This window comes from Talpa occidentalis, unplaced genomic scaffold, assembly GCF_014898055.3.
Source record: "Talpa occidentalis isolate TD23 unplaced genomic scaffold, MPIMG_talOcc4v2.1 talOcc4.13, whole genome shotgun sequence".
In the NCBI taxonomy this organism is placed as follows: Eukaryota; Metazoa; Chordata; class Mammalia; order Eulipotyphla; family Talpidae; genus Talpa; species Talpa occidentalis.
Genome location: NW_023601322.1, coordinates 78,157,672 through 78,301,850, shown reverse-complemented (window position 1 = coordinate 78,301,850; position 144,179 = coordinate 78,157,672). Strand labels below are relative to the sequence as shown.

General features: G+C 40.4%; 1 protein-coding gene and 1 long non-coding RNA gene across 3 annotated transcripts; one reads left to right on the top strand and one right to left on the bottom strand.

Moving 5' to 3' along the window:
• Positions 1–31,496: 31,496 nt before the first annotated feature.
• PRRC1 (proline rich coiled-coil 1) lies at positions 31,497–68,567 on the top strand. Of its 2 annotated transcripts, none has more exons than XM_037509423.2 (9): positions 31,497–31,643; positions 36,881–37,005; positions 37,635–38,024; positions 39,669–39,829; positions 41,283–41,385; positions 44,856–45,019; positions 53,400–53,503; positions 56,236–56,338; positions 65,461–68,567. In XM_037509423.2, the coding sequence occupies exons 2-9, from the start codon at positions 36,900–36,902 to the stop codon at positions 65,668–65,670; spliced, it is 1,341 nt and encodes a 446-aa protein (XP_037365320.1). In that variant the 5' UTR covers positions 31,497–31,643; positions 36,881–36,899; the 3' UTR covers positions 65,671–68,567. The 2 variants fall into 2 exon arrangements, with proteins under 2 accessions (XP_037365320.1, XP_054550428.1); XM_054694453.1 differs by lacking the exon at positions 31,497–31,643 and adding an exon at positions 32,042–36,471.
• On the bottom strand, positions 47,810–131,338 carry LOC119243522 (uncharacterized). The gene is made up of 7 exons (XR_005124736.2): positions 131,222–131,338; positions 128,343–128,825; positions 120,062–120,239; positions 116,813–116,883; positions 99,442–99,535; positions 62,860–62,967; positions 47,810–48,057 (listed from the first exon to the last, which is right to left on the bottom strand). It is a non-coding gene; the product is annotated as an uncharacterized LOC119243522 (long non-coding RNA).
• Between the last annotated feature and the right edge of the window lie 12,841 nt (positions 131,339–144,179).

Sequence of the window (144,179 nt, the reverse complement as noted above, 5' to 3'; positions counted from 1 at the left end):
AAGGAGTAGTCCTGGAGCCCGTGGTGGCTTTTTCAGGATTTTATTGAGTTTACCAGGTACATGGCAGACAGGGATACCGGGGGTCTAGGAGGCTGGCAGGCTTCCTAGCCCCCAATGCATCTTCATTCTTCCTGGGCTCTCCAGCATTCTCTCGTGGTCTCGTTCTTTTTCTGATTCCATTCTGCTCTCTTGTTCTCCTTCTGGCATCTCCATCAAGCCACCCTTATAGGCCCAGTCTCAGCCCAGGTGTACCCACCTACATATGTTTACACCCCATTCCAAGTGCCCACCATCAGGCATGCATTCAGGACCACAGGGCTCCATCATCAACGCTAATGGCAGGAGGGCAGAAAAGCCTGACAATCATTTACCCTACACAAGGGCTCCAAAATTTTCTTTTAAACTGTTAGAACCAATGCTGAGCCTCCTGTCCTGGGGTGATTGCACAACATCATCTAAAAAGAAGAGGGATGAAAGAAGAAGCACATGTGACATTCACAGCCCAGGGACATAGGTTCACAAAAGGACTAATCTCAGGACTGTAGAACATTTCCTTCTCCCCAATACCTTGCCACTACAATACTGAAGGTCTCTTTGCCACAATTCATTTTACCTAACATCGTGTCCATCTTTCAACAAAAATTATAAGTCACTATCAAAGGTAAAATCACAGTTTGTTGAGACAGAGCTAACATCACAACCAGAGTCAGATATAGCACAAATGTTACAATTATCAAACCAAGAATTTTAAAAGATTATGATTATTATGCTAAGGGACTTACTAGAAAAGTAGTCAACAGTGAGTTATGTAATCCAAGAAAGAATTTAAAGGAAATGCTGGAGATCAATAACAATGTAACAAAGAAAAATGCAACTGATAAGCTCCTGGACAGGACAAAACTGAGGAAGACTCTGAGCCTGATGATATGACAATAAAAACTTCTACAACTGAAAAGCAAACTTCTACAACTGAAAAGCAAAGAGGACAGAAAAAGCTGAATATATGAGAACTGTGGGACAGTTACAAAAGATGTAGTGTATACATGATGAGAAGAGTGGAAAGAAAAGAGAGAAAAAGAAAATACTTGGCAATAATGACTGAGAATTTCCCCAAAATTAACGTCAAAGCTAAATCACAGGTGAAATGAAAAAAGTTGGTAAAATAATGGACAAACGGGTCAACAGAACAGAATAGAGAGCCTGGAAATATAGTTACTTGATCTTGGACAAAGGGGTATGAGCAAAGATCATCTTTTCAACAAATGGTGATGGAACATCTAGAGACTCACATAAAAAAAAAATGAATCTAGACAAAGATCTTACACCCTTCACAAATATAACTTAAGTCACAGATTGTAGGGTAAATGATTGTCAGGCTTTTCTGCCCTCCCACCATAAGCGTTGATGATGGATCCCTGCGCTCCTGCATGCATGCCTGATGACGGGCACCTGGAGTGGGGCGTGGGCCTACGTAGGTGAGTACACCTGGGCTGAGACTGGACTTATAAGGGTGGTGTCACAGGGAGTGGAGCAGGAGAACAAGACCAGCAGTAAGAGAACCAGTGAGAGAACAAGAACAAGACCACGAGAGAATGCCAGAGAGCCCAGAAGAGTGAAGAATGGCCGGGGCCTAGGAGGCCTGCCAGCCTCCTAGACCCCCAGGTACCACTGCCTGCCGTGTACCTGGTAAACTCAATAAAAGCCTGAAAAGCCACCAAGGGCTCCAGGACTCTTCTCCTTCACCCGTCTGCTCCAATCATAAAGATCCTGCACCGTGCCATCCTGCTGCTACAGTTGCCTTGGACCCAGCCTTCTCCATGCTGAGTCCAGCAAATGGTTAATGGCAGTTCAGGTTTTCCTACCTGGGTTCTGGCCCCCACAGAGGCTTCTGCTCTGGTAAGTGATGATTCTTTTCATCCACCTGTCCTGTTTCTTTAACTTGAGGAGTAGTGATTTGTTCTTTGTTGTCACTTCTCTGGCAGATAAGAACATTTGTTGACTTTTTCAGTTTGTTCAGCTTTTTATTGGTTGGTAGGACTGAGCAGTGACTTGTAAGCAATTCACATGCAGGTCTGGAAACTGGAGGTCTGAAATAACAATTTCATGTTAAATAAACAATGACTTGCTAAAATTGTGAGTGTGAAACTGTGTTGCAGAAAAAAAGTGCTTTATCCTTTCTTCCTAAATATGCAGAAGACCCTTGATTCATTACCACACATAGAAGAACATCATTTGTATTACTGGAAATATTCAGTAATTAACATTTTAATTGTATCCATCTTTTAAAAAATAGACGAAGTGTGCATTTTGAAACTTGTTTCTTTCATTTCATGTACTGCTTTTCCATGTGGTGCAGTGTGGAATCGTGTATGTTTAAAAAATTATCCTTACTCTTTGCAACTTCTAGCTGAAATTGAATTCGCTTCCCTTTATTCAGTGTTCATTCTTTTGGATGTAGGATGGTAAAAGCCGGAGAAAAAGTATTCATTGAAAGTTCTAAAATAGTAAAGTTCTAAAATAGTAAAGTTGAAAGTCCATTGAAAGTTCTAAAATATTAAAGTTCGACTATGCATTCCAAGAATACAGTACACAGTATTTATTTAACCAGTCATTAAAATAAATGTAGGCAGAAATTCTTTCTTTGCTCAAGTCAGACTGCTCCTTATTCACTTCAAAGAATGCAAAATTTTTTCAAATTGCCCAATTCTACACTTTATTTCCCTTCTGTTTTTTCATCCAAACATATATGGAATAATGGCTGAACCCTTTCCTCTCAAGACACCTCTGGGCAATAAATCACCTTCCATTTTTAAGCAATGAGTGATTTCATTTATCTCCAATCAAGGCACCCAAATAGTTGCATGAATTTGTAAGTCAAACCCAAGAGAAATAGGAATTGGATGCTGCTGTTAACCTTTTTTTTAATTTGCTGTTATTTTCAAATACTTTTCAATACTTGCTGTTATCTCTGCTTTTGCTATTAGTGCATGTCTTGCCCATATTCAGCATCATATGTGACCTATCCTAAGTTTTTTTTTTTTTTAGGAGCATTTTCATTGCTTAAATGAAAATGCAGTGCAGTATGGTCATTTATCACCTTTGAAAGCTAAAGATTTATTCACAGTCCTTCAGCACATCAATGAGAGGGGACTAGGGTTTTTCATGACTAGTCCAAGCTCAAAGCTTACATAGGAATGCAATGCATTATCATGTCCATACAGATATAACACCTTGTGGCTTTGCTCTTTGTATTTTCCTAGCATAATGAAGTTTCTGGGAGGTAATCAATATTAAATGCAGAAAATTCAAATTCATGATAAATTGGCAGTTCCCACTGTAGGACTTTAGATTCTGCTAGATCAAAACTTCAGTTAAAAACCAAATGAGTTATGCAAGAAGTAGAATTTTGCTTCAATAAAAACTCAGAAAGAAATCCTTCCAAGTTTTGAAAGAAGACCCTAAGCTCCTGCCATAACCTTAAAAATCTGTATCCAAGCAGAGGAGAAATTTAGCAGAGATTAATAATCCAGTTTGCAAAGGTATCCCAGGAGAGTCGAAGAGTGTTTTAAGCCCTCAGATATTCCTGCATGGGGGTGTTTAGGTCCGGACAGCCTTAGGGAGATCAGGAACAGTTTGACTTGAACCTAAATTGAGTTCATTTCTGGCTTAGCTATGATCATGTAGGTTTAACTGGACTGGGTTTTAAAGATGTGCTTGGATCTGAAGAGTTTTGGAGATGTCTGGTTTATGATACTTACACATTTTTAATAAAGAGAAGTTGATTTGAAAGTTTCTAATACTCACTTGATAGACGCAAAGTTGGAGCTGGAGTTTTATTGCAACTGTCCAATTGTTTTAGAATAGAAGTTAACATTCATCTTTAGGACAGCCATGATAAAGATGATTTTGGAGACTCCACTCCTATGGCAAGGGAAATAAAGCAAAAATAAACAATTGTGGGAGTGCCCCAAAATAAAAACTTTTTATACAGTGAAAGGAAATATAAGTAGACTAAAAAGACATCCTACTGAATGAGAGACAATATCACAATAGCAAGGGGTTAGTATTCAAGATATGACCCATCTGACAGTGGGTTAACATTCATGAGATATTAAAAAATACAATAGCTAAGCTTTGGAAACAACCCAAATGCCCAAAAATAGATGACTGGATCAAGAAGATGTGGTACATATATACCATGGAATATTACTCAGCATTCAAAAAAGATAAACACATGCAATTTGCAGCAACATGGATGGCGCTGGAAGGGATCATGCTCAGCGAAATAAGCCAAAAAGAAAAAGAAAAATACCGGATGGTCTCACTCATAGCAGGAATCTAGAAAACTTAAATAAGGGACCAGGAAAATGAATAACTATAAGAAAGTGAAAATCAAAATCAACAAAAAACTATGAACCAGAGACACTTTTAGGGGGGCGGGGGCGGGAGGGGAGGGATTGGGGTCAGAATGGGGGGGCTGCAATTGTATGGGGAATATAAAAATAAAATTTATTATTTAAAAATATATATATATTCTATTTAACAAATAAAAGAACCCAATTAATAAACAGGCAACAGATCTGGACAGATCATTCATCAAAGAGTATATTCAGAAGGACAACAGATGTATGGAAAAATGTTTATTATTACATTTAATAAGGGAGATGCAGGTCAAAACTGCAATGGGATATCATATCACACGCATCAGAATAGCATGTATTAAAAAGACCCCCAGCAAGAAGTGCTAGAGAGGTTATGGAGAATGAGGAATGCTATTACCCTGTTGCTGAGATGTAAACTGGTAAAGTTATTTGGAAATCTATCTGGATTTACCTTATAAAACTAAAAAATGGAAATAACATATGACCCAGCAATCCCACTCTTGGGCATCTATTCAAAGAATATGAAACCATCAACTCAAAAAATTATATGCTTTGTAATATTTATTGCAGCATTATTTGATGTGGATACCCCACACATTAGAATATTATTTAGCCATAAGGAAAGTGGAAATGTCATTTACAGCAAAATTTTTGAGGAGCTTGAGGAAATTTTATACAGTAAAACAAATCAGAATGGCAAAGAGAGATATTGCATATTTACATACCAGACAATTTGACGAGCAAAATTCTTCTAAAAACTAGCAGACATGAATAAATGGAGTTTTCTGAGGCTAAGATGGGGAAAGAGAAATGATCAAAAGCGCGTAAGGGACGGTAGGGGAGGAGAATAAATAGATAAATGGAGATTGTGGGGGGAAAGGAGTTGAGGGTTCATGTTTAAACTCGCTTATCTTTTTTCATCATGAGGGAAATAACTCAATAAGCCTGAATGGAGATTCTCTGAAAGGGTTTCAGAAAAATCTCTTTTCATGGACTTGACAAAGAATTTAATTCAATTCTCAGGGAGGCAATCATAGGGTCAAGAATGAAAAGGGAGTCCTAAGTTCATTGAAAGAGAGCTAATAACCCCCAAAAGTTAGTGGGAAGCTGATTTTGTATTCCCATAGTATTATGACTGAGGATGTCTCACAGAAGTTAACACTTAGCGTGTACACCCTCAGATCACTTATTGTAAGATATGTTAACATTTTTTGGAGATAATAAAATGGCTAAAAAAAAAAATCAAGGGAAATTATTACTTTGGACTTAGGATATGTTATAAACCCAAACTCCTGTTATTTGTTAATTATTTCTGACTTTATAATTCTTTTAGTTTTATTTACAAATTCTGTACTAGCTCAGTGTGAATTGCTTTAATCCAAGGAAAAAAAAAAAAGCCACCCTCCAGAGGCAGCCACTAATAACATCTTGATCTCCTTAACCAAACAATGCACAGAGTCATCCTGTATGTACTCTTTTGAAATCTTTCATTGAGCATTCTTCTATTCACCAAATAATTTAATTTCTAACTTTTTAGTATTATAGTATAGCACTGTAACATATCCCTTGAGCCATATCATTAATTTGAAGGAAAATGTTGAAAAGTGTAAGTTTGGAGTCTGAAACATCAGATGTTTGCTGCTCCATTATGCTCTGGGAGGGTTTATTATCAATACATATATATTTTTTAATTTTTTTTAGGTAGCTAGTAGATTTTCATTCTGTAAATGAGCAAATGGCCAGCTTTCTTATTTAAAAATTTCAGAGGTTGATAATTGACTTAGTAGAATTTAGATATTTGATATATGTTGAGAGATGTCAAATTGTAGGCAGTACACTATACCAAAGCTCCAGTCTCTCTCCACTTATTTCTCAAAATGAGCAAAACTTCCCCATTAGAAAGACAGATACATAAGGCAAGATCTCATACAAGCCCTTTGCTTGTACACAAGAGCTTAGAAGGAGCTTGCTTCCTTACTTTTGATTTCTCTATTTGATCACAGTTAAACATTATAAAATCTATTGGGGAGGGCCTCCCCTGGGGGGCACAGCAGTTGAGCCCTGGGCTGCAAAGCTGCCCGCAGCCTCTGCAGCGCCTGTTCGATCCCTGGCTGCCGGCGAGGGGCCCACATGGCACGACAGACCTCTCCTGACACTGCAGCTCCCCTGAGCAGTGTATTTTGTCAATCTGCCTTTTCTGTTCCCGGCTCTGGCTCTGGTGAATTCTCTCACCCTCCCGCGCTTCTGACTATACCCAGTGCTTGTATAAATAAATAAATAAACATTAAAAAAAAAAAAAGCTATTGGGGAAAAGTCTCGTAATGGCTTCTTAGACTATAAGAATGCCACATTTTTTGAAAATAGGCCACATTTACCAAATTGAAATATGGAATTCTTTTTTTATTACACAAAAATCAATTATATTTTTAAATACAGCAATGACAATTCGAAATGAAATTGATAATTACATTTGCAAAGCCTCAAAAAGAATGAATATTTTTTTAAAAAGTGTAAAACTTATGCACTTAAAGCTACAAAACATTGTTAAAAAGTTAGGGAGCTAAATAAATGGAAAAACCATTTGCTTTTTTTTTATGACTTTGTTTTTTTACCAGAGATTATGTCTCTGTAAAGTTTTTTCATATATTGTTTTCCTGATTTTAGTAAATTGTCTATTTTTTCTTTTTATTGACTCTTTAAAAATATTACTTTTTTTTTTTAACTTGAGGTAACATCAGGATTCTCCCTGCCCCTCTTACCACCTTAGTGCACCTATCACCAAATCATCCATAGTTCACCAGCATAGTCCATTGTGCTTTCCTTGGTTTTCATTCTCCCCTCTGGATGCTTCAGTTCTATTGATATAATCAGCTGTCAAGCGTTAGTTTTTAAGCTTGTCTTTATCTGATCCTTAGTTTGGTATCTCCACAAGCCACATATTTGTGAAACAATCAGGCATTTATATTTCTCCTCCTATTTCCACTAATTTTTGTCCCTTCCATCTCCATCCATGTTGCTGCAAATGGTATGAGTTTATCTTTTTTGATCACTAAGTAATATTCCATTACGTATGTATACCACATCTCTGGATCCACTCTTCTGCTTTTGGGCATTTAGGTTTATTTCCATGATTTGGCTATTGTTAATAACACTGCAATAAGCAAGTCTCTTAAAAATATTATTTTTGAAATTTTTGAGTAGATGCCTGGAAGTAGAGTTACTGGGTATTATGGCAGATTCATTTTTAATCTTTTGACACCTCCATACTGATTTCCATAAGGGCTAGGTCAACCTGTATTACTAAACATATATATATATATATAAGGGCTCCCTTTTCTCCACATTCTCATCAGCACTTGTCATTTCTCTTCCTTTTTTGATAGGGGGCATTCTCAAAGGTGTGTGATGGTATTTCACTGTCGTCTTATTTTGCATTTTTCTGGTGATAAGAGATGATGACAGTTTTTCATGTGCCTATTTGACCTCTCTATGTCTTCTTTGGAGAAGCATTAGTCCCTTGTCAGATGTATAGTGTGCTGAATTGTCTATTTTTTCTTATAGCTCACTGAGCTTTCTTTTTTTTTAAGATTTATTTATTTATGCATACAAGAACTGGGGTACGGGCCAGAGGTGCAGGGGCTGAGAGGATTCACCAGAGACAGAGTGGGGAACAGAACAGATGGATTGACTGAAATACACTGCTGAGGGGAGCAGCTGGTGAGACAGGAGAGGTCTGCTGCACCATGTGGGTCAGCTTCCTGGCCGGGGATTGAACTCGTGCCGCAGTGGCTGAGGATAGCTTCATGGTGCTAAGACTTAACCCCTGTGCCACTAGGGAGTCTCTCACTCAGCTTTCCTAAAACAACTATTTTAAGTTTGTTTTTTTTTTAATCAGGCAACTTGCCTTATCTTTGTCGTTAGTTATCAGAAATCACTGTGTTCCTTTGAAGGTATTGTATCTCCTTGATTTTTCACATCCCCTGAGGTCTTGTGTTGTTATCCTCACATTTGAAGTGGCTATTACTTCTTTCAGTTTTTACAGACCAACTTTAGGAAAGAAATCCCAACTGTTACGGATTCTCAGGCTCTCACAGACCTTTTTGATGGGTATGCCTGCTCACACTTTTTTGTTCCCTCTTAGGATTTCTTTATTTTTTTCCCCCTTAAGAGATAATACTCTTTATAATAATTTCACAGACCATATATTCTGTAGTGACCTTCTTTTGTGTCTAAGACTGGCAGACACTCATGAACAAAGGAAGCAAAGGCAAAAAAACCTCTCCGAGCTATTGTTTCTAAATAGAATACACCATGCTCTTTGTGGGAAAGAATCATTCTTTCATGCCATGTTCTCTGTTGGTTTTGCCTCACTCTGTCCTTGTGTTTTTTTAGTCATCATTTTGGCAGGGTTGAGAATCATGTTCATAGTTTGCTACTGTCAATAAGGAAAGAATGTCCCAGGAGTTTAGTCATGAATTATGTTTGCATATTTAGTGAATTTGCCCATCAAGGCCAGGCCTGGCTGGATGTCTCTCTATCCTGTGGCACTGTCTCTGCTGACTTGTGACATTTGCATGGTATGACATGCTTCCTTGAATTGTGCACTTACAGGGGCGTTGATGTGGGATGTATTGTTAGAAACAAGGGGCCACTTCATCGTGATGTGGATAAAAGCAGTAAAATACTGAGAAGCTGAAAGGAGTTAACTTTCTCACCATTAAAAACTCTTGGGAAGCACTGGCAACAATACCCTTTAGAAATAAGTCCACCTTTGAGTTTCTCTTCCACTTTCTCCAAAAGCTCAGAATTCCATGGTTGTGGCAGAAAAAAAATGCAGTGTTTAAATGTGTAAAACATTAAAAAAAATGTGTGAAACACAATAGCTTGTTAGGAAGAAAGAACTTTTTAGGCTTCCTCCCAAGTTGTCAGATATTTCTTGAAAATTTCAGAGATCTCGTGATGTGCTTTGGTGCCATTAATTCTAACACGTGTATAGCTCTGATGTCATTGCATTTTTGTAGTGTCAAAAAATGATGCTTGGTTGGTTTTTGTGTCTCTACCAGTCTCTTTGCTCTTTTCCCCCTGTAGTTTATAATTTAGCATCACAGAAATATATTGGCAAATAAATTTAGTTTTATGTTGAGATTTCATTTGAATTATTATTAGGAAAAATAATGCCAGATGCTAATATAGAGAAAATGAATAGAAAAAAAATCCAACCATATTCAACTATTTAGATGAGTTCTCCTGTGATCCTTTTAAGTTTTCTAGTTGGTGAATGTAGGAAATATCCCTAGAAAGCAATTCAAATGCTCTTTTGCTATTATTAAACAGTCATTTTGCAATGGAAGCCTAAGGACAAAGGAAATAAAGCAAATAGGGATTTAAAATTTTTTGAATGAAGATTAAAATTACAGTCTACATTTCCAAAAAGAATTTTAATTTAAAATGTAGCTCAAAAATGATCATTAAACACAACTTAGAATTATCCTTATTCTACACATTAGTCTGTTGTTTATCTTTTATGCTACCATGATATTAGAAAACTTCCATTTCAAGATGAAACTATCACTCTTTCTGTATTCCATAGCATGTAGTTCCCTGTTCAAAAAACCAAGTTGTGTGGTGTTATGTTATAATATTATAATGTTATTATGTTATAATGTTAATTATAATTGTTATAATATAACATTGTTTATTACAGTAGTACAAAGAAAGTAACCTAAACCATGTTACATAAAGATACATTCATTTTAACTTCATTTAAAATTTAGTTTAATACAATAGAGCAAGCCCTTAGATTTTAGCCCCACCCTCTATAAAAATGCTTTTGCATGGATGTGGAATTACTGTTTCACTTGCCATATACTGTTTCACATGTTGCCTGCTTTGATTTCTCTGCACTTGATTCATGATTTTGATTGGCTTAGCCATGCTATGTGCTGATTCCTTCTGTGATGAACTGTTGTATTCATAAAATGAAAAACTGACTTCAGTAAGACTCATTAAAACAAACTGGGCCCCAAATGATAACATCATGCTTTCTCAGGCCAAATGGAAATGAATTTTTTTTAATTTAAATTTTATTATTATATTCCCCATATAATTACAACCCCTTTATTTTGACCCCAATCCCTCCTTTCCCCGCCCCCCACACCCCATAGAGTGTCTCTGGTTCATAGTTGTTTGTTGATTTTTGATTTTTTCTTTCTTATAGTTATTCTTTTTCCTGGTCCCTTATTTAGGTTTTCTAGATTCCTGCTATGAGTGAGACCATCCGGTATTTTTTCTTTTTCTTTCTGGCTTATTTCACTGAGCATGATCCCTTCCAGCTCCATCCATGTTGCTGCAAATTGCATGTGTTTATATTTTTTGAATGCTGAGTAATATTCCATGGTGTATATGTACCACAACTTCTTGATCCAGTCATCTATTTTGGGGCACTTGGGTTGTTTCCAAAGCTTAGCTATTGTAAATAGTGCTGCTATAAACATAGGGGTGCAAGTGCTCTTTGGAATTGATGTTTCTGTGTCCTTTGGGTAGATACCTAGGAGTGGAATTGCTGGATCATATGGAAGCTCCATGTTTAGTAGGTAAAGAAATCTCCACACAGCTCTCCATAGTGGTTGGACCAGTTTGCACTCCCACCAACAGTGCAGGAGAGTTCCTTTTTCTCCACACCTTTGCCAACATTTGTTGTTGCTAGTTTTTTTAATATGTGCCATTCTCACTGGTGTAAGATGGTATCTCATGGTAGTTTTGATTTGCATTTCCCTGATGACAAGTGATGTTGAACATTTTCTCATATGCCTGTTGGCCATTTGCATTTCCTCTTCAGAGAAGTTTCTTTTTAGCTCTTCTGCCCATTTTTTGACTGGATTATTTTCTTTGTTGTTGTTGAGTCTCATCAGCTCTTTGCAGATTTTTGTGATCAGTCCTTTATCATTAGTGTTGTGTGCAAAAATGTTCTCCCAGTTGGTGAGGTTTCTCTTTGTTTTGGTTATTGTCTCTTTTGCTGTGCAGAAGCTCCTTAATTTGATGTAGTCCCAGCTGTTTATCTGTGCCTTCACTATCACTCCTTTGGGTGATGTGTCTGTAAAGATGTCTTTGATGTGAATATCACATAGTGTTTCGCCTATATTTCCTGGTTTCAAGCAGTCTTTACTGAAGAAAGGTCCCTATTCTCGGGGTGTTGGTGATTTTTTTTCTGGTCGCTAGGTGGTGCCAGAGATCTCTCCTAGTATCCTTGGGGAGCTGTTTTTTTTTTACCCCGTGGGACATGGGAACAGAGTGGGAGTGGTGGGGAAAGCCTCAATGGCTTTGGGGTGCTGTGTCTGCCTTGTGCCCCACTGTCGTGGGGATCCCACACCCCAAATTTTGTGCCCCAGGTCTCAGTTCCAAAGCCCTCAGGTCTAGGACACGGACTGTAGCCCAGTTCTGTGTCTGCAGAAATGGCGCCTTTTGCACCCCACTCCTGTGTCCGGGCGCGTGGTTTCTGATTACTCAGTGAGAGACATTCACCTCAGTGAGGGCCCCGTGTGTCTCCCCACAAGCCTAGGTCGCAGGCGTGGGGACCTGGGCAGCCCCAATCTGCATATGCTTTTCTTTTTTTATTTATTTATTTATTTATTTATTTATTTTTTAATTAATAAATTTTATTTTTATATTCCCCATACAATTGCAATCCCCCCATTCTGACCCCAATCCCTCCCCTCCCGCCCCCACCCCCCAAAAAGTGTCTCTGGTTCATAGTTTTTGTTGATTTTGATTTTCACTTTCTTATAGTTATTCATTTTCCTGGTCCCTTATTTAAGTTTTCTAGATCCCTGCTATAAGTGAGACCATCCAGTATTTTTCTTTTTCTTTTTGGCTTATTTCTCTGAGCATGATCCCTTCCAGCGTCATCCATGTTGCTGCAAATTGCATGTGTTTATCTTTTTTGAATGCTGAGTAATATTCCATGGTATATATGTACCACATCTTCTTGATCCAGTCATCTATTTTTGGGCATTTGGGCTGTTTCCAAAGCTTAGCTATTGTAAACAGTGCTGCTATAAACATAGGGGTGCAGGTGTTCTTTGGAATTGATGTTTCTGTGTCCTTTGGGTAAATACCTAGGAGTGGAATTGCTGGATCCTGTGGAAGCTCTATGTTTAGTAGGTCCAGAAATCTCCACACAGCTCTCCATAGTGGTTGGACCAGTTTGCACTCCCACCAACAGTGCAGAAGAGTTCCTTTTTCTCCACAACCTTGCCAACATTTGTTGTTGCTAGTTTTTTTAATATGTGCCATTCTCACTGGTGTAAGATGGTATCTCATGGTAGTTTTGATTTGCATTTCCCTGATTGCAAGTGATGTTGAACATTTTTTCATATGCCTGTTGGCCATTCCCATTTCCTCTTCAGAGAAGTTTCTTTTTAGTTCCTCTGTCCATTTTTTGACTGGATTATTTTCTTCGTTGTTGTTGAGTCTCATCAGCTCTTTGCAGATTTTTGTGATCAGTCCTTTATCATTAGTGTTGTGTGCAAAAATTTTCTCCCAGTTGGTGGGGTTTCTCTTTGTTTTTGTTATTGTCTCTTTTGCTGTGCAGAAGCTCTTTAATTTGATGTAGTCCCAGCTGTTGATCTTTGCCTTCACTATCACTGCTTTGGGTGATGTGTCTGTAAAGATGTCTTTGATATGCAAATCACGTAGTGTTTCGCCTATATTTCCTTCTATGTATTTTATGGTTTCAGGTCTTATGTCTAGTTCTTTAATCCATTTTGAGTTGATTTTTGTATATGGTGTGAGGTAGTGGTCAAGCTTCATTCTTTTGCATGTAGCGACCCAGTTTTCCCAGCACCATTTATTGAACAAACTTTCTTTGCTCCAATGCATAGTCTTTGCTCCTTTGTCAAAGATTAGTTGACCATAAATCTGTGGGTTTATTTCTGGATTTTCTATTCGATTCCATTGGTCTGTATGTCTGTTCTTGTTCCAATACCATGCAGTTTTGATGATTGTGGCTTTGTAGTAGAGTTTGAAGTCTGGGAGTGTAATGCCTCCATTCCCTTCTTTTTTTTCAGGAGAGCTTTGGCTATTCGGGGTTTTTGGTGATTCCATATGAATTTCATCAATAATTGTTCTATTTCTTTGAAGAATGACATTGAAATTTTGATTGGAATAGCATGGAATCTGTATATTGCTTTTGGTAGGATGGCCATTTTAATAATGTTTATTCTCCCAATCCATGAGCAGGGGATGTCTTTCCATTTCTTTGTGTCTTCTTCTATTTCTTTTAACAGTGTTTTATAGTTTTCTTTGTATAGGTCCTTTACCTCTTTTGTTAGATTTATTCCCAAATATTTGATTTTTTTTGTTTCAATAAGAAAAGGGATGGTTTTTTTGATTTCTTCTTCTTCAGATTTATTGTTTGTATATAGGAAGGCTACTGACTTTTGCGTGTTGATTTTGTATCCTGCCACTTTACTGAACTGATTGATGAGTTGAATTAGTTTTTCTGTGGAGTTTTTGGGGTTCTCTATGTATATTATCATATCATCCGCAAAGAGTGATAGTTTGACTTCTTCTTTTCCTATTTGGATTCCTTGGATGTCTTTCTCTTGTCTTATTGCTCTGGCTAGGACTTCCAGTATTATATTGAAAAGCAGTGGTGAAAGTGGACATCCTTGTCTTGTTCCAGATCTTAATGGAATTGCTTTCAGCTTTTCACCATTGAGAATGATACTGGCTGTTGGCTTGTCATATATGGCCTTTATGATGTTGAGGTACGTTCCTTGTATCCCAAGAATTTCAAGGGCTTTTATCATGAATGGGTGTTGCACTTTGTTGAAAGCTTTCTCAGCATCTATTGATATTATCATATGGTTTTTATATTTCTTTTTGTTGATGTGTTGGATAACGTTGATTGATTTTCGGATGTTAAACCATCCTTGTGTCCCTGGAATGAATCCTACTTGGTCGTGGTGAATTACCTTATGGATACACTGTTGGATTCTGATAGCTAAAATTTTATTGAGGATTTTTGCATCAGTGTTCATTAGGGAGATTGGCCTATAGTTTTCTTTTTTTGTGTTGTCCTTGTTCGGTTTTGGTATTAGTGTAATGTTGGCTTCGTAGAACGTGTTAGGTATTATACATTCCTTCTCAATTTTTTGGAAGAGTTTGTGAAGGATAGGTACCAATTCGTCTCTGAATGTTTGGTAGAATTCATTTGTAAATCCATCAGGTCCTGGGCTTTTGTTTTTGGGGAGGTTTTTGATTACCATTTCAATTTCGCTAATTGTAATTGGTCTGTTTAGGTGTTCTATTTCTTCTTTATCTAGCTTTGGGTGATTGTAGAGTTGTAGGAATTTGTCCATCTCCTCTAGATTGTTAAACTTGTTTCCATATAACTGTTCATAGTAGTTATTAATAATTCTTTTGATTTCTGCTGTGTCCGTTGTGATTTCTCCTCTTTCATTTATTATCCTATTTATTTGTGCTTTCTCCCTTTTTGCCCTTGTGAGCCTGGCAAGGGGTTTATCTATTTTATTTATTTTTTCGAAGAACCAGCTCTTGGTTTCATTGATCTTTTGGATTGTTTTTTTAGTTTCGATTTCATTTATTTCTGCTTTGGTTTTTATTATTTCTTTTCTTCTACTGGTTTTGGGGCTTTTTTGTTGTTCTTTTTCTAGATCTTTGAGTTTCGAGATTAGGTTGTTTCTTTGAGTTCTTTCTTGTTTCTTGATGTGAGCATCTATTGCTATATATTTTCCTCTTATTACTGCTTTTGCTGCATCCCATACATTTAGGAAATTGGTGTCCTCCTTGTCATTCAATTCAAAGAATTTTTTAATTTCTTCTTTTATCTCCTCGTTAGTCCAGTAGACTTCCAGTAGTGTGGGTTTCAATCTCCACGAGGTAGGAGAATACCTTGCCTTCTCTTTATGGTTTATTTCTAATTTGATGCCTTCATGGTCAGAAAAGATGGTTGGTATGATTTCAATCTTGGTGTATCTGTTGATGTTTGTCTTGTGCCCCAGTATATGATCGATCCTAGAGAATGATCCGTGTGCGCTTGAGAAAAATGTATACTCAGATTTTTTTGGGTTTAGTGTTCTATATATGTCTGTTAAGCCTAAGCACTCTAGATCCTTATTTAGAGCTTTAGTGTCTTTACTTATTTTTTGTCTTGTTGATCTATCCATTGTTGATAGTGGTGTGTTGAAGTCTCCCACTACGTTTGTGTTTTCTCTGATGTCTGTTTTCAGAGATGCCAATAGTTGTCTGATATATTTTGGTGCTCCTTCGTTTGGTGAATATATGTTAATGAGTGTTATTTCTTCTTGAAGTATTATCCCCTTGATCATAATGTAATGACCACTGGGGTCTCTTTTTATCTTTTTAAGTTTGAAATCTGTTTTATCTGATATGAGTATAGCTGTTCCTGCCTTCTTTTTTGGTCCATTTGCTTGTAGAATTGTTTTCCATCCTTTAACTTTGAGTCTATTTTTATCTTTTGCAGCTAAATGTGTTTCCTGGAGACAGCAAAAGGTTGGGTTTTGTTTCTTAATCCAGCCTGCAACTCTGTGTCTTTTTATTGGAGAGTTTAGTCCATTTACATTTAGAGTTAGTATTGATATGTTAGCATCTGTATTTGCCATTGTGTATGTCTTTCCTTTGATTTTATTTATTTATTCTTTTAATAACTTTCTTTGGCCTTCTTTTGTTGTTATTCGTCCCTCTGAGGTTCTGGCTTTAGGACTCCTTGTAGTATTTTTTGGAGTGGGGGTTTAGTCGCAATGAAATTCCGGAGTTTCTGTTTGTCTGGGAAAGTCCATATTCTTTCTTCAAAGAGGAAGGAGAGCTTTGCGGGATAGAGTATTCTTGGTTGGCATCTGTTTTCTTGGAGTCTGTTGACTATGTCCCTCCACTCTCGCCTTGCCCGTAGTGTTTCTTCAGAGAAGTCTGATGTCAGTCTGATTGGTTTCCCTTTGAATGTTATCTGTTTCTTCCCTCTTGTTAGTTTCATTATTTTTTCTTTGTCTTGGATTCTTGGGAGCTTTACTATTATGTGTCTTGCTGTATTTTTCTTTCGTCATGGAAGTTTGGTGTTCTTCTTGCTTCTTGTATATCAATTTTCAGATCCTTCTTAGCGTTTGGGAAGTTCTCTTCAATTATATCCATGAATATTTTCTCTGTTCCTACATCTCTCTCCTCTCCTTCTGGGATTCCTATAACTCTTATATTTCCTTTCCTCATGGAGTCAGATAGTTCCCGAAGTGTTTCTTCGGTCTTTTTCCTTCGTACTTCTCCTTCCTTTTCTGTTTTAGTTCTTTTTATTTCTGTGTCTTCAAGAGTACTTATTCGTTCTTCCATTTCATCTATTCTGCTTTCACTGCTTTTCCCAGAGTTCTTTAGCGTCTCCATTAATTCTTTGATCTCCTGCATTTCTTTTACTTCCCTCTTTAGGGACTCAATTTCATTCTTCTGGTCATTAATTATTTTCCCCTTATCATTGTTTTCCTTTATGACTTCTGTCAGTTTTTTAATCACAGCAATTTTAAATTCTCTATCTGGAAGGCTCAGAAGTTCTTCCAAGTTACTGTCGTTGCAATCTGGTAGATGGTTTTCTTTTTGTGGTGTGCTATTTTGCTGAGGAGTTGCTGGGTTGCATGTTGTTTTTCTACTCCCTACTGCCTGTTTTCTAATTTGCCGTATTCCTTGTGACACTGTGTTGCTGGTACTGGCCGGCATCTTGGGGGCGACCTTCCCAGCTCACCACTGGCTCCTCTGGGGAACTTCTGCTGGGTTCACAAGTCTCCAGCAAAGACAGTTCCCTGCTCTGTCTCCTCGGTGAGCCTTCTGCTGGGTTCACACAGTCTCCAGCAAGAAGGGTCCCTGCTGCAAAATGCCAGAGCCGGGGACGCGCTCCCCTGCATGCCCGGTCTGCCCCAGCGGTGGGTGCTGCTCCCCTCTGGGCTGGAACTGCAGGCTAGAAGGCGCCCAGCATGGGCAAGCCTCCCAGCTTACCTCTGTCTCCTCGGTGAGCCTTCTGCTGGTTCACACAGTCTCCAGCAAGAAAGGTCCCTGCTGCAAAATGGCGATGCAGGAACGAGCTCCCCTGCACGCCCGGTCTGCCCCAGCGGTGGGTGCTGCTCCCCTCTGGGCTGGAACTGCAGGCTAGAAGGCACCCAGCATGGTCAAGCCTCCCAGCTTACCTCTGTCTCCTCGGTGAGCCTACTGCTGGTTCACACAGTCTCCAGCAAGAAAGGTCCCTGCTGCAAAATGGCGATGCAGGAACGAGCTCCCCTGCACGCCCGGTCTGCCCCAGCGGTGGGTGCTGCTCCCCTCTGGGCTGGAACTGCAGGCTAGAAGGCGCCCAGCATGGGCAAGCCTCCCAGCTTACCTCTGTCTCCTCGGTGAGCCTTCTGCTGGTTCACACAGTCTCCAGCAAGAAAGGTCCCTGCTGCAAAATGGCGATGCAGGAACGAGCTCCCCTGCACGCCCGGTCTGCCCCAGCGGTGGGTGCTGCTCCCCTCTGGGCTGGAACTGCAGGCTAGAAGGCACTCAGCATGGTCAAGCCTCCCAGCTTACCTCTGTCTCCTTGGTGAGCCTACTGCTGGTTCACACAGTCTCCAGCAAGAAAGGTCCCTGCTGCAAAATGGCGATGCAGGAACGAGCTCCCCTGCACGCCCGGTCTGCCCCAGCGGTGGGTGCTGCTCCCCTCTGGGCTGGAACTGCAGGCTAGAAGGCGCCCAGCATGGGCAAGCCTCCCAGCTTACCTCTGTCTCCTCGGTGAGCCTTCTGCTGGTTCACACAGTCTCCAGCAAGAAAGGTCCCTGCTGCAAAATGGCGATGCAGGAACGAGCTCCCCTGCACACCCGGTCTGCCCCAGCGGTGGGTGCTGCTCCCCTCTGGGCTGGAACTGCAGGCTAGAAGGTGCCCAGTGTGGGCAAGCCTCCCAGCTTAACCTCTGTCTCCTCGGTGAGCCTTCTGCTGGGTTCACACAGTCTCCAGCAAGAAGGGTCCCTGCTGCAAAATGCCGGTGCCGGCGACGCGCTCCCCTACACCCGCATATGCTTTTCAAGCGCTCCACTTTTCCGCACAAGCTTACCGGCTGGCCTTGGGCTGTTCATAGGTCTCCTGGGAGTCTTTATTTTTCTCTAATGGCACCTGGAGCCATTCGCTCACCTCCGCAGTGAATCCTGCAGGGTTCTCCACAGCTCCAGTTCACGGGGTGTGATGGCTGAAATAGTTCCTTTCCACTCACAGTCCCACTTGATACGTAGTCTGTTCTTGTTGGATGTTTTAGTTTTTTTTGTTTTTTCCTCCTTTCTGTTGGTCAGAAAGTGCCGACTCTGTGGGTGGGGGAGGGTAGCAGGGTTCTGAGCTTTCCTCCCTTCTAGTCCTCTTTTATGACAACTTTCTTCTTCGTGTAGTTTGCTGGAGTCACCCGTTTATCTTCCGTGTCCCAGTTCTCACTGGGACCTGCTGCTTTTCCTCCCTATTAACTTTTTTTTAATGGGAGATCTTACTCGTAGTGTTTCCTCACCGCCATGTTGATCCACCCTTTTGGAAATGAATTTTGATCACCTTCTGTTTCCAATTATTAGCACCAGTGCTCTGGACATTACTGCAAGTAATAAGAGCTAAATGTACTTTCCCCAAAACGCATCAAAGTTAATTTGATGACTGACATCAAGATTCTTGCCAAATTTCTTTGCATTCCATTCCTAACCCAACCATTATTCTATTTTCCCTGACAAATGGGTTCAAGATCAGTTTCCTATTTTAAGAACCCTGTTCCGCTTTATCTTCCCAGTACTTAACCCAGTGCCTGGCCGGCAGCAGTTATTTCTCTTCTTAGCTGCCTACATATATGCCCGAGATTGTTACAAGCTCTACATGTATTAACTTGCTTAATATTCACAACAAGGAGTAAGTATTAATTGTATTATTATTATTTATTAAACAGTATACAATTTTATTTTATTTTTTTAAATTTTATTTATTTATGCATACAAGAGCTGGGGTACAGGCCAGAGATGCTGGGTGGGTGAGAGGATTCACCAGAGACAGAGTGGGGAACAGAACAGGCAGACTGACTGAAGTACACTGCTGAGGGATGCTGCAGGCGAGACAGGAAAAGTCTGCTTTGCCATGTGGGTTGCTCCCTGGCCAGCCGGAGTTCGAACTCATGCTACAGAGGCTGTGGATTGCTTCATAGTGTCATGCTTAACCCCTTGCACCACCAGGGAGGCCCTTAATTGTATTATTAATGCCATTTTACAAATAACAAAACAGAGGTTGTTGTCCAAGGTCATATGGCTAGAAAGTGGAGGAGTCCGCTTTTAAATCCAACCAACCAGTCTGTTTCCAGATCCTGTGTTCATAACCAGGAAGCTATCCATACTCCAGCACTGTTAATTTCACAGAACTGACTGCACTTTCACAGATACAATGACCAAAACTCCAAAAAGGAAAGAGGAAACTTGTTTGCCCAGGGACATCTGAAAACTTAGTGAGATCTCACCCATCTTCTAATTTTTCATTGCCATTTAAATTAAACACCAAGACAATGTTTTATTTTGATGTATGTTTGAACAACTGTTTGTAAGTTCTCCTAGAAGATCATGTGCAATTGATCTTTGCTATTTTGATCATTAAGTTTATTTCCCTTTAAATGAAGGATTCATTCAAACATGCATGTCACATTCTCTTCAAGTGTTCTTTTACTGTACTTCTATGAAATCATAGAAGACTATACTGTCAAATCTTTTTTTTATTCAACATAATTTGATGGAATATGGCCTAGAAACAGATTAAGTATAACTCACTGATTAATGAAACTCTTCCCTAAACAGTTTGTAGTTTAGTCTCCTACAATTCTGCAAAGTGAATAGAATGGGCACGATAATTCATTTTATAGCTAAATAAAGTGAAAAGAAGTCAAGGTACTAAGGTGTGTAACACTTCATGCAGTGTATTTTTCCCCACTGTATTGTGTCTTTATCAATAACACTGTGTTTGGCAGTGGCCTACACGTCTTTTTTCCTCAGAATTTTAAGTAATCCACTTGCTGTTAGGAATTGGAACCCTGCCATGCCCTAAGGCAGGTATTAAACAAAGTGGCAAAGGGAGTGATTATTTTAGGTTCAAAATATAGGATGTGAGAAGCATGAGCAACATCTTCCAAGATGGGTCTTGAAGGTTGAGTGGAATTTGGGCTTATAAAAAAAGGTGTATAAATCTATTTCAGGTAGAAGGAATAATCTACTGCTTATTTGGATCTTCACTGAGGTAGAATTAGCTTATAGGGCCTTTGCTGTTACAAATTCCTGACGATCCTCTTGTGACTGATGTTTCAAGAGAGAAGGGAAAAAAAGGAGGTGCAGTAGGACATACCTCCTGCTCCTTAAGCCAGAGGAGAAGTTGACACTAATATTGCTGGTGTCAGCAGCAATCAGATGCACAGTGAAGTCTCATAGCCCAGATGTTGAGACTTACTGCCCAAATAGAAACAGGAGTCAAAGCTTTTGTCTCCCAAGAAGATATAAGCTGGAGTTGAGCAGAAAGATAGAAAAGACTGCGCACTTCATGAAAGACAACTAGAAAAACTACATTTTCAGGACAAGGATGGTAACAAATGCAGAGAGTGATATGTAGGAAAAGAATGCCCAGACAAGAAAATGTATGTAATTCACTTGGTAAAACAATCATCAAGATGAAAATCTGACATAAAGATAACTTAGAGGCTAATGATAGCCCTAGCATACCAGAAATTGTAAAATCAATACTATTTTGAGTGTCACTTCCACAACCCAGGCCACAGAGGACTATAAAGATAAAATAATTCTTACTAAAGATGAGTTCACAACAAACATTGTAAAACATATGAGGAAATGATCCTCCATAGGTGAAAATCAGCAAACAAACAGAAAAGTAACACCTCTGAGAATTTGAGATGATAAAGCAATCTGAAGGAGAAAACAAAATAATTATGTTTATATCAAAACAGCGATTAAGTAAGATGAAAGCTTGCCTTTTGTGACAATATGAATGGATCTTGAGGTGATTATGCTAAGCAAAATTATCCAGAAAGTAAAGGCAGTTACTGGATGATTTCATTCATTTGTGGAATATAAATAACCAAAGAAAGCAAACTGGCAAAACACAACAAAAATTACTCAGATTCTGTGAAAAAATAAGGTAGTTATCAAAGGAAGGAAGCTGGGGAGAGGGAGGAAAAGATAGTTGAATCGTTATTATTGGCCACTTGTAAATCCCTAGCTCTCCCAAGTCATGCTCTTGGGGGTGTCTTCCTCCAAAGCATTCATAAAATCTTGAGAGAACTATGGCTTCGTCCTAACAGACTCTGAAAGTGCAGCTTGATTCCATCCAGACAGACCACTGTAGCTAGATTATTACCTTTAGGATATTTATTCATGATCAGTGACCAATTACTGTGTCCCCAAATTCTAGATAGTGCTTGTCTATGCCTCTGAGTTCTTCTTTTGAAAATGAGAGTGCATTAACACCACAGCTTGACAGAGAGGAGAAATGCCAGGGTCTCCAATTCTCTCCACAGGCATATTTCCTTTCTGATCTCTTTGTCAGAGCACAACCAGTCCTTTAGCCTGGTCTCCAGCAATTTTCAAGTGAGTGATAACAGAAGGAACATAAAACCCATCTCACATTCTCTTAGAATACCCAGCAAAGATGTATAGACAAACTACATGACATGTGCTGAAACACAGAGATGACAAAGTTGTTACACACACACACACACACACACACACACACTGCATCCACAAGTTAAACCCTTAAATAAAATGCAATCTAAGTCTCAATATTTATCAACTAACTGACATGCTACAAGATACAGACCACATTCTTGATTCTTAACACACCAAAAGTTAGAATCGATAAAAAGATAAAATCTTCATCTACTGGAAAAATGGAAACTGTCTGAGTCGGAAGTCAAAGAATAATGAAATTAGAAAATAACTAGAAAACAATTGCAAAGAAAATTACCACATATCAAAACTTCTGCCTCTAAGATGAAAAAGGGTAAATTTACATGTACAGACATGGAAAAAATTGCCCAGTATAAAGTAAGGGTTTTACTGTTTACTGAATGCCAGTAGGATGTTGCTTATAAATTTTATTGTATTGGGTCATGTATACCCCTTGCTCCCTTTTTTAAGAAAAATTCATTCTTATTTTTAATTTTTTTTAAAGATTTATTTATTTTTATACAAGAACCTGGGTACAGGCCAGATGTGCAGGAGGGTGAGAGGATTCACCAGAGACTGAGCGGGGAACAGAACAGGCAGACTGAAGAAATACACAGCTAAGGGGAGCAGTGGGCGAGACTGGAAAGGTCTACTGTGCCATGTGGGACACTTGCAGGCCGGCCGGGATTGAACCTGCGTTGCAGAGGCTGCAGACAGCTTCACAGTGCGGCGCTCAACCACCTGTGCCACCAGGGAGGCCCTAATTTTAATTTTTGAGGATCTGTAAAGTAACTTACACTTCACATAGTTAAAAGGAAACAAATTATTCTCTAAATACTGTGATACTGATTTATTTTCACATTACTGCAATAAGTAGTTCTTTAAAATGAATGTGTTTTTTCCTACCAGGTATATGAGGGCAAATTTCCTGCGTGCTTAATTGATCTTTTCAAAAAACGTAGGAAAATCAGGAGTCAGCAATGGCCATGTTGAAAGCAAAGAAAAAAAATAAGCTTTGCGCGCCCTCTACTGGCTCAAAGAGAAAATTCCCAGAAACAATAAGACAATTTGAATTAGTTACTAAGTCTCAAGTAAAGATGTTTAAAAATTCTTGGAAGTATTCAAATTGCTGCTTCACTATAAGTGGAGCATCCATGGTGGTGAAGAGTCAACATGTACCCAAATGTTGCTCTTGGGCTAGCCTATCCTTTTCATCCACACTACCGAGAGACAGTCTCCGCCCCCTACTGGATATTGACAAAAATGACACAAAGGTATTTTCAAATCAAGAACTTCAAAAATCATAGAATTTACAACACATAGCACGGAATGATTATTGAATGAAAATGATAGTATTGGGCCTCTTCTGGTGGCACAGCGGTTGAGCGCTGGGCTGCGAGGCTGCCCACAGCCTCTGCAGCGCCGGTTCGATCCCCAGCTGCTCCCCGGCCACCGAGGAGGGTCCCACATGGCGCGCAGACCTCTCCTGCCACGCCTGCTGCTCCCCTCAGCAGTGTATTTCGTCAGTCTGCCTGTTCTGTTCCCTGCTCTGGCTCTGGTGAATTCTCTCACCCTCCTGCGCTTCTGACTGTACCCAGTGCTTGTATAAATAAATAAAGAAATCTTTAAAAAAAAAAAAAAAGAAAAAGAAAATTATAGTATTGATGAATTTGAAAACGAAAAACCTGAATAATGATGAATTTGTTTCTTACCTGAATGAATATGAGAAGATGGTGTGCTTTCTAGGAGTTAAACTGAAACTAAAGTTTTGGAGAAAGATTACAGAATTGAGGCTTTCTAAGAGCCTCTAAGGGTAGATTCTTTTTTCTCTATGTAGGGAATGTACAAGTGGGATCGGAAATCTTCTTTTAAATATTCTCAAATCTTATTAATTTGTGAGTATACTGAGCCATGTACTCTTGGGCCCATCTTCATAACCTCCACATGTGCTGGCCTCAGTCACCCTTCATCAAAACTCTGCTGATGTCCTATCATTTCCCTCACCTCTCCCCCTGCCTTCCCCCGTGCTTTGATAGTCAATATGCCTTGCAGAGTCTAAGAATTGTTTTTGCTGTGCTTTGCAGTTTTCTTTGCTACTTCATATTTCACAAATAAGTGGAACCATCTGGAATTGTCTTTCACTTTGACTTATTTCACTTAGCATGATGACCTCAAGATCTACCCATTTTGTCCCAAAAGGTTTTATTTCAGCCTTTTTCAAAATAGCTATTCCATTAAGAATACATTCCATAGTTTCTTTATCCAGTCATTGGGCCCTGAGGAAGTTTCCACAACTTGGCTGCTGTGGATAATGCTGCTATGAATGTAAGGGTACATAGGTCTTTTCCTATTAGATTGTTTCATATTCTATGGGTAAATACCTAGCAGTGGTATTGGAGGATCATGCTATTTTCTTTTCTTTTTTTTTTTTTTTTTTTGATATATCTCCATACCATTTTCCAGAGAGCATGAACCAGCTTACATTCCTACCAACAGTGAATGAGTGTTCTTTCGCTGCATCTGTTTTATGACCCTCAGTGCATTAATTTCTTTACATATCCATTTAACAAATGTTGGTTGAGCACCTTGTAAGTACTTGGGACTAACTCTGAGAATACAGTGGTAAGCAAAGCCAAATAATACAGTGCTTGAGGGCCTCCCAGGTGGCGCAGCAGTAGAGCGCTGGGTTGCGAAGCTGCCCGCGGCCTCTGTGGCGCCGGTTCGATCCCCGGCTGCTCCCCGGCCACCGGAGGAGGGTCCCACATGGCGCGCAGACCTCTCCTGCCGCCGGCTGCTCCCCTCAGCAGTGTACTTCAGTCCTTCTGCCTGGTCTGCTCCCCGCTCTGGCTCTGGTGAATTCTCTCACCCTCCCGCGCTTCTGACTGTACCCAGTGCTTGTATAAACAAAACAAACAAACAAACAAATAAATAAATAAAAACATGCCTCTATTAAAAAAAAAAAAATACAGTGCTTGAGTTTATGGACACATATTAATTGTGTGGGAGATGAAGAGACAAGTGCTAAGTGTTATGAAGACAAAATTAAATAGGATGTTTAGGGAGGCCTCTGTGGGACTGGGCTGACACAGGGACATAAGCAGGGAGCAAATGCAAAGGGCTCAGGTGGAAAAAGGCTGGGCAACCAGAGTCACATGGCGGAGCAGAGTGAGAAGGAGGCCGAGAGGTGGGAAATGATGGCTAAGAGGTCCCAGCAGCAGGCCTGTGGGCTTCTACACCACAAGGAAACTAAGGAAAAGAACCATAGTTAGGTGGAAAAGAAGCTTAGGATGCTAGTGAAGATTTCCAAGTGAGAAGATGGAGTTAGGGTAAGCCTAAGGTCATAGCAGTAGAGTGAAGGGAGTGTGCTCAAATCCAGTTAGTGCTCGCTGAAGAATTGGATGTGGAGGGTGAGGGAAAATGAGTAGCCAAGGGTGCCTCCAAAGTGTGTTTTTTCAAAATAAGCTTTACTGATTGTAGATCTTCGACTTTTAGGAGGGAGGTTGAGAGCACAGTGGACTATGGTGGAGGACTGTGGTATTGGATGGTGGGAGGGCTAAGGTGACTACAAATGAGGGGTAAATTCTATTCTGTCAAAACAGTAGCAGGATGTAAAATAATGGTACTTCAATAACAATAATTTTTTTAAAAATAAGGTTTATTTTTTTTTAAAGATTTCTTTGTTTATTTATATAAGCACTGGGTACAGTCAGAAGCGTGGGAGGCTGAGAGGATTCACCAGAGCCAGAGCGGGGAACAGACCAGGCAGACTGACGAAATACACTGCTGAGGGGAGCAGTGGGCGTGGCAGGAGAGGTCTGTCGCCCCGTGTGGGACCCTCTCTGGTGGCCAGGGATCGAACTGGTGCTGCAGAGGCTGCGGGCAGCTTCGCAGCCCAGCGCTCAACCGCTGCACCACCAAGGAAGGCCCCCCAAAAATAAGGTTTATTTTTAAAAATAGGTTTAGAGTCACAGAGAAGTCTAGAAGCTAGCACAGTGTCCCTTATGCCCCACACCCAGTTTCCTCTATTATGAATATCTTACATTAGTGTGCTATATTTTTATAATTACTGAACCAATACTAGTATATTGTTATTATTAACTAAAGTCCATAATTTTATTATTCAGACTTCCTTAGTATTTATCTAATGTCCTTTTCCATTCCATGATCACATCCAGGAGAGTACCAAGAGACTGAATATACAAATTGATAATGACCATATCAGATATAAAAATAAAACTCAGACCTTCAACCGGCTTCCACCTGTCCAGGAAACCAAACAGCAGTCCCTATAGCAATCAGCCACCAAATGGACAGAAATTGAGTAATAACTGACAACTTCTCTAATTTTACACTCCGTTTTCGATTTAGGACGAAAAGGAGACCGTCAAGTATGCACCCCTAAACAATTGCCTAGAATGTCTCCTTTCTGATTGCCTCCAGCTTCTGCCCGAACACTGCCTCTGACCAGGGTGACCTGAAGTCTTTACTTCTTCCCACTATAAAGTCTTTCCAGACCTCTGCCTGCCCTTGAGTCCCAGCCGGAGTGCAAGTGACTCTCTGGCTATAGCAAGGTCTGAGTTGAGAGTTTTTTTCAAGTTCTCATGTGGGGGTGGGTCATTGTACCCTTAGATTCCTCTTGGCTTTGACTGTTTCTCACTTTCCTTACTAAAATCTTGGAAAAGGAGGCACAAAGATAAGTACTGAAATCACTTCAACAGGAAATTTTACTGTAAATAGGAAGTTTTGCTTTTTCCTCTCATGTTAAAGTTTACTTTTTACATTGTTAACAACTGTAGGTGAAATACTCTAATCTCATTAAGTATAATATTTGCTATTATTTTTGTAGATAATCTTTATCAGGTGAAAGAGTCCTTTGGTTCTATTCTTTCAAGAGTTGTTATGAATAAGACTTGAACTTTATGAAATGTTTTTTCCTGCATCTATTGGCATTGTCAGATTCCTTTTTTTTTGAAATATATTAATATATTAAATCATCATTTTTTTTTCTTTCTGAAATGGAACTACCATTGTTTCCTGGGAAAACTTTTATTTAATCACAGTGTATCTCATCACCATCATCATCATCAGCTCCAATGTTTTCTAACATTATCAGTTCTGTTTTCTAACATTTTTGTTAGGATTTTTCATCTATATTGATAAAGTATAAATCTTCTATTATTTTATTTTCTTGTCCTATTAGGAAATCAGCCAGAATTCACATCAGCTATAGAAATCATTGGGCTATCTATTTATCATTAGGGGATGAATTTAAAGTTCAGAGACAATAATCTCAGAGTTGCATTGTTAAATTAGTGGCAGAACTAGATGACTCATACATGGAGAGTTTTTTTTTTTCCCCCACACATTACCCTGTGGACCTGCCCAGAAGCAGTTTTATCAGATGGCAAGTGAAAGGGCACAAAATGGCCATTCATGTGCAGCAAGGCTGATGCAGTGACTTTTGTGAAGTAGACTCACTCATATTCTAGGCTTTCTTCCCCAAAATTCACACCTAAGCTTTATAGAAATGGAAACTGCTAAAAGAATGAATACAACTTTTGAGCTTTGAGTGCTGTCTGAAAATGAAGGTGCTTATAATAGCAGTTATGTTACATTTCTTTTTCCTTTCTAAACTGTGTTTTAAAACCTAAAAGGGTGAAATGGAATGTTAGGTGAATTAAAAGCCTGGGGAAACATTGCTACAGGTATAAAAATTTAGGTGTCCTTATGTATTAAGAGCTATGGATTAAAGTTAAAAGTTACACAAATTTTTAACTTTGTAAAAATACAAAAGTGTAGAAAAACTTGGAATCCTTTGTAACATGTTATTACATATTAACAGTGACTACTTGGCCACAGAGCCGATTTTAATTGTACTGATCCTTGTTCAAAGTAAAATTTCACATTTTCCAATGGAAGCACATTTGTTCTGCCTTCTACTGGACTGTTTTTAGTAAGATCATAATTAGGAGAGAAAATATGTACTTTTTTGCCATGTGTGTACTACACAAGACTCTTCCAAGGAAATTCAAATCAATTTAAAAAAAAATGCTCATAGAATACTTTATGTAAACATTTGAATGTATTAGGATTCTAAAGACAAAGTTATTTCCATTAAGGAGCTCATCAATGAATGGGGAATATAGATATATACAGTCAATGAAAATGCAATGTGCGAAGGATTTATGATGGAAGAAAACTTTGAGCTGGTCCTTGAAAAATGAGGAGTACCTGATAGCACAGGGTGGATAGGGGAAAAGGACTTCAGGCAGAGACTAAGAGGAGCAAAGGCACTGAGTTTCAGACCTGGAGGGGGCAGAACCTTGCTTTCAGTGCCTGAGCAGTACTGAGGAAAGTGTAGGGACAGGAGAAGGATCTAGAAAGTATGGGTAAGTTGAGTTTCTAAGGTTTGCCCATGCAGGCAAGCAGGAGTCTTAGATTGCCTTCATAAATACTTATTTTAGAAAAATTAATTAGTTCTGCTTGAAAGCAAATTGAATTGGACTCTGGTAATTATGTTTGTGGAAGCAAGGGCCAAATACAAACATTTTCACAGTATAACTCATATGTACAAAAAAGGTAATTTCTTAATATTTTTGTAAGGACTATGGCTGGAAGAGTTATCCAAACTAGAATGCTTTTGAGAAATAAAAGGTGGATACTTTTAATAATTATGCTGGGATGATAGGCCCAAATTGGGAATGTCTTGGGCACATTCAAAGGTAGAGTTACTCTATTCCTAATTACATTTTCTTAGTTGACAACAAACAAGCAAATATAATCTTGATTTGGAAATTATAATTCACTGAGGCTTTTACCTAAATAGATTCTTTTTGGTTTAAAATAGTCATCTTCAGATGAATATTTATATTTAAATAATCTAAAAGTCAGAAAAATGGAGCTACCACTTTTAGAAAGAATACTATCTGTTAGGCACTATTCTAAGCTCTTTATAAATATAAGGACACCTAATCCTGAAGTGGGAAAAAAAACCTATGAGCTAGGTATTAACACAGTTTTCATATTATAGGAAATCAAGATATAGCAAGTTGAAGTAACAAGACCAAGTTTCGCTGATGCCCTAGCAAGTCATCTGGTATGTACCAATATCTATGCACTAATCTATACTCAGTAGAGTCTCTCAGGCTCTAAGTCATAACTCCATTGCCTCCTAAATTTGAATTCCAGATGTAAATAATTATTGTTTAATATAGGTATGTCCCATGCAGTGCTTAGGATAACCCTCTTCCTCCTTCTTGGTTGCTGAAGAAATCTGCACATCCCCTTTGTATGGTTGGGTGTGGGTGTTGGCCTCTGATCTCTGTGGGAGATCTCAAAGTGACCATCACAAACAGTACTTACTTTGTGTATTTTCTGGTTCTTAGCCACTCCATTCTATGTGGATGAACACTCACTAAGATGCCAGCACCTTGTATGTCTTGTTTGTTGCTACACTTCCAGTACCAACCTACATTAGCACATTGCAGCCACTAATAATTATTTGTTGAATGAATGAAGAAACCAACAAACCTTTATAGATATCAAGGGTGTTGACCAAAGAAGATGGAGATGGTAACTGTTTTCAGTACCACCCCAAACAGGACTTTCTGGAGAAGGATCTAGGCAGCAATCTATACATTCTCAGTGGCTACTGTAAGAGTCATCACCAATTGTAGTTGTTAAGCAGAGCTGAAGTCAGAGTGTAGTTAAATAGTGCTGACTTTTCAGTATGGCATTTTAGAATGCTTGCAACCATAAAATTCAGGAGATAAATTGATGCTAAATCTGTGAATAGATTCCCAAAGAAATCAGAGAAGCACAAAAATAACAAATATTCATATTTACTATTCGAGTTTAAAAAGTGCTTCCATAGATGGCAGATGTTATTACCATCTTACAGAAGGAATTAAGGTTTAGGGAGACTTTGTGACTTGCACAAGGTCATGCAAATGCACACTGGCATTAGGATAGTGGCAGACCCAAACTAGGAATGTCTAATTTGAAATTCCTTATTTTCCTGGATTGCACTTCTTGCATCTGTTCCAGGGCAGGGAGAGGGGCAGTCCAGACCCCACAAACCTGCCTGCTCTAAATAGGTTCTGCCATCCACTGCATCAACACAAAACATATGAGACGTTAATGAAAAGGAACTTTAATACAATTAGTGAATAATACAGGAAAGGCAAAGAATATAGTTTATAAATCAAGCACCCAAAGTTACCCATCCCCTTGTGGGTAAAAGTCCACCTATGTAGAATTGGCCCAGAGCAAGGCCCCAAAGCCTGCCACAAGTCTAAAGCATCTTCCAGCGGGCACCCACAGAAAAGTATGAGAAACAACCAGACAAGTCTGGAAGGAAAAGAACAAAATCAAAATCAAGACAAAACCCGCCGTAGTTACCTCCCCAGGGGTCTCTCACCCACATCTATGTCAACCAGTCCCCTACCAAAAGGCCAGTGTAGTTTGTTCTTCACATGTCTCTTGGCTCCACGTGCCTCCTCCAGGTCTCCTTCTGGCTCTCCATCCTGCTTCCTTCCTTCCTCAGTCTCCTCTGCAGCTTCTTTTCTCCCTGCTCAGCTCCACCCTTCTTTTGGGTGACTCTCCCCCTTTCCTGGGGACCACCCTGTTACACATGGACTTACTTAATGTACACTTTTGTACCAGGTACTGATTTAAGTGCAGTATATAGGGCTAGGAAAGTTGAACTTCATCAATTTAAAACAAACAAAAAAAATGTAACATGCGCTTGGAGGAAAAGTCAGCAACAGTGCTGGCTGCGGCCTTTTTCCCACCCCATGCTCTCTCCTGATGCAACCACTGCTATTTGGAATCTTTCAAAATACACTGGCTAAGCCCCCTGCTCCTGGAGCGAGGTCCTGCCTTGGGTGAGGACGGTTCTAGATGACCTCGGTTGGCTCGTTTTCATGCCTGTGGGCGCGGCTATGCCACAAGATAAATGAGCTACACCTGGTAACAAGGGCGCCACTCTCGTGTATGGAGGTTGTGGAGTAAAAGGGAGGCCAGTCCGACTGGAGAATGCTTCTGGAGTGGGGCAGCACTAAGTCCCGGGGGCTAAAAGGAGATTTACCCGGCTGCCCGGGCGGGGCGGGATGGGGCGTTGCAAGCTGGGAGGGGCTGGAAGGGAGGAGCTACGCACGGGGTGGGCGTGAAGATGCATGGAGAGGGGCGGGGTGCGGGGCAGGGCGCGGGGTGGGTGGGGCTAGGAGGGGCGGAGCGATGTGCTGGGCGGGGCTAGGAGGGCGGGGCGATGCGTGGGGCCAGAGGGAAGATGCATAGAGAGGGGCGGGGCTAGGCTAGGAGGGCGGGGCGACGCGCGGGGCGGGGCTAGGAGGGCGGGGCGGCGCGCGCCGACGTGGCAGCCGCAGGAGCATGCGCAGCGGCCGCCATCTTGGAGGCGGGGACGTGGGGGGCCAGCCCTTACCTGCATCTTCCCTCCGCTTCTCCGAGCTGTAGCCTTGCACCCCACTGCCCTGGCCCCCACTTTTCAGCTGCCACGAAGACACCCTCGGGCCCCCTCCAGGTGAGTGTCAGCCCGGCAGCAGCGCGGGCGAGCGTGCGGCGACGGTGCGCGACGGGGCGCCAGGGGCTGGGTCCCCGCAGGGTGGGCGGCCGGCGGGGCGCGGGGACGGGGGTCGCGCCGGCGCCGGGGTGCTGGGTCTGGGCTCGGCCGAGGTGGGGGGGCCTGCTGGGTGGGGCTCACGCCCCGGCGCGCTTCTCCGGGCAGCAGTTCCCGCCGCGAGTTGCCCGGTGGGTGCGGCTCGACATGGCAGTTTGCGCCTGTCCGGAGACCCAGGCCGGCGCCCCGGCCCCTGCGCCCCACTTTCCTGCCCCCCACCTTCCTGCCCGCTGGCTGGGGGGGCCGGGGGGCCCGCAGCTGGGCTGGCGCCCGCTGACCTTAGCCCGCCGCGGCCCGACCTGGAGACGTGGCAGAGCCTGGGGGGAGGCCGCTGACTCCAGGAACAGGATTTCGGCCGCTCCCGCCTTGGGGACACCCAGGTGGACAAACCGGGAAGGACAGTAGGAAGGAGCTGCCTTTCCAGAGGTTGCCCCGGCAGTGTTGAGCCTGCTGATTCCTGGGACCTGCTCTGCGGGATCGCCAGTACCCTAGATGGGCAGTATTTATAGCCAAGGGCATTTTTTGGTCTGTAATTATTTTGAAAGGCAAAATGTACTTTTCGTGGGATCCTGACACTTAGACAGTCCATTGTTTATTTTTTGCTGTTTAATTCAGTGAACATTATTGAATGTTTCTTTGGGAACAGCGTTGTGAATGCAGAGAAAAAACTCAGACCCGGCTCTGGCACTCATTGGCTGGGAGGAGAGGCTGTCTTTTGCACTGGCAGTACATCCTCGTCACAGTTGCTTTTAAAGTGTTTACGTTTATCGAAGTTTCATTGTTTCTTTTCTTTCTGTGTAAGCAGTCATCCACTTTGTAATTGAGAAGACAAGATCCAAGGAGTTTGGCAGAGGAGGGTCTGGTGAGAAACTGAGGACTCAATTTTTTAAGCGCTTTCTGTCATTTTTTTGTTTTGTGTAATACAACACGTGGAGGCTGAATGCTGAAATCTTTGCAGATTCTAGTGCTTCATCATTACTTTATCAGAGTATCTTTTCCTTAGTCCACAGAATTATGTTTATGCATAAAAAATGTACCCAATCGTCTGCCCTGGATATTGCTGTTCTACGTCTAGGGGTCAAGTCAACCAACCAAGGGGAATACGTAGGAGTCATCGACCTGCTGTGCGAGTCATCGACCTGCTGGGGTTGTTGGTTTCTTGTCATTGGTCCCTAAACAATACTGAGTAGCTATTATTTACATAACATTTACATTGCATTAAGTGTTATAAGTTATCTAGAGATGGCTTATCATACGTGGGAGGATGTGTCCATGCAAATACTATGCTATTTTACATAAGCGACTTGAGCATTAGTTGGTTTTGAACTCCACTGGGGTCCTGGATCTAATTCCCTGAGGATACAGAGGCACAACTATTTTGTCATTAACCAGGTTGTCAAATAACAAAACTTTTTAATGACTGAAAGAAAATGACCAGTCACTCCCATGTTTTGGAGTGTTCATTGTATGCGTTCTTTGCCAACGTATTTGTTAATTAAGGATCAGATTATCTTTAAATTTGACTTCCACTGTAGCCACTCTTAGGGTTTGGTAGTCTGTTGATGGGAGATAAATGAGCATTAGAAAAATGGGAAAATGAAGGAATGTGGTTGCTCTGGTGATAAATCTCTAGACGGCCCTTTCTATCCCAGGTTATATACTTTGTTGTGTAGGTAGTAAGTGAAAGGATTTTTTGCCTCTCTGCATCCCTGTCCTCTACTTGCTGCCCTAAAACTTTTCTCTGTAATTACCATCAAACTTTTTGAAAGTGTGCATATTTGCCTCACATCTCACTCCTCAGTACAGTGCAAAATGGCTTCTGCACCTAGTCTTTCCATGGGAGCAGCTCTCACTCAAAATATTCATCTCCAGTTTGGCAAATCATGGAATTTTTCATTTATTGATTTCTGCAGCTTTTGATACCATTCCCTATTTCTGCCTTGAAACCTGCTAGCTTTCCTCCTTTCTGGTCATCTCTCATTCTCCTCTAGAAGTTTGTTTTCATGACTGGCGATTCTTCAAGTATTGATTGGATCCTTTCTCTCAGTGTTCATTCTCTTAGGTTATCCCATCTCAGAGCATGACTTCAACAAACTATCAACCACATTTAAGTGGTTTCCAAGCTGCAAACCAAGTTAGTGTTTCTGCTTGGATGTTTCAGGCTGTTTAAATTCAGCATGTTCAGTATGAAAACAGTATAATTCCCACCCCACCTCTGCCCCAAGCATCAAACAAACATCTTCACTTCTTCCAGTGTTCCTGTCTTAGAGCTCCCTATCCAGTTGTGCAAATCATGCCTCATCCTCCTGCCCTCCTTGCTCCCATATCCAGTCTCTCACTGAGTTTCACCACCTAAACATTTATTGAGTGTATCCACTCTTCTCCATCTCCATTATCGTCATCTTAGTCTATTCCACAGTTTCTCTACCTTGGCTGTATTGGTATTTAGGGGATGGGTAATTATATCTTCCAGTGACTGTCCTGTGAATTGAAGGATTTTTAACAGTATCTAGCCTTTACCTTGTAGATGCCACTAGTACCCCGCTAGTTTTTGACAACCAAGAATGTCTCCAGACTTTGCCAAATGACCCATGGGTTAATGGAATCGCCCTCTTTAACCACATTTGATAGACCCTTTCTATCATTATCACTTCCTATTTGAACTCCTGTATCCTTTCTAATGGTTTTTCTTCATCTACTCTGATTGCCCTAGAGCCCAATCTGCATACTGTTAGCAGAGGAATTTTTTCAAATGTGAATTTTTCATAAACTGAAATCAGCCTGAATGTCCTTCAGTGGCTTAATGGATAAACAGATGGTGGCACATCTATAAATTGAAATGCTATTCAGCAATAAAAAATCAACTACAGCCATGCATGGCTTTGTGTTGGGGCCTTGTAGACTGTTTTGTTGTTGTGTATTCATCATAGGGTATAATTACACAAGCTTAGATTGTATAACCATTATAAACCTGGGCTGTATGGCATTGCCTGTTGGAGCCACTGTGGTATGTGTAGTTCATTGTTAACTGAAATGTTGTTAGGCTACACATGCAGTATTGATATAACCAACAGTTTGGATGGATCTCAAGGACATTTTGCTGAGTGAAAAAAGCCAGTCTCAAAAGGTTATATGTTGTATGATTCTATTTGTGTAACAGTTATGAAATGAGAAGATGATAGAGAACAGTTGGTTTCTGGGAAGAGATAACATGAAAAAGTTACTTTGGGGTGATTGATTTGTTCTGTATCCTCATTATGCTGGTTGCTACATAAGGCTGTGCATTTGATGAAACTACACATGTGAATGTAAAAACAGGTAAAATCCAAAACAGGTTGCAGTTTAGTTGCTGGTATTGTACCACTGTTAATTATTACTGGGAGCGCGTGGGGGTAGGGTAATCATGCAGAACTCTTCTGTTTCTGCACCTTGTGAATGTAAAATTTCTTCTCGAAGTGCCAACAAAAGACTAATACCTTATCCCCTGGTTGAATGCACTACAATGACTTCATATTCCTTAAAAAAAAAAAAAAAGTTCCTTAACCTGACTGGTAAGGCTCAGCACAGGCTTTCTCCAGCCTCTCTCCCCAGTCTTCAGTCTCACCTTCCTTGCCCTCCTGGGTTTTCTTGAATTTCTCTCATTCCCTCCACTTTATAGAGCTTTTATCCTGAAATTTTACTTCTTTATCTCCTTTCCCCTGCTTAATTCAGCTCTGCTCATCCTTGAGATCTTAGCGAATATGTGACTTTCTTGGATAACTTCTTCTTGAGTTCCAAGTTAAAATCCTATTCCTATGAAAAAGAAGTGTTCTGACACGTGCAGCTCCTAATTCAGGCTGTAATTCTTTATACAGTGGGTGTTACTCCTTGGTTGTCTCCATGCTTTACTGTAAGTAGAGTGTTTTTGTTTACATTGTATTTCCTGAGCACCAGGATAGTGTTCGGCAAACAGTGTACACCTTCAATAAATTTTTGTTAGAAGATTGTGAAAACATCAAAAAAAAAAAACCCCAAACCTGGCATATTTAGAAGTTTTGAGTATATACTTGAAAATTTGAAATTGTTAAGGAAGTGTTCCCTTGTCTTATAATCCATTATTACCTGTTAGGACCCTGTTGTTGAGTAGCATTTTTGTTTAACTTTCCTAAAGCCAGAAATACTTATTTGGCCATTACTAGGTATGTTTTAACATATAAACTAGGAGAACTGAGAATTGAGCACACTTACATTTTTCCTTTAATACTAATAGGAGTAGCCTACTGCTTTATGGGGAAAGAGAAAGTACTTCAAAAATAGTTTAAATAATTTATTTTTATTTTACATTAATAATGACTGAAATGCAGATATACACTTGACATGCATTTATGTCATCGAAATTAAATTAGTAATTTACCTTTGAAATATATTGGATAATTAATTATATAGTTAACATCAAATTGTCTCCCAGTTACAAAGTATGGGTATTAAAATGCCACAGATGATTTTCATGTTAAACATTGTCATAGAGTTTTCTTAGAAATTCTGATAGAACCTTGTTGTGCCACCAAACAAGGCAGTGACACTATGGATTTGGGCAGATGGATAAAGGGGAGTCCGAGGCCTTAGTGGATTTTTCAGGCTTTAACGTTCTCTCAGGATACCAGGTCCACAGGCACACGGGGCAGCGAGGCTGGCTTGTGAGGAGGAGGCGGGCAACGGCCGGGCAGAGGGCCCCTGGGAAGCAGGCAGGCAAGTGAGTGAATCTTCATGCTCCTTTCCTGGGGCCGCGCTGGCATTCTCGTGGTCTCGCCTCTCTGTAGTCACGCAGCTCGTCCTCCCATAACCTTCCTTTTATCCCCTCCCTCCTAGGCACAGGTGTGCATACTTGCACATGCGCACACACCCATGCACAGGTGTCCATAATTGGGCACGTGTGCCCTGAGCCCTTGCTCCCAAGTGCCTTCTACATTAATGTGGTCAAGGCTGCAGAGGTAATGGCGTAAAAAGACTGATTTCCTTTACCCTATAAACCTTTATCCGGATATAAGTGATAGTATTAATAGTGAAGACAGACATCTGTCTTATGATTACTTTTTAAAGTTCTCTATACATAAATATCCTTTTTATTACCTATTATTTATAGCACATTTGTACCTTTACAGTTACTATAATTGAAGAAAAATGATGGAAGAGAGTGGCATAGAGACAACACCACCTGGGACTCCTCCACTGAATCCTGCTGCACTGGCTGCTGCTGCTGCAGCGTCTTCCACGCCGGCTCCTCTAGGTAGGAGCTGCTGGCTAGCATCGCGTGTGTTCTGAGGATAGTGAAGATACTGTTATCCTTTTGCAATTGTCAATTAAAAAAGGAATGCATATATTTGATCTTTGCCAGCATAAAGGGAAATAGACTTTTAAATTTAAGCCTAGAGACAGAAAACTTTTTTCTTTAAATTTTTGTCCTTTATATTCATTTTGACTCTAAATCACCTCTCTTAGAACAAAAATATCCTTAAAAACATGTGATAGTTTTGTCTCAATTTTTATTACTTTGTGGTGATTACTTTGCTGACCAGTGTTTTTGAAGTCTTTAGTGAGTCTTTAATTAGGAGCTTTATTTTATTTAATAAAAAAAAAAGCACCAAAGTAAATAATAGAACAACAAAGATGTATTTACAAGCAATAACTTAATTTTACATACCTGTTGTTTTTACTTATGGGAGTTGAAAGTCATTTGCACTTATTTGTAGTATACTTTAAATGACACCTTTCAAAATGATTAACTTTTTTGTTTTGGCTTTTAAAATGTTGGGGGATATGGTCTGTTAAGTTCTAAAATTTTGCAAGAATTCTGTAATTTGAAAACTAAAAACAATTTCCAATTTTGTTTTTTTTTCCCTCCCCATTTCTTTCTAGCTGCAACCAGTTCTTTTTCTTCTCCAAACGTATCCTCCATGCAGACCTTGCCACCATATGCATTCTCTACACCTCAGCCAACCCCTTCTGGGGTGCCTTCAGCATCATTGCCTTTTGTGGCTCCTTCACCAGTTCCTTCAGTCCCCCCACTTGTTTCATCTGTTGCACCTCCTGTGTCTGCAGCTGCTGATGCCTTTAGTAATCCTCCTTCATCTTCATCTCACTTCCCACCGTCCACCTCTGACCCAAGTACTCTTGTATCTGCGCCCTCCGCTGGCCCTCCTACATCAGGATTTTCTGTTGGTTCAGCTTATGACATTACAAGGGGTCATGCAGGAAGAGCTCCCCAGACACCCCTCATGCCGTCATTTTCTGCACCTCCAGTAACAGGTAATTCTCTTATTTTGAAATAATCACTATGGCTGATGCTGTATTTTGTTTTAATAATAGCTTTATTGGGATATAATTAATGTACCATGTAATGCACCAATTTAAAGTATACAATTCAATAGTTGTCACTGTATTTTAAAGAGTTGTGCACCCATCCCTATAATCAATTTTAGACCCTTTTTATCATCCCCAAAGATATCCCATAACTGCAGTCAATCCCTACATCTTCCCAATGCTCACAGTGCTAAGCAACCACAAGTCTCTCTAGCTTTCTGAATATGCCTATTCCAGACATTTCATATAAATCAAGTATTACAGAATGTGGCCTTCTGTGTTTGACTTTCACTTAGCAAAGTCTGTTCAAAGTTCATCCATGTTGTAGGATGTGTCAGTACTCCATTACTTTATAAGGCTGAGTAATAGATATACTGCATTTTATCTGCTTAATTCATCAATTGATGAGCTTTGGGTTATTTCCACCTTTTGGCTATTATGAATACTGCTTTTATGAAAACTTGTGTACAAAGGTTCGCATGGACCTGTTTTCATTCCTCTTGGGGATACAGCTAATTGATATTTTAAAAACTGCCAGACTGATTGCCAGTGTATAAAGGTTGCAATTGTTGTAATTCCTGTGCATTAATGTTTTATTCTTAACTCATTAATTTGATTTCCAGAGTTTACAATTTTCATATTTTTGTCATTTAAATTATTAAAATGAAGGTGATTATATATGATTTGCATATGAAGTATCAGACAAAATTTCAAAATTTTGTTTTAACATTTTCTGTACTTTTAGAGAAACATGAAGGTGAAGTCTGAGAGGTATTTTTTTTTTAGAATTCTACTTACAAAATGATCAGGACTGAATATTCCAGGGAGGTAGTTTTGTTGATCTAGGTAAAAATTAAAAACTGAATAAAAGTTCATGTGAGCCATTAAGTATTGGCCATTTCATCTTCTAGAACAATTACATCTGCTTTTCATGACTGTTGCTTTGGTTGATGTTTCCTGAATGGATGTTGAAAACCACTATCAAAACTTCATTTTTGTTTTCTTCCTATTGATTTTCATTTTAGGAATAGAAGCAACTTTATTGTGATTTTTCTTATCCCAACTTTGCTTATCTACCTTTATAAATAAAAATTTTTGAGGTTTACATAATAACCATGTCTATGTACGTGTGAGTTTTCTTTTTAGGGTTAAAATAGGGTATATGGTATATGTATGCTAGTTGTTACATGCTTTTATAGGATGGATTTGTGTGCTCATACCTGTTACTTTTATACCATAAAGAGACCACAAGTCTTTAGAACTACAGCTGTTTGTATCCAAGTGCTGTGTGAGGTAAACATGAAATAATTTTTGATGCTGTTATCTATTTTGAGGACCCTTGATATATAACCTTTCAAAAGAGCAAGAAATTTCTTTTTTTAAAATTTTGTTCAATTTGTATTTTTCAATACAGGTTTAGGTGATTCTTTTCGTTTATAAGTCAATCTTGAAATACTTAACTATGTAGATTAATTATGCCATAATTATATAATTGTTTATGTAGCTATAATTAATATATAGGCTAATACAATAATATGTTGTTAAAGTTGTTTGTAATTATTTATTGTATAAAATTTCTTCATCAACTAGGTGTTGTGCCAACTCCTATTACTCAGCAAGCCAGTTTGACATCTCTGGCACAGGGACCTGGAACCACATCAGCCATCACCTTTCCAGAGGAACAAGAAGATCCTAGAATTGTTAAAGTTCAGGATGAAGCATCTGCTGGTGGACTCTGGGGTTTTATTAAGGTAAGGGTATTTATTTTTAAAACTACACTTAATTTTTTAATTGTTAAACTAATAGTTTTGAAATTAGAACTCTGAAAATAAATAAAAATCTTTTTTATTATCATTCTGTATCTTGTATGTACATACTGATGTAGACAAACCACTTTTTTTAAGAAAAATCAGATTGGAGTAGTGATATGTGGATACTGTGGCCTGCCTTTATTCAACATACGTCAGAAACATTGCCTCAGTCATAAAATATTCTTCAAAAAATTTTTTTTTTCTTTATGGCTACTTTGCCGTCCAAGTTATTGCCTATTATTTCCCATATTTTGTTTTGCTAATGTGATTTGGCATTTTCTAATTATACTTCTCATCATCAACAGCATGATGAGCATACTGGCTTCAGAGGAACAATTTGAGAATGAACAAAGCAAGAAACAGGAAGTATGGAAAAAGAAACTTTAGTAAAATATAGTAGAATAATAGGTTCATACTCAGTTTTAGGGAATAAAGATGAAAAAAAATTTTAAGTATACATCATCAGCATTTTATTTTTCATCAGATTTTACTGATTTGTCATTTGTTCATAAAGCTGTACTTTCTGGGGTACAACTGCACACCTTGACATGAGCATGTGATTGACTCCTGTGTCAGTACACTGTCACATTAACCCTTCTATCCCTCACTGTCCCCCACCTCTTCCCCTTTGGTAGCCACCACCATATTTTTCACAAAATCTCACTTATATTTGTTCTGTTATGCCAGTTTGTTCTCTTTGGTTATTTCTAGTCTACAAATGAGAGCAATCATCTGGTAATTGTCTTTCACTTTCTCACTTCTTTCACTTAGCATAATCACCTCAGGTTCTATTCATATTGTCACAAAAGGCACAATTTCATCTTTATTAACTGCTGAGTAGTAGCCTCTCTATTGTATATGTCACACTTTCTTTCCGAAGTCGTCTGTTGATGGGCATTTCAAGTTGATTCCAAGTCTTAGTTATTGGGAATAATGCTGCTATGAACATTGTGCTACATAAAACCTTTTATATTAAGGTTTCATAGTCTTCTGAAAACTATTTTTTTATTAGGAAAAAAATGTTGGTTCCTTGGAGATATCTGATTTTAGTCTTTGGAACCCTAGTGGGCAGGTTTTATATAAGTAAATTAATACAAATCAAATAAATAATGAAACAAGCATATTTATACATAGATATTTACCAGGTCAGTGGTACTCAAGTCTGGTCTGCAGACTTCAGTGTGTTTATATAATAAAATAAGAACTTGAAACTAAGCATTTCGAAACTTAAGAAAAATTTGGCATCACCATAACCTTGTTTTTCTTATATTATCATAAAAGTACAGGTCTGTGACACATTGGAAATAATAAAAAACGTTTCTTTCACCATCAGATGATCATGATGTTTTTTCTTATAATGGGTATTTATATGTTAATTTGGTTTTTTTTGCAGGGTGTAGCTGGGAATCCAATGGTGAAATCTGTGCTTGATAAAACAAAACATTCAGTAGAAAGCATGATTACAACGCTGGACCCTGGAATGGCTCCATATATCAGTATGTACTTTAGACAGACCAGCATTTACCATATTTTTTTAAAGTAATACCAGTGTCGGTCATTATAATTCCACAGGTCTTTATAATCATTGAAAACCTCACATTCTTACACAGTTGTTAGTTTCAGTATTATTAATTCATCTTTTTCTTAGTCACATTAAAGTTTGAAAACACAGAATAAAATCTGGAGGAGTAAAAATGCTATGAATTATTATTATACTTAATGGTTTTAATTGTAAGTATAGTTGATTTATATGAATTTTACTGTATTCCCAACTGACATTTGAAGTGATGCTATGCTCATGTTTGATTTTCCATTTCTCCTGTAGTCTATTTTAATTAAATGTGTTTATGCATGTCTCAGGAATTAACTCAGATAATGTTTTTAGTGGTAGTTAATCATTTATTAATAATATCTGATTGTTAGGTTTATTAGGAAAGCTGTTGTAGCCACCTTTGAACCTTTAATACCAAGAATCCAGATCGTTAACATAGACATGCTTTTCTAATACTTAATGTACATATCCGATATGTGGAAAAAACATAATTGCCTAGCAGGATTAGTAACTGTTAAAGTTAATAACATATAGGCCCAGACTACACCAGCTACTGAATGGAGCTTTTCAATGACAATAAAAAGTTAATAGCTTTCATAGGCCTTGGCTGTGTTGGTAGTCTCTGTCTAATAAATGTCAAAGGACAAGATCTAATAATGATAAGTACTGTTTATTAAATGCTGCTCTGCCAGGCCCTGATTCTCATAAGAACTCTGCAAGGTAGTTATTATTATCCTCAAGTTTTGTTTATTTATTTGTTTGTTTTAAGGATTTATTTATTTATACAAGCACTGGGTACCATCAGAAGCGTGGGAGGGTGAGAGAATTCACCAAAGTCAGAGCGGAGAGCAGAGCGGGCAGACTGATGAAGTACACTGCTGAGGGGAGCAGCGGGCAGCGGGAGAGGTCTGCGCGCCATGCGGGACCCTCACCCGGTGGCTGGGGATCGAACCAGCGCTGAAGAGGCTGCGGGCAGCTTTGCAACTCAGCGCTCAACAGCTGCGCCACTGGGGAGGCCCTATTGTCCTCAAGTTTTAGATGAAGAACCAGGGTTTAGAGAGATTTAAGAGGTCACACAAGTTGGTGCAGCTAGATTGGGCCCATGGACAATTCTCTATGTTGTTTCTGTTTGGGTGAAGAGGAATATTGAATCAAGAATTAAATCCTCTTGAGATGTTCTTTATGTTTATAACTGTCACAGGAGTTAGAAATTGGAACCCAGGGCCTCCCCGGTGGCGCAGCGGTTGAGTGCTGGGTTGCAAAGCTGCCCACAGCCTATGCAGCGCCGGTTCGATCCCTGGCTGCTCCCCGGCCACTGGAGGAGGGTCCCACATGGTGCGCAGACCTCTCCTGCCACCCGCTGCTCCCCTCAGCAGTGTACTTCGGTCCTTCTGCCTGTTCTGCTCCCCTCTCTGGCTCTGGTGAATTCTCTCATCCTCCCGCGCTTCTGACTGTACCCAGTGCTTGTATAAATAAATAAAATAAATAAATCTTTAAAAAAAAAAAAAAAAAAAAAAAGAAATTGGAACCCAAGTATACATTGGTTTTTCTGTATTCATAATAACCAAGTTTGACATCATCAACATAATGACATAATTGATGGATCATATGTATTCTTTACGTTGTGAATGAAGAAAGGAAAGAAATGAGTATTTTTGGAGCTCTTGCTATTTCAATGCATATTGTATTAGTGTGAGAAAGTAATTACTTTATTTAATCCTTAGAGAAACAAGCTCAGTGATTTCTCCCAGAAATCTTGGACTGAAATCCAAGATTGTTTCTCAAGCCAGGAACCTGCATTAAATAAGAAAAAACAAAAAAGCAAGGGAGTAGGATGGGATAAAGATAATTAGATTTATATTTTTAGCAGATATCATAACTTACAATACATAATCTTAATCAGGTCATTATAAAACAGTAAAACTATGAAAATTTAACACTCACAGGCAGCAAAAATAAGACCATTCTAACAAAATTCAAAACAGGGGCCTCCCTGGTGGCGCAAGGGGTTAAGACTCAGCTTATAAAGCTGTCCTCAGCCTCTGCAGCACAAGTTCGATCCGAGTTTGATCCCTGGCTGGCCAGGGAGCAGCTCACATGGCGCAGCAGACCTCTCCTGACTTGCCCCCTGCTCCCCTCAGCAGTATACTTACGTCAGTCTGCCTGTTCTGTTCCCCACTCTGTCTCTGGTGAATCCTCTCACCCCTGACACTCTGGCCTGTACCCCTGCTCTTGTATGCATAAATAAATAAACTTTAAAAAAATTCAAATTAAAAATTAAGGTACTTTTGTTCAGATATTCTAGAAATCACAGTAACAATTTCAGATGTATTAAGTAAGTACAAAATCAATTACAAATGGATTTTAACACAGTTTAACCTGCTATATTCTTTTTATTAGTTATCCCTTCATTAAGTTTAAGGCAGTACTAAGGCTGACAATTTAAGCTGATAGTTAATGGAGCATTACTTAGCTAGGGCCAAGAGATATGTCCCATGTCAAGAAAAAATATATTCTTCCTCTTCATATGTGATCCATTGCTCTTTGATTTTATTAACTTACAAAATTCAAGTGAAATGAAATCTGTGGAACATTGTGTCTACCAGGAAAAAGATCCACAATAAAAAGAAAAACCAAGTTTTTGGTAATATTTTCAGTTGTCTCACAATATATTTATTAGGGGAAAAAAGAGCATTGTTTCTGGGACAAACTTTAATAGTACAGTTTTCTTGAGAAATCTCTTACCAGAGATAGCCGTTTAATGCTAAGTAACAGCCAGATCTTTGAATTCACTCTATCATAAAATGTTAGATTAAGAATTAAAAACATTAGGTATATTTGAGCAAGTCAATCTGTCTAAATAGTTCAGAGGTTTTTTAAATAGTTGAAATATTTAGGTATATTTGTGTTAGGACAGCAGTAGGTATATAACTTATAAATAACTATCCATTTATTTTTTGCTATATGTTATTTTTAAATGACAGGACTAGCTTGTTTTCAAGGGGATCTACTAATATATTCTGGAATAGTATTTCATAAAATACAGAAAAATGCTCTATGACACATATGATACTCAGACTATTTGAAGGTGTATACCATCTTCTGCTTGCAATTGAGACTTCCTCAAATAATGCATTAAATTCTGATGATTAAAACTAAAGACAGGTTTGTAGAAAAGGGCATTTTGGAGTCTGACAACCTAGGTTTGGATCCTTGACATCATTGCTGAGTAACAGTGGTACCCAGGGCAGGACCTTATCAGCATCAGATGCATCTGCCATATAAAAAGATTAACCTATATCTTGTGTCACCTGTGAAGTTAGTAATAATTATGTAAATAAAATGATAGCATATAGTAGTAATTATGAGAATTTCATTATTTTAATTTGGAATTGAAATTTCTTACCTTTACAGAATCTGGTGGTGAACTGGATATTGTAGTGACCTCAAATAAAGAAGTGAAAGTTGCTGCTGTTCGAGATGCCTTCCAGGAGGTCTTTGGCTTGGCTGTGGTTGTAGGGGAAGCTGGACAATCCAATATTGCCCCACAACCAGTGGGATATGCAGCTGGATTAAAAGTGAGTAATAGAATACCCTTTTCAGGATACAGAAACTGGTAGATAACATTTTCATAATTCTGATAGTGGATGATAATATAGTTTATAATGAGTAAACAGGTTTTTACATCCTGAAATGTTGATCAGCTTGGTTTTTAATTGTATTACTCTATAGAGTATGAAGATTATAGTGGGGTTTTTAGTTTAAAGAAACCTATAAATGTTTTGATTTGTGGAGGGGATGAGAGGAAACATGCAGAGGGTAAAAAAACGAAAGTAGTTCTGAAAGTGGGCTTAACCCAGAGTGGACACTTAAATCTGTTACTAAAATTACAATATCCCTTGAATCTTACAAGCTTTTCATCTCTGTCCCGGTAATACTTTACTACACTTAAGTGTATTTCTTCACGGCTCATGGGACTCTCATATCTAGAAGTTTCCAAAGTAGTTATAGGTTCTAGTAAGTTGATTCTTCTTTTCTCTTAATACTTGGTGTGGGTACTTGGCAATCATCCAGAAGGCTTTCCTTAGTTTGCTTTCTTTGATTCTTACCCTTCCTCTTAATTCCCTTGCTTTTAAGCTCTGACTACCTCGCACCTTATAGGCACAATGACTGTACATAACCGGAGCTTATGAAGGTCTCATCAGGTTATGGAGACCCACTATATCATATAACTTGCAATAAACCCACTTATCAAAAAGAAGATTCTGCCTTAGAGTTTCCATAGTGAGAGAAGAGGAGCTTATGATTGAATACCATACATGATCCCTACACAGAACGGATGGATGATAGAGTGACTAATACTGAAGAAATATTTCACACACTTGTGCACTTAGACCACTTTGTCTTCTGGCCTGTTATTATTAAAGAGCTTGTCGTCCATAAAACCAGTACCATTACCAGTATACTAGATCTGACCCCTGTAGCCAGCTGTGTAAAGTTGCAAGAATTCTGCCCCCTCATACATTTTTTACCTTCAGCATATGAACATGTAAGAACAAGCAAACAGTCCATCTGCATACAGACATCTCTTCCTCCTTAAAAAATAATAACCCAAATAAAACTTAAAAATATTTCTTGATCTCACTTCCATCTCCTCATTTTGCTTTTGCAAGAAAACTTTTCCAGAGTTTTCAAGCCCTCTCTCTAATGCTTTCCTTCACATTATCTTAAACCCATCCTAGCCATACTCTCACGCTTAACCACTCCAGTGAGAATGCTCTTCGTTACCAGAGTTCTCCATCTTAATCTGCCAGTGGCATTGCAACAATTGACCATTGACTCTTTTGTAATGTCTTTTTACCTTAACTTGTGGATCCCACGTTTGTGACTTGTTCCCCTTTTTCACTAATTATAAACTCATCTCTGCTTCCTTTGCTGGTGGTTCCTTTTCAGCCCAACCTCCTTGTGCTCTGGTCTTTATCTCCGTTCACCCCCTTGGTAATCTATACTATCTCTGTGCCAACAGTTTCAAATTCATATTTCTAGCAGAGACTGCCCGTGAACTAGATTCATATAAAAGTTGCCCTTTTGACACCTTTACTTGAATGTCTTGAACTAAATAATGTCCAGTTCTGACCTGCTTTTCTTTCCTTACAACCTTCTGCCGTCATCCTTCTCCATCTCAGTTGATGGCAGCTCTATCCCTCTTTTTCCTCCAATGAGAAACCTTGAAGTCACCCTTGACTTCACTCATTTTCCAGATCCAGTTCATCAAGAAACCTTGTTCTCTTTGCTTTTCTATTACATCCAGCAGCTGACTACTTTTCACTATCTCAATTGCCGCCCCCCTGGTTGGAGCCTCCCAGTGTCTTGCTGGAACCTTACCATCACTTCCTAAACGTCTACATTTAGAACTTTATATGTTATTCTCAAGAGAGTAGTCAGGGTAACCCCTTCAAAGTGTAGGTCAGACCCTGTCACTTTTAATTTCAAAACTTCATATTTTACTCAGTGAAAACCTTAATTCCTTATAATGGCTTCCATGGCCCCACATGATCTGGGTGACTTGGCATCTGTTTCTTCTCCTGCTTCATCTCCACTAGACTCCCCCTCGTCCCCGACATTGGCCTTCTGGCATTTCTCCAGTTTCCTCTGCCATGCTGCTCTCTTTCAGGGGACTTTTGGCTGGCTGTTTCCTCTCTCTGGGGCACTCTAACCTCACATATATACTTGGTTGACTCCCTAACCTCCTGCAGGTCTTCACCCATGTTGGGATTCCGCAGCGGGGCCTGTCCTGACTAACCTGTGTCATGCTGCAGTCTGCATCTCCCCACCCTGCACTCCTGATCTTTTCTCATTTTTTTTCCTATAGCATTCAGCACATCTGATATAGTATGTAATTTACATTTATATTATTAATTTCTGGAATGAATTTTCTCATTGAATTTTCTCTTGTGTACAGTTAAGTACCACAAGAACAAAGGTCTTTGTTTACAGTGAACTCTTAGAATAGTGCTTGGTGTCCTTTAAAATGATTATCTATGGGGGGTTGCAATTGTATGGGGAATATAAAAATAAAATTTATTATTTTAAAAAGAAAAAAAGAAAAAAAAACATTCATACTGGTAAAAAAATAAATAAATAAAATGATTATCTAACAATCTTATCAAGATGTTTTGGTATAAAACCCCAAACAACAGAACTCAAAATGCTAGGGAAATTTTTTTAAATTGATAATCTATTTCCTTAAGTGAGCAGATGAATACTAAAGATGTTTTCACTGTGTGATCTGTGTTGAATGTTGGTGTAATACTCTGTCCGTTCTTATGAGAACAATCGATTTTTCACTTAACAGAACTCTAGATTTCTACCTGTTGCTGTACCTTGATTGTACCTTTATGGCCAAAGAGTGGTCTTCACATTAGGTTAGAGGTTTCTCTAGTGACACGTAGGGATTTTGGTAGGTTTGAGTAGGCCCAGGTGGTTTTAAGGAACTCAACTTCTGTTTACTCAGCTTCCCTCTGTACTCTTCACTAACACAGTCTGCTGAATACACGCTTTGGCGAGGCGGCCTGCCTCTCTCCGTCTCCATCGCAGCACACCCTGTGCTCCCCCACTGGAAAAGAAACACATACTTCTTACCACTTACTGAGAACTCCCCTACTGTCATTTGAATGGACAGTTCACAATATTGTTTTAGAAATCAAGAAGACAAATAACAAAGAGTAGGTAAAATTCTTATGCAAGTCTTGTGGTTTCCAATTATTTATTCTCAACAGACTGAGAAAGGACCACATGGAGTTGTCAACTGACACATCATTAGTAAGTTTCGCTATTACATCATCTTGTGATTTTTAGGAATACTAACTCAGAAAATTTCAGAAATTTATATTGCTGAAACAAAATTCCTTTCGTTCCCATCTATTTATTTCTATAAACAAGTTTTCCTTCTTTAAAATGAGATACAGATAAGAATAGAATTTTTGCTATCGCCTTATTAATATTAATATTTCCTCATGGATTCCTGAAACATCATGTGTTCCTTCATGATCAAGGAAGGGGAGGCACAAAATACTTCTCCATTTCATTAAGACTTCCCTCCAGAATTACTTTTGCTTTTAGAGCAGTCAGCTATATGTAAATAATAATTGCAACAATAATATCTAGATAAATATTTTGACACAACCTTACTATATGATAGGAAATTTTTTTAAATTGAAAATTTCAATTTATGTCCTATTTTTTTGTCACAGACATTAAGGTAATCAGTGAAAGATTTTTAAGCACATAAATTTATCACGTGATAGGGTGCCTCGTTGTAGAAAATTAATATAAATTTGGCTCGGAGAAAATGGAGCATGATTAAATAAGTACTTGTTTGGGCATTTTAAAATAGATAATGGTGGGTATCAAAGAGCAACAGATTTTAGTTTCTTTCGGGTATGTTTAAAGAGAGCTTTGCTGGTTTCATTTAAAAATAGTTAAAATTTAAGAATAGTATTATAAACAACATATTTACAAATGATCTAATATGCAACTACAGACAATGCTCATTATTTGTCATAATTATACTTTGTAACATTCTGTCACATTGCTGAAACACTGAATTAGGGAAAACTGATCTGGAGTTCCTGGGGCGTATAGGGTTAGGTCCTTGGGAGTCTCTCTAGTCACATCATTTTTACCATCTGATCAGTACTTTCAAGTGTGCTTCTGTGTAAACATACTTTAATATATGTGTATTTTTCATTCTTTAACATTAAATTCCCATGGCTAGAGGCATTGTAACATATCTAAATGAGATTTGCCTCACACATTCTTACCATGAGGCACGTCAAGGCTTCATGTGCCTACGAACACCACACAGCACTTCAGCACTATACTTGGCCATAGTAAACAGCAACGTATTCAACAAAAAGCACAAAGATGTGGAATGCAGAGCACTAATTCGATTGCAAAAAGAGCATTGTTTCCAGTGAGAGCTAAAATAAGGCCGAGTGTCATTGGGAATGTGTGCATCAGGCAAGGCCAGTTTTTTGTGGCTCTGTGCACATCTGCTTTTGTGGTTTCAAATAAATTTTAGCAAGTAGGCAAGGTCCCAGATACATAATTCATGTGTAAAGAGGATGGATTGATCTTAGATTTAAGGAGAAATTCATTCTGATAAGATTTTTTTTTTCTATATTTTTTTCTTTACATCATCGTAGGCCCCACCCCATAGTTCTCCCACCACCTACCTGTGAGCCATCCCCATATTCCCTTGCGTTCTTCCTAGTGTCTCGTTGTGGTTTTCGTTTGCAGTTCCCTGATAAATAGTGATGTTAAAATTTTTTTCATATGCTTGTGGCCATTTGCCTTTCTTCTGTAGAGAAGTGTCTTTTTAGTTCTTGTGAGCCCATTTTTTGATTGGGTTGTCTGCTTTGATCTTCTGTTATTTTACATGATAGCTTACATTTATTGAGAATCCAGTGAGCCTGGTGATTTATATAAATGCATACCTCTACTCATGCAAACTCATGCATGTAATATATATAAAATATTCAAATGAGGCAATTGGCATAGCACATTTTATTAGGAAAAATGTTCTATTGATTATAATTAATCACTAAACATAAACCAACATTGATATTAGATATCTTTAATTCTGCAGATAGTGCTGCACAAATTTGAGATGATTTTTTTAACTATGTATGGTACTTTATTTATATGAAATAAGGTTTCTTTCAAATATGCACACACTCCAAAAATAGCTTTTTGAGATTTTTGCAACAATAGCTGTCTCTAAATGCAATGTATTACATTTATAACATGATTCAAATTACATCCTGTCTTTCACTGCAGAGACATCCATCTTCACACAGAGAATGATGCCGCCAAAATCATGCACTTTAAATATTTTTCCATAATGGGTATGAATTTGGTCATTTACTCTCTTGGTGGGTTTCCCTGGTGTTTGAATCCCAGTGCGCAATGCGCTGAAAGTTTTTTTATGGTGGTAGGGATTTGGTCTTTCTTAAAACACAGCAAAGGTAACTGGTGGCTGTAGAGGTTCAATTCCATCCAATCTGGAAATTTAAAAGTGCAGTAAATGGATAAAATGCATACCTACAATAATTGTACATGAAACCAGGTATACATGAGGTGAAGTGAGCATTTTGATGGGTCGTTGGGGTTTTTTTTTTTTGTTTGTTTGTTTTTTTTAAACTAAAACAAGTATACCCAGATTGTGCTGTACTTTGAAGATTTCAAGAATGCTTTCGGGAAACTTTTTAAGATTTAGTTTCAGAGGATAACCTGGAGAAAAGCCTAAGCTAGAATGTTAGTGGACGAGGAAGGGGAGTACATTTTCAGGAAGTTAGACTAAATTCAAGGGCCTTTTGTAAAATGTGAAACATATAAATATGATATTCAGGTTGGTACTTGCATTACTTTTTAGAAAAGGTGGCAAAGCGATTTATTTATTCTCTAGTAAAGCATATTTAGCTCTGAGCAATTAAAACTTAAAAATGTTATATTAGCCAATTGGAATTTACAGATTTATGTTTCAGGGTGAGAATCTAGGCAGAGGCGATGGGGATTGTTGACAGCCAGGGCAGTAGACTGACGCCAAAGAGTCAGCTATGGAGACCGGTGACCATGGCCTGATGTGCAGGTTTGTCATTAGAATCATGACGAAAGGGAGAAAACGTGACATATTTAAGAAGATGGTAGTGAAATCAATTGAGAAAAAAGGAAAAAAAATTATAAATTTTTTGTGAGTATAAAGAAAATGAATTCAGATAACGAAATTATTAGTTGTGGCTAAGTAGACAACCTGCTTTCTCATGCTGGTTTTTAAAACATGGGTTTTAAATAGCTTATTGCTTTAAATACCATTTCACAGAAAATATTTAAAATCAGTAGGTTAATACAAATTTAACATTAAAAATCATTGAAACTGATACAGAAGAAAGTGATGTGCAAATTTATCAGCTTTTTTTTCTTTTCTAGAAACAACAGAGGGAGCTAGTGAGAGGGAAATCTTGTAGTATCCGGGGCTGTTAAATTTTCAACCTAGTTTTTTTCCTATCATATTTTATTTGAAATGAATAGATTTTTTTTTAACTGAATTTAAGTTTTCTGGTAAACATGTGTGAATTTGTTTAATCTGATAAAATTAGGAAGTTTCTAAAACTTCCGTGTTAATTTAATTGAAAAGCAAGTCATAATTATGACCATTGTTTTATAACTTCTATTCAACTAGAAGTTATAACACACTTCGAGAAAGCATGGGAATTTGATTGAACCATATTGCTCACTGTAAGCTCTTGAGTACATTATGGGCTCTAGGATCCTTTCTTTATCTTCAGTTGAGATAGTCACATCACTGTCCTCTAATCTACTTTATTTTGATCCTCATACAGTAAGTATTACATATTCTATTCTCAAAACACCAGTTGGAACTAATTATTAAAAAGTCAGTGTTCGAAACTCCAGTGGATGCCACATTTCATTATATTGTAGTTAAAGGAGAAGAGAGGCTGATATACCCGCTTGTCCATATTCTCTCCAAAAAACTTTGGCTTAGCTTATTATCCTATTTCTTATAGGTACTAAATTCAATTAAATATTTTTTTCAACCCTGTATAGTACAAAGCTCTGTACTGTGTTTTACAATAATGAAAAGTGAACAAACTTAAACATAGTCTCTCTCTGTTTCCTGGAAGTATGAAAATCTAGAAAAATTTCATTGTGAATAGCTGAGATACTGCCTTCAGATTTAGGGGTGAATCTATAAACATCCCATTAATCCCTTAAAAAGTTTTTACTAAATCAACTTCTTTATAGGAGTGAATTAGATTTACAAATTCACTTTAAGAAATGATGTTCATCTTAAACATGTTACATATTTTTCCAAATTCCACAGGTGCCTCATTCACTATTACTAGATTTGGCAGTCCAATTATTACTGCTTATTTAGATTCTTAACTTTAGTGATACAAGCCTTCACGGGCCCTTTATTTTTTTCCTTTATTCAGTTGTTCATGTAGTTTTTACTGAATGCCTATTGGGTACTAGAGATTGAAGAGTAAGATTATGATCTTTATTTTCTTATCTAAATCATACTTATTTATCCTTCATCTTTATAAATCAATGTCTTAAAATTGTTTACCCATTTTGAGACAGTTGTCATTTTATAAGTTGCTTCTGAAATAAACGCAGTGTTTCCAGCTTTCTTAATTTTCTTTTTTCTTAATTTTCATTTAAACTCTAACTTATTTGCAATGACCACTTAATCTCATTCAGTGTTTTGTTCTGCTGTTATTATTTACTAGTTTTATTCAGAAATAGATCTTTATCTTGCATTTTGAATATATATCATTTGTGACTACTATTTGTTTTCAATTCAGCTTTTTGTTTTTTACTGTGAGACATGAATTTAATTCCTTAGTTGTGTGTAGTGTTCAAAACTACTTGGTTTCATGAATGGTGCCCATTTTTTGAATAAGCTATTGTGTGATGTATAGATTTGCAGGATTTTAAAAATAACTCATTCCAGTGCATATTTTAAGGCTAATTTAAAATGAAATCAGAAAAAAAATTTTACTGTAGAAATTTTGAGAGAATTAACTGAAAAGCTACTAGGACTGAGATTTTTATTCAGTAAGATGATCTTTTGCCAAAGTAACATCATAAATTACATAGTGTCCTAATGTTAGAAATAACCAATTAGGGTATATAAAATAATGTAACCAAAATAATAATGCATATGGGAAAAATTTAGAAGGTACACGCCAAACTGTTGCTACTGAGAACACAATTGGATTTAATTTATTCTCTCTATACTTAGTTTGTTTTTGCAATAAATTTATATATGTTTGTGTATATATTTTTGTGTATTACTTCTGTAATTGTAAATTAGTGTATTTGTTAGTGAATAGTTTGAAATGGTTTCTGATCAACACTGTTGTTTTCCAGGGTGCCCAGGAACGGATAGATAGTTTGCGTCGATCGGGAGTGATCCATGAAAAGCAGATTGCTGTGTCCGTAGAAAACTTCATTGCAGAGTTGCTGCCTGACAAGTAAGAGGCTTATTGTTTCTCTTAGGAGATATGAAATAGGGGATTAACACTGAATACCCAGCAACAAGTATGTCTTATTTTAGAACCAGAGGAAAAGTGTGTTCTGGTTTAACTGTGTCACTTAACTAGCTATGGACCACACATTTTCTATCCTTTGTTTTTTATTGTAAGATGAAGATAGTAATGACACCGTGTTCTAAGATTGTTTTAACAATCACTTAATGTAATAGCACTAAATGTGTTACAGGTGTTTCGGCTTACGTGTAACTGACCACCACTGACAAACACACTCATCTAGGGTTATTCAGAGTAGGAATGGTGGGCCTCCCCGGTGGCGCAGCGGTTGAGCGTTGGGTCGTGAAGCTGCCTGTAGCCTCTGCTGCGCCGGTTCGATCCCTGGCTGCTCCCCGGCCACTGGAGGAGGGTCCCGCATGGCGTGCAGACCTCTGTGGCGCAGACGGTTGAGTGTTGGGTCGTGAAGCTGCCCGCAGTCTCTGCTGCGCCGGTTCGATCCCCGGCTGCTCCCCGGCCACTGGAGGAGGGTCCCGCAGACCTCGCCTGCCGCCCGCTGCTCCCCTCAGCAGTGTACTTTGGTCCTTCTGCTCCCCGCTCTGGTGAATTCTTTCACCCTCCCGCACTTCTGACTGTACCCGGTGCTTGTATAAATAAAAAAATATTAAAAAAAAAAAAAAAAACAGTATGAATGGTGTAAGAAGGCCTGGTGGCAGTCAGGTTGGAGTTTTACTGAGCACTATTGGCATCTATTTCATTTTGAAAAACCTCCAGATGGCATAATTCATCATTTTTGAGTAGAGTGTACTTCTTTCTCAGGGAAGAGATTTTTTTTTTTACAATATACTGAATTGATTTATATTGAAATAATTTACCAACTGTTGAAATCAGACTTTTGTAATCATATTGTGACTATTTTCATTTTTAAAATTTTACTTTATTTAGTATCAAATAACATTGTGCCTAGTATACAAACATGTAGGAGCGATTTCAGATGGTAAAAATGAGTATTGACTGCAAAAAACATTACTAGTATGTCTGACGAGTCTAACATAAGCAGAAATAAAGGTACTTGACAACATTACAGTGAAAGATAGAAGAGGGAGAGCAGAGGAATAATATTCAGTGAGTCTCCAGTATTACCAGAGTCATACTTTTCACTACAATAAAACAAAAGACACTGTAAGGTAGACATTAAATGAATAGCCAAAGCTTAACAGAAGGGGGAAAGAGAAATAGTAATGGTCACTGGATGGTTCCATGATGTTTACATAGAAAATTCAAACTCCTGAATACAGCATTCAATGCTCTTCATAATCTGTCCCCAACATAGTGGTTCATTTCCAATCCCACGGGTGCTCAGCCAAGCTGATATAAACAAGACTACAAAATACACCTTAATCACCTCCACAGTTGTCTTTCACTGATGGTGTCCTACTGTTCTTTTCCACTTAACCAAATCTTACCCACTCTTCAAAATCCTGTTGAAGTGCCACTCGTGAATGTCACTGACGCTAACTCCAGTTACTTTCACTGAAATTATATGTAACATTTTCTATCATCACAAAAGTTACATATAATCATTTGAATACCATCATTTAAGAACTACATCTGTGTATGTATCTTCTCTCAACTGAAGATGGTTGGTCATTTTCTTTCACTAGTCATTCCAGGAGAGTGCCTCGTGAGCGTCCTTGACCAGGGACATGGCCTCTTCCTCTTCCCTGGGACAGACAGCGAGGGGTGGTAGGAAGAGGCAGAAGAACTGAAAGTTCCCTTGGCCACCAGCACTAAGTGAAGTGGCTCTTCACAGGGATGATAGTGATGCGGGTATAGGGGATCTTGAAATTCTAATGTGTATTTGCTCACTAGGAAAGATTTTCCTTTCACCTGCAGTGGGTGTGCTCTTTAGGCGGTCCGTGCTTAAACAGACTAATCACTTCAATTTTTTTTTTTAAAGATTTATGCATATAAGAACTGGGCTGTAAGTCCGGGTGCAAAGGGGGTGGGGGGTTTAGAGAATTCACCAGAGAGAGTGGAGAGCAGGCCAGGCGGATCTACTGAAATAGGGGAGCAGCAGGCGAGACAGGAGAGGTCGTCTGCGCCATGTGGGTTGCTCCCTGGCTGCCAATAGCTTGATAGCACTGTCTTTAACCCTTGCACCACCAGGGAGGCCCCACTGCAATTATTCTTTACCATCTGCTTTAGATACAAATCATGGAAAATAACAGAATGTTAGTATACCAAATTATTTAATATTCTTCAATTGAAAGTTCATTTTTTAACAATGCTGGCTTTCTTTTCTCAGGTGTAGTCCCCATAGAATTTCCACCACAAGTCACCCGTGCACCATAATCCCTTGTGCTTTTCCCTCCCTCGTTTTGACCCCTCTCCCTTCCCCCTGCAAGAATGTTACCTTTTTTTTTTTTTTAATCTGATGACTTATTTGGTTCTCTTATATTCCTCCTAAAATGGTTTCTCCATTGCACATTTGATTGCCCTTATTGTACTTCTGTCCCCTCTGAGCAATGAATTCTCTTGGAATTAAACCAACAGTCATTTGACATACTGTTTTTGTGAACTGTCCTCTTAAAAATTGATTAGAAAAACATTTCCTTTTTGAAATCTGCTAATGTTTTGTCTGAATGGTAATGCTTATTTTGCCTATTCTCTACAGCTTCTTTTTGGCATATAAACTTGAAACTCGTGTTCCGTTACAGATGGTTTGACATTGGTTGTTTGATAGTTGAAGATCCTGTCCATGGTATTCATCTAGAAGCATTTACACAAGCCACACCAGTGCCTTTGGAATTTGTACAGCAGGTTAGTTTTTTCCTTGTCGTTTTACACTCTAGAGAAACATCATGATTTTTCTTTTTTTCTAGGTTTTTATGGTTGTGTTCCCTACCCTGGGATCAGAGAGAAATTTCTCTCTTCTGCTGACTGTATGTTCACCTTCCTTCCACTTTGCCCTTTTTCTAATGTTTTATTCCACATATCGCCTCCTTTTCCTTCTCCTTTGACTTGATCGTCTTCCATCTTTAATCTGTTCGTGTTTAGAAACCACAGATGGTAAGTACATGCCTTCAGGCTTGCTTTATGCAGTGTTCTTAAATGTCACTCACATGAAATGTAAATATGTTCATCAGAATTTCTGTACTCCTAAAGGGCATTTTGTTGACTTCAAGTCCTTCATTTTATACAGTTTTCTTCACATTTTTACTTCTGCACATTGTTGAAGCCATTGGGTTCCCTCCTGAGAAAATGCACATACACACTTGCCCAAGGGTGCATAGAATCCCTAAAAGCAACCTGTGTCCTTAGGGGTTTCAGTTGAGGAGAGGACAGAGAATTGAAGCTCAGAATTTTGAAATGTTTCTGTATACTCTAATTTTTAACTACAGTTTCAGAAGTTTAAGGAGATATTTTTATAGATGTGAACGTTAAGCCCAGTCCAGTAGGAAGGTGATTCAGAGATGACAAGCAGATACCGTGCGTACCACCGTATCGATCAACTGGAAATAAATAGTGTACATGGTTTTCTCTTTAAGCAACCCGTGTTTGTTTCATTTGCCTGATTTTCTACCAAACTAGTGCTCCGAGGAGGCCCTCCAGCTGCCCCTTAGGAGACAGACACTGTTGACTCTCGCAGGAAGAAATGATGCCCCGCCGTCCACATTCGCGCCCTCTGTCCCGGCCGTCACGTACACCCTAGGCCTCTGCCTCCCCACTGGGTACGAGGAGCCCGGGCCCGAATTGGGTGTGTGCCGCGTCCTGGTGGAGCCGGTGGAGCTCCCGGCGTCACTCTCACAGGTCCACCGTTTTCAGGACCTTCCTGCCAGGGAGCCGGTCACGTGGGTATACGCAGCCGCGGCCCTCCTCTTCTCCGTCTCTCTCTCGTCTCATTTCCCTCCATTCTCTCTCTCGCCGTGTCACCTCTTGGTCTGTCATCTCTGTCTCTGTCTCTCTCTCCTTATTCTATCTTTTGTCTGTTATTTCTCTGACATGTCTCACTGTCTCTCGGCTCTTCTTCCTGTCTTCCGCCGTCTCTCGGTATCTGTCCTATTGGTCTCGTTCTGCCAGCTCAGTCTGCTGTCTCTCTGCGGTCTCTCCTCTCCCATCGCTCTAGTCTGTCTCTTCATCTGTCTCTTGGGTCTCGTCTCTGGCACCAGTCACGCTCTTGGTGGTTGTCGTGTTAACATCTCCTGTTTCAGTGACTCTGTGTCATCCGCATCTGTCCCTCCCCTCGCCCCCTCTCCGTCTTTCAGTCTCTTTCCTGTGGCCCTGTCTCTCTCATGTATCTCTCCCATCTGTCTGTCTCTGACTATCTCCCTCTTTGTCTTTGTGTCTCTCCTGTCTCTGTCAGTCTGTCTCTGTATTTGTGTAGGTCTATGCGTCTGTCTCCCTCCATGTTTCTCTCGCTCTCTCCGTCTCTCTCACTATGAGCCTCTCTCCGTCTCACTGGTGTGTGTTTCTCTGTGTGTCTCTGTCTCTCTCTCCTGTCTGTGCATCTCTGTGTGTCTTTCTCTGTGTCTCTCTCAGTCTGCTGCAGCTCTCCTGTCTCGCCTCTGTCTCTGTCTGTGTCCGTCCTGTGTCCTCTCTGCTCGTCTCTGTCAGCGTCTGCCTCTCCACTGTCTCTTGCCGGGCTGTCTCTGCGTCTTTAGTGTCTGTATTTCTTTCTCTCCATCTTGTGTCTCGGTGTCTCCCTCTGTCCCTCCCTCTCCTCGTCTGTCTCTCTGTCCCTGTCTCCATCTCTGCAAGTGTGTGTGTGTGTCTCTGTGGCCCCTCGTGTCTCAGTAGCGTGTTTCTGTCCCTCCCCCGCGGTGTCGTCCGTGTCTGTCTCCACCTGTCTCGCTTGTCCCAGTCTCTCTCCTTGTCTCTCTCCTGTCTGTCCTTCTCTCTCGCCCGGGTCTGCCCCTCTCCGCCTGTCGCTGTGTGTGTGTGTCTGACCATTGTGTCTCCGTCTCCCTCCACGTGTCTGTCCTTCCCCGGCCCCGTCTGTCTGCTCTCATGACTGTGTGTCTCTCCTGTCTCCCTTTCTGTCTCTTTGCCGTCTGTCCTAATGTCTCTCCTGTCTCTGCCGCACTGTCTCTGTGTGCGTGTGTGTTTTCTGTCTCTGTCCGTCTGGCTCCGTATGTCTCTCCAGGTTCTGTCTGCCTTTCTGCGGGCTCGCTCTCCCCTGCCGGGTCTGTCTCTGGCCCTCTCTCCTGTCTCTTTCTCGCCATCTCTCTGGGTGATGGCTCCCGTCTCTCTCGTGCTAGTCTCTCCCATCTCTGTCCTCTCTTTCCAGTCGCTCTCGCTCCTGTCTCGCCAGGCTCCCTCCCTGGTCTCTCATCTGTCTCCTGTCTCTCACCTCGCTTTCTCCTGCTCGCTCATCTCTCTAGTCTCTCTGCTGTCGCACTCTCCCGCATCTCTCCCTAGTGTCTCGCTCCTCTATCTCTGTCTGTGTGTCTCTGTTTCCGTCTTGTCCTCTCCGCTTGTCTCTCTCAGCGTCTGCCTCTCCACTGTCTCTTTCCGGGCTGTCTCTGCGTGTCTCTCATCTGTCTGTGTCTCTGCGTCTGTCTTTAGTGTCTGCATTTCTTTCTCTCCATCTTGTGTCTCTCTTCCTCTCTCTCCTGTATCTCTGTCTCTCACCGTCTCCCTCTCTCTCCTGTCCCTCTCCTGTCTCTCCAGTACCTCTCATCTCTCTGCTCTCTTGCTCTCCCCCTAGTGTCTCTCTAGTCTCTCGCCTGTCTCTCTAGTCAGGCTCTCACTCTCTCCCCGTCTGTCCAGTCTCTTCTGTCTCTCTCGCCTCATTTCTCTCTAGTCTCCCTACTGTTTCTCTTCTGTCACTCTCTCTCCTGTCTCTAGTCTCTCTCTCCTGTCACTCATCTCCACTCTCTCACCTGTCTCGCTGCAGTCTCTCCTGATTTCCAGTAACATCTCTCTAGCCTGCTGGCTCTCTCGTCTGTCTCTTCTCGTGTCTCTCTCTTGCTGTCTCCCCTTCTCTCCAGTAACTCATCTCTCTAGTCTCTACTGTCTCTCTCTAGTCATTCTCTCCTGTCTCTCTCCCGTCACCCTTTCACCTGTCTCTTTAATCTCTCCTGTCTCTGTCTCTCCTGACTCCCTGTCTCTCTCTAGTCTCCCTTTCTAATCTCTCCTGTCTCTCCAGTAGTTCTCATCTCTCTCCAGCCTCCCTTGTGTCTCTTTAGTGTTTCTCATCTCTCGCTCGTCTCTCCAGTCAGGCTCTCCTGTCTGTCTCGTATCTCTCTCGTCACTCTCCTGTCTGTCTCTCCTGTATCTCTGTCTCTCTCACTATGTCCGTCTCTCTCCTGTCCCTCTCCTGTCTCTTCCTCTCCCTCTCTCTCCAGTAACGTCTCCTGTCTCTCCTCTGAGTCTCTACTGTTGCTGTCTCCTGTCTCTCTAGTCTCTCCTGTTTCTCTTCTGTCTCTTGCTATCTCTGTCTACTGTCTATCTCACCTGTCTCTCTTTAGTCTCTCCTGTCTGTCTCTGGTCTCTCCATTAACTCTCTAGTCTCCTGTCTCTAGTGTCTCTTTATTCTCTCTCTAGTAGTCTCTCACCTGTCTCTCTCGTGTCTCCTGTGTCTCCCTCTAGTCTCTTTCTCTCCAGTAACTCCTGTCTCTCGCTCTCTCCGTCTACTGTCTGTCTCAGAATTCTCTTTCCTGTCTCTCCAGTAGCTCTTAGCTCTAGTCTCTGGGCTGTCTCTCTCTCGTCTCCTGTCTCCAGTGTCTCTCTCTAGTAGTCTCTCCTGTCTCTCTCTCTAGACTCTCCTGTGGCTCCAGGACCTCATCTCTCGAGAGTCTTTACTGTGTCTCTCTAGTCATTCTCTCCTGTCTCTCTCCTCTCCGTCTCCCCCTCTCTCCCGGCTCGCTCGCTCCCGTCTGTCTCACCTGTCTCGTCTCCTGTCTCTGTCTCTCTCCTATCTCTTGCTAGCTCCCCTTCTCTCTAGTCTCTTTACTGTCTGTCTCTCCCGTCTCTCCCCCTACCGTCTCTCTAGTCTCACCAGTCACTGTCTCCTGTCTCTCCCGACTCCCTTTCTCTCTCCAGTCTCTTCCTGTCTCCTGTCTCTTTCTCACCTCTCGCTCGTCTCTCCCGCCAGTCTCTCCAGTCTTTCTCGTCTCTGTCTCTCGCTGTCTCCCTCTCTCTCCTGTCTGTCCCGGCATTCTCATCTCTCTCCTGTCTCTCTGTCTCTCTCGCTATCTCCTTCTCTCTCCTGTCCCTCTCCAGTCCCTCTCTACTGTCGCTCGCTCTGGTCTCTTGCTCTCCCCCCCCCCCCCGGCCGCCCGTCTCTCCAGGATCTCCGCTGTCCCTCGCTACTTTCGCGCTCCCCCCTTCCTTCCCGTCTATCCAGTCTCCTGTCTGCCACGCTCTGGCTCTCGTCTCCCCAGTCTCTCCCGTCACTCTCTAGTCTCTCTCGGGTCTCTAGTGTCTCTGTTCTCTCTCTAGTAGTCTCTCCGGTCTCTCCAGTAACTCTCATCCCCCTAGTCTCTCTCCTGTCTCTCCCTCTCCCCTGTCTCTCTTTAGTCTCTTTCTCGTTTCTTCCGCCTCTCCTGTCTCTCGCAGCCTCCGTCTGTCTACTGTCTGTCTAGCCTGTCTCGCTTTAGTCTCTCCTGTCTCGAATGTCTCTCTATTCTCTCCGGTCTCTCTCTCTACTCTCTCTACTGTCTCTGCCTCTCTCTAGTCTCTCCAGTAACTCATGTCTCTCGCTCTCTCCATCTACTGTCTGTCTCACCTGTTTCTCTTCTGTCTCCCTCCTGTGTCTCCCTCTGGTACCTCCTGTCTCTCCAGTAACGCTCATCTCTAGTCTCTGGGCTGTCTCTCTCTAGTCTCCTGTCTCTAGCGTCTCTTTATTCTCTCTCCAGACTCTTCTGTCTCTCCAGTAACTCGTCTCTCTCTAGACCATCCCTCCTGTCTCTTTAGTCTCTTATCTCTCTCCTGTCATTGCCCTGGCTCCTGTCTCTCTAGTCTCTCCTGTCCAGTAACTCCTCTCTCTAGTCTCCTGTGTCATCTCTAGTCTCTTACCTGTGTCTCTCTTACCTCTCCTCTCTCCCTCTAGTCTCTTCTGTCTCTGGTCTGTACCTGTCTCTCTGTCTCTGTTTCTCTAGCATCTGTATTTCTCCATCTGTCTGTGTCTGTCTCTTTGCCTCAGTCTTTGTGTCTGTGTTTCTGTCTCTCCGGCTCTGTCCTGTTGCTCTGTCTTTCCATGTCTCGGTCTCTGTATGTGTTTTTGTCTCTGATTCTGTGTCTGTCTCTCATCTCTATGTCTCTCATCTCTACCTCGTCTGTTATCTCTCAGTTGTGTCACCTCCTGTCACCTTGTGTTTGTGTATCTCTGTCATGTCTGTTTCATCTCTGTCTCTGCTCTCTCGCCATCTCGTCCCGCTGTGTCATCTCTGTCTCTCATCTGTCCTGTCCCTCTGTTGTCTGTGTCCTGACAACCAGCCTCTGCATCTGTCGCTGTCTTTGTGGTAAACCCCGTGGCTCGCCGTGGAGGGGCGGCTGGGAGGCTGTACTCACCCGCGCGTCCGCTTCCGCCTGCGCTGAGGGGGTCGGACCGTCTTAGGCTGACGTGTGACGTTGCTGCCAGGGTGCGTGGGCAGGCCTAGTGCTGTGCGTTACCACGTAGGCGAAATGGCCCCCAGTGACATACGGTCTCTGTCCGCGGACAGACCCAAGGAAGGAACGGCAGCCAGTGGCCGGGTCCCCAGACACCTGCCGTCACTTCATCATCTCTTAGGCTCACACCGTGGCCTCGCTCAGGCGCCCTCGGCAGGCCTGGTGGTCACACAGGCTGGGCAGCTGTTCTCCTGGGGGCCCTCGTCTCCCCCAGCCTCGAGGGACAGGAGCCACGGCTTGGCCGTGTAGGACCAGCAAGTCCGGGCCTCCCCTCTCGATGCAGTGCCGGGCAGGGCCTCCGGGCAGCTGTAGTGCCGCGGCCCAGGGGAGTCCTGCGTCACGGAGCCCTGGCAACCCCCGTTCTCCGCCCCTGACGTCTTCCCCGCTCTTCTGCGAAAGCTTTGCCCCTCCTGTGAGGGGGACAGCCGAGGGGCCGTGACTAATGGGACGAACCCAGGCGGCTGCCGCTCAGGTTTCTTCCTGTCCTCTCTAGCGTCTGGCTTTTCAGAGGTCTCCAAAGGAGTAAATAGACTAGACGTAATGGGGTCGCTGTGATGGGGTGGGGCCACCAGCAGAAAGCCATGGCGGTCGTTAGTGCTGTGTTCATTAAAATTTTTGTTGTGACCCCATCGTCCATTTTATTCATTGTATTTTTTCTTAATTATCAAAAGAGTTCCGCCCCGCTGGGACAAGTCCCGCCACTCTCCCTTTCCCGTTTAGTTCCTTACCTTATTTCTTCATAACCTTGTGAACATTTCCATCTCGTGCAGAAGAGGCCTTGACTGTTCCCTTAGCCTTTCCCAGTCTCTTGATTCAGCGAATGTTGGTGTTGCCACCTGTAAGAGGAAACGTGGACAACAGACTCTACTTACCTTCCTCAGCTGGTTTTCAGGGTTGCCATAATCAGGTTGTCTGGGCGCCCATGTGAGGAGGGCCCACCTAGCCACCGCCGTCACCATGACAGGCCTGTCAGCAGCTGACTGTCCAGTCATCGCGGCGCTTCCTCTGGAGTGTCCCGGGGGCACTTCCAGGGGTTGCCCAAGGGTTGCCCTTCTCCGGGGCTCAGACCTCACTGGCTCTTACCCTGTGCCCTCGCCGACCTCCCGAGGCTCTGGATGGCACGGGGCCGCCTGTGGTGGTTCTGGAGAGAGCGGGGGGTCTGGGGCCAGCCAAGCACGCTCTTCCCTCCGCCGCACGCAGCCAGGGCCAGCGCCTCGACAGTCACTCTCTCCAGCCACTCGCCGGCCCCCTGCAGAGCAGCGCCGCTCACGGGGCCACAGAAACGACTTGCACACCAAACCCTCTAGTTGTACTTTTCTGGGTTTATTTCCCTCCGTGCTCCCTAGTTCTTAGTGACGAGAGCTGTTAGAGCTGTTACTTTCTGTTGTCCCTGTTCAATTTTCACCTTGTGTGATAACGTTGAGGCTGTCGGTGCAGAAAGGAAATAGTCCCATGCCCCGCGGGTCTTCTGGGATCACATTTTGTTTGGAGGAGAAAAATGCCAAAAAGATGTGTAACGATAACACGAATGCGTCCTGTGCACAGGAGCTAGAGCCTGCGTGACTCACTTGCCCAAGTGGCTTTAGGCCCATCTTGCACAGCTGAGGCGGGATTAGTTTGGGGGGAGAAAAGGAAATTCACTCAGGCAGTTAAACCCTTGTACAGAGTTAAATTTCAAAAGCAGCCTCTACCCCACTTCTAGGGCATCTCCCGTGAAATAAAACCTCATGCCAAAGCCCTGGCCCTGCCCGCGCCAGGCTAGAGTCACAGGCCAAGCGGACCAAAACGGGAGCGTGGTCTGGCCCAGGGGCCAAGCCAGCTTCTCTTTCGCGTGTGATGTAGCTTTCATCGCTAATGGCCAAAGGATGGGATATTTGGCCATTTTTATTAGTTTCCATTTCCTTTTTGCATCGAGTCAGCCAACTCCCCAGGGTAGGATCCATCTCTGAATTCCACACGACAGCCGACCATGTAGCCACCAGGATTCAAAGGCCCCTCAACCCCTACCTACCCTTGGTTTCGCCCTTTCTCCTCCCCAGTCCCACATTTCTGGGAGCTGCTGCCCGCCTAGCTAGTCCCGCTCCTCAGGCCGGCTCTTTAGAATTGGGACCCAATTCCAAGGTGTAGGAGGGTGTTATCCACACGGCCGAGGAATTCTGGGATAGCAGCTAGCATTGCACAGTTCAGTTCAGTTCTGATCCTTGGTCCGGGTGTCAGACTGCTCGGGTTAAGGACTCGGCCCTACAGCACAGCTCCCGCACCTGGGAGGTGCCCCTCCAAAGTCCAGGCTGTCACCTGTGCTGATGGCGCACCCGCGGTGGGGGGGGGGTCACACGACTCCCTCCCTCTCAGGAAACACATTTGCTGACTAGATCACGTGTCTCTCACAAAGGCTGCAACTCAGGGAACGGGGACAGGACACCGAGCTCCACACGCTCCTCAGGTCACTGCTCTCCCCAAATTTCTGCGTGTTCACCCACCTGGGAGGTCTCTGAACTGTGTCCTTTTGGATATTTATGGAGGACAGGGATGAAGAACAAATATTTTTTCTTACAAAGCATAGTATAATTTTATATCCTGACCAAGGGCAGAAAGTTTCAAACAATAGTCAGTTTATGCAGTTCAATGTAGAAGCAGATTAAAGGAGAAGAGACGAGCGTTCAATAGAGTTGAAAGGATTTGTTCAAAAGCCCCGCGCTGGTGGCGGTAGGATGAGCGGGGTGCACACGGCACAGGAAAACCAAGGCAGAAGCCAGACCTAATGATAAAGCATTAGAAACCTGTCACTGCCACTCTAGCGGGGTGGGGGCGCGCGGGCGGTTCCACGTTGGGCGGAGTGTGAAGGGCATAACACTGACCGTTCCTGGGCTGGATACTTTTGAGTGATCTGTTCACCACATGGAAGCCAGGTGTCATGGGATACTTTTATACAGATGGAACAGTTTTTTTTCCCCGTTTGAGGCCTTAATAATTCAGTATCTGTCCTTCCAGTAGGAATTCAAAGTTAAAAGATGTCAGTAATGTTTCTATTTTCAGACTACTCTTACTAACCTGCAGCGATGCTGCTCGTCCTCCGACGCGGAGCTCCCTTAGGCGGAGTCATTAAGGACTCAGATTCTATTTGGACGACAAAATGAGCTCATTTCTGTGGACATTTTAAACAGAGTTTTGTGTCCTGTTTCCACTTTTATAGCCTTGTAACTTCTTGTCATTGGCAGCAAAGCTGTATTTCTCAGGGTTTGTCACAGTCTATTTTACAATCTGTAATGACATGTTCCAGTGGTATTTTTCAATGTATTTTAAATACGATCAATTGCACTTTTCCATAGGCTCAAAGTCTAACTCCCCAGGACTACAACCTGAGGTGGTCAGGCCTTTTGGTGACGGTGGGCGAAGTCCTGGAAAAGAGTTTGGTAAACGTCAGCCGGACTGATTGGCACCTGACTTTCACTGGCCTGTCTCGCCGGCAGATGATCTACAGCGCCGCCAAGGCCGTGGCCGGCATGTACAGACAGCGCCTGCCGCCCCGGCCGCTGTGAGGAGCCGCCCGGGGCCTGCGCTCGCTGCCAGAGCGCGAACCTTCTTCCACTGGTTCGCTCAGTGACCCCAGCAGGTTTTGATCATTTTGCTGGAGGCTGCAGTTTTTCTTACTTAGTCCTGGTGTTATGATCACATAATTTCATGTACCATAGTTCTCAAGAAGAAAATATTTTTATAATACAAATTGATATACCAAATTTATAAGGTACAAATTCATGTGCTAGACATTTAATTTAATGATATGTCCTTGATTGTTTTGTTTTTTTTTTTGTTTAAGACGACATAGCTAATTAAACAACATGTTTACTGACTACCCTTTAAAAGCATTGTTTCTTTTAATTCATAACTCATCTCTTTCCTGTCAGCTTTTGAAGGTTTGTGGGGTGCACGTGACCTCAGATCTAAAGCTGAACTGTGTGCTCAACAGTTCACCCAACACACCTCATTCAGGCATTTGTTAAACATGGGCCAAAATAATGCAATTCATCATTTTCTTTTGGTCACCACATCTTCGCTTCATCTGAAAGATGCTTTTCTAAAATAACTTGGTATTTCACAGATACAGATGATAAAAATTGGGTAGTACATTATTTTTTTCATTGCTGTTTCACAAGTAAGTGGCATATGATTCAAATATATTTTAAATCAGAAGCATTTTTTGTTATTTTTAGGTACTCGTCAGTACTTGCTAAGTAAACCCTGGCAACATCCATCATTTCTGCATCCACTCATATTCTCCCAACTGTAACAGAGCATGTTTTCAGAGGGAATTATTTCATTTCTTATAGGATCATATGCCTCTTATTTTAATTAAGATTACATCTGACTTAGTTTACTGCAAACACTGCTCTTCGAACCTTGTGCTGTTCTGCCTTTACTTTTTATGACTGTTTTCAAAGAAAATGTTTTATATTTAATCTCATTTATTTCATCCATTATATTTCTATTTAGTGAAAGCTTTTGTTTCCCCTAAATAATATATTTTACCATTTTGGATTTATATAAATCAAAATTAAATAGGTTTTCTTATATCATTGAACTCTGTATCTGCAAGTTCTACTATCTTTTTAAATAGCTTCTTGTGTACATGTAATTTAATTTTTATTTACTCTTCTATATAATTCCTTAGATGTAGAGCACTTAGCACAATCTCTGGCAGTTTTATAAAATGTGTCGAAGCTCTTCACTGTCATTATATGCAATGTGTACTTTTATCATTATTTAAAATACTTTTTCAATTTCTGTTATACTCAACCTTGCGTACCAATGTATTATTTCACAACTACAGTGTATGTTAATTTCTGAGTATTATATGATTTTTCGGTAGGAATCAGATTTCTATGTCATTAAATATAACGAGAAGAGAAAGATGTAGCCAGCTATGGCAGTAAGCCCAGAAGACTCCCATTTACAAGCGTTCCAGAACACTACAGAAAGCCTTTCTCTACCGTTTACTTCTGTTCCTGACTTACAAGACTTCCCTTTCCTAATGGCCTGTTACCATGGCATTGGCCTAGTGGGAGATCACAACAGGGTCTGAGAGAAGTTACCTGTACTTCCTATTCCTACTACTTCTCCTGCTATAGGGAATTTTTACAGATCCTAAAAATAGTAGAGGTTCAGTTTCCATTTTGTTACCAAGTCTCAAGTGTCTTGTTTTTGAGGATGGTTTTCATTCACCCACAAACATGGACATCCCGTTAGATGGCAGTTTTCCAGGCTTCCCTGAAGAGCCGTGACGGTTCTTCTCTGGCCTGCTTGAGGCCAGGTCATTTTCCTGCACCCAGTCATCGGGGGAAGCCTTCTGCGCTCTGCGGCAGCGTGAGTGGACGGGGATGAGGGAAGACAGATGGGAAGGATAAACACACGCTCCGGCTCTGGCCTCTCGCATTGTTTTCTTGGCCCAGAGTTATCTTTGAAAGGCATCAGAGCATAACTGACTCCACATGCTCAGCTCACTCAACCTCGTTTATTTTTCATCCTTAGATTTTCCTGCTGTCCACAGGGCGAGAAAGGAACATCTCAAGCTCCCAAAACAGCTCTAGCCCAGCCATTTTTCTGTGCTGTTTTGGTACAAGATTCGCAAGTCTAGGGCCACGTTCCCTTTACTAGTCTTCCAGTGACCTCTTGTTCTTTCTCTGCTCATTTCCTTAAAGCCCACGTGAACATTTTTAAGGGTGAGTCACACTGTGGGGCTGTTAGCTTTTTTGTTCTTTACGCATCTTAAGAGAATCTTACAATCTGTAACACTGCTCTTCACCTCTTATTTTGGTCATATTTTCTGAAGTACTTTAGGAAGTATGTGTTGAATTTCGTAAGTTAAGACACTTTTGCTTTAATTAAGTAGTGAAAGAACAGGAAAAATTCAGGAAAAGTAATCTCACAGGTTCTGTGGACAGAAGGTCCTCAGATTTATGGAGTCAGAAAGCTTCAGGCAACGCCTGAAGCTTTATCACTTCCACATTCTTTATTCTTCTTTTTCTCAAACATTAATGAGTTAGAAAATTGGGATGAATTGAATACAGACCAAATATGACAGTATGGCTGACTAGATAAGAGTACTGATGAAAGTTTATTACATACAGCTATTCAAAACTATGCAAGTGAGTAATATACTCAGGGTCAACTAATTGACTATACTGAATTTGTTCCTTGACTAGAAAAAATTCTAAACATGAATTTGTGTTCTGTGAAGCCAAATTTATAGTAGTCTATGTTTTAAAAGATGTTAAATTACGCATAAATTAGTAAGACACTTGGACTTTTACTCCCAAAATTCATTTTTAAGATACTATGCAGGATGATGTATTGGATAAAAACAGTTTTGTAAGTATGTAAATATGTCATGAATAAATAATACCTCAACATTTTCCAAAGATGTAATTTTTTTAAGTATCGTTATACCAGAAGGACTAATGGGCCTTTTTCTAGGAATTTGTCTAAGAATTTCAGGAATTGTTAGGGAACAGCATCTCTTTCAAGTGCTCCTGCAATTTTCGAATATATCACAGTTACTAATTTCACTGTCAAAGATCCCAGAATTTTTACAGGAGAGAATACATTGGAGGTGGAGCTAATAGGTGAGAAGTTCAAGTCTATGTTCGCTAGGAGACCTCTGGGGTGCTGTGTTTCATTTACTCTTGGCCTCCACAGGTGAGTTTTTATAAAAAGGCAGTGGAGTAGGAACGTGTATTTATAGATGAGATAATAGGTACCAGAAGCCGATCAGGCTGTTCACCCAGAGTCTGAACAACACATGAGTTACAGAGATAGAGGCCAGTGTGTGTGACTTGCTGAGAAAGTCACATTCTCTTCCATAACGTCGCAAAGACTTGGTGCAGGAATTTATGCGTGCCTGATTAACCTTCCGTCAAATTCACCTGAGTTCAGAAAATGGCACGAGGACTTTGCCTTACTATTCTGCTCATTTTACATGATGCTTAAGGAAAACTTTCACTCCACCTTTTTCATTTTAGTTAAAAGGAATGTTCTTTGCTGTTGATGTGAAAATATATTTGAACACTCTGCTACCAAATTTGAGAAACCATAAACTAGATTTACCTTTGCAGATCATTTTTTGGGTAAAGGCCAGACATGTTCTTATAAATTAGTAAGTAGTCTGCAAGCAAGGTACTGACCACATACCTTTGAAAATGTATTACAAATAATTTGTGACCTTCTGGGAACTATACTTTGAGAACTACTGCAGTGAAAGTAATCCTGATGCATATCCTAAGGTAATTTACAAAGTGACATCACCAAGATGGCAACAGGTCATTCCTAACTTTGTTCTACCTCACAAGAACAACTTCATGGACAAGACACCACTGAAAAAATCCTAGAACGGGTGTGAGACTGAGCACCTGAACACACCAAGACAGCACAGTAGAGGGTAAGGCGACAGACGCTTGCTGACCCTCCGGGCCAGTGTAGCACCAAGCTGAGACGTGTCCCCTGAGCCAGTTATTCCTTAAGCAGAAAAGAGGGTGGACAGTCAGCTCCCCCAGTGTTGTAGTTCACTTCCTAGCAACCTGTATAGCAGACTCACTCCACAGGGATTATAGGGGACTCAGACTCAACTACTGGGGATCTGATTGTGAGGGGTAAAAGAGGAGGGGCTTGCAACAACCAGTGCTAGGATCTTGGCCAAATTCTTAACTGCAGTTCCTAAGCAGTAATACCAATCAGTGGTGTTCCTCATCTGCAGAACCCGGACACTGGTGCAATCTGGGATGCTGGTCTGCTGGGTTCAGGCCCTCAAATCAAGAGCCTCACCAGTCCTCCATCCTGATCAGCCTGTGCCCTGGCAAGGGAGCTGACTCACCGTCCAGCCTGTGGCCAAATCTGGTTCCTGATCCCACCAAAAAGGTACACAACATCTAGAAGCTGCATAGCCCAGGATCCCTCAGTACAGCAGGCAGAACTGATGACCCACTGAGCAGAAGCAGTGCCAGGTGTGAAGGGTTTCCCAGTTCTGCCCTGAAGAACTAATTGGTAGCCCAGCTTCTCATGACCAGATAAACTGATAAACTGAGCCAGAGTCTGCCCACTGCTTGCTGAGTTGCAGCATCCAGGCCTGCCCTGGAAAATGACCTAAAATGACCTATCCCCATCAACACGGGAGCACAAAGTCCAGTGGGCAAAGCTGGCATCTTCAGAGCAAAGCCAGTGGTCCTGCTCACCCAGGAAACTTGGGCAGGAGTTGGCTTGAGTCAAGACCACAAACAGAGCCTCACTAACCTCAGTGCTGGTTCTCCCATTGTGCCCTGACAGAGAAAAGTACGTCATGCCCTGCTTATGGCTGACTACCACCTTCAGCACAACATCCACCCAGAGAAATGAACCAGAACACAGGAGAAGCTGGGTAGCCCATTAAACAGCTCTGCGTACAATGGCACTGGAACATAGAATACAGCCAGGACTTTCTGTATGTGCAGCGCAAAACCAGTGACCGTGTCTGGCCACGGAATTCAGTGCACACTCTTAGATGACTCAGATGCACAAATACTGAGCTGTGCAGGCTTTTGTTTCTGCCCTGCTGCCTGCCATGGCAGAGAAGCTAATTCACAACCACACCTACTACTGACGCTAGTACTCTGTCCTCACCATTGACGAATCCAGGCTGCTGCAGAGCACATACTAGCCTCACATAGCAAGAGAACCAAGACAGCAGTTCTCTCCAGCTGTTCATAACTAACTCCCCACACTGCAGTCCTGACCTCAGAGTTCATGCGGTAACCTTGATCCAAAATAGGTTTGGAGAGCAACCCCCACCTGGACAGTTCATTAAAAATTAACCACTTCGAGGGAGCAGAGAGAAGACATGGGCAATTGTCACCAAGAAGGCAACATCACTTTTGTGCTCAACTCCGCAAGGATAAACAGTTATCTAGGAATAGCACACCACTAGGAGAACCCCACTTCATGGTGGTGAGGCTGACGCACCCCCTGCACTCAGAGATCAACACAAACTTCATTAGAAAGGATGCCAAGGAGAGCCACATATTGGTGTGGCTGAAGGCGAGTGGCGAGACACACGGGGGCAGTGCATGGAGGGAAAGACATGGCAGGACTGCCAGCACAGCCAGAGGCCCTGCAGGTGGTGGGGAGACACATACCCTTGGCCCAACTGAAGCCGAAAGGGGAGATGCTGGAGCATCCCACACAGACTAGGACTCGGGCAAGGGAAGCACTCCATAGCCCTCTCCTCCCCTGAATCTGTACTAACACTGTGAAGTCCACCTTAGATGGACAGATTGTGGAGTCTCAGATCAGAGACCCCAAAGAGGGTTGACACATTACCATGCATACCCACCAGACTCTCTGCTGCCCTACCCCACCCACCTCCCTCACCCCTCGCCCTGCACAGCATTGTCCTGATAGCAAACTGGAAGAGTGAGAGAAATTCCAAATACAGTTTTTATAGCCAACATTACCCTGATTCCAAAAACAGACAACATAACACACACACGATCTCTGATGAACATACATGCAAAAATCCTTAACAAAATTCTAGCAATTATAATCCCACCATGATCAAGTGGGATTATAAGATTCAAGCATAGCAAATTCAACAAAAATCAGTAACATACCACATCAATAAAAAAAAAGGTAGGCCAAAAATTAATGCGATCATATCACTAAGTACAGGAATCAACATCCTTTTGTGATCAAAACCCTCAACAAAATGGTTAGAGGACTGTACCTCAACATCATAAAAGCTATATATGACAAGCCCAAGGCCAACATCTTAATCAGTGATACAAAACTGAAAGCTTTGTTTTAAGATCAGGAGTAAGATGAAGATGGTCACTTACCACTGTTGTCCAATATCACACTGGGGAAAGGCCTTAGGAAGAGCAATTGGACAAGAAAATGATTTTTAAATTGTATCAAAATTTGAAAGTAGTATGATCACTATTTGCAGATGACAGCATAAAACTATTGGAAATAATGAATAAGGAGCATGGCACACTATAAAAGTAATTTTCAAAAATCTGTTTCTATATCCAAATAGAACTGGTAGAGTATCAGGAAAACAATCCCATTTATAATCACATCAAAAAAAAATTACTGTTCCATGTCAAATGCCAAATTCAGACAATTTTTAAAAAGATAACTTTCATCAAATAAATTAACATCCATTTTAGAAACTCAGACATACTGGCAGAAAACAGAATCTAACTTGGGTGGTTGAAGGAATTTTCATAAAAATGTGGACCAAGATGAGGACGGATAACAGATGTGGAGGCCCCTGAAATGAGTCACAAAATGATTCCATAAATACACCTAATGGGGAAAAACCAAGGACCAAGGCTATGCAGAAGGAAAAAAAAAATACCGAATGGTTTCACTTATAGGAGGAATATAGGGGAACCAAATAAGGGATCAGGAAAAAAAAATGACTGATAATAACAATTAAAAACTAGCAGGCAGGGCCTCCCCAGTGGCGCAGCGGTTGAGCGCTGGGTTGCGAACCTGCCCGCGGCCTCTACGGCGCTGGTTCGATCCCCGGCTGCTCCCCGGCCACCGGAGGAGGGTCCCACATGGCGCACAGACCTCTCCTGCCGCCCGCTGCTCCCCTCAGCAGTGTACTCCGGTCCTTCTGCCTGCTCTGCTCCCCGCTCTGGCTCTGGTGCATTCTCTCACCCTCCCGCGCTTCTGACTGTACCCAGTGCATGTGTAAACAAAACACACAAACAAACAAATAAATAAATAAATAAACATGCCTCTATAAAAAAAAAAAAAAAAACTAGCAGGCAACCATAAATCAGAGACACTCTGCGAAGGAGGAGGAGGAAAAGGGATCAAAACAGGGGAGAGAAAAGCGCAAGAGACTATGGTTGGTTCATGGGTGAACTGGTGGTGGGAATTTTACAGGGAATACACAATGATGAAAAAGATATAAAGGCCTCCCCGGTGGCGCAGCAAGTTGAGCGCAGCGCTGTGAAGCTGTCTGCAGCCTCTGTAGCACAGGTTCGAGTCCCAGCCTGCCAGGGAGATACCCACATGGCGCAGCAGACCTCTCCTGTTGTGCCCGCTGCTCCCCTCAGCAGTGTGTTTCAGTCAGTCTGCCTGTTCTGTTCCCTGCTCTGTCTCTGGTGAATCTTCTCATGCTCCTGTGCATCTGGCCTGTACCCCAGTTCTTGTATAAATAATCTTTTTAAAAAAGATATAAATAAAAGAATTAGGGGGCCTCCCTGGTGATGCAAGGGGTCAAGTACAGCATAATGAAGCTATTCGCAACCTCTGCAGCAAGAGTTTGATCTCCGGCCGGCCAGGAGCTACCCACATGGTGCAGCAGACCTCTCCTAACTCACCCTTTCTCCCCTCAGCAGTACATTTCAGTAGATCTCCCTATTCTGCTCCCTATTCTGTCTCTGGTGAATCCTCTCACTCCCTCCACCTCTAGCCTGTACCCCAGTTCTTTTATGCATAAATAAATAAATCATTAAAAAAAGAATTTTAACCTAAGAAGTGAATGATTTGTACACTGAAAACTACAGGATGATGTTGAAAGAAAATGGCACATACAAAGAAATGGAAATGATAGTCCATGCTCATGCCTGAAGATTTAACATCATTATTGGCCATATTACCAAAGCAATATGTAGGTTCAAAGCAATTTCCATCAAAATATCAACTGTACCCTTTTCAGAAAATGTATTTCTAACTATTAAAGACCCTGAAGAGCAAAAACAATCTGGAGAAAGAAGAAAAATGTTGATATTCTCCCCAGCTTCAAATTATACTACAAGTAGCAGAAATCAAAACAGCATGGTATTGGAATAAAAACACAGAGCTCAGAATTGACAGCCCATAAATAAATTCACATATATTTGGAAAACTAGCATATGACACAAATATCAATAACATACAATGAAGCAAGGAAAGTCTCTTTGCTAAATGGTGTTGGGAAGAACGAAAGGGTCACATGTGGAAAATGAGGATAGAAAAAATAACAAAAAACTAGACCACAATCTAACACAATACATAAAAGTTAATTTAAAATGGATTAAAGATTTGCATTTAAGCCCTGGAAATACAAAGGAGGAAACTTAAGTGATATACTTGACATCAGCTTTAGAGATGTGTTTGGAGACCACTGTGTTTGGGGTGGGGGGTGGGAAGCAAATAAATAGGACTACATCAAACTAAAAAGTTTCTGCACAATAAAAGAAACTCATCAAATCAAAAAAGACAGCCTAGTGAATAGCAGAAGGTATTTATCTTTCATACAGTCAACAAGGACTTCATATCCAAAATATATCAAGATCTCATAAAATGCAACAACAAAAACTACACCACCCAATTAAAAATGGCCAAAGGATATGAATAGATTCTTCTCCAGACAAGACAAGTAGATGGCCAACAGGCACATGAAAAAAAGTCACACTCATACATTGTTAGGGAAATGCAAATCAAAGCAATAATGAGCTATTACTTCACAACCATGAGAACGGCTATTATACAAAAGGGAAGAAACAATAAGTGGGGGAGAGGATGTGGTGGGGATGTAAATTTGTGCAGCCATATAGAAAGCAATACAGTGATTCCTCAACATATTAAATGTAGAAATGTCATATGATTCAGTTATCCCACCTCTGGATATTTGCCCAAAGAATATGAAAACACTACTTTGAAGAGACATATGCAACGAACCCCACCCCCGCCATGTTCATTACAGCATTATTTACAATAGCAAAGACTTGGATATAACCTAAGTGTTCATTGACAGATAACTGCATAAAGATGTGGGATAATCAGTGGACTACTACTTAGCTATCAAAAATGATTAAATTCTGCCATTTGAAACAACATGGATGGATCTGAGGACATTGTGTTTAGTGCAGTAAGTCAGTGGGAGAAATGATGCCAGAGGGGGAAAGGAACTGGGACTTGTCAGGTACAAGTGTTAAAGCATGGTGAAGGACAGGACTGAACATTTTTTTGGTGAGGTGAATGTGGCATATACAGATGCTGATTTTTAATGGCACACACTTGAAACATAGTGTTATAATGCAATATTACTTCAATTATAAAAGCCACCAAGTGAATGACTCAAGATAGTCTACAGGGGTTTTGTGACACCATCCATAAAAAACAGTATCAGCATTTTAGTAATTCCAAAAGTAGAAGAGGAAGAGAAAGGACAAAAAGTATATTTAAAGCAATAATTGCTGAAAACTCCACAAACCTGGGAGAGAAACAGATATCTACATTCATGAAGCCAAAAGGACCGCAAATATGATGAACCTGAAGAGGGCTTCATCAGCTCACATAGTCATTAAATTATCTAACGTCAAAGACAAAAATTTTGAGAGCAGCTAGAGATAAGAATTTGCACACAAGGCAAAGATAAAGAGCTGGGACTACATCAAATTAAAGAGCTTCTGCACAGCAAAAGAGACAATAACAAAAACAAAGAGAAACCCCACCAACTGGGAGAACATTTTTGCACACAACACTAATGATAAAGGACTGATCACAAACATCTGCAAAGAGCTGATGAGACTCAACAACAACAAAGAAAATAATCCAGTCAAAAAATGGGCAGAAGAGCTAAAAAGAAACTTCTCTGAAGAGGAAATGCAAATGGCCAACAGGCATATGAGAAAATGTTCAACATCACTTGTCATCAGGGAAATGCAAATCAAAACTACCATGAGATACCATCTTACACCAGTGAGAATGGCACATATTAAAAAAACTAGCAACAACAAATGTTGGCGAGGGTGTGGAGAAAAAGGAACTCTCCTGCACTGTTGGTGGGAGTGCAAACTGGTCCAACCACTATGGAGAGCTGTGTGGAGATTTCTGGACCTACTAAACATAGAGCTTCCATATGATCCAGCAATTCCACTCCTAGGTATTTACCCAAAGGACACAGAAACATCAATTCCAAAGAGCACCTGCACCCCTATGTTTATAGCAGCACTATTTACAATAGTTAAGCTTTGGAAACAGCCCAAATGCCCAAAAATAGATGACTGGATCAAGAAGATGTGGTACATATACACCATGGAATATTACTCAGCATTCAAAAAGATAAACACATGCAATTTGCAGCAACATGGATGGTGCTGGAAGGGCTCATGCTCAGCGAAATAAGCCAGAAAGAAAAAGAAAAATACCGGATGGTCTCACTCATAGCAGGAATCTAGAAAACCTAAATAAGGGACCAGGAAAATGAATAACTATAAGAAAGTGAAAATCAAAATGAACAAAAAACTATGAACCAGAGACACTCTATGGGGGGTAGAGGGCAGGAGGGGAGGGATTGGGGTCAAAATAAGGGGGTTGCAATTGTATGGGGAATACAAAAATAAAATTATAAAAAAAAAAAAAAAGAATTTGCACACAAGGAAGTCCCAAAGACTCCTCAATAGATTTCTCAACAAACATTTCAGGTGAGGAAAGATGGATTGATATATTCAAAATATTGAAGGAAAATAACTTTCAATGAGATTTTGATGCTTGCCAACGCTGTCTTTCAGAAATCAAGGAAACACAAAGACTTCCCTGAACAAACCACAGCTGAGGGACTTCCTCAACACTAGACCTGCATTACAAGAAATGTTAAATACTTTGGAAATAAAGGGATGCTAATTAACATATTGAAACACAAGGTAGTACCACAAATATTATTGGTAATGGTAAATGTAAATTTCTGTAATATGGTAATAATGGATGTGTATAATATTCTAGTTACTAAATCAACAAATGTAATAAAAATAACCACAACTGTAATAATCTGTTAATAGTTACACAAAATAAAACAAACTGTAATTCCACAATCTAAAATATGAGTGGAAGGAGAACAAGTGTGTAATGTTTTACAGCTGGAGTTGTTAGTTTAAAATAGGGTGTTGTAATTTAAAGGAATTTTAGGTAAGCCTCATGGTAACTACAAGAGAAAAACCTGTAGTGATTACACAAAAGAGCATAATAAATAAGTCAAAGAAGATTGATGCCAAAAAAGATCAACATAAAAGACAGCAGTATAATGAACAAAATAACAATGGTAAGTTATTACCTGTGAATAACTATTTTGAATATAAATAGATTAAAATCTCCAAGGAAGACATAAACAATGTCTGAATGGATAAAAAACCTACACGTTGCCTATGAAATTCAATTTGGCCTTAGAGACACACATAGCATGAGGGGATTAAAAAAAGCTAACTCAGGTAAAACCAAAAATAAAACAAGGGTATCTATATTTACATGAATCAAATGAAAATATTTCTGCACTAATACTGAAACATATAGGAAAGAAATGGAGGAATAATTGTAATAATTGGGAATTTAATAATCCACATTAACAATGGACAGAGTCCAGAGAATCAATAAAAAATAGCAGACATGAAAACTAAATGGTAAATAGACCTAACAGACATTTGAGGAACATTCTATCTGATAAGAGCAGAAAACATTCTTCTGAAGTACATATAAAACATTTTCTAGAATAGACTGTGTGTGTTAGGTCATAAGTCATAGCAAATTGATGACTGAAATACTGTTTTATCATCTTTGACTACAGTGTTATGAAACCAGAAATTAGTAACAGGAGGAAAATTGGAAAATTCATCAATTTTCCAATGACAACACTCTCCTGAACAAATGGATCAAAGAAGAAATTATAAGGGAAATAAAGTATCTAGAGGCAAATGAAAATGGCAACACAGCATATAAAAAAATTATGGGATGCAATAAAAGCAATTGTAATCTAGACATTTATTGCTATGAAATTATTAGTCCAGCCCCTATAGAAAGCAGTGTAGAGGTTCCTCAAAACACTAATAACAGGTCTACCATATGATCCAGTGATTCCACTCCTAGGACTCTAGCCTAAGAGCACAGAAATACAAATTCAAAACCTGCACTCCCATGTTCACTGCAGCACTATTTACAATAGCCAAGATATGAAAACAAGTAAAATATCCCATACAGATGAGTGGGTCAAGAAGATAAGGTATAGGACCTCCCTGGTGGTGCAATGGGTTAATCACAGCACTGTGAAGTTATCAGCAGCCTCAGCAGCATGAGTTCGAATCCCTGGCCAGCCTGGGAGCTACCCACATGGCGCAGCAGACCTCTCCAGTTTCGCTGGCTGCTCCCCTCAGCTGTATATGTCAGTTAATCTGCCTGTTCTTCTCCCCACTGCCTCTGGTGAATCCTCTCACTCCCTGCACCTCTAGTCTATACCCACATTCTTGTACACATAAATAAATATTTAAAAAAAAGAAGATATGGTATATATACACAATGGAATGTGATTAAAAAAAAAAAAAACTGATGCCACTTGCTGCAACATGCATAAAGCTGGAAGGACTTTTAAGCAAAATAAGCCAGAAGGAGGAAGATAAAATACCATATGGTTTCACTTATATGTGGACTATAGAGAAACCAAACACAAAGTCAAAGACCAACTTCAAAGCCAATCTTGAAAGCCAACCATAGATCTGAGGCATCCGGAGAGTAGGGAAGAAGGGAGGGGTGAAAATAAGGTGTGGGGAGCACACAAAGGACTGTGGTGAAGGACCATGAGTGCTTTGGTGGCAGGAGAGCTACAGTGACCACACCTGAGGGGAGGAATCCTATACTATTAAAAAGTTAACAATGGTACTTTATTTTTAAAAAATTAAAAATAAATGTCTACATTAAAAAAATAAACAACCCATCCACACATTAAAATACGTGAAAAAGATAAATGTGAGCACCAAGTTAGCAAAAGGAATTAATATTATAGCAGAAATATATGAAACAGAGCATAGTAAAACCATAAAGATAGACAAAACTAAGAGTTGGTCCTGAAAGCAAAATTGACAATCCTTTAATTACACTAACCAAGGAAAAATGAGGGCCCAAATAAAAATCAAATGAAAAATGAGATAAGTGATACTATGAAAATTTAAAGGATTGTAAGAAGCTACTATGAATGACTACACACCAAAAATCTAGATAATCTAGAAAAATTCCTAGATACATACAACCAACCAAGAGTAAAATAGAGAGAAATAGAAAATCTGAGCAGACGAATAGTAACAGGGAGATTAAATCAGTAACTGAATATCTCCCAATGAAGAAAGGCCTGAGATGGCTACACGGGTGAATTCTACCAAGCCTTTCAGGATGAATGAATGCCAGTAATTCTAAAACTCTCCCAAATAATTGAAGAGGGAAAACTTCAAAATTCATTTTACCAGGTCAATATTACCTTGAGACTCAAGTCATAAGAGGACACTGCCAGAAAAAAATATATACAGTTCAGTAGCCCTGATGAATACAGATTGAAAAATTTACAAATACTAGCAACCTGAATTCTGCAGCACATTTAAAAGATCATTCATCTTCATTGAGATTTATCCATGAGATGCAAGGATGGATAGACATATGTAAGTTAATGTGATTCATAGTAATACAATCAAAGAAAAAAATCTTATCATCTCAATAGACACAAGAGTATTTGACAAAATCTAAAATCTGTTCATGATAAAAGCCTGTAACAAATTACGTACAGAGTGAATGCCCCTATATGATAACCCTGTAGCTGACACCCAAAGTAGCCAAGCATGAAAATCAAGGGTATCAGGATTGGAAAGAAAGAAGTAAAATTATCTCTATTTGCAGATAACATGATTTTATATATTAAAAAAAAAACAACTAAAGACTCCACCAAAAACCTGTTAAATCTAATCAATAAATGAATGCAGCAGGATACAAAGTTAACACAAAAGTCAATAGTGTTTCTATACTTTAAAATGAATTGTCTGAATAAGAAAAACAATAGGGCCTCCCCGGTGGTGCAGCGGGTTGAGCACTGCGCTGTGAAGCTATCTGCAGCCTCTGCAGTGCCAGTTCGATCCCCACCGGCTGGCGAGATTCCCACATGGTGCGGCAGACCTCTCCTGTCACGCCCGCTGCTCCCCTCAGCAGTGTATTTCTGCCGTCTGCCTGTTCTGCTCCCTGCTCTATCTCTGGTGAATCCTCTCACCCTCCCATGCCTCTGGCCTGTACCCCAGCTCTTATATAAAAATAAATAAATCTTAAAAAAAAAAAAATCCCATCTACAATGGCATCAAAAATATAGTACTTATCATCAACGAGGTAAAATTTATATGAAACTAACACTGAAAAGAATTTGAAGGAAGTCAAATTAATGAAAAGGTATCTTGTGTTCATGGATTGGAAGAAATTTTAGAAAAATATCAACATTATCAAAGGCCATGTGCAAATTCAATACGATCCCTGCCAAGATTCCAAGAACATTTTTTTGTACAAGTAGAATGAACACTCCCAAAATTCCACAGAAGACACCAAATAGCCAAAGAAATCCTGAGAAAGACAAATAAGGCAAGAGGTGGCGCATTTCTTTGACTTTTTATGTCCTCATTTGTTTGAATGACATGTTTAAGTTATATAACATGATTTTATTGATAAGCCACATTGTTCTTGGTAATGTTGTCCCCCTCCCAGCTATATTTACTGAGGAAAAGTTAGTTTGTATCACTGTATTTGTTTGGGGAGTTATAGGTTCAAACAAATGTATATTTTCATACCATTCTTACCACCAACGCCCAATAACCCTCCACCATACTCTACTGAGCCCCCTCCATCCCCCACTCCCACTCTGGATCACATTTCTTGATTTTAAGCTGTGCTGTAAAGCTACATAATCAAAGTGGTATATACTGACACAGAAACAGACACATATGCCAGTGGAACACACTTGAGAGCCCAGAAATTAACACATGTATATAAGGTCTACATATATTTGACAAGGAAGACACCAAGAATACTCCATGGAGAAAAGGCAATCTTTTTAGTAATGGGGCTGGGAAAGTTGGGTATCTCATGCAAAAGAATAAAACTGGATCTCTTTTATACCATGCAAAATAATTAACCAGAAAGGGATTGTAGAAATGGATTAAATACTTAAATGTCAGACCTGAAACCACAAAATCCCTTGAAGAAAATATTGGAAAAATGCCCCTTGACATAGGTCTTAGCAATAATTTCTTGGGTATAAAAAATAACCAGGCAGCTCTCTTGCCCGCCTGTGACTATGCAGGTGTTTCTTTTCACAAACTTCTCCCTTTGCAAAGCAGCAGCAGCAGCTCTTCCTGACCATCTGTGTCTGCACGAGCACCTTCTCTTTCCTTTTTTTAAAACATAAAATGTACCTGCCCTTTTGGATATTAAAAATATAACCAAGTGGAACTACATCACGCTGAAAATCTTCTGTGGAGTGGAAGGATTAACAAAATGCAAAGATAACCTTTAGAATGAGAAAAAAACTGCAAACCATATATCTAAAAAGGAGTTGATATGCAAAATGCATAAACAACTCAAAATTCAATAGCAAACACCCAAATAATCTACATGAAAATAGGCAAAGTGACAGTGTAATACCCATAGAAAGGAGAGGTTCCAGGTTTCCTGCCCCACCCAAGTTAGGGTGGAGCTGAGCAGCAAAGAGAAGCTAGAAAAGACAGGGAAGAGGACTGAGGAAGACGAGATGGGAAGATCTGGAGGAGGCACTTGTAACAGAGAGACGAAGCAGCAGCCATGTTTTCTTCTTGGTCTTGGATTGAACCAGCGATTTGGGGGAAACACAAAGACACACTTAAAAGAGCCAGAGGCACAGGTGAGAGATCCACAGGGAGGCCGACAATGGCAGCCTTTATGTCGATTTGTATTTTGCTTTTCTCCTTCCAGATTTGTGTGGCCTCCTCTATGTTGGATGCCAAATCTGCTAGCGAGCAGAATGAGGAGCACCCTGGAACCCCCAAACCTGCCTGCTCTAAATAGGTTTTGCCATTTGCTACATAAGGACAAAACATACTCTTAGTGCATAAGACCTTCAATAGAAAAGAACTTTAATACAATTCGTGTAAAATAGACAGAAAATAATATAGGTAAAATATTTCCAATGAAATACCCAGAGTTGACCCACAAGGGGGTCAACACTCAGCTAAACAGAGCTGGCTCAAAGCAGGACCACTGAGGCCTGAAAGCTTGCCACAAATCTAAGACACCTTCTGGTGGGGAGCCAAAAAGGAGAAGGGGCCAGGCAAGTCTGCAAAGAAAAGAGCAAAATCAAAACTGAAGTCAAAATAAAGGCTGCCGTTGTCAGCCTCACCAAGGCTCTCTCACCCATGTCTCTGTCTCTTTCAAGCGTCTCCTTCCAAGTCCCCCCAAACCCTGGTACAAGTCCAAGGCTGAGAAGAAAACATAATTTCTTCACTTGTTTCTCTGTTCCATGTGCCTCCTCCAGATCTTCTCACCTCATCTGCTTCTTCCTAAGACCTCTTCCCTGTCTCTTCTAGCTTCTCCTTACTGCTCAGTGCCACCCTAACTTGGGTGGGCAGGAAACCTGGAACCCCCCCCCACCTTTCTATGGATATCACACTGTTACAAAAGAACCTAAAAAGATTTCTTTAAAAGAAGAGGTTCATAAAAAGATGTTCAATATCACTAAGGGAATGTAAATTAAAACCACAATTAGATATCACATGGCACCTATTAGAATAGGCAGCATCAAAAAGATAAATACTGTTGAGAGTGTAGGAACTTGTGTGCACTGTTGGTGGGAATGTAAGCTGGTACAGCTTCTATGGAAGACAAGATGGAGATTCCTCAAAAACATAAAAGTACATTCCTGGAGCAGGGGTGGTACCAAATTGGCAAAATAGGGGGAAGTTGTGTTTACTTCTTCCCATGATCGCATGTCTACACTTTAGTATAGACTAAACTAAAAAAAAGCACCTCAACCCTACAATCCAAATTAGAAAAGATGAACCCTTGGAATGTCTGTATTGAGGGCCAAAGAAAAATGAAAACAGGAAAGCAGAGGAAAGTCCACATACTAAAATCAGTAATGTGACCATGGGCATACTTCCTAGCCCTGAGATCTAAAGCAGTAGCACTAGCCAGACAATGCCCACTCCATAAAGAAAGGAATCCCAGGCCCCATCCTTCGAGCACTGGCCTGGAAGTTATTCACCCTGGTGAATAACCCAGGGTTGGAGTCACCAGCAGGCACCATTCTTGGCAACTGCTCACCACCTGGCCATCTTGGAATTCATACCACTAGGCTCCAAGGAACTGAGAGAGAATAATCAAGAGGGTCCATCCCTGGTTTCTGCTCGATACAATCTGCTTGTCAGCAAACATGCTGGACCCCCACTTGACCTCATGGACCTTCCAAAGGATAGCCAGCTAGTAAGCAAGCCCCACTGCCTCTTACTATTCTAGGCCCACTGTCGACTAGACTCTATCCATTTTTGCCCTCACATGTGCTCCATCCACTGGAAGTCTCTCCACGGGGCTGTAGCCATGCCCCCAGCTATACTTGGCACCTACCGCCTCACACAGTGCCAGGGTTACCAAGGTCCCAAAGCTCACTGGTCACAGCTACTCTGTCTCCCTGCAGCCTCCTTAGCTTCACACTGTGCCAAGTCTTGCTATGCTAACAGCCTTGCTTGCCACTTCAGGTACAAAACCAAGCCATGCTATAGAGTCAGGCAGCACTGTGGTACCAAACCACCTTACTCCTTATCTGCTGTCCCACAATGATCAACCTCCTGTAACACCATGTTCCAAACTGCTATGACCCCAAGTTGCCCCTTATTCACAGTGACCCTAAACTGCACTTCAGATTCCACATTCTCCAGTCATGCTGCAGCCACTCACTGCACCCCATGAGCACTTATTACATTTACCACCACCAGGAACCCAGCTACCCCAGAATGCCTCTTCTAGTCAAATGAATACACTGAGGGGTAAGTCTCCAGAAGCTAGTTAGTCACCCTTGTGGCGCTGTAGGCCTGCTGCTGACACAGTACAGTGGTACTTTGGTTAGGTTTGGCTTTGACCCTGGACTAACTTCTCCAACTTGGGGAAGGAAGCAGCTATCCAGGTACTAGAAACCCTGAGAATTCCCAATAAGAGACGCCAAAGCGAACCACACCAAGGCATTTTATAATTAAAATGGCATTTCATCTAAGAGTTCTATATTCAGCAAGGCTGTCCTACAGTTTTGAAGGAGAGATCAAGAGATTTCCAGATCAACAAAAGTTCAAGGAGTTCAGTACCACTGAACTGGCACTGCAAGAAATACTCCAGGGACACACTCAAACTGAAAAGAAAAGGCACTAAATGAAAGTGAAAATGGGAAGTGGAGGAAAAACCCACTTTAAAAGATAGTCATATGGAAAGTATTGGATCAAACACCTATAAAGCAGAGGGAAGACTAAAATGTAAGAGTAGGACAAATTTTCTGAATATACAACAATTTGTCAAGGGTATTGTGTAGCATCAAGATGTAAGATGAGACATCAAAAATATAAAACTACCCCACTCTCACCAATGGACAGATCAATGAGACCGAAAATAAACAAGGACTTAATAGCCCTAAATAAATATCAGGACCATATGGGTCTAATAGACATTTAGACGACACTTCACATGCAAACAACCAAATATACATTTTTCTCAAGTACACACACATCCTCTTCAGGATCACCCTCATACTGGGTCACAAGACAAACATTAACAAGTACATGAAGATCGAAATCATTCCAAGTATCTTCTCTGACCCTGAAGCCATCAAACTAGAAATCAACTATGAAAAGAAAGCAGAGATCCCCCATTACACGAAGACTGAACAACACAGTACCACCCATGAAAGACCATTTGATCAATGAGAAAATCAGAGAAGAAATTAAATGATAATGAGGACACACCTTACTAAATGTACAGGATACAGAAAAAGCAGTATTAAGAGCAAAGTATCGAGCAGTACAGGCCCACATTAAGAAACAAAAAAAACCCAAAATATAAAATTTGGGGGTGGGGAAGGAAAAAATGTTCAATTTTGGAAGGTGTTCAAATATTCAAATATAAGTTGCTATCAATTTATTACAGATGTACTTGAGGGAAATATGTGACATAAATATGTAAATGAGACACCAAAAACATAACTTGTGGTTGGGAGGGGTAAATGCAGTTTAGGAATGTGTTCAAATATGATTAGCTAGTCGTTCAATGCAGATCAATATAACCATAACGTGGTATTTCTGAACCTTGCTGTAGCCACAAAGGAGAGCCACATAGTAAAAACAAGAAAAGATGAATAAAGAGAAACAAACAGCACTAAAAATAAATATCAAACTTAAAGGGGGAGAATTTTGAATACAACCCTTAATTAACTAGCAAAAAGGCAATGAATACATACATATTAATTATCATCTTGAATGTAAATGGACTAAACTCATCAGGAGAAAGAGCAGTGACTGGGTGGACAAAAAAAGAGAAAGATCCAACCATATACTGCCTACAAAAGACTTACTTCAGGGATAAGGACACTCACAGACTGAAAGTGAAAGGATGAAAATAATATTCCATGCAAATAAAGCTAAAAAGATAGCTGGCACTGCTATATTCATCAGTCAAAACAGATTTCAAAACAAAGGCCACAAGAAAAATCAAAGATGGACCTTTTATAATTATACAGGGGGCACTGTATCAGGAAGATATAACAGTAAAACTGTCTCTGTAAGCAGATGACATGATATTATACATAGGAAACCCTAACTATTCAACTAAGAAATGATCAAAAAATAAATGAATACAATAAAGTTGCAGCCTACAAAATCAGTATACAAAAGTCTGTTGCATTTCTATACAAAATGAATTGAGAGAGATGAGGAAAACAATACCACCCATTATTGGAACAAAAAGTATAAAATACCTAGGAATAAATTTAACCAAGGAAGTTAGGATCTTTATATTGAAAACTATAAAATGCTGTTGAAAGAAATTGAAGATGTCATAAGGAAACAGACATTCCATGCTCAGGGGTTGCAAGAATATTGTCAAATGACCATACTACATTAAGCAACACACAGATGCAACAGAACCCTAACTAAGGTCCCAGTGGCATTCTTTACAAAACCAGAAAAATCTGAAAAATTGTACAGAACACAAAAGATCTCAAATAGTCAAAGTCCTGAGAAAAACAACAAAAATGGGGGTATCATGCTCCCTGACTTCAAATTGTACTACAAAGCTACAGTAATTATAAAAACATTTTCATGTTGGAATAAAACCATGCAGGCAAATCAATAGAATAGAATTGAAAGTCCGGAAATAAAAATCACACATATACAGAGAAGTAATTTATGACAAAAATCAAGAGCACACGATGGAGAAGTAAAGCCTCTTCAATATAAAATGGTAGACAGCCACATGTACAAGAATGAAATTAGATCACTATCTTATACTGTATACTAAAATCAACCCAAAATTGATGATAGACTACGATGTAAGACCGAAACCATAAAAACATAGTAAAGAAAAAGCAAAAGCAGTATTATGAGGAAAGTACGGAGCATTGGTCTTAGTGTCATCTTTGTGATCCATCTCCAACAGCAAGAGAAACAAAAGAGAATATAAAACAAATGGGACTACCTCAAATTTAAAAGCTTCCTCTCAGTGAAATAAATCATCTGTAAAATGAAGCATAGCTTACTGAATGGGAGAACATATTTGCAAATCATTTATCAGATACGGGGTTAATATCCAAAATGTATAAACAACTCATGCAACTCAACAACAAAAAATATATAACCCAATCAAAAAATGGGCAGAGGATCTAAATAGACTTTTCACCAAAACAGATATGTAGACACATGAGATGTTCTACATCACTTAGTGAAGAAATGCAAATCAAAATCACAATTAGATTTCACTTTATACCTTTCAGAATGACTTTTTTTCAGAATGACATTTAAACTGAATAATATTTTAAAGAGTTCGGTTTAAACAATTCAGCTAAATCATTTAAAAAACAGTTCAAAATATACATTTATACTCAAACATACATACATAAAAGAGCAATAAAGACCCTTTGTGAAATTAAAAAAAAATAGTACCATGTAATACAACAATCCCACTTTGGCTATTTACTCAGATTATGAAAACACTAGCTTGAAAAGACATATGAAGCCCTATATCCAATACAGCACTATTCGCAATAGCCAAGATGTGGAAACAATATAAGTGCCCAATGACAGAAGAAAAAAAAAAAATGGTATACACACATACAGAGACACACACACACACACAGAGAGAGAGAGAGAGAGAGAGAGAGAGAGAGAGAATACTACTTAGCCATAAAAAAATACCCACTTAAATGTCAGCCAAGAAAAAATTTAAAGAAATTTTCACAAAGCCAAAATCATTTACTCTTTCTTTTATGTCAACTATATATTTAAAATTAAAAAAATATATAAAAGGTTTAAATGTCATTTGAAAAATTGGAATAGGCAAGCATTGCAATGCCAAAACCACAATCCAGATGGTTTCACATAGGCACCTACTTAAATATATCTAATTTCAAGTCTACTTACCTGATAGAATTGGTCTGCTCAAAGGGGTGTGTGTCCAAGATCACTTGCACACAAAAGTGATGTTACTCAGAGAAAGGGTATGTCTTATGTCGAACTCCTTAAACGTGCTCTAGTGCACCAATGCAGTCATTAAAATTTTTAATTCTCATTTTGAAATACCCATTGTTACTGTGTTTTTGTAAAAGTAGTCTCCTGAAGTATGTTATTTTTATGGAACATATTACACATGACTCCCAAGTAGCCCTAGTTGTAGAGCTTATTACACAACTACCTAGTTGGTTCAAGTTACAGGGTATCTAACATTTACTATGTATTTGCTGCCTAAGATGTGTCTCAACTACTAAGTGTTAGAATTATGCTTATAGGAAGTAGAGTAAGTGCCCATTTGTAACTTGTTTATAGTCAGAACTATGAATTAGACATTTGAGATAAGGAGACCATGTCTTAGTTTCCTTCTGCACACTCTTGAGTGCCAGCATGTGGTGGACAATACATTTTTGAGTGTCCACACAGAAATGGTATGTTAAGATGTGAAACCATAAAACTCCTAGAAGAAATCATATGTGGTAAGCTCCCTGACACTGTCTTGGTGATGATTTTTGGATTTCATGTCAAAAGGAGGAGGGAGAGGGATCAGAGGAAGGGAAGAAGGAGCACAGAGGATGATGGTGCACAGGGGATGATGGTGCATGGGTGATGGTGCACTGGTGAAGGAAATTCTATGGGGACTACACATGGGGGGGCTGGGGAAGTAAATATTATTTAAAAATGAACAATGATGTAAAAAATAAATAATTAAAAAAATAAAGACTTTGTACAAAGAAAGAAAAAGTAAAGGCACGAAAGCAGAAACAAATATATCAACAGAAATATATCAACAGAAATTAGCAAAGGAGATTATAAATAAAATGAAAAGGCAGCCTACTGAGAGAAAATATTTGCCAACCATCTATCTAAAAAGGTTTAATGTCCAAAATATATAAAGAATTCATACAGTTTAACAGCAAAAAACAAAAACAAAACAAAAACCCAAACCAAAAAACCATGACCCAAACAATTCAATTAAAAAATGGCCCACAAATGAATTCTACCAAACATTCAGAAACGAATTAGTACTTACCCTTCACAAATTCTTTTAAAAAATTGAGAAGGAAGGGATAATACCAAACACGTTCTATGAAGCCAACATTACACTAATACCAAAACCGAACAAGGACAACACAAAAAAAGAAAACTACAGGCCAATCTCTCTAATGAACACTGATGTAAAAATCCTCAATAGAATTTTAGATATCAGAATCCAACAATGTATCCATAAGATAATTCACCATGACCAAGTAGGATTCATTCCAGGGACACAAGCATGGTTCAACATGTGAAAATCAATCAATGTAATCCAACACATCACCAAAAAGAAATATAAAAACCATATGATAATATCCATAGGTGCTGAGAAAGCTTTTGACAAGGTACAACACCCATTTATGATAAAGGCCCTTGAAATTCTCGGGATACAAGGAACATACCTCAACATCAAGGCCATATATGACAAGCCCACAGCCAATATCATTCTCAATGGTAAAAAGCTGAAAGCATTTCCATTAAGAACTGGAACAAGACAAGGATGTCCACTCTCACCACTGCTTTTTAATAGAATACTGGATGTCCTAATCAGAGCAATAAGATGAGAAACTCATACAAGGAATCCAAATAGGCAAGGAAGAAGTCAAACTATCGCTATTCACAGATGATATGATAATATACATAGAGGACCCTAAAAACTCCACAGAAAAACTAATTCAACTAATCAATCAGTTCAGTAAAGTGGCAGGATACAAAATCAACACGCAAAAGTCAGTAGCCTTCCTATACACAAACAATAAATCAGAAGAAGAAATCAAGAAAATCATTGAAACAAAAAAAAATAAATAAATAAAATACTTGGGAATAAACCTAACAAAAGAGGTAAAGGACCTATACAAAGAAAACTATAAAACACTGTTAAAAGAAATAGAAGAAGACACAAAGAAATGGAAAGACATCCCCTGCTTATGGATTGGAAGAATTAATATTATCAAAATGGCAATCCTACCAAAAGCAATATACAGATTCAATGCTATTCCAATCAAAATTTCAATGACATTCTTCAAAGAAATAGAACAAATCCTGATGAAATTCATATGGAGCCACCAAAAATCCCGACTAGCCAAAGCCCTCCTGAAAAAAAAAAAAAAAAGGAATGGAGGCATCACATGCCCAGATTTCAAACTATACTACAAAGCCATAATAATCAAAACTGCATGGTATTGGAACAGGAACAGACACATAGACCAATGGAATCGAATAGAAAATCCAGAAATAAACTCACAGAATTTACGGTCAACTAATCTTTGACAAAGGAGCAAAGAATATGCACTGGACCAAAGAAACTTTGTTCAATAAATGGTGCTGGGAAAACTGGGTCGCTGCATGCAAAAGAATGAAACTTGACTACTACCTCACACCATGCACAAAAACCAACTCAAAGTGGATTAAAGGAAGTACACATAAGACCTGAAACCATAAAATACATAGAAGGAAATATAGGCGAAACACTTCATAACATGTACCTCAAAGACATCTTTACAGGCACATCACCCAAAGCAGTGATAGCGAAGGCAAAGATAAACAGCTGGGACTACATCAAATTAAAGAGCTTCTGCACAGCAAAAGAGACAATAACTAAAACAAAGAGAAACCCCACCGACTGGGGGAACATTTTTGCACACAACACTAATGATAAAGGACTGATCACAAAAATCTACAAAGAGCTGATGAGACTCAACAAAAACAAAGAAAATAACCCAGTCAAAAAATGGGCAGAAGAGCTAAAAAATCTTCTCCAAAGAGGAAATACAAATGGCCAACAGGCATATGAAACAATGCTCAACATCACTTGTAATCAGGGAAATGCAAATCAAAACTACAATGAGATACCATCTCACACAAATGAGAATGGCACATATTAAAAAACTAGCAACAACAAATGTTGGTGAGGATGTGGAGAAAAAGGAACCCTCCTGCATTGCTGGTGGGAGTGCAAACTGGTCCAACCACTATGGAGAGCTGTGTGGAGATTTCTTGACCTACTAAACATAGAGCTTCCATAGGATCCAGCAATTCCACTCCTAGGTATTTACCCAAATGACGCAGAAACATTAATTCAAAAGGGCACCTGCACCCCTATGTTTATAGCAGCACTGTTTACAATAGCTAAGCTTTGGAGACAACCCAAATGCCCCAAAATAGATGACTGGATCAAGAAGATGTGATATATATATATATATATATATATATATATATATATATATATATATATACAGTGGAATATTACTCAGCAATCAAAAAAGATAAACACATGCAATTTGCAGCAACATGGATGGAGCTGGAAGGGATCATGCTCAGCAAAATAAGCCAGAAAGAAAAAGAAAAATACCAGTGGTCTCACTCATAGCAGGAATTTAGAAAACCTAAATAAGGGACCAGGAAAAAGACTAACTATAATAAAGAAAAAAATCAAAATCAACAAGCAACTATAAACCAGAGACACACTACAGTGGAGAGGGGGGCAGGAAGAGGAGGGATTAGGGTCAAAATAAGGGTGGTGCAATTGAATGTGGATTATAACCAAGATGAAAATGCTTACATTGTGCAAAAATGAAAAATGATGTAAAAATTATATAAAATATCAAAAAAAAAATGGCCAGAGGATCTGAACATTTTTCCTAATGCCAGTCAACAGGTACATAAGGTGCTCAACATCATTGATCATCAGGGAAATGCAATTCAAAACCACAATGAGACATCACTCCACAGTTTTTAGAATGGCTATCAAAAAGACAATAAATAAAAGAAATAATAACAACAAAGACAAGAATTAACTGTTAGCAATTTAGCAGAGAAAAAGGAACCCTTGTGCACTGTGCTAGAAATGCAGATGGTTGGACATGTGCAAATCAAGTACAGAGTTTCTTTAAAAGATGAAAATAAGAAATGCCACTTGATCCAGTAATTCCACTTCTGGGTATTTATCTGAAGGAAATGAAAACACTAACTCAAAATGACACCTGCAACCTGGTGTTCATAGTACAGTACTTAAAATAACTAACACATGAAAGACACCTAAGTATACATGAAGGGATGAAAGGATAAAGTTGTAGTGGGTATGTATACACACACACACACACAATCAGGAGAGAATGATTTTGTGACCACATATGACTACCACATATGTTAACTAGACTTGTTATGGAGATCATATATGTGAATATATGCATATATCACAGAGATCAACATATATAAATATTGAACCATTATTCTGTACACTGGAAACTAGTATGTGATATGCAAATTGTCTCACTAAAAAATGGAGAATCACATTGATGGAAAGAGGGGTAGTAAAGGGTTATGGAAAAAGAATAAAATACAGAATGATCAGGGAGAATAAATACTTCTAAGAGTGAGCAGGGGTCTCATCTAAGCCAAAAAGGAGAACACAGGCTGAATGGGAAGCCAGCAGAGTATTCCAGGGCTTCCAGTTCTCACCTGTGTTTGCGATTTTGCACTTAAGGTGCTGTTACTTAGCTTTATGAACTAGTAATACTTCTGGGCTACAAACACAGTATCTACCCGTTTATCAATTCTGCTTAAGCTAATTGTTCCAGAAATGAGGATCATAACAGAATACGTGCCACTTATTCACAATCTTCAGAAACTGTTAAGTGCTGGATTGTGTCCTCCTCCCAAATTTCTATGTTGGAGCTCTGACCCTTGTTTGTACCTCAGAACATTTGGAAATGTCCTTAAAACATCATTAAATTAAAATGAGGGCATTAGGATGGGCTCTAATTCAATATGACAGGTGTCCTTATAAATGAGGTTAGGACACACAAAGAGAAGACCATGGAGGACACGGGAGGAAAAAGCTGTCTGCAAGCCAAAGGGAGAGGCCTCTAAGAAATTGATCCTGCCAACACCTTAAAGTTGGCATGTCTAGCCTCTATTTTATATATATATATATATATATATATATATATATATATATATATATATATATATATAAAAGCATCGCCACTATACGCAAGGTCAAATGCTTGGGAGGGTCAGGCAGGCAGCAAAGGTGAGATAGGAGTAACAGCCCCTCACGCAAGACAGAGGCTCCCAGTTTCAGCAGATGGTTGCCATGGGGGATGTGGAATGGCCTGGTGAGATCACTGTTTTTACCCCGAGGAGGCAAATGCCTGGATTTTTCTGTCAAATTACCCAAATCTTAAAACCTAACCAAAGAAAATACAAGAGAACATCTAGGCTTTGGCTCCCAGTTTGGATGTGACAGGAAGTTATAGCCTGTTCAAAGCCACACATCCACTCCCCAGAGCGTTGTCAAATAAAAGCAAAAACAAACAAATGGGACTATACCAAACTAAAGTTTCTGCACAGTGAAAGAAACTATGTCTAAACTGAAAAGACACTATACTGAATGGGAGAAAATATATGCTCTTCATACATCTGACAAAGTGCTAATAACAAGATCTATCAAGAACTCATATAGGAGGGCCTCCCCGGTGGCGCAGTGGTTGAGCGCTGGGTTGCGATGCTGACTGCGGCCTCTGCGGCGCCGGTTCGATCCCTGGCTGCTCCCCGGCCACCGGAGGAGGGTCCCACATGGCGCGCAGACCTCTCCTGCCGCCCGCTGCTCCCCTCAGCAGTGTACTTCGGTCCTTCTGCCTGCTCTGCTCCCCGCTCTGGCTCTGGTGAATTCTCTCACCCTCCCGCGCTTCTGACTGTACCCAGTGCATGTATAAACAGAACAAACAAACAAATAAATAAATAAAACATGCCTCTATTTAAAAAAAAAAAAAAACAAAACTCATATAGGGGCCTCTCTGGTGGCGTAAGGGGTTCAGCGTCAGCACCATGAAGCAATCCGCAGCTACTGCAGGGAGCTGACCCACATGGTGGGTCTGACTGTCTCGCGCTACTCCCCTCAGCAGTGTATTTCAGTCAATCTGCCTGTTCTACTCCCCACTCTGTGTCTGGTGAATCTTCTCACCCCCTGCACCTCTGGCCTGAACCCCAACTCTTATATGCATAAATAAATCTTTAAAAAAATAAAAAAAACTCGGGCCTTCCCTGGTGGTGCAGGCGGTTGAGCACTGCACTGTGAAGCTGTCCGCAGCCTCTGCAGCGCTGGTTCGATCCCAACCAGCCAGCGAGGGTCCCACATGGCGCAGCAGACCTCTCCAGCCTCGCCCGCTGCTGCCCTCGGCAGTGTATTTTGTCAGTCTACCTGTTCTATTCCCCACTCTGTCTCTGGTGAATCCTCTCACCCTCCCATGCATCTGGCCTGTACCCCGGTTCTCGTATAAAATAATAAAAAAATCTTTAAAAAAAAAACTCATAGAAAGAAAACAACGAAAAAATGGGCAGATGAGCTAAACAGACATTTCTCCAAAGACAACATACAGATGGACAACAATCACATGAATAAATGCTCATCATCTTAGCAAATCAAATTAAAATGCAAATCAAGCCCACAATGACATGCATTCTTACTCCAGTGAGAATGACCCATATTTAAAAAAGACTAGAAACAAGTGTTGATGAGGATATGGAAAAAAGGCCACATTTATACACTATTGGTGGGAATGTAGCACGGTTCAATTTCTCAATATATTAAAAACCAATCTACCATATAATCCAGCAATTCCAAATGCTAGGTATCAACCCAAGGAATGTAGAAACACCAATTCAGAGGGATATTTGCACTCTTGTGTTCAATGCAGCACTATTTACAATAACCAAGTTATGGAAACACCTAAGTGCCCAAAGATAGATGAGGAGATGAAGAAGATGTGTTGTAAACACAATTGAATTCTACTCAGCCGTAAAAAAAGATGAACTCTTGCCAACTGCAAAATCTTCATGGAACTGGAAGGAATTATGCTAAGTGAAATAAGAAGGAAAAAGAAAAATACAAGATGCTCTCACTCATAATTGGAATATAGAGAAGCAAAATAAAGGACAAAGAAAAAACTAAGCCAAAATAAATCCTAGAAATTTTACTGTAGAATTGAAGCTACCAGGCCGGGGGGTGGGGGGGAGGCATGAAGCAAAGAGGAACTGGGTCCAATGTGCCTATGGTGGAGCACTCTGGGTGCCTTAGTGGTGGTGTGGTAATACACACCCGAAGAGGTGCGAGCCTATACCTCCAAACCATATAGAGAGCTTAACATTACCTCAAAAACAAAAAAACCCAAAAAAAACCAACTAACAACAACAACAACAACAGTATTTTAAGAAATCCCCCAGACAGCTATCATCAAGACTATCCTGCTATGGCTCTATGCGGTGTGGCCCCAAGGTTTGGGTTTATATCAACTGAATCTGAGATCTGATTAGTGTTACAACTGCATGGGCAGCTCCTTAACCTGGATTGTTATGTATCTGATACTGAGATCAGAGTGAATTCCTCATTTAGATTGACTGTGATCTTTTTATCTTCCTGTTGTGCTCATTTCATCCATGCTTTTCCCCAAATAGTGTAAACATGAGTTGGTATATGCAGCACAAATCTCAACACTTCATGGAAGACAATAGCCTAAAACTTCTCTAACTTCACTTCTTATCATTAACTATTTCACATGAAAACAAGGGGTAAGAAAAAAAGTCAAGTGTTTCTAACAAACACAATTAGCTTCTTAATTCTCTCCTGTAACATAAAACTGAAATAGTTTTCAAGCCGAAGCACCAATTAACAGGGTTTGTCATGGAAAGAACATTCACGGAGCAAAACTTAATACCACAGATTTGCGTAATGGCTTGCTGGCATGTTGGTTCTTTTTCCCCTGATTCTTTGCCTATGTTAAATGCTTTAAAAGGGTGTAGGCAAGTGTTCTTGTCAGCAGGGACTTGGCAACTAAGGTCTCCTTCCTGGACCCCCTGTGCCTTGCTTCAGTCTTAAGACACAGAGACAGTCAGCCACCCAGGCAATGTTTTGTGAATCTGATGCTATCAAAAGGAGGGCATTAAATTAGGGGGAACTGGAGTCTGTCTTTTTCAGAACACACCATGTTGCCAGCAGGAGTTTCTGAGACAAGATGAAGTAGAAGTCTGCTTATGTGATTTTATTATTTTTTCAGCTGACTTGGCCTCTGAGGATACACAGGAGGTGAGAGGGGATAAAAATGATCCAATTGCCCACGAGTAAAAACATTGCTCCCCTGTCTCTTAGTATGCCACTAAGGAATGGGAGAAAAATATTTTCATGAAGTAATAATTGCCTCTTGAATAAACTTCCATTTTAACAGTAAAAAAAAAAAAAATCAGTCTATGCCAAGTATAAGTGAAAATATGCATGGAATTGTGATAGAAAAATGTATATTCAGCATGAGGTTAGAGAGATACCAGCTGTGTTTTCTGCAATTCCACTATCAAAACAGGAAGATAAAATACCAAATATAGTAGACTATGAATTACATGTATGGACAGATAGGACTTCAAATGCATGCCTAGTTCTGTTGGGGGGAAAGGATGTCCTGAAAATCTCCATTAATAGGTTTTATGGACCCACTGCCACCCCAGACCAAAGAGGTCCAAGACACCAAAGACTACAAATCCCATAATGCCATCACCACCAAAGGGAGGACTGCTGGGAACTGAGGGTGGAGTTAAGCAGCCAGGTCTGGGCTATGACCAGACATGTGGGCCTTGGGGGTCCTTTGGTTTTTTGCGAGCTTTCAGCATGCTATTGGGATTCCAGCTCAGCAGAAATGGTAGGACACATTCACCAATTTCTCTCTTTCTCCCTGAGTTATTCATTTCGTTTCCCCTTTTTATAAATAAGCCTTTATTTGCCTTTTTGAGTGTGCCTGCAGTTCAGTCTCATTGTAAGCCCCTTTTAAGAACGCGGGTAAGGACCCATAGTCAGGGACCCATTTCACATTGGAGTTATCCTCTAACAGTTCCAGGGCACTTTATATACATCACCTAATCCCTCACTGTGCATGGAAGGTACTACTTTCTATATTAACAAATGAAAAACTAAGACTTAAAGTTAATTGTTTGCCAAGGTCACACAGGTAATAAGAGGTTGAAGGCTCCAACCCTATCCTATGAGGTATCAAATTACGAGCTCTTTCCACAATTCTTCCAAAATGCATGTTATTGGTGAGGTGGAATGTGTATGCGGCTACATGCCAGGGAATTCTGGGGCAGATGAAAGAATAGGCCTAGTTTTGCTCTGGAGGGCATGGTAGACACAGATGTGTAAGCAAGTGCAGCAAGACTGCTGTGAGGAGCGCTGTTGTCAGATGATGTCGGACCTTGGGGGGAGCCATCAGGATTCTGGGGACACTAAGTAGAGGAGAAAAACAGCCAAAGATGTGCAAACTTCCACATAGCAAACTGAGCATGTTGAGCACAAGCAGGTGAGAAGGAGGGGGGCACAGTGAAGAGCAGACACAGTATTCTGGGGAAATGGGAGAAATGGATTATTCATGTTTCTGTATAATAGTTCTCCATAAGGTCATCACATCCCACACAATAAAATGGCTTTTGGAACAGGAATAATAAAAACTACTAACAGCATAAAAGATACAGTGGTAGGAAAGAGGGATCCATTGGGAGACTTGTAAGTATCTCAATGAGAAATGACTGAGGACAGAATTAAGACTTGGGAATGACAGTGTGGTCCTTGTCCTGGAATCAAGACAGGTGCCATCACCCAAGATGACCCTCCAGGCTGAGGAACAGTTTTGGTGACTAACAAAGGCTGTGGACGGGAGATGTGTATATTGGAGGACACTTGGCGGATGGTGTCATTGACCCAGAGCTGGCTTGAAGGACCTCTACTCCCGAGTGGTCCATGTTCTGGTCTGGCTAGGGACTGTGGAATGTTTGAGTCCTGCCTCACTATTTCCCAGTCTCAGAAGCGAGATGAACTGAGTGGTTTTGGGAACAGATTTGAGTAATCTGAGGCAGCCTGGAAACACTCAGCTCTCACACCAGTGAGGTTCCCAGGGATGCCTGGCAGAGGAGGCTACTCATATCTGGAAGAAATGGGAAGCCTCAGAAGCATTTAAGAACCTGTACCTTTAAAACCAAGGTTTCCTGCTAGGATTTGCCTTCTGGGTTACAAATGCCCTCCAGGGCTCACCTTCCTGCCTTCTAGCACCTCCATTTTCTCTTCTCTCCCTGTAAACCCAGGGTTGGATAAATTACAAAGAACTGTTTTCTTCAGTTTTTAAAAATGAGACAACACATGGCTGGAGCCTGTCATCCCCACCCCTGTCACCAGAGGGCACCAGGTCCACATAAAATATCTAGGTGTCAACATCAACAAACATTCAAATCCAGCAAAATGTATCATGGGAAATGATTTGTAATAAGATAGCTTCCTCGTGACCTTTGCTTATGAACTTCCTTTCTGCTACCAAGTAAACGAACTTGCTCACTTTGACTTTAACAATGTTTCCAGAATTCTTTCAGAAATCTAGCAAGTTGAAGAGAAGAACAGTAACGTTTGTCACAATATTATATGACTACCTAATCTTTGCTACCATTTTTGTGGCTTTTACTGGGGGGTCAGATAATGTGTAAGACCTTACATAAATTTTGCACATTTTATTTCAGATCCTGAAACAAATCATAATGGTTGCTATGGTCTCCTAAACGGCAAAACTGAAAAAAAACTCACCACAGTATATTACTCTGTTGTCTGTATGGAGACTCTGTACAGGTGTCTCTATAAAACCTCCAAGTTAAGCTTTGGATTGAAAGTTTAGAAAGATATACTGCTCAGACATTCTGTTTATGTAACTCCACACGGGAACGCAGAGACACGGTGTTATAAAGAAGCTGCCAACACTCTAGTTTCCACTGGCGTGGCCTCAGGGGGCTGACCCTCTGTGCCAAGCCTTGCCTGAGTTTATACCAGCACAACTTGGCGCATAGTTTCTCATCTGTGATGTTTCCCCTAATACATAGTCTTGTCCTTTAACAAAGGGGGGAAAAAGCAACGAGCATTTGCCACAGAATTTAATTCTTCTGAGTGTTGCCAGGCACTCTGTAGTGATTAGAATATTGGGACTCTGACTACCCCAGGCATGTCCCAAATCAGGCCAGCTATAACTGGCACCTGAGGAGACATCACATTTCAGGGTGTGGGAGCGAGTGCATTTCTGAGTGGTGTCAGGCAGGATCTTTGATCTGTGTGCTTTGTGCTGTGTAATCTAAAAACGGAATTAATCCACTGGCTCCACACCAGACGGTGTGAGGCTTGATTGCTGAGCTTAATTAACCCAGGAGGAGGGAATTAGCCCAAACAGAAGGTAAAAGAAAGACTATGAGAATGTGAGGTGCCTCAGTTTCCTCCTCCCCAGAGGATAAAATAGTCCCTTCTTAGAAACCTTTTTACCCTGGGAACCTGTGCATCTTCTCCAGGCCCGGGGCCAGGCGGTGGAACAGAGTTTATTTCCGTGTGAGCTGGAGGACAACAGGTTAATGTCACATTTAGAGAAACGACAGAGTGCCTGTCATTTGGGGTGGATTTTGTATCAGTTCAGTAACCGTATGAAGGAAACCATTAATTCCTCTTTTGTAGAGGAAGAAATGGGGCTACACTGATTTTAAGAACTTGCCAAGGACCTGCTGTTCACTTAAAGAGGTAACAGGGTAACAAATGACAGCCACCATCAGCCACACGCATAGCCTGGATCAAGTGCCACTTCTCATCCTTAGAACACGGCGAGGGAGACATCAGCACACCCATTTTGTACAATAGAAACCAAGGCTGAAAAAGATTCGGTCACTTACCCAGATGCGCCCCATCTCCATCTCTTCTGACTCTCCGACCTGTTGGCCCCCTGCAGGCGCTGACACACCATGTCCTTGGATTTGCTGCTTCCTTCTAGAATTAAAAAAAAAACAAAAACAAACAAAATAAGCACACTCATATGCAACTCCTGGAAAAACTGTTCAAATCAGATTGCTAAGACTGCATGTCCCAAGTATCTGCCCCATAACAGCCTTATGCTTCTCTCAAGGGGTCTGGTGGTCAAACACACTTGGGAAAATGCAACTTTCTGTACCTTGCTCTTCAGAGTGCTAACCTTACCTGAATGGCTCTGAGAAATCCTGGAATGCAGAAGAAACTGGGCATCAAGGACAGCCCCTTTTATTATGGGGACTTAAGCCTCAGCGCCCTCACCTGTGAAGTGAGGTAATAGGTCGTAGCAATCGAGTGGGTTCTACATAAGCTATTATTGCTTCCACTACCTCCACCTGTAAATGAGGTTTGGCGCAAGGGCACACTGGGGTGAAGGGGAGGCATCTGCAGCCCCATTCAGTGTTGTGGGCCAAACTTCCAGAGTCCGCTTGGCACCAGAGGAAGTTTGTTTGGGGAAAAGATGGGTGCTGTCAGTCGGACTGCTGTGGACAGAGCTCTGCTTAACCTTCCTGTGTCTTAGTTTCCTTCTCCTCACGTAGGAGAGGATTTGTGAGGATTAAAGGAGGAAAGAACTCAACAGGTTTGAATTGTTATTGTCATTAGAAGGTCAAGGGAGAACACCTGTGAACAGGTGCGTGTGACACCACCCAGGAGAAAATAACTATCTCAAGGGCTTCTCAAGAGTTTTTAACTCTTTGGGAAAGAGTAAAACTCCGCCCACTTGAAAGTGTTTTTCTGTTGTTTTGTTTTTTACCAAAAACATGTTTGAAGGGTAATCTTCTCATTCTTTCTTGAGCAAAAGTGTGATGAAATAATAGAGGAGGAAGCCGACTGGTGTGGAAAAACATGAAGAGTGAAGGAAATCTCAGAAACAGAGACCTGCTCAGAACAGCAAGTCTGGGAGGTGACAGTGGACCCCCTACACTGGAAGGACACAGGCTGCCTGCACAGGACAGGGGTATCAAGGTGAAGATGGGTGTATGTAGGGACATTGTCTATTAATTTCTCAAGACTCCGTGTAGTACTTTAAATAAATTCTAACTGGTTCCATCTGAGTAACTGTCATTCCATAGATGTTTAATCCAATGGAATTTCTTCAGAAACATACTGAGCAGTTGCAGGCTCTTCCTCTATTCCTCAGGCCAGATTCCCTCCCTCTGCCTCTGCCCTGTGTAGGACGGAGCACAAAGGTTTATAGGCCACGAGCCAGGGAGAGCTGAGTTGGACAGGGGGTGAGGGCAGTGAGGTGGCAGATGAGTAAGTTCGGGAAGGTCAGAGAAGAACTTTTGGAAGAGCAAAGTAGCTTGTTTTCTCAAGCCTACTTAAGCTGTGCTTTATTCCCAGAGGCTAATCAAGTCCTTTAAGAGAAGGAGGTAGGGAGTGAAGGGAGAGGGGGAGAGAGAGAGAGAGAGAGAGAGAGAGAGAGTACCTATAAAGCTTTGCATACAGATTAACGAAAAGAAATAACAGGTATTTACGTCTGTACATTTTTACATCAAAAATAGAAAATGTTTTTAAATCACACAGGTGAGGTGCTTTTAAGACATGATTGATACCTTAAGTCACTGGAGGACTTTAACACCTTAAAACAATGCACTTAATAAATTGCTTTTGTAACATTAAAACAAATTTCTACTAAAAATGACTTCACTGGAAGCAAGACTGGAATTTTTGGATTAAGGCAGGAGAAAGAGTCCTTATGGATGCAGAAAAATAGATGGAAAATTCTTGTGATTAAAGTTGGTGCTCACTAAATACTAGTATCTTTCTCTTTTCCTTCTTCTCATAAAACAGGTCTGAATAAAAATCAAAGGTAGGCAGAAGGGAATGAGAAGAAAAAAAAAATTCCCTCTAAAGACTGTGCCAACTAAGACACAGAAGAAATGGGTGTGTTTAAATATTGATGATGATATTGATGGATGTTCCAAGGAGTTTTCACTTCCTGTGAGTAAAATCTCATGGTATACAAGTCTTGTTAAAAAGTCAGACTTTATCATGAATTTACTGTATAACACAAGTTTCAGGGCTTAGAGAGATATGATAAGATTGGACATTTCCTTATCTGTTTATTTTATTTTAATTATTTTTTTTATTGAGGTAATGGACTACAACACTGCACTGTAGGTGATTTAGGGGTATAGGTTCATACCTCCTCGGCTATAAGGTACCACATTATGCCCACCAGCAAAACACCAGTAATCCTCTACCACAGTCCATTCACCCTGTCTCTCCTACGCACCCCACCCTGAGGCCACTTCTGATAGCCTCTGAGTGTTTGTTTTAAAGGAAAAGAATTCCTTTTAGCAGTACTTGTGAACTGTACTTTTAAAAACTAACCTTTCAGATCAGGCTGTGATTGCCTTGTTGACCTTGGTTGGACTGTATAATTCTCTTGAGCCATAGCGTGAATAGATTTCTTTGTCTGCCCAGTCTTCCTCCAAGCCAAGCTGGCCTGTGTTTTGTTTTGGCATATCCATGAGCACACCACAGACTGGTAGGTCTTGATTTACAGATATGCAGAAATAGATGTGATTTCCTTTCCAGGAAAGGGGCATGATGTGCATTAATTTATACACATGAGGCTCTTTGAGAAGCTTGGATTGTGGCTCTGACCTGGTGAAAGTGTGCCCTGCAGCAGGGTGCATTGTCCCCCAGAGCTCACCACTAGACAGGAAACCTGGAAAGATGTCAAGACACAGAGGTGGCAGAGCTTGACCAAGACAATAGACTTGGGGGGCAAGAACCTAAAGATGTCACTGTAAAGCTTTCATAAATTCTACATGGACCCAAATTTTATTTCTATGGATCTGGTTTTCTCTATTCTAGGCATGTTTGGAGGGGAGGGCATGGGTGGTCCCTTTGCCTGGAAACACCGAACCTATATTTTTTTCTGACATGGTGATTTTCTATCAGGTAAGATCTCTATAATAAATGAGGCTGGGCCTCCCTGGTGGCACAAGGGGTTAAGCACAGCACTGTGAAGCTATTAGCAGCCTCTGTAACACAAGTTGAATCCCGGGGGTGGGGGGGCGGGAACTACCCAGATGGCATAGCAGACCTCTCCTGTCTCGCATGCTGCTCCCCTCAGCAGTGTATTTCACTCAGTCTGCCTGTCCTGTTCCCCACTCTGTCTCTGGTGAATCCTCTCATCCCCCGCACCTCTGGCCTACATCGCAGTTCTTGTATGCATAAATAAATCTTTTTAAAAACTAAATAAATAAATGAGGTTGACTTGGCCCTATAAGTGCATGTCCCTTTTCCAATTGTGAACGTGGTTTTTTTTCATCTTAGAAGCAACAGCTACATGTTAACTACTCCGAAAGTTCAATGCTTACTTTTTGGTTAAGGGAACTTTAGTGAGTTTAGCAAACAGATAAATAGATCTCACTTTTACGCATGAGGACACTCCACTGCTAGGAGGCCACTCAGTTTGATGATAGTGCCAGAAAGGTCATGGCTGCCTCAGTTTCCAGGCTGCTGGCTAGCCTTTGTACAGAGGAAAATTGATGCAGGGTCACCACTGGAGCCTCAAAGCCCAGGAAATATCTGTGTAGCTCAGAGGGGGCATCAGAGAAAGGTGTCCTTTGCAGCTTTTCCAGCCCCATTCTACACATTTGTCCTTTGTTCCCTCACAACCCAGAGAGACAAAGAACGCCTCTGTCCTTTGTTTGGTTGGCTGCTCCTTTGTGGCACTCTCTGCTCCCTTTTGCATCCTACACTCCAAGAAGACAGTTCCTGAGACCGGAAGGTGGTAAAAGAAACACTTCAAGTAGTAAAAACCAATGTCCAGGAAGAATCTTTCTACCAGGTTAAAACAAACGAACAATCCAGGCCTCTGATCTCTGCATCTGGATTGGGAACAGCTGAGGGAGAAGAATCAGGGAGTCTCTGAGCAGCTGTCAGCAGACCAGAGGCTTGGGCATGTCACTGAGATGGGGGAGGTTGGATACAGAAAGGGGTTAGGACAACTCTTGCTTTCTTTTGTACCAGTGAATCCATGCTCTCCCCCACCCTGCCCTTATATTATCTCTCATTGTCTCCCTTTTCTTTGTCATTTTTTTTAACCCTCCACTCAAAATTCTCAACTTCTCTGACTGTTCATCCTCCTAGAAAATTGCCTCCAGTCTCAACTTTACGGTGTTCTGCCTTCTGTTTATCACGGCAATAATAAAATGGCTACCACATGCTTTTTTTTTAATCTCACTCAAGTATCCCAGCACCTGTGGACGTGATGGGTGAATCAGGATAGGCTAATTGTTGCATTGAACAGTTCCAGAATTGCTGCAAGAATCTTTCTTGCTCTCAGGCAGAGCCTGGAGCCTGTGATCCCAGATGGCAGCTCTCCTAGGAGGTTTGCCTTGATGCAGTGAGCCCAGGAATCTGAGCTCCTTTATGCACTTCAACTGTTTTGAGGTCTTCTGTGTAAAAGGCAGAGGGTGTGTGTGTGCTGGATCATGGTGCTTTTTTAGGGCCAGATCTCTGGGGGGCATCCCACATTCTATTGGTCACAGATTGATACACAATATCTTCTATCAGCAGATGCTATCATCTCCTCCAAGAAAAGGAATTGAGGCTCAAAGATTCAGGGCTATCAGCTAACATATAGCAGAAACAGATTCCTACTGCATAAATCTAACTCCGGAAACTACATTCTTAAGCTTGTACTCTGCTTTCTCGGACTGTCTCTCAGTAAAAAAGTATTCCCTTTTTTGTTGTGCTGTTACTTTGCCTTCTGCAAATATTTGTCCCCTGCTGCACCTGTTGTATCAGACCAGGATGGCCCAGAGAGAAGCAAACCTCCTTTTTATATCTGCACCCTCAGTAAATAACACCGTGTCTGGGACATAGTGGGGCTCAAGGAAAGTTTGATAAATGAACGTTAGCTGTGATTTGTTTCTGGGGTCACAGGAGGGCACCCAAAGTACTTTGGAGTGGTTGCATTGCAATTTTTCTAGATTACAATCAGAAGAGTATGGATCATTGAAATGATCACCCTCATGTAGCTATTTTCAACCTAGCCATTAAGAGTAATTCTTTAAAAATGTTAGTAAGAGCTAATCTCTCCTCTGCCCAAATCTCTCTGATGACACACCTTCACCCAAGTGTTGGTTTCTTAATACCCACGCTCCAATAAAAGAATCAGACAAATGGCTGATTCTAAGGCAGGGGTGGGGAAAATACAAGATAAGCGGGGAACATCTCATGGCATCAGGAAATGAGGAAATGCTAAAAACAAAATAAAAACAGGCATGTCAAATGGACGCAGGAGACCTGCGCACCTGTAAGAGCGCCACAGGTACAAATCCAGAACAACAAGAGAAACAAATAATGATAGATTGGATTATAATCCAAAAAACAAAACATTATCCATGAGTATATATTGACATAAATAATTGAATAACTATATGGAGAGAAAGAAATCTCCCTTTGCCAAGAGACAAATCTTCCTTGCAGAAGAATTCCAAATAGTAAACATAGGAGGTGTGAAGGAAAGAAAAAATCACATTAGAACACCTCTCACTTCAGTGGAGATGCAGAGATGGATGCTAATATTAGTAGGTAAAACTTGAAGGTAAAGAAAGATATTTTCATAACTTCAGAGTGTCTTCTCCAAAATATTAATGACTGTGGCATTTTAAATATATATCCATAACCTCTTTGATACCCCTCAGTCCCGGAGGTGGGGTCTAATGCATCTCCCCTTGAGAGGGGGTTGCAGTTAACATTCACTTCTTTTTTTTTTTTTTTTTTTTTATAGAGGCATGTTTTTATTTATTTATTTTGTTTGTTTGTTTGTTTTTGTTTATACAAGCACTGGGTACAGTCAGAAGTGCGGGAGGGTGAGAGAATTCACCAGAGCCAGAGCAGGGAGCAGAGCAGGCAGAAGGATTGAAGTACACTGCTGAGGGGAGCAGCGGGCGGCAGGAGAGGTCTGCGCGCCATGTGGGACCCTCCTCTGGTGGCCGGGGAGCAGCCGGGGATCGAACCGGCGCCGCAGAGGCCGCGGGCAGCTTCGCAACCCAGCACTCAACCGCTGCGCCACCGGGGAGGCCCTAACATTCACTTCTAATGAAGAGAGTATGGAAAGGGGAATATGGTAACGGTACAGTTGGGACACGTGGAAGAAATGAGTTTTATTAAGTGTTCAAAGTTAATACATGACTACAGGGGCTTCCCTGGGTAGCGCAGGGGTTAAAGACAGTGCTATGAAGCTGTCCGCAGCCACGGTAGCACAAGTGCGATCCCCAGCCAGCCAGGAAGCAACCCACATGGCGCAGTGACCTCTCCTGTCTCGCCCGCTGCTCCCCTCTGCAGTGCATTTCAGTACATTTTCCTGTTTTGTTCCCCACTCTCTCTGGTGAATCCTCCCCTGCTCCCCACACCTCTGGCTTACACCCCAGTTCTTATATGCATAAATAAATACATCTTTTAAAAAATACATGATTGGGCCTCCCTGGTGGCGCAGGTGGTTGAGCGCCGCACTGTGAAGCTGTCTGCTGCCTCTGCAGCGCGGGTTCGATCCTGGCCAGCTGGCGAGAATCCCACATGGCGAAGCAGACCTTTCCTGTCTCACCCGCTGCTCCCCTCAGCAGTGTATTTCTTCAGTCTGCCTGTTCTGTTTCCCGCTCTGTCTCTGGTGAATCCTCTCACGCTCACGCACTTCTGGCCTATACCCTGGTTCTTATATAAAAATAAATAAATCTTAAAAAAATAAATAAATAAAAATAAAAAATACATGACTATAGTGGTATCATGTACCTAATGGTCTTTGAGAAGCAGGGCACGTCACCTCTGTGGTAGTTCTTTCCCCCAACCCATAAGAAAATGACAGGCAAACCCAGATTAAGGACATTTTACAAATACCTGACCAGTACTCTTCAAAAAGATCAAGGTCATGACAAATAAGAAAAGAATGAGAAACTGCCACAGCCTGGAAGAGACTGAGGAGACAAGACAACTAAGTCCAACATGGTACACTGGTGGGATCCTGACACAGCTGAAGGATTTTAGTGGAAACACTGGTGAACTATGAACAAAGTCTATAGTTTGGCAAATAGTTTTGTACCAATGTTACTAACGTCAATTTGTAAGGTTATATCCCTTGCTAATATTAGGGAAAACTGGATGGAAAGTATATGGAAACTTTCTGGATAATCACACCGTAATTCTTCTCTAAATCCAAAGTTATTTTAAAATAAAATGTTTCTAAAAATAGTGATGAAAAATTCCCCTTCCATTTCAGGTTGTCTTTTTCAATATCCTATAAAACCTGCCTCTATGATCACCATCCCTCTCTGTTCACATGGCTTCTCTCGCCCCCCTTTCTCCTGCAGACAGCATTAGTTACATGTTTCCTTCCTGCTCTCCAGCCCAGTGCTCCCACCTCTGGGCCTTGACACTTATTGTTTCAAGATAACCTCACAGCTGGTTCCTTTATCTTTGAGAGATCTGCCTTCTCTCCCTCCTCCTCCCTTGTTCCTTCCCTTCCTTCATTCCTTCCTTACTCTTTTTTTTCTTATTAGAGGTCTTTAGTCAGATGTCCCCTAATCATGAGAACTTCTCTGATAAATCATGTCTGACATACCCTATTTCCTTTCCTCTTACACATTTCTCCATTGCTTGTCATCATCTGTCATACAGTATATTTTATGTATTTTCCCCTATTATGTTTATTTTTTCCCTATTTATGTATATATTTTCCCTTGGGGCGGGCAGAATAATGGCATCCAAAGATGTTCATGTTCCAGTCCCAGAACTTAGGAACAGGTTACATAAGCAAGGAGAAATTAGGATTTTAAATGGAAGTAAGGTTGCTAATCACCTGACCTTGAGATGGGGAGATCATCCTGGATTATTTGAATGGGCTCATATAATCACAAGAGTCTTAAAAGTAGAAGATGGAGGCAGAAACTAAGTCTAAGTGATTTAATGTGAAAATGACTCAATCCTGCATTGCTGGTTCTGGAGATGGAAAGGGACCAGCATCTAGAAGGTAGAAAAGATGGGGAAGCTCTTACCGAGGGTTTCCAAAAAAATGCAGCCCCACTGACATTTTGATTTTAATCCAGTGAGACCCACAGACTTCTGCTTTACAGAAGATACAAACTTTGTATTGCTTTAGGCTACTAGGTTTTCGGTAATTTGTTCCAGCAGCATAGAAAACTGGCTTATATTATGAAGGAAATCAGTAACTCATCAATTGCCCTGTGATGCTGTCATTTGACCAATGTGGGAACTGATGGGCAAGGTAAGGACTATTTTGTCATAAACTCTCCAGTGGTGATCAACAAGCCAGTGAGGTTCTGCGAGGCACAGGGTGTGTGAGACTGAGCAGGGATGGAGTCTGTTGTGCAGAGTTCCTGCGGTACATGCAGGGACCTCACAAGCATGCTCTCTAAGCAGTAAACCCTTTACCATTTCTTGCGTCTAATATTTAGCATCTCTAGGTGGACATGGACATTTCCAGACACTTTCCCTGAGTGGCCTGACCTGCTCTATCTACCCTAGGGAGAAACTGGTGGCCTGGAGCTTTATGTCTACAGCTTACTCAGAGGCATTAAAAATATTGTACAAGATGCATATTTACGAAGGCAGAGCAAAAACCTCTCTTGCTTCTACTTAGAGTCCTTCTCAACAAGAGTTAAACCTTTGAGGAGTTACAGATTGATGGGTGAGTTTGCTTGTTTTATTATGTAAAATAACAGAAGAGCCAGAAGCAATATAACTAAAATACAAGAGAGCTTTATAAATAAAATAGGAATAATAGATACTTGAAAGATAATGTCCCCAAGCACTTTAGAAATGGCCAAAGTGTCCTAGAAATTTTTAGATGAATGGCTCTGAATTCATTTTGGAATGGGCTTTGGTTGCTACATTTCCTTTTCTGAATAAACCAGCAAAACTTTTAACTGGGTATAAAATACAAATTGAACACCAAGAGCATACATCATAATGCACTCAGCGATGTATTCAGTAGCACTAGAATCATGTTCAATCCATGCAATACTTTGCTTTGCACATGACAAGAAAACCCGACTCAACTTGGCTTAAACAATGGGATTTGGCTTAAATAATGGGAATTTACTGGCTTATATAACTGCAAGAATCGAGGTAGGGCAGGCTTTGACAAAGTTGATCCAAAGTTTATAATATCACTTGGATTGTGTTTTTCTCTCAACTCCATTCTCTAAAGTTTGTTGCCTTTTCCCTTACATTGACTTCACTCATGTCTACTGGCTTCCAGAGGGGCTGGCTTCCTTACCACATTTGGTGGCCACAGCCACTCTGGAGCACCTATTCAAAGCCTGCACTAGGAAATCCAAGATTGAAGATAGTAGAGCAGTAGTCATAATACAAGTCCTGTGGGGAAAATCCAGCCAGCTTTGTGATTGTGTAAATGAAGTTTACTGGAATCCAGCCCTGCCACATACTGCTTATGGCTGTTTTCACACCACAGCGGTAGAACTGAGTTGTTACAGCAGAGACCTTATAAAATGCAAAGCTGAAAATATTTGTTATCTCGATCTTGACAAAAATAATTGACAGCCCCCGAAGCAAAGTAACAGGGAATAACTCTTGGAGGTCCCATGCAATCCAGAAGCTGTTCTCTTCTCATCAACAGCAGCAAATTCATTCTCCCTGTGTCTTCTTTTTCCCATCAGAGCACAGAAGGAAGATTTATGTCAGGCAAGTACAGCAAGCAGTTTCCAAAAGTCAAGTAGTAGTTTCCTGATATTCAGGATGTATGTGGATCTTCACTCTGGCTAATAGTAACAGTGCTACTATTAGAGAAATAGAATAACCGAGGGCTGGACTATGAGTTAATACTAACAGCACACACTGGAGGCCACACTCTACATAAGCCCTTCACACAACTAGACCTCTCACCATATCTTTCAAGGTGTGTTCTATAATTGTTCCTACTCTATAGATGAGGCACTGAGAGTTTAAGAAATGTCTCCAGTTTACATTGAAAGCCAGGCAGTGGGACTCAAGTGTCCATGGTGTCAATCAGTACAAAGACTGTCTCTCTGAGCTGGAACTCAGATTCAGCAAACCAGAAAGAGGCCAGGAAGTATCTGTGAATTGTGATGTGGCTCAGCACTGAATGTAAAAAGTGTAAGACATGCAAAGACCAGAAGGCCTTCATACAACTTGGAAACAAAACACAGAGGAAGTTGGGAATAGAAAATGAATCTCCTTTAGTTCCCTTGCTAAAGTCTCAAGCAAGATCCTGATGACAGCAGCTTTGGAAAAGCATGCCGGAAATATACACCGTCAGCTAGAGAAATCCCTAAGAACACACATCGAGAAGCTGCTCTATAAAGCAATGGTCTGGTGGTCAACTCAGTTGGAGAAATACAGCATACAAGGAGATTCCCAGAGAAAATGTAATAGGATTTGGAGAAATGCTAGAGGAAACTGATGAATCCAGATTTTACTGAATTTATTTGATCACTAAATATTCGTTGTAAGTCCTGTATCTATAAATATTCCAAAGAACAAACTTTTGATCCATTTTGTTGTAGAATTTTAAATGCATCACTTAAATGTTTAATACTATGATTGATTCCATAGCTCAGAAAGTGAAAACATTTCTTCCTATCTTTTTTTGTCTTTTTATAATCTTAGTAGAATAGCCTTTCCAAAGCAACTAATATAGGAGTCCAAAGCAGATGGATCTCTGGAGGTCAGGAAGACTGACTGCTGAGCTCGGGGAGCTTCCCAGGCAAGAAGTGTTATGAAAGGCCCGTGAGTGGGCCTGCCAGATTCACTTTACACATATCAGTGGTGGCATCACTAATAGTATGGGTATAATAAGCCTGAGCTGAACCTTAGCGGGTCTTAGCTAATAATTGAGAAACACTGTAGGTTTATGAACATGGCCAAGGTATGTGTTGTTTGACATAGATCACATGGGTGCAGCATAAGAATGAATAAGGAAAAATATTTCCCTTTATTACAGAGGAGGAAGTGACCATTATCAACTGCTACATTTAGTTTCATGGTTCCAAGAGAGCTAACTTCCAAATGACCGAAGTCAAAATCATTGAACTTATTTTTTAGAAATGTCCATAGATATCGATTCTACAAGTAACTATACATGACCTGACCCATTGTTTAATCACTATTATAATTAGGAAATTATCTTGCTTGTTTTCTTTTAAAATAATGTGTGTAGTATGTATGTATGTATGTATGTGTGTGCATGTGTATGTATGTATGTGTGTGTGCCTGTGTGTGTGTGTGTGTGTGTGTATGTAAAGGGACCATAACCATGTATAGTCTTTGTTTATCATAGCATATTTTGAAAATACAGAAAAACCTAAGAAGAAAAATAAATCATTCACATTATCAGAAATGGCTGTAAGTTTGGGCGTGTTTTCTCCTGGACACAGCCTGTGTGAGATGGCACCAGAGGTGGCTGTGTTCAACGGTCACTGACTGATGGGTGCTCTGGGGTCCACAGGGTGGAAAGGAGCAGGAGGGTATGAGCGGAGCTTACATGGGTGCTCATTAGTCTCACTCATAAGCCTGGGTGAGTTTGGATGTCTATAAAAGGGATTATAGCTGGTTGTGATAAAATATTTAAGGAATGAGGGGCCTCCCTGGTGGCGCAAGGGGTTAAGCACCACACGATGAAGCAATCCGCAGCCTCTGTAGCACGAGTTTGATCCCCGGCCAGCCAGGGAGAAACCCACATGGCGCAGCAGACCTCTCCTGTCTCACCAGCTGCTCCCCTCGGCAGTGTATTTCAGTCAGTCTGCCTGTTCTGTTCCCCGCTCTGTCTCTGGTGAATCCTCTCACACCCTGCCTCTCTGGCCTGTACCCCAGCTCTTGTATGCATAAATAAATAAATCTTTAAAAAAAATATTTAAGGAATGAATGTCCTTGCCAGGTTTGGGTCAGTGCAGTGACTTTTCATTTTCAAGGGCAGAGTTTCAAAAACCATCATCTCATTGTGTGAGATGCCACCAAATTGTGGCTACTGACTCCTGCTTATAAGTGTTATTCCAGTCAGTGACATGTAGAAAACAAATACTTCTGTTTTCCACAAGCCTGAAACATAATGTGAGTCTTTAGTGAAATCATCTGAAGGACAGTCATATGATGTAAAAAGTCTGAAATCTCTTTAACTATTTGTCTCTGACAAGACCCATGGTTTACAGCAGTTGCTTCTCCAAATCCTTCCCCAACAGTCTCTATAAATCTCCAGAACCCACTGGCTTTCACTTCATCACTCTTAAATCTTAGGCGTCCTTCTTCCTTTCCCTATTTCTTCTGGAAGTTTTTCTTTTCAGACAGTTCAGACCTTTTCTCATAAATGTAGGGTCTCGAAGTACTTTTCCTCAATTTATCCACTACCCAATCTATGTGACAAAGATTAGAAACTTGAGTCATTTGGCTAAAGAGTGTTCCCTAGGAAGCTTGAGAAGGGTAAATGGGAAATAACCATGTTTTCATAAAGTTGTACCTGCCACACCAACAGTGGGGGTGACCCATATGACTAAGAGGTTGTAACTCCTTAATCCAGATTATCTACAGATTAACTCCAGGCTCAGATGATCTCTGGAAAGTGGAAAGCTGATTACTGCTAGTAAATAAATGGCTCTAAACTCTTCTAGGTGCCTAAGGGAAACTCTAACTTCAAACAAATCAGCTCCTTTGTTGATGTTTTCTGCCATTTAGAACCAAGTGTTGGGACACACTGATCATGACTTAAAAAGGCACCCCTCAAGCCCGGGGGCCCGGAATGTTGAGTGAAGTCGCTTTGCTTCACATGGTTGTAGTTTTATGTAAAACATTTCAGAATCTTCCGGGTGTTATTTGAGGGCCAAAATGTTGACATTCCAGTCAACATTTGGTGAGTTATTATCAAACCCTAAGTGTTACTGCACCAGGGGCACAGTCCCGGTCCCCGTGAACATGTGATAAGTATTCACGATGACTTGGTGTGGGTCTCACTTTTGATAATATCTGTGAGTCCTTCTTGGTGTTTTCAGGCTTCAGGAAGGATAACTTCCTCTCCTGCTGTTCCTTGCATGTGCTCTTGTTTATGCTTCCCCTGATTCCCTGTCCCTCCTGCAGTTGGATATGCTCCTGGCTACATGCCGGGTGTCTTCTCTGCTCTGGAGCTTTGCCCCATATTGTGGTTTCTTCAGAGATCCCTTGAGCACACAATAGAGCCCTCTCCTGCCACTGAGATGGACTGGCAGGCTGGCAATGGATGTGTACAAAAGGGATTATAGCAGGATGGGATAAAATATTTAAGGAACAAGAACCAATTAATGAGAAAGGCTTAATTGTATATTGAAATTTTATCTAGGTACCAGAGAGATTAGATTGATATATATTATAATTGAAAGTCAATAATAGTGACCAAAGAGGAATGATCCCTTCTTATCTCACCAATAATTGCAATTCATGTAAAAGGCAAAAAAAAAAAAAAAAAAAAAAAGAGTAGTGTTCAAGTCAGAAGGAAGATTAACAACTACCTAGGGCAGCGCCTGATTGTAAGGATGTAGACCTGACGCCCAGCGCAGTGGAGTACTTGTTCAAGGCTCCTCCTTGGGCTGGGACTTCTTTTACTGGGTGTCTAACATGTGCCAATGCTACTCCAGGCTTCAATATGCAATCACAAACAAGGACAAGTTCCCTGTCCTCTTGGAGTTTAAATTAAACATCAGGTGGGTGGGGAAGGGGGGGCAGATAACATGTAAGTGAACAAATAACCAAAGAAAATGAAGGGAATAAAAAAAAAAAAGATCACTCTAAGAGGTGATGAATCCTTTGACGATATCAAAGGGGGAATGTGGTAAGAGAGATGGAGAGAGGTTCTGAGGAGAAGATATTGGCAGTCAGGCCACAATAGTGAGAAGTTCCCATTCTGTAAATTGTTGTAAGACTCTGTAGAGCATCACAGGCTCCAAACTGCCTCCAAAGTAAATGCTTTCAAGTAAGTCCTATCATCTCATCTGCTGTCAGAAAGAGAAGTGAGCTCAGAGTGACAATATTCTATAAATAAGTATCATGTAACAAAAGCTATAATACACAGGACACTGTCCTAGGACTTATAACAAAATTCATGTAGCATCCTTTTCCTGCCCCACACGAGGTTACAGCCCAATGAACAGCCTCTCAGTCACGAAGGCATCCTCCTGTACCTGGACAACGGTTCTGAGATCTATCCAGGTAGACAGAGGGAGATAGCTAGTTTGACTTAAACAGGATTCCTGGCAAGATCATGTCTATTCTAAAAGGAGTTCATAGCCATCATATCTAGAGCTTTGGCTTTATTGCTTATCTGCCAAAACACTGGTGTTTAATTAAATAATTATGCTTAGATGGAAAAAAAAGTGTCTATCCATGCTATTGACTCTAAAACTGATATTAAATATTGGAAATAAATGAGGAGAGGCAATGAAATTTCAGTGGACAAAGGACAACATGTAAAACATTTTTCTAAAAATAAAATTTAGCTAAATATACTGGGATTAAGTGCAGAGAATTTGAGCTACAATTTAATCATTATTTTTTAGCCTGTGATCATTTAAGGAGCCACATGAGATGGATTAATATATATTTAATGTTGGTAAAATTAGGAAATATACATTTTGTTGAAAATATGCTCATTCTCTGAGAAAAATTTCTCCCAGATTATATGAGTTTCACATTATCTTGGAAGAAAGAAGGGTGGTCATACTTAAAGTATGAAGAAGTGGACTAGGACAGGAAATCTAAAAAATAAAAGCAGATTGAATGGATTTCTTGGAATTCTTTAAGACATTTCCAAAGTGTCTTTAAAATGATCATAACATTATTTTGTCTCATTGTATAAACATTCCAGAAATTGTTGTGGAGGTGGGGAGTGGGATGACTTTTAAAATCTAGAAATCTAACCTCAAAAACATGAGGAATCCATGGGCCTAGTCTTCTCCGGGGGAGGTGGGCGTGTGTATCGCATCATGACATCCAAGGGCCTGAGAGTGGCGGTGCTGTTTGCTGCTCGAGAATTTGAAAGGCAAAGAGTTTTCACTATCAAAAGCACAGAATTTCCCAGAAGGTGTGAGTGGTGGAAGAAAAGGGTGAGGATGTGAAAGTGTACCCTTACTGGAGTGTAATTACACTTCAACAGCTTCTCTGCAACCGGAAAATAAATAAAGAACCCAACCTATGGACAGAGTGTGCTATGGACACAGAAGATGCTCAATGGAATGATCAAGAGCTCAGACATTTTCTTTGAAGGCACTTTGGAGTGCTGTGGTGTTTCTCGTCTCCTGTTCTTCCTCACCCCAAGCCTTGCTGTGGGGAAGAAGAGAGTATTACACTTAAAGCCAAGTGAAAGATGCTGCAAGGGACCACTTAGTTTGACTTTGTGTCTGCCAATCCCCCCTCCTCTCTGCCCCTCAGCCCCCAAATTTGTGACAAGCTAGGTTTGGAGTTGACAGAGCAAAGGGAGAATGCATTCCTTGGAAGTGAACATGATTTTGAGGTTAGGGGGTAGTAACTGTTTCCATGGAGCAGATTGTGGGTGTCATAAGAGGGCAAGCCTGTCCATGCGGATAGTGTAGAAGAGTGAAAGAACCCCAAGGAGGCATTCATTTCTGAAGTACAGAGAGGCTGAAGGGGTATAAAGTGGGCAACCAGGAAAGAGGCATTGTCCATTCAAAGACACTGTGGCCAGAGGCCCCAACCGAATTCTTGAAGAACTTGCCAACATGCTCCATTAGAATAAAAGCCAGCCTCAGACCCACTGCCACCCTGCTCAGAGGGCCCCAACACCAGTTTACATCTGAACTTTTTCTCTACCTCTGGTTCTAGTCACAGAGTAGTGAAACTGGTGGTGGGTGGAGAAGGTGACAACAGGAAAAGCCATCATTTGCTCCTCCAGCCCTTCCGGCAGAATTCCAGGGTGGAGCAGACCTGAATAAGTGATGAGGAGGAGAGAGTTTGAAGTTTAAATGAGTTTGGGGTTCTGTTCTCTAGGACAGACTGAACTTAATCATTTTCTTTTTTTTTTTTTTAAGATTTATTTATTTATACAAGCACTAGGTACACTCAGAAGCGCGGGAGGGTAAGAGAATTCACCAGAGCCAGAGCAGGGAGCAGAACAGGCAGAAGGACCGAAGTACACTGCTGAGGGGAGCAGCGGGTAGCAAGAGAGGTCTGCGTGCCATGTGGGACCCTCACCTGGTGGCTGGGGATCAAACCGGCGCTGCAGAGGCTGCGGGCAGCTTCGCAGCCCAGCGCTCAACCGCTGCGCCACCAGGGGAGGCCCTGAACTTGATCATTTTCAACTGGGCTGCACTTAATAGCATGTGAAGGTGACCTGAGAACTATTATTACCTAAGCATTATTAGAAACCAGAGACATCCCGAAGATTTCATTTCAGGGTCAGGAGAGAGCAGGTGAGGGAGTTTAACAGGCAGAGAAAAATGAAATGAAATTGGTTTTTAGATCAATTAATAAACTGGGTCCATGACCTAATACACACTGAGATTGTGTGGCTTTAGGGTTCCAAGGAAAAGGTTGAATGCAGAGGACCAGTGTTGGTGCTTGATTCACTTGCATTCTCTTGGATACAGTGTCTGTAAAATGCTTAGTCCTTTACAGCAGGAGCCCTAGTAAATAATTGTATCATTGTGCTAATTATCTTTAATTATTATTACAAGACATCTGATTTAAGACATATAACTAGACTTCGAGCACCTTCCCACCAATATGTTACGCGAAGCAGGAATAATTCGAGGCCTCTGGCGTGGGAGCTCTGAACCATCCCCCCAAGGGTGAAGGGGTTGGTGGGATCCCTACCAGCTGCAGTCTCCTTGGGAAAATAATAAGGATGTGTGGGACTCCAGGAAGGCACCATGCAGAGGGATTGGGATGTCCGACCTGACTCTAGCTTCCGAGTGAATGGCAGGGCAGGGCAAATTATTAACTTCTGTGAACTTGTTTTCTCAAGGTTTAAAATCCAAAAATAATACATGCTATTATAGAAGGATTGATACTTATCTAATTGTTTTGACCATAATGGATATTCAGTGTGTTTATTTCTTTCTTCCAGCCTACTTAGCCATGTTCTCCTTATTTTAATTCTTAAAGCCCTTTCATGGAAGACCCAGCCATCTTAAACTTTCTGCTTTGTGTCCTATTTCCTCTATTGATTGGGAAGGTAGTCTGATCGATTGATGTTTAGTTAGGTAGAAGTGAATGATAATTGCTTAGACTGGAGATTACCTTTTTACTGAGGAGCTGGAAAGATGAAGCAGAGAAGAAATGTCAGGCTTCTCTTTTCCACTTGTGTCAACCTATGAGACAGATTTAGGGTTGGAAGAGCCATATTTAGTACCATCCCTAGCCTGGTGCTCCACTTACGACAAAGTGACCTTTGTTTATAATGTGGGTGTCCCACTCCTACAGTGCGTGACTGCTACCTGCTCTGTACTCCCCTGTGCCCAGGACTAAACCAGGGGCTTTGCAGTGCAATCACACTGCACCTTGTAACATCTTGAAAGGGTCTTTAGCTAAGGGAGCTGGCTACTCAATCCTCAAACCAGACAAATTCAAAGTAGTCATTCATCCCAGACATAACCCACAAAAAGACAGTACTGAAGTAATTTGCAAAATATATATAGTGAAAAAAAGAGGAAAACTTTGCCCAGAGGAGCATAGGAGTAAGGATGGGAAAGATGAAAAGTCCCAAACTTAAAATGCCTGAGAATGTCCTTGAAGTCTTTATCTACCTTTCTTGCCAGTTAATACCCATTTCTGTTGGATCAGCACACAAGCTACTTTCCACAAATCTGCCAGGTACTCAACCGGTGACAAGAGGTCAAAGTATAATGCGTGTCTGCAGCCTTTAATCTGGAGCTGGCATGTGGCAGTATTTGTGGGGACTTAACTTTAATTAATTGACTCCTGACAGTTTCTCTTTCATAGATTTCAGAAAGTTGGCTTTTTTTTTCTCAGAGACGCATGCAATTCTCTAAATCCCTGGCCTGTGGAGGAGACAGATGTTGTCTTTCTTAAAGGATATATCTCTTCACATCACAAACACAATGTTATTCATCCTTGTGGAAGAATGTAAGTCCTAAAGGATCAATAAAGGGACATTCAGTGATAAAACTGGGGGGAAATAGCCATGTGGGCCCTTAATGTTGCTCGTCCTCTTCTTTAGGAAATGTTTTTGTGGCCTCTTGTCTCCTCACACTGAATTTTAAAGCGTGCTTTAGTCCTGCTGAAGAAACCACAGCACCCTGTTTCTACCTCTCTCTGGAGGTTCTGCGCTCACAGCCACTAGTCATTGCTAATTCCTAAAGCCAATGTAGCCTCATGCTGGTAGCAGAAGTTTCAGCGGGAGGCTGAGCTGTGCTCGCCGCAGGGTTCAGGCATGTGTGAACAAGTCTGCAGGACCTGTGGTTGGGCCTGCCAGGTTCTGTTTCTCTGTATGACCATATGGCACAGAGAGAGTTCAAGGGAAGTACAGAGGGGAATCGTAATTGCCCCTGTAAGTGTGGGCCCGTGTCCAAGGAGAGGGGCTGAGATGAGATGCGGCAAAAGCTAAAGAGCTCTTGAGGACCAGGGGGAAACTCTCCATGCCCCTGGTGGGCGATGATGGAAGACAGTGGCTCCTAGTGTGCACAGGAGTGTGCACAAAGCCTGCCTAGACATGGCTTTGCTGGGAACCCCTTGTAGCACAGGTAGGAGCCACGCCAGTATTCTGGGGTGCACTGATGGTGCCATGCCTCCAGTGGGCCCCATCAACAATGCTGATGATGGGTTTCTGTCAGAATAATGCTTTGAGCTAGCTAGCAAAGGCACACAGACTGCCTATAAACAGCAGTAATGGGTGTGGATATCGAGAGAAGTGAAAACTGTGAAAATTGCAAGAAGGACTTCATGGAACCTGTACAGGACCCCTCTGAGAATTCTCAGAAATATCAAGCTATAGTTCAAGGGGGAAGACTGTGTTCCCCCCAGAACAAGTGGAACTGAATCAGAGAGATACTGTGTAATGATTTTAAGACTCTTGCCAAACTCAGATAATGTGTTATGAGAAAGCAAACCTGTGTGTGTGTTGGCATAATGGGTCTATATTTTGTTGGGTTTTTTTTAAAGATTTATTTATTTATGCATATAAGAGCTGGGGTGTAGGCCAGAGGAGTGGGCGTGAGAGGATTCACCAGAGACAGAGCGAGGAGCAGAACAGGCAGATCTATTGAATTACACTGCCGAGGGGAGCAGTGGGTGAAACAGGAGAGGTCTGCTGTGCCATGTGGGTTAGCTCCCGGGTAGGAGATCGAACACATGCTGCAATGGCTATGGATAGCTTCACAGTGCTGAGATTTAACCCCCTGCACCACGAGGAGGCCCTATATTTTGACTGTTGTTGGAAGACTATGCAGATGAGACAGTGGGAATGCTGACTGAGAAACATACTAGGCCAGGAAATCAGACCCGGAGTTGAAGGAAGAAGAGATCTAGTGTGGCTACTGACCTTCTCTGGGCTTTGAGGAGTCTCTGGGCTGTGTCAGCAACACCACTGGTTCTGTGGATCCTGTTCTCTCTCTATGCCACTGATGGGGAACAGTGTTGTGGACTCATTTTTGAAGGACAGCACATGACTGAGCAACAATAGAAAGTGGCATTTGGGCAGGGGTATGCAATGCAGGATAGAATGTTGAATGACTGGACACCTCTGTCCCAGCTACTTCAGCATCATGAGTTGCCATGGGATAGTGACTGAATTTGTATATAGGACAAAAGCTGTGCTCTAGAGAGCCATGGGCTATAAGCAATCTTAGCTAAACAGCCTTGGGTGCTGCTCTCCCCTCAAAGGGGAGAAACTCCTGTCAGGTCAGCATTGACAGAGGCACAGGCAAGGACTATATTGGTGCAGTGGCAACAACCACCATGAAAGCTGAAAAGCACCGACTTCCTGATGACTGTTACAGGGCGAATGTTTGTCTTTTCAAAATTCATACACTGAAATCCTATCCCCCAGGGTGATGGTATCTGGAGGTGGGGCATTTGAGAGGTGCTTAGGTCATGAGGGTAGGGCCTCTGAAGTGGGGTTGGTGCCCTCAGAGGCCTCAAAGAGCTCCCAGGAGTGTTCCACCACTTGTGGACACAGTAAAAAGATAGTTGTCTATTAATCAGGAAGTGGGTTCCCACCAGACACTGATGGATCATGCTTTTGGACCTCCTAACGTCTAGAACTGTGAGAAATAAATGTTTCTGGTTTAAGTCACCCAATATATGGTATTTTTAACAGCAAAACAGTCTCCAGTGGACTAAGACTCTAGTCCAGGAAGGCATTTTATTTTCTCTCAAAGAATGATTGGTCATCAAATCTCTAGAGTAAGTAAATATCCCTCAGTCTTGGGACATCCAGGGAGGAAGATCTCAGGGATGGAAGAAATACTTTTCCCCTCAGAGTGACTGGGGGTAAGAGTAACTTAATTTAAGTATTGAAAAGAATGGTACCTTATTTTGCTTTCCAAGCTTGTAAAGGAAGGACAATTCCACACTCCATGGTGCAGATTCCTGGGTGTCCCCATTCAAATGCTGATCACCTTGTGCTGATGGAGTGGCTTCAAGAGAACTTTGAAAATTTGAGGGATCAGTGGTTTCAGCTGGAAGCTGTGCTCATGTAAAGAAGAGCCTGCAAACACAGGATACACAAGTGAGAAAAACACACTTGAAGCTTGTTTTCAGGAATTAATTATAAAATGCCTGAAGTAGAAGATAGGACCTGGTTTGAGAAATAAAAATGTCCTGTGGTTTAAGTCATTGAGCTGTCCCCATACTCTAAGCCTCTAGCAATAATTTGTGAGCTCAGTCTTCCTCTTCACAGACTTTGTGAAAATAATGAATCACTTCTGGAAGATGACTGGAGGATAAAATAACAGATGAAACAACAAATAAGAAAATGAAACATTTTCTTCCAGGAAAAGTGGAATCAGCACCTTCAAATCTTACAAGATTTATAAAAAGTCTTCTTGTCTTATATAGTTACAGCAGGTATCTACTTAAGTCCTGCACATATCCAGTGGGTTGTGGTCTTATTTCCAGTGTCTCATTGCTAATGCAGATCCATAATACAATGATTTTATTTTTAACATACTTTTTTTCTGAAACGTCATACTGCTAAAACTTCCCAAGGCCAAAAAGCTTTTGGTCAGTCAAATTAGATTATGTCCAGCAAAGTGTCAGAATGAATAAAGGATGCCTTAAAGACTGTCAGGGAAGGGAAATCATCTCAGTATATAGTTAATAAACAGCTGATTAGGAACTTTGTTCACGTCAATATGAAAATCAACATCTCTCTGTTATGGCAGTTGACTGGGAAAACCAGGGAATTACAGTATCTGAGAACCTGACTTCATCTTCTTTTCTAATGATTATTAAGCTTCCAGTGAGACCGGCCTTAATTCTGTCTTGGGAAAGGAGATTTGATTGCAGTGTGTTGTTGAGGCAGTCACTGCGGAACCACTGCTGTAAGGGACAGAGAGAAGCAATCCTGACAGGAGAAAGATGTGATCAAGATCTTAGCCTATCCCACAAGGAGCTCCGGTGCCCCCTCTGTGTTGCCTGAATTAAGGCCAGGAGGTCAGGTCTTTGTATCATAATGGGGCTGCCCCAGGGAGGGGCCCAGCTCCCTTTGGCTGGCAATTCCTGAAAAGGGGTACAGTGATGAGCCCTCGGCAGTGAAGACTCCTCTCACTTGGGGAAAGGGTTTCCGTGGTTCTAAGTGGGATGGAAACATTTTGACGGAGTATCTGGGCAACACTTGAGAACGACTATAAATCCTTTCCTTGAAAAGGGCCCTTAATTTAGGTGAAAATTTCCCCTGTCATCTAATACTATATAACATATCACTCCCAAAACTCAGTGGCTTAAAGCAACAAAAATAATTTATTACTGCTCTTGGTTTCTGGGGATCAGGAATCCATAAATGGTTTGGCTGAGGATTTTGCTTGGGGTGTTGTATGTAAATGTGGTCAAGCGGTGATGAAGCAGTGGACACTGGCCAGGCCCTTCCCTTCCTATATGCAGTCTTGGCACCTCCCCCTCTCTTTGCATTAGACCTACCTTGTGGGCATAGGTGCCCAACACCTCACATTCACATGAGCTGCACAGGTGAGTGTCCTGGGAGAGACTGACAGACCGTGTGTGGTGTTTTCTATCTTTGGAAAGCATGTGTTCCATAAGCTCCACATTCTACTTGCTAGCAGCTCACCCGGTTTTAAGGGGAAGAGACAGAGATTTCACCTCTTAATGTGAAGAGAAAGGTCTGTACGAACATGAGGATGGGACATTCTTCTGACAACACAGTAGGTTATAAAACATATTTTCTGATAATAATGGATCCCGTGAAAAAAAGACTTAAAAATAATGGTATAACTAAAATCCTTTGATTTTTAAATTATATATATTATTCAGCCTAGAATATTCTAATAGTTGTAAGAAACCAGATATTGATAGATATCAAACCCAACGTTATTACCTTCTATTATGTATAATAAATGAGAGTATAGGCGACACTAGCTAAACAAAGTTATTTCTGTGTCACAAAAGCCAGATGAATGAATTCTACATCCGTTTTCACTGATTATTGGCTTACAATTTTACGTATCATAATGCATAGTGTTCAATGTTTGTGGCAGTGCTAGGCAATCAGGAGATCAGTATCCTTGTTTCTGAACAAGAAGCCTCATTTTTGACCACAGAAATACTACTGGCTCCTCTCTTCTTGCCTGAAGGAATGTGGTTACCACCATGGGAATTTGGAACTCTTAAGTTCAGTTTCAAAACTGACATAAACTTGGATGTCACGCAAATTATGTTAGCTCTCACTAGCACAGAGTTTTGGATTACTTTGGTTAACACTAATAAGTTTGTCTCTCTGAAGTTTATTTGATGTTTCCCAGGAGGAAAACACTAGCACTTCCGTGTGATGAAACAGGGGAAACAAAAACCAGTCATTACGCCTCAGAGGTTTGCTCTTTGGTGATGGTATTTAAACACTTTTGGCATCCCTGTCATTTCATCTCATTTCTTTCAGTACCGGTCTAAGGGACCGGGGAATGACCTCACACTGTCAGACAAAACTATTGAGGCAAACATACAATCAACATTTGCATTGAGGGAGCAAAAAGACTGGATTTAGATTAGGAACCCACCAAATCAAACTTTTCAAAAGAACCTCTGAACTGTTTTATTATTATATCTTTTAGTCGAAATAGGAAAGTCTGTTTCGTTTACTATATGTTGTGTCAATGTACAATGTACAACTTATTTTTTTTAAGATTTATTTATTTATGCATACAAGAGCTGGAGTACAGGCCAGAGTTGCAGGGGGGTGAGAGGATTCACCAGAGACAGAGTGGGGAACAGAACAGGCAGACTGAAATACACCGCTAAAGGGAGCAGCGGGCAAGATAGGAGAGGTCTGCCTCGCCATGTGGGGCTGGCAAGCCAGGTATCGAACTTGTGCTGCAGAGGCTGCTGATTGCTTCAGAGTGTGATGCTTAACCCCTTGCGCCACCAAGGAGGCCGCAACATACAATTTAGATGATAAGAAGTGGAACTTCATACCCTTTTGTGATGCAGACAACTTTTAAGCACCATAATCAATGTCTTCACAATTTAAAGAAAAAAACACTTGATGAAAAACTGCTGGTGCAGAATGACATTGTATTTTAGTGTTCTCACCAAAAGTGAACAGCTTCAAAGATAACATGTAAATGAAATGATTAAAACTCCCCAATTATAAAGTTATCTTAAAGTAGTTAAATGATGGGTATCTATGTACATATTTTAGCTATGTCCTGAAGTTGGAGATTTTAAAAGCAAATAATTTTTATTGTTGAACAAACATTACATATTTTTCTCTTTGAACAGAAGCTTTGAAACTCTTTATCTTCTGAGGCTAGAATAATTGATTGGGAGACAGAACTGCATATTTATTTGAAAACCTTTAGAATGAGTCTTAGTTCAGTTTCCATTTGGCCCAAGTCAGGGGCTCTCAGATTAGAGTTGATGTATTGACACAATAATGAGTAAGCCTTAAAGAACTTTAAATCACTGAACATTATCAGTGGTGCAACAAAATGTTTTGGATGCTCCCCCTTGTACCTTAAAGCTAGCTGAAGGACAGGGGAAAACAGAAATGGACACATGAAAAGGATGGGCAGGAAAGAGGAGAGCAAGGATTCCATGCCATAGATATCCATCGAGTATCTATGATCCATGTAAAAACTTGCACCTCAATGATCTCAACCTTAACTCCCTGTTATCTTGTTATCACCCAAACCTATGATCATCCTGTTTCTCTCTCCCTATCACTCCTTTGTTGTATGTTCTCTTCTGCCCATGAACTTTTCCATTCCCTAGTGTTCTACCCAGTTTTCCCACAGAGACCCTGGAACTCCGGAGTAGGGTAAACCCATGCCTTTACAACCATAAGAATGCTTCCTCCAAGGCCTCCCTGGGGGCACAAGGGGTTAAAATGCAACCTATGAAGTTATTCGCAGTCACTGCAGCATGAGTTTGATCCCCAGCCAGGAAGCAACCCACATGGTGCAGCAGACCTCTCCTGACTCGCCTGCTGCTCCCCTCAGCAGTGTATTTCAGTCAGCCTGCCTGTTCTGTTCCCCACTTTGTCTCTGGTGAATCCTCTCACCCCCCACACCTCTGGCCTGTACCCCAGTTCTTGTATGCATAAATAAATAAATCTTAAAAAAAAAAAAAAGAACGCTTCCTCCAGTTCCTTGCCTTCAAGGAAAAGGAGTTCATCCACCTGCCTTATGTATGGTGGGGAGTGAGCAGTAGTGACCCAGTTGCCTCATGTTTGTTATCACTGTGAAGTCTAGTACATATTAGTGGTGTAAGGTCGCCATAGTAAGATATACCCTCTTGAGTCTCTGGTCTTTCAAATTCCAATGAGTATTCACCTCTACTCCTCTGAAGTCATTGCTCCCCATGGTCAGTGCTCTGGATTTCAAATTAGTCAGAACTCCAAGGTCCTATTTTCTAATCACAACCTTCCATCCTACTAACTTTCTCATCCACATTCCAACATTTGCTTTTTACGTCACTTGTACGTCCACTTCTGGGTGGGATATGAGCACCCTCCCAGCATGTCTCCCCTCCTCAGAGAACAGGCCACGTGGATCATCAGAGTCAACTCCCATGAACAACTTCACAAACTTTGCATGCGTGACTTTTAAGTTGCACCACACTCAAAGCTCAGCCATGTGTAGTGTCATTTTTTCTGCTTTAATGCCCTTGTAGCTGAGAGCTGCTGGAGAAAATCACCAAACACACAACAGCACAATGCATATCTAGGTCCTCCAAATTACACAACAATCTCCTTACTTCTCCCTGGTCTTCTTTTGCTCCCATTCTCTCATGGATGATCCCCAAATGTTCTCCTTCTCCTCACACTCCCTGTACAGACTCTGCCTTAATCCTTCTAGGGTATTATCTTGCTTTCAGCTTCAGTGAGAAAAGGAAGTAACCAGTGGGAAGGGAGCACCACTTCCCATACTCCCTTCCACAGAATAGTCCCAGTCTGTTACACAGTTCCTACCTTATAGAAGATGGTGGGACCACTTCCATCATTTAAGGTCCCTTCCCAGGACTCTTTTCCCCACCTCTGCTTCTTTCCTCCATGAACTTTATCCAAAACTGGTTCTATTTCTCTCTGGTTTCCTCAGTCTCTGCACTCCATTGGTTATTTAGCCTTAACTTGTGTATGTAGTCAGATCACTGCCATCATTAAAAAAAATACACTTCTTCTTGCTCCCCCATCTTCTCTGAGAGCCATGCCTGTTGAAGGAATAATCTCAAACTTCTCATTTTCTATTTAGATTTTAACTTTTGATGATCTGGTTTCAACTTGCACAGTGTTTTGACAATTGCAGTGGCAGAAGTCATACTGCCAAAATCCACGGACTCGAGCACATCTTCTGGTGCACCTTACAGAGTTGACCTTACCCCCCTAGAAAATTCTTTTTCTTCTAACTTTTATAACATGTCCTGGTATTTTTATTTTATTTTATCCTTTGATCCCTCCTATTGGTCTTTGTGAGAGATTCATTTTCTCTATCCAGTCTTTGGCTCATAACTGTTTGGAGGTCATAAAAAAATGCACATGATATTTATGGGAGATTTTTAAGTCTATCTGCCCATATCTCCATATTCCCCCTGAGGTTCAGGCCCCATATAGCTGAAAATTTACTGAACATCTCTACTTTCATACCACCCAGGCAACTCAAATTCAACATGTCCAAAACCATGTCCCTGCTCTCACTTCATGTTGTCACTCATTAGCACGAGCTCCAAGATCTCAATGAATTACATTATTTTTTACTTGGTCATAGTAGCTAGAAATCCCACATTAGCTAGAAATCAACCTATTTTTCTCTTACTGTACCGACAATAATGATTAAGTCCTATTCATTCCATCTCTTGGACATTCTCAAGTCTGCCTTCACTGCCAATCCCAGAGCCTCACACAGATTATTCCAACAGCTTCCTGCATGTTCTCTTGCACTGCAGTCTGTGTTCAAGGTGGCCAGAGTGCTCATCTGAGGAAACACTTGTTCCTTTCTCTGTCTACCCCAAGCCCTTCAGTGATTCTTCAGCTCATACAGCTGTTACCCAATACTAGTGCCATTGAAAGGTGGCTAGCTGAACTGAGATACAATGCAAGTGTAAAATGTAGACCAAATTTTGAGAATTTACTATGGATGTACACTATCTCCATGATTTTTATAATGATTACAAGTCAAAATGATCTTTGGATATGTTCAGATAAATAAAATGTATTAATATTAATTGAAACTGTTTTTTTAAGTGTTTAATCAAAACTTTATTTTTTTTTAAGCTTTTTTTTTTTTTTTTTTTAATAGAGGCATGCTTTATTTATTTGTTTGCTGGTTTGCTTGTTTGTTTTGTTTATACATGCACTGGGTACAGTCAGAAGCGCGGGAGGGTGAGAGAATTCACCAGAGCCAGAGCGGGGAGCAGAGCAGGCAAAAGGACCGAAGTACACTGCTGAGGGGAGCAGCGGGCAGCAGGAGAGGTCTGCGCGCCGTGTGGGACCCTCCTCCGGTGGCCGGGGAGCAGCCGGGGATCGAACCGGCGCCGCAGAGGCCGCGGAGCAGCTTTGCAACCCAGCGCTCAACCGCTGCGCCACCGGGGAGGCCCTTAATCAAAACTTTAAACTCAGTAATATGCCTCACATTCTCTATTATCAGTGCTAAAGGACAGTGTGAGCCCCTGAAGCAATGGGCTCCTGGGCACCACTGTGACCCCTGATTCCCAGGCCTGGGAAGAGAGAAAGGTCCTTGTAGGGCAGGTTGCCACCAGCTGGCAAATGGATTAATAAGTCTTTGCTGTGTTTGTATGTGTTGCTCAGTGTGTCCATTTAAGCTTGGTCATTAGTGCTTAGATCACATGAGGCCATAAAATCTCTATGGATTTTACTTCCAATATTGAAGGAAAAAAGTCCCCAGGGGCATGGGTACTAAAGTGTGCTCTGTGGGCTACAGTCCACACCTCTTCTCAGCTTCACCTCTATCAGAAGGTACCTCATCTTGGTTAGCAATGATCTGGGGCAAGGGTTTCCCCTTTGTTCTTTATGGGAAACTGCTAAGACATTCTGGGGAAATGACCTTGAAGAGACACTGAAAAGAAGAAGGCTGGTGGTTCTGGTCTGTTTTCCAACCTCTAGCCTTTGTCTCCTCAAATTCTCTGAGATTTGTCACTTTTGGCATTTTCCTTTTCAGAAAGTGATAGTTCCCTGAAGATTTTTCACTCCATATTATATCTTGACCTTTCTGTGAGAGGTGGTTTCTCATTTCGCTGCCAGCTCACACTGTGGCCCTATTTTATTTGCAAGTTTTTAGGGGGAATACTTTTCTGCGTGAACTTTCTGTACCTCAAGCTGTATTTTACACTGGGACCAGCTCTCACTTGTAAGAGAGAAACTTACAGCCAGGATAAAATGAAATAATAACCTCCTAAATTTTCCTGCAAGGTCTTCTATTCTACGATTTGGACATTCATATTTCAAATCTTATACAAATTACAAATTTGAATTTTCAGGATTTCTCATGTTTTATAAGCACTTCCACTGAAACTTAGGAAAATCTTGCTTTACTGGGTTATTTTCATAATATCAAACCCTAGAGAAACTGACATTCCATTTCCTCAATATGGTCCTTTTTTGCGATGTGAAAGACTAATATTAATAGATGATCAAAGCCACGTGGCATTTGTATTTCACCCTTCCTACTTTGAAGCACCTCTGATAAAAGTGGATAAGGCACTAAGAAGAAATTCATTCTTTAGTGATAAATTCCAAAATTAGAAGGAAGACATAGTTTAGGGAATAAATTTTCTCTCCAATGGCATAGATTGGTTCTTGAAGTTTTAAAGATGGAGAAAATATTTGATTAAGTTTTGATTTAAAATATTTAAATTGGGCCTCCCCTGGTGGTGCAGCAGTTGAGCGCTGGGCTTCAAAGCTGCCCGCAGCCTCTGCAGCGTTGGTTCGTTCCTAGGCCCCTGGCGAGGGTCCCACATGGCGCGCAGACCTCTCCTGCTGCACCTGCTGCTCCCCTCAGCATCGTACTTCGGTCCTTCTGCCTGTTCTGCTCCCCGCTCTGGCTCTGGTGAATTCTTTTACCCTCCCGTGCTTCTGACTATACCCAGTGCTTATATAAATAAATAATCTTAAAAAAAAATAAATTACCATACTTGTTGAAATGTCAGTCAGAGGTCAGAAATCAGCCTCACTGGGCTAAACTCAAGGTGTTGTCCAGGCTTCCAGAGTCTCGAAGGGTGAACTTCTTTTCCTTGCCCTTTTCAGCTCATAAGGGCCTCCTGCACACCTTGGCTCATGCTTCTTCCTCCATCTTCAGAGTCAACAGTGTGATATCTTCTCTCCTCTGACTCCTGCTGGCTCTTTACCGCTGACTTTGACTTCTCCTGCAATCTTCTTAATAAGGACCTTTGTGATTCCCAGGGCCCTAGATGATCACGATAAACTTCCCTTTTCAAGACCTTAGTCACTTCTGCAAAATCCACTTTGCCATGTAAAGTTACACATTCACTGGTTCTGGAGGTCCAGAGCTGGACACCTTTGGGGAACAAGTCTTCTGTATGCCATAGTAAACAAATGCCCTACAGTCCTCAACACTTTCCTGCCGAGAATGAGAAGGCCCTAGTGCTGTTTCTGAGGAAAAACACATGAAAGGAGAGTTTAAAAGTTTAAACTGCAACCACTGTCATAATTCTAATATTTACACCATCTTGTCTCACAGGGGTCTCACTGCTGAACGTTTATTTATGGAGTTTGGGTTTGGGAACTGAGCTTTCAAGCTTATACCACTGTTTGCAAGAGAGGATGAGAGCAAGAATATCTAGATGTTGTGAAATAAATTTTAGGAATGCTTTACTTTTTTGGATTTCTTCCCAGTCAAAGCAACATTTCCCATTTATAGTCTGTGCCATTTTTAAGATGACTTGTCAAGCTTTCTAGAGGCTAGTCAATGAGTTTCAAATATTCTTATTGATGAACTAGCTTAATTTTTACACCACATTTTTTTCAAAAGCATTAATACAAGATGCAGACACTTCAGTCTACTGATCAGTTCTTATTCAAGTACTAAATTTTATGCTGATTTTCTATTGAAAAAATAGGAGGTCTTTGATAAAAGGATCCCTTGGAATGAGATATGGACAAACGAGTTTCAAAAATGCTGGCAAACAGCAATTATGATAGACTGGTTTGCAGACAGTTAAAGAGACTGAATGGTTACAAGTCAGCACCATGTCCTGGAATGGCAAAGTTGAGGGTCAAAATAGCTTGAGGGTCAATGTACAAAATAGTTGAGGGTCAATGTACAAAATAGCTTCAGAAGTCTGGAGCTCATCTCATAGGGACCCAAGAAACATCCTCCATCATCACTGCCCCCAGAATTAATTTATAGCTGTAAATATGTATTTACAGGTATAAATTTATACTTGTAGTTCTTGGATTTTTTCATTCAGTCCCAGAGCAGCCCCCAAGCTGGGGCCTCATTCTAATGGTTGGACTTCCATTAGGACATCTGAGTTGTTGTCCTTCCACATTCTGATTTTTGTGGAATCATAACACAGGAGCCATGGAAGATTCCAGGCAGGGCTAAAGATAGGACTGCATTGATCAAGTATTCATCTTTAACATCGTCCATTAAGATGTCAGATGTTATACCCACCAGTTAGGGTTTATCATATGTCATGTCACAATAAAATAAGTCCTAAAAAGACTCTTTTAAGAGGTTTAAGTCCCCATAAATATATCACCATTTCATTTTACTAAAAAATGTTTAAGTTAGTCATCCTAAATATCCTAGTCATCCTAAATGTCCTAGTTTATTTAAGGTAAAGAATTTTTTTTTTACTCTTCAGTTCATTAAATGAGTTAGGGATTTGATTTTCAAGAAGTCAGAAACATATTTTCTTTGTAGTAAAATATCTTTTTTTCTTGAGAAACTTTAATATTTTTGAATGTCTCTATACATTAGTTTACACAGATAGTTGGTATTTCTTTATAAGTTAATCTAAGAATTAGATTTTATTTGTTATAACAAATAATTGCTTAACAAATGCAAATATTAAATCCATGGCTTCCACAGTTTTTTTTTTTTACTGTGATTCACAGTAAGAATAACATTTTATAGTGCAGCCTAACACACATACATATTTTTGAAACAAAAGTTTTATGAAAAATAAAATTTCTTTTGTATTTTGATATTTTGTATTTTATTTTAATTCACTAAGAAACTACTTGTTTTGACCCACTAAATTGATTTTATGACCAGCAATATGAAAGATACAATGCTATTAAATGATACAAAACCCCATTTTATTTTGCGTTGAAAAAGGAAACATGAATATGGCAATCCAAGTTAATTGCCTGAACATATTCTATCATAGAAAGATCAAAATGAAATCCTTGAATCATGAAGATTATGTTTCAATTTTTTTCTGAGACTTATTTTTGTTAGATTGATAATAACTTTTGAAACAATTACATTGTGTAGCCCAGACTACCAAAAAAATATTTTTTTAAAGTTGCTGAGGTGGTTCAGCCTACATTGCTGATAAAATTCCACCAAAATCTGTCACCTATGATTGCATTTCAGCAAATAGAGAATTCTATCAAGATCATGAATACAAGCAAAATGCATGTATCTAAGGAAATTAAATATTTTTTCTTTATCATTTGTGACTCATCCCACACCCCAGAAGAGAAGTGACAAGGGTTGAGTATTTTTATTTTGGGATAACATCCTGATTACCTCCTGGCAGAATCTTCATGCTCTAAAAGTGCTCCATTGACCAGAGGAGAACTATTACTGGGAAAGGTAAGGTTTTTAACAGTGGTAGATGGACATTTGCAGAAGAGCTAAATGGCCATCTAGAAAAGAGTCAAATCTGACCACCTTTAGAAGCTGAAGCTCAGAAAATATTAAGATGCTTCTCTATTCCATAATTCAAACTTGAAACAAGAGTAAACTATAAAAGAAACATAACCAATGGGTTCTTAAGTTATTGTTGGTTACTGTTTTGATGCTGTGAACTTACAGAATTGTCTCAAGTTTTTCCTCAGACTCCTTGGTGACTGTGTTTCAGAAGTGCCTTTGGCACATCTCATCATCCTTCATCTGCCTGTGGCCTGGCCCTGTCACTTTAGGAAAGAAGTGAGATTATAATCTTGGTTGGTGGTTGGTGACCCAAGGGTGTTCCTTAACCATGCCTAAAGCATTCCTGATGGAGAAACACATTTTTCTTACCTTACTCCTCCAACATATTTTTACCGAATATAAATAACTTCAATTCATCTTCACTTCTACATTGCCTTCGTGGCTGCTTCTAAATGCATTTTGCTAAATGGGTGACCTTCACATTCCTGTATAGGATAAAATGCAAAATGAGACCTGGAATTACCATTTTAAATGGAAGAACTGGAGTTGGAAGAAAAATAGCTTCTCAAAAGGCTTGGAAGCTGAGTTGATTAGTCATAAAGAACTAGAGGCAAAACACCTCTTTTTAGCGCTGTTTTGTTGAATATCTTGACTGGTTTTTAGATTCTAGGCTTAAAAAAGGAAATTTTTACAAGTAAAGGAGGGTGAGTGAAGAATGGGAAATAACATTTGCTGAGTATTAAGGGCCTTCACATCTCCATACATTTGGTGGATCCAACAATACTGTTCCTTTTCCATCAAATAGTCATCGAATACTTCCTGTGTATCATGTTCTTTTACACACACACACACACCCCCACACACATCCACCATGAATTTATATAACATATGTGTGCCTCCCAGTAAACAGTAAATGCTAGGGTAAACAACAACATTTCAAAGTAAGAGGAAGGACTGTGGTAGGCATGTAAGATCTCTCAATTATGGTACTTCTGATCAGAATCCTAAAGTAGGTGAGGGAAAAAAGCCCAGTAAGCATGTCCAAAAGCCTGAGGCTTTTGGCATGTCCAAGGAACAGCAGGAAGGTCTGAGTGTCTAGAGCTGAGTGAGTGAGCAGGACAAGAGGAGAGACATGGGGACAGGGTGGTACGTGGAGATATATTGCATGGGACACACATAATAAAAAATTATTTGTTACTTATTTAAAATTAGAATTTAACTGGGTGTCCTATATTTTTTTGTGTTGTTGTATCTGGAAACCGTTTTTCTTCGTGGCATTCATTTGACATACATGTAGATTCATTTGTTTTACTTGCTATCAGTTTCAGTTTTATTTTTCTGTCCTTATTGATTTAATTTTCTTTGAAAACATGATAATAGCAAGCTTTCAAAAATCAAAAACATACAAAAATGTTATATACAGAGATCTGTTATCTCCTTGTCTATCCCATCTACCTTGGAGACCAGCAATTTCTTTATTTCTAGGTTCTTTGTTCGTGTGTGTGTGTCTGTGTGTATGTGTGTGTGTATGTTTTAAATGATTGAAAAAAGATGCACCTCGTTTTGCTTTCTTTTCCTTACTATGCAAACTTTGTCATTTTAAATATATACTTTGGTATTTTGCTTCTTTTTTACACAAAAATATATCATCTGGAAATTACTCTGTATCAGTTCAAAGAGATCTTTCTTATTTTAAAGCTGTATAGTATTCCACTGTGTACAGTACAATAGTTTGTCCAATTAATCTTCTATGCTTGATCATTTAAGGAGTTTTCAGTGTTTTACACTTGCAAGTAATGCTACAAATGAATAATTTTGGGCATATGTATTTTTGAATTGATGAATATGTATCCTCAGGATAAATTTTCTAGGAGTGAGACTGCTGCATTAGCAGTAAATCTACATGTAATTTTCTTGGTTAACGCCAAATTGCCCTCCTTGTGGATAACATCACTTTACTTTCCCAAAGCTATTCATGTGTTTCTTTTTTTATTTTCTTATATCATTGTACAATATTTGATTTTCCCCCACATGTGGAGTTCCCAAAATTCTCCCATTAATTTGGCACCTATGACCATCACCATAGTCCCTTATGTTCTTGCCTCCCTATTCATGTTAACAAAGTTTTGATCAATGACAAACCACATAGTCAATAGTCTGAATAATTCAGTTATGCTATATAGCCTAAGTATGGAATAGCATTATGTCATTATACTCTCTGTGATATTCCTACAGTGGTGAAGTTGGCTAACAATGAATTTCTCAGAACATATCCTCGTGGTTAAGTAACATATATATATGAGAGTTCCTGTTTCCTCACAGCTCCACCAATAGATTGCATTGTCAAGCTTTTGAATTTTTGCCAATCTCTAAGTGAGAAATGGCACCTCAGTATAGTTTAATTTGCACTCTACTTACATGGTACAGAACATCTTTTCAAATGTTTAGGAGACATTTTTAGATCCCTTTTGTGAATAATCTGTTATTGTAGCTTGGCTATGTCCTGTAAGATTTTTTCTCTTATTTAAAAAAAAAAATCCATTGTATAAGTTTTTTTTCTCTCAATTAAAAAAAATCCAACATTAGCCATTTATCTCAGATATAATTTGCAATATTTGAGATATTGTTTTGCAGTTTGTCATTTGTCTTTTGAAGATTATAATGGGGTTTTTTGTCATGTAAAAGTTTTATTTTTATGTAGTCATTTTTTTGTTTGTTTGTTTTTATTGCTCTGGGTTTACCTCACATGAGTTATGGGTTTAAAGAGGAAGTCACTCATGTTTTCTTTACGTTATTATTTCACTTTTTACATTTAGAACTTGGGACCATTTGGGGTTTGAACTTGAGTGTGTGGGAGGAATTGATCTAATTTTCTTAACCAAATGGCTATTCAGGTATTCTAACACCATTAAAAAAAAAAAAAGACTATCTCTGCCCCAATGATTTGAGATCCACCTTTGTCAAACACTAGAATTTTACATAAAATATATTACTTCTCACACTTACTATTCAATTAGTATCAATTCAATAGCTTTGATGAGTATTCAATTCAGTATCTCTCTCTCAATTCAAGAACATGGCTGTTTTGAAGGGACTACTAATAGGGCTTGGAGATGAGTTTTATATTGGGCATAAGAAAAAGAGGAGTTGGACAGAATTCCAAAAATTTTGGCCACAACAAGAAAGTTAGACTGACCCCTTACTGAGGAGATTTGGGGGGTTACTGGGAACTGTGTTAAGCCACCCAGTATGAGTTCACTGACCCCAGATGGGTTCCAGAAAAGGCCTTGTCCGTCAAGTAAACAGGATCTATAAAAGCCACTGGAACAGAAGTCTCAGCAGTGAATTTTGTTTTGTCTGGTATGGAAGAAAGAAGTACAAACATTTTATTTTATTTTCCTTCTTTTTTATTTATATATTTAAAAGCCAGGTGCAGTGATCACCTCATGGAAGTTACTCTATGACCACCAACAAATGTGAATTAATGTAAACCCAAGACATTTGCTAACGAAGCTCCATCAATATATACTTTCAGTTAGAAGAAACCCAAGGAAATTTCTCCTTTTAGAGATAGCATTTAGTTGTATATGGAAATAGAGTTTAGGCATAAGTTATTATTATGAACTTATTAAATACCTGTCTATTTCCATATGCATTAAAAAGAAAAGTATAAAACTCTCTGCGCTTCATGGAATGACTCCACAACTTTTCCAAGTCACCTTTACTTGAAAGGGTCCTAAAAGCTCTTTTTTGCATAAGCTTGTAATCTGTTTTTAATATTTTTGCTACGTGGTTATTATCACTAGACTATAATGTACTACTGCAAGAAAACATCTTCATAAATTACTAAGTGAAACTCATCTAGAATCTATGTGAGACAAATTACATTGAGTTTGCCTTCCAAGAATTATAGTCATTTCCTAGTAACTTTGTTGCTGACATCTGTGATAATTTTTGTTGGATTCAGAATATGTTATCTAACATTTCTACTTCTCAGTTGAGTAAAATCACTCAAAGATATTAAACTGAAGTAGAGATTGAAGAAACTTGAATTTTGTCTATGAAGTTTTGATGGAAGTTTCTTCTTTTGAAGTAAGATTGGTTTACAACATTGTTTGTGTTTTAGAGGTATAGGGTCTCCTTGTTCAGGTGTTACCACACCATACCTACTGCCAAAACACCCAACGTGCTTTACCATAGTCCTTTGTATTCAGTCCCCACTTAGCAGAATTGTTTTTAAAGCATAAGATTGGAGGGTGAGTCAGACAATATTCCAGTTGCCTTAGGTTGTATAGAAAGCTGATACTGGAATGTTTGAATAAGGTCAGCTTACAACATCAGCAGTGGATAATGGACACTTTGAAATGAGCCAAACACAAATCATAAAAATGTAAATGTTGACTTCACCAGTACATTATGGGTTAATGAAGGTTATTTCAACTTTAAAAATAAAAAAAAAAAATCTACCTTAGAACAATATGTGATAAAAGAAATAACTTAACACACGAACTGCACAGTCTAAATTGGATGAGCCCTGGTCTCTGAGAGTCCTTGCTGTCTCTTCTACCCAGGCTTTGTTCACAAATATCACTTCTAAATTGGGTTCCTCAGTCTGTCACAGAGGTACACAGTAATGACAGGACATTTACAATGTTGATACAATATGGTGCTGTTGTTTTGGCATTTCTTCTTTCTTTAATAAACAAAAGTAGCTGGGAATCTTCAGTCCTGTGAGAAACTTAGCAGATACTGATTGCTCAAAAATACTAAGATACCACCCTCATCATCTTCCCTGCCTGAACCCTTCTCTCCCATGGCCCTGATTCTGCTTCCTCTCCTCTGTCACGGCATTTAGAGGGAAGATCATCTGGGACTTTGACCTCATGGTGTCATTACTTCACATGGTTTGACTACTTGCCCTCAGTGAGGTTATAATCTGCACATTTGGTAAACCCAAACAAACAAAAAACCGAAACACAAGTTAAATAAAGCTCCCCCTTGGCTCTGCAGTGACCAGTGCTTCCTCAGCTAACAGTCTTTAAGACAGGCCCTGATTATCTCAGTTTAATGATTGTTTTAGGGGATGTAAAATGGGGTGTTGAGACTATGTTATTTAAATGCTATTATACCATGGGATCACAGAGAAAGATAAACTCTGAGGCCCTATGGCCCCCAGCATAGTTTTGGGTTATATGCCACTGGAGTGACACTAGAACTATAGTGTTGGTGTCAGTGGGGAGAAGGGAAGAGTGGAACACAACAACAAAAAAGCCTGGGCCTTTTTCAAATAATAAAGATATGTTTAGGAAAGAAAACAAAACAGCTTCATCTAGGAGTCCACTTTCCCGATCTCCAATCAACATGCAATCAGGAATATGGCTTTATAATCCTTTTCCAATATATTCACATACCTAGGAAGTGAATCAACAGAGTTTCCACTATGGAAATAAGTGAAGATCCCCAAAATGAGAACAAACAAAGGCAAATGACTCAGAGCTTGCTCTGGCAAGGGACTCAGCCACCATCACTACCACTCAACAGACTCAAAGGCAGATATCGGGTAGTTGCACTTATCTGCAGAATATAAATAACCGGAAAACACACTGGCAAAGCACAGCAAAAATGATTTCTTAGACTTTGTCAAAAATAAGCTGTTTACCAGTGGGTACTGGGATTAGGGAGGAGGAGATAGAGGGAAGGGGACAGGGCATTGGCACAGAGATTTGGTGGATGACAAATGAAGAGTGTGCACATGTTGGGAAGTAAAAATATAACCCCAAGGTTACACAGACATGTAAACAACTAAAAAATTAATTTTTAAAATGTTAAAAAAAAAAAAAACAAATAAAGGCAGGCCAAGGAGAGGGAAAGCTTAATAGTGGAAGTAAGGACCGGCACACTCTGATGGGAGGTGATAGGCCTGTGAAAGCTGGGGGTGAGCTAACTGGAAGCAAACATCCGATACAATTGTGTAGGGACACAGTTGACTTTCTCCAACAGTCCTAAGTAAGAAGTGGGGGGAAAATTAGGTAAGTTGTCAGTTAATAATCATTTCTTGGCTCCTCTGGACCCATTGCTACAACAGGGATCATTGTTCGACTTCCTGGACCATTGCTGCTCTATTTTATACATGGTCTGGCCATTCAGTCTGTATTCTGTACTCATGTTTTACTTAGTCTCTCACCATAGGTAATTATTTATTCATAGGGGCACTTTATATATCTTGAACAGGATCCTATTGTGTTTTGTGTATTGCAAACACTAGTTTGTTCTAGACTGTTGTTTTTCATGTTGAAGTTTTAAATTTGTATGTAGTCAAATCTTTTTCTTTATGACTGAGAATTTGTAGCTTTTCTAAGGCCAACTGCTTTGCAATACTATAACATAGGACTCCTAAGTTGTCCTTTTTATGTTATTATAGTTTAAAAAATATCTTTGTAACCCAGACAAGCTTTATTTTATACAGAGTGTGAAAAGGGACTACAGCTTTATTTCTTTTTCAAAAAGGATAGATATTTCACATTTTACATTCTACCCCCACTGACTCAAAAGCCTTTAACAAAGACTAAATTCCAATGTCCACCTTTGGTTTAGTCAGTACTTTGCTCTGCTTTTTGGATCGTTTTACTGCTTTAATTCCTAGAACATCACCATTTCTTTTAACATAGTTTCTGGCCTTTTCATTTCAGTTCTTATGTCTTTAACTCATTAAGAAAAGTAGTTTTTGATTTTAATTTTCATAGATTTTTTTCCTCTTAGTTATTTTATTCAGTCATTGCTTCATGGTGTAAGAAGGTAGTCTCTATGCTTGCTGCTTTTTGATTATGGTGGATTATTTTGGTCTAATTTTTGTAAAGTTTTTCACAGGTTTTTGAAAATAATGTGCATTCTCCATTTCTTGGGTTAAGCATACACATTCAATCTTATTATGATAAACCTCAAATGCTCCATACTCTATTGTCTTAGACAGTTTCTAAGAAAGTTATATTAAATTCTCCTGGGATAATTTTGGATTTGCCAATTCTCCTTGAAGATTTAATAGTTTTTGTCTTACATTAAAGCAATGTGATTGTGGATATATTTGTGACTATTCTAGTGTCTTGGTGGATATTACATTTATTAACATGGATACCTCTTTCCCAGTATTGGGAGGCAAATCCAAAATTGTGAGGTAATTGGAAATCAAAACAGTGTGTGACTGGACTTGATTTTTTTTTTACCTGGGCACAACGAGGACACACAGTCCCCTCAATAACACATAAGTCAGTGACAAAGTCCTTGTGTTCATGAGAAACAACTGCCTGCTTCTTTGGATAGTGCTGAGTCAATACAGTTACCAGGCAGCCCTCTGGACTTCTCCAATGTTTCTATTTCCACATAATCCATTATTAATTAATTTAGTTAGTTTTAGCTATGTAAGAGCATTTATTAGGAAACGATAAAGTTTGCTGGGCTTTTTCATTTTGGCAGTGTTTTCTTTTTATGCTCTTACTCTCATGTATTGATTTCATAGGTCAGACTCCCTTGTTCTGAGTACCTTTTACTGTGCACTCTTTGTACTATCTTTAGAGGAAATGCTGGAATAGGAAAATTAATGGCTATATAATTGCTATGTGGTTGCTCTGGAAGGTTTTGAAGTCTTCAGTGACAGGGTCATTATTTTCTATCATATTGATGTTTAGTTTGTAGCTACTAGTCTGATAACCCCTCTTAATTCCAAAACGCTATGATTTTAGGTAAGAGCAAGAGGCATGGAGCCCCAGGACTGAAGCAGGGCCTGTGAGCACCACAGGTTGCATGGGATAGTCTACTTATCATGGAATTTCATGGATTTTTTTTTCTTTTCAAGAGGTAATTAAAGATATAGCTAATAAACTTAAATTCATATAGTGTTATTAGGCCTCCAATGCAAGTTAACAAGTCCTACAACCCATTTGTTTGTGAGGGTATGTGTCCCAGTTTTTTATTCAAAAGCCATAAGGTATTAAAGACAAGGACACAAAAGAAACTGAGAAATATTCCTTCAAAGAATTAATAGATCTCTTGGAGAAAATATTCTCCCACAGAGTGTCTCTACTGTTAGAAAAAGAGTTGAATACAATATAGAATAAAGCACTAATATAAATGACATTGTCTGTAAACTTTCTGGAAGTTCAGACACACCTTAATTACCTCAGACATAGTTTTTTCAGATATGACATCTCTTCCTATCCCTATAATTTAGAGCAGGTAATTTAAGGAGCTTAGAAACAGCAACCGCTTTTCTCCACGATAGAGTCTCAACTTCTCTACATAGGAGAAAAAGGCAAGCCAACACTTAACCAGGTGCCAAACATTTGCCAAGTGCTTTTATACATCAGACTTTTCTTCATCACAATGTGCATTGGAAGTATGAGGATCTGCATTTCACAGATAACAACTGCAACTCAGATTAAATTTCATGCCTGAGATACAGAGGTAGGAAGTAGCAGGGCCAGGGTTTTGGACAAGAGAGCTGGTCTTTCAAGTCATTACCATATCTTTGTGTGAGGCTGCACATATGCTAAAGGCACTGATGTACATTCCAGGAACTATTTATTCATTTAGTCAATTTTCCCATATAAAAGAAAGGCATTTTATTTTTTCTGCAAACTTTATGTCATCCCCCAGAGCAATAAATTCTTATAACTCTTCTTTAGATCATTTCATCATCATCAGAAATGGGGCAGTACAATAAAGAAAGGATCTTCAATATCCCCAGCAAGGTTGCCAGATTCAGCAAATAAAAATACAAGGCCTTTGGTCAAATACTAGGTACATATCTGTGCTCAAATACTACTCATTATTTATCTAAAATTTAACTGATTATCTTGTTTTATATCTGGAAACCTGAGCCCTTAGTCCAAAACTTGCAAATACATAATTTCATTATTCTTTCCAAAAATAATAGAATTTCTTTATTAGATACATAGTTTCATTTTCTTTCCTGTAAGTCCCATGTAAGAAAAAAAATGGATGAGGGAATTGGCCAACAGGTGCTTATCAAAAGAAAGAATTGTGTTTGGATAATTGAGTAATCAACTTGCATTTTGTGCATCCAAATTTCATCCCTGATTATTTAATCCTCTGACTTGTCACAAAACCTTTTAAATAAATTTATACAACAAAAATTGCACTATTGGGCCTCCCCTGGTGGCGCAGTGGTTGAGCCCTGGGCTGTGAAGCTGCCCGCAGCCTTTGCAGCACCGGTTCAATCCCCGGCCGCTGGGCGAGGGTCCCATATGGCGCGCAGACCTCTCCTGCCGCCCGCTGCTCCCCTCAGCAGTGTACTTCATCACTCTGCCTGTTCTGCCCCCCACTCTGGTTCTGGTGAATTCTCTCATCCTCCCGCACCTCTCACTGTACCCAGTGCAAGTATAAATAAATAAATAAATCTTTAAAAAAAAATTGCACTATTTCCTAGGTAAAATGTCTGAGATAAGAATACAAAGCAATGGGAGGAGCACTTCTATTATGTATTAAATTTGAAGACATACATGTATTAAAGTCAAAGCTTTTTTTCCTCAATTCACTTCAGGTGACAATAATTTTCCTAATTTCCACACTAACATGGGGCATAATCATGTTGCTGATCACAATGTGTAGTGGATGGATGATTAATTGAGTGATGCAAAATTAATCTCAAAAACTTGCCAGGAATCTATGGTCAATTGGAAATAAATACACCTGGGAATTTTAGACATATTTATTATCAAGACAGCTGTAATATGAGGTATCAGAATTCACTGGTGGTTTTCAAACACTCAGAAAAATAAATGAGCGTGGATTGATGTACGTCCACAGAAAGATAACCTTCTTTCTTTTTTAAAGGATAAAAACTTCATAAAAACTTGAAAATAGTTTCCGATATAATAGAAAACAGATCACAGAGAACGTAAAACACGACAGTAACTTAAATAAAAATTCCTCCTCTGGTCAACGTCTACATATTGGGATCATTTTATGCATATGTCATCCTTGGAAGAGAAATTTTTATTATACTTAGGACATGCTGCTGCACACTGTTCCAGATATTTCTCTATTAGTTATTCCCTACGAAAGTGTAGGTAATGTAAAGTTGATAGACCACAAGGTGACCCGATCCGGCTCCTCTCAGAGTACAGAATAATGGCAATTCAAATTATTATTTAATGGAAGAAGTGAAAATGGAAGTGGGTGGTGGAGGAAAGAACACCTATTTATAAGATTTTTGAAACTAATTGCTAAAAAGTTCCAATGAGAGAATTTATGTGACCTTCAAAATCAGCCATTTGAGTATTCCATTGACCTGATACTTTTTTCTTAATGCTTCATTAAAATCTCTTTGATTACATATGAAAACAATGATTATATAATCCTTTTAAAATAAATAGTAAGATCTTTTCTCCAGAGAACAGCACTTCTCTCCAGTTTTATAGGGTAGATAATAGCACTGTGTCCTCTAGATGGGAAGGGATCCTGGTGTGTGGACTCCTTTTAGTCTGTGCTGACTTTGAAACATAATTCAGCTTTTTTTTTTAATATATCCCAAAGAACAACTCAAATTCCACAGTATATTATCATTATCATAGGTGATAAAATTTAGTAGGGAGCTAGGAAAATAAATTGATATTGCCCATCAAAAATAAACAATAAAATACATCTGCCCATTAAGTATTTCAGAACATTGCCATAGTTTCTCCCTGGCTGCCTCATCTTCACACTACTCTTCATTTCTCCCACATTTGCAGCAGTATTATGCTCTCACTCTCTACTGTCATATCCCATTCTGTAAAACAACAGGCCCATCGATAGTGAGCTCCATTTCCCTTGGAAAGATGTCCTACCACTGATTGTTATTACCCTCCAAGCCTTTGGGGTGTCACCTCCAATACACAGGGAACTTTCCAAGTATTTATCAAATAAAAAGAGTATTTCCTTTGCAGTAACTAGCTTCACGATAACCTAAAATGATTCTTGCTTCCTGGTATTCCATTCTTGTGTACTCTACACCAATAGCTCATGGCTAATCTGTATGACCAAGAGAACATGGCAGAAGTGACAATGTGTGACACCTGATAGGTCTTGAAAGTTATTGCAGCTTCCAATTTGGTCTCTTGATTTGGGAGAAGCCATGCCTTGAGGACACTCTAGCAGCTCTGTGGAGGACCTGTGTAGAAAGGAACTGAGGTCTCCTGCCAATAGCAGCACCTGCATTGACAACCAGATGAGTGAGCTGTCTTTATACAGCTCGTCTGGTCCCAGACAAGCTTCAGATAACTGGAGTCTTTACTGACATTTAACTCTAACTTAGGGACCCAAGATTCAGAACCTCCCAGTGAAACTACTACTGAATTTCTGATTCATGAGAACTGTGAGAGAGAAAATTGATTATTATTGCTTTAAGCCACTAACTTTCAGGGTAATTTGCTATGTATTTGTGAAGTAATAAGAGACACATATTTTGATCTCTGCTGCAATTCTACTAATGTTTATTCTTAGACCCTAGTTTCTGACACAGAGTTCCTAAAATGCTTATAATTTCCTGAGTGGCAGGAACATTTTTGAATGAGACTACAATGGGTGGGCTCCATAGATGGGACTGGTCAACAGAAAGGCCAAAGTGTGATTTGAAGCTTGGAAGTAAAGCCCCACCCTACTCTTCTCCAGAGAGGACAGAACAGCTGGAAATTCAGTTAATATTCATTGTGCCTATGTGATGAAGCCTCCATAAAATTCTAAAGTACAGGATTTAGAGAGCTCCTGGACTGGTGAACACTTCCACATACTGGGAGGATGGTGTGCTTCAAATCTATGGGACTGAAGCTCCTGTGCGCCAGAACTTTCCAGACTTTATCCTATATCTCTCTTCATCTGGTTATTTATTTTCATTCTTTAAGCTGTCTTTGTAATAAATTGGCAATGGTAGGTAAACTGTTCTCCTGGATTCTGTGAACTGCTGTAGCAAATTATGGCACCAGAGGAAGGGGTCATGCTACAAATCTTTGTTGTGTAGCAGACAGAAATTGTAGGTAACTGGCAGACCCACTGCTTGTTCTTGGTATCTGAAGTGGGGGGGAAGTCTTGTGAGACTCAGGTTTTAAGCTATGGGGACTAATTCTAAACAGTGTCAGAATTGCTTGGAATACATAATCCACACATCTGGTATCAGAAATGTTATAGTAGAATAAGCACATTTTTAATTGAGACAGTGATTCCTCAGTTTTGTGGTATGATTCAGGTTTCATAATATTGTATAATTCCTTTATGTGTTATCTTCTATATCTATTCTTAATAAAATAGCACGGAGAAACCCAACAAACTAGCACTCTGAGCTTTTAATGGATTAATTGTTTAAAGTATAGTCTACCCAATACCGGAGACAATAATGTATCATAGTTAACAGCATGGACACTGGTGCCATGAAAACTACATACTACAATTTCCTGTCTATGGGATCTTGGGCATATTATTAATCTAAGACCCTTTTCCCCCAATTGTAATATATGCAAAGTAATCAGAAGTACCTCACAGAGACTTGAAGGGATGAAATATGACAATGCATGTTCTTGGTACACTGGGTGACTTATAGTGAATGCTCAATAAATGACAGCTATTACCAAGCTGTTTTCAGTACTAAAGGTATGTCTGTTCTGATTACATTTAAAATGGAAATTTAGTAGATAAAGGACAGGAGCTCAAACCCAAATCTTGCCAATGTGTTATTTTGTGTTAATGATATTAATAGAATCAGAATTGCTTTCTATTCATTTAGACAAGCTCACAGACAACCCACTGATACATTAACTTAGGTGTTATGGAATGCTAATCAGCCTTAACCATGTCAATGTCAGGGCAAAACACCATCTGGAGGAAGTTTAATCAGGGATACAATATCCATGTTTTATGTTACATTTTATGTACATTTAACATAACTAACTGCAACCATATAATATTCATGAAGGTGAAATTTCTTATATTGCTCATGCTTTATTTCCTAAGTTTGCTCATTTTCTTATTTCTCTCTCTCTCTCTCTCTCAGACACATATACATATACACATGCACACACAATCTAATCAGAATATCATTTAATGGGTTATTTATTGGAAATTGATGAGAA

Bases quoted from the DNA above. Each gene is read 5' to 3' on its own strand.
- PRRC1 (XM_037509423.2), top strand. From the start codon at position 36,900: ATGATGGAAGAGAGTGGCATAGAGACAACACCACCTGGGACTCCTCCA. The intron at 38,025-39,668 runs GTAATTCTCTTA...TTCATCAACTAG, and splicing joins TTCTGCACCTCCAGTAACAG to GTGTTGTGCCAACTCCTATT. The intron at 45,020-53,399 runs GTGAGTAATAGA...GTTGTTTTCCAG, and splicing joins GATATGCAGCTGGATTAAAA to GGTGCCCAGGAACGGATAGA.